Source organism: Ornithorhynchus anatinus, chromosome 6 (assembly GCF_004115215.2).
Source record: "Ornithorhynchus anatinus isolate Pmale09 chromosome 6, mOrnAna1.pri.v4, whole genome shotgun sequence".
NCBI lineage: Eukaryota > Metazoa > Chordata > Mammalia > Monotremata > Ornithorhynchidae > Ornithorhynchus > Ornithorhynchus anatinus.
This window is the reverse complement of record NC_041733.1, coordinates 14915784-15057653: the sequence shown is the minus strand read 5'-3', so window position 1 is coordinate 15057653 and position 141870 is coordinate 14915784. Positions and strand designations below refer to the sequence as shown.

The window sequence follows — 141870 nt, the reverse complement described above, 5'->3', positions numbered from 1 at the left end:
AAGAGGGTATTTCCATTCTGCAGTGCTCTCATTTTTTTAATAGTATTTAAGTGTTTACTAGGTGCCAGGGACCATACTAAGGCTCGGGGTCGATATGAGCTAATCAGGTTGGGCACAGTCCATGTCTCACATAGGGCTCACAGTCTTAATCCCCATTTTACGGATGAGGTAACTGAAGCACAGAGAAGTTAAGTGACTTGCCCAAGGTCACACAGCAGACAGGTTGTAGAGCCGGGATTAGAATCCAGGTGTTTCATAAGGGCCAAAAGCACTGGCCTGGTGGCAAGAGCTTGGGTTTAGGAGTCAGAGTGGGTTCTAATCCTGGCTTCGCCATGTCTGCTGTGTGACCTTGGGCAAGTCACTTAACTTCTCTGTGCCTCAGTTACTCATCTGTAAAATGGGGATTAAGACTGTGAGCCCCTCCTGGGACAACCTGACTACCTTGTACCTACCCCAGCACTTAGAACGGTGTTTGACACATAGTAAGCGCTTAACAAATACCATCATCATCATTATTATTATTATTATTATTATTCTCCTCAGAAGACTGGGCTTATCCAGAGAGAATGCACGTAACCAAGTGCGACGTTTCAGCTGGTCCTCCTGGAGTAGCTTCTTTCTCAGGTCCAACTTGCACATTCAGGTCGGTTGATGTTTCTGGGCTCCAATATTTGCATCCGTTGCAGCTCAGTCCAGGCAGGAAGGCTCTGACAATTTGCACATGTATTTATTTCAGCGATATCTGTGGCATCTGGTTTCATCTCTGGGGATTCATCAAGACTTCTCCATAGCTCTCCCACTGACACCCTGAAATCTTTCCCAGTGGAGGCAATAACCTAAGATGCAGTGCAGACAAATGCCTCTAATTAGTGTGTCAGAAATAAATTAATCAATAAAAATAACAATAATGTGACCACCGAAGCTCAAGGCTTTATTTTTATTTCCCAGAATGATGTTTCTGCCTAGTGAATAAGAATGGATAAATCTAAAGAGCCCTAAGAAGAGAAGACAGTTTTAATTTCCCCAACTCCTAGTTTGAGGTTGCATTGGACTGGTGCCGTTTAGGGAAGACTGCTGTTGTGAAACATGGATTTCATTTTTTTTCATTTCTTTTTCCAGTTAAACAACTGTCCTCTCCACTAAGCTTACATGTGTGCTGGCAAAGGACATAAAGAGATAAGGTAGGATAAGTCATTATTGGGTTATTTGTGGTATAAAAATAACATTCTGGAGAAGCTGTATTTCCTCCCAGCCCCCTCAAATTCTTTCTCCAATAATACAATATTTTGGGGGGTTGATTTGATTGTTGGCTTGACAACTGCTTCCACTGCCATCTCTTCATCGCCCATGTAGGCACAGCTAAAATTCTATTCTGAAGCTATTTGTTTCAAGATTAGTAGAATTGTTTTTAAAGTCACAAATCCCTTAACTGACCTGTGAGGCACCTATCCAACAAGTGATGATGAAGGTTATGGAATCTGTTCGGTGCTTAACTCTGTGTCAAGCACTGTCCTAAGCCCTGGAGTACTAATGATAATCAGGTTGGACACAGTCCCTGTCCCACAGGGGGCCCACAGTCCTAGTGGGACAGAGAACGGATATTGAATTCCCATTTTTCAGCTGAGGAAACTGAGGCCCAGAGAAGTTAAGTGACTTGCCCAAAGTCACACAGCAGGCAGGTGGTGGAGCCAGGATTAGAACCCAGGATTTCTGACTCCCAGGTCCACGCTCTTTCCCCTAGGCCATGCTGTTTCCCAAGTGAGTGGATATCAACCTGCTTTGGCATCTAGAGACCTTCCATACATAAGATGAAAGCTTAATCTTAATTTAATTTAATTTTGGTATTTGTTAAGCGCTTACTGTGTACAGAGCACTGTTCTAAGCGCTGGGGTAGATACAGGGTCATCAGGTTGTCCCACGTGAGGCTCACAGTGAATCCCCTTTTGACAGATGAGGTAACTGAGGCACAGAGAAGCTAAGTGACTTGCCCACAGTCACACAGCTGACAAGTGGCAGAGCTGGGATTCGAGCTCATGACCTCTGACTCCCAAGCCCGGGCTCTTTCCACTGAACCACGCTGCTTCTCTTGTCCTTCCTATAAAGCTAGACGCATCTCACCCCAAGCTGAGCCAAGCTTCAATCTTTTCTCTGTTCTCTTCTTCCTTCTAGCCTCTTGTTTCTTGGGACTTCCTCTTTCTCTGACTCCATCCTGAGTCACATATTGGACGCCTTGACCCCTGGGTCTGCTCACCAGAAGTCTCTCCGTCACGGGATGCATTTATCTTAGTGCCTCATCTACTCCTTGGGAGAAAGCTAGGCAATGGGAAGGTTCACTTGCCTCTTTGGGGCCCTTAAGCATTCTTATTCATTCATTCATTCAATAGTATTTATTGAGCGCTTACTATGTGCAGAGCACTGTACTAAGCGCTTGGAATGTACAAGTCGGCAACAGATGGAGACGGTCCCTGCCCTTTGACGGGCTTACGGTCTAATCGGGGGAGACGGGCAGACGAGAACGATGGCGATAAATAGAGTCGAGGGGAAGAACGTCTCGTAAAAACAATGGCGACTAAGTAGAATCAGGGTGATGTACATCTCATTAAACAAAATAAATAGGGTGATGAAGATATATACAGTCGAGCGGACCAGTACGGTGCCGAGGGGGTGGGACGGGAGAGGGGGAGGAGCAGAGGGAAAGGGGGGAGAAGAGGGTTTAGCTGCGGAGAGGTGAAGGGGGGCTAGAGGGAGCAGAGGGAAAAGGGGGGAGCTCAGTGTGGGAAGGCCTCTTGGAGGAAGTGAGCTTTAAGTAGGGATTTGAAGAGGGGAAGAGAATCAGATTGTCGGAGGTGAGGAGGGAGGGCGTTCCGGGACCGCGGGAGGACGCGGCCCGGGGGTCGACGGCGGGACGGGCGAGACCGAGGGACGGCGAGGAGGTGGGCGGCGGAGGAGCGGAGCGTGCGGGGTGGGCGGTGGAAAGAGAGAAGGGAGGAGAGGTAGGAAGGGGCGAGGTGATGGACAGCCTCGAAGCCTAGAGTGAGGAGTTTTTGTAGAAAATGAGCTCGTGGCGCGCAGGGAATGTGTCTTTTTATTGTTATATGGGACTCTCCCAAGCGCTTAACACAAGGGCTCTGCACACAGTAAGCGCTCCATAAATATGACAGTGAATGAATGGATCGTGATAGAGCGTATGTTCCTGGCAGTAACCTCCCCTCTCCATTCAGTTCTTTGGAAGTAGGTGACTGAAAGAGACAGCAGTGCCAGTCAGCAGCATCGTTGGCTTCTGAACAGTTCTGTTAAGGAATGAATGTGGTGTTTTCTTACACTGGGCAAATTGCAAACAAATGCCCTTCAGGGAGATTTGCCCTTGTAATGTTCTCTTAGGGTAAAGTGCAAACAGTCTGCCCTTCGGGGAAACTTACACAAATAAATGCTGTTAGCATTCCCTTCAAATATGAAGGACAATCTTCCCCGCTATGCACAAACACACACCGTATAGCCGTGTAATCTGGTTAGAGTACGGTCCTGGGAGTCAGAAGGACCTGGGTTCTAATACCAGCTCCACCTCCTGCCTGCTCTGTGACCTTGGGCACATCATTTTACTTCTCTGTGCCTCAGTTCCCTCATCTGTAAAATGGGGATTAAGAGTGTGAGCCCCACGTGGGACAGAGACTATGTCCAACCCTACTTGCCTGTATCCACCACCGCGCTTAGTACAGTGCCTGGCTCATAATAATACCACAATTATTACAGCTGTCTTTTGCTTCCGTAATGGCCTTCCTGGCAGTGATCATTCTTTTTCCAGTGGGTGCTTTGACCGTTTTATCAAACTAGCACGGAGCTCACTTCCTGTTAGTACAGTTAACCCATTTTATAGAGATTCTAGACCAAAGGTTCTCCCTCTAGACAGTAAGCTCCTTATGGGCAGAGAATGTGTCTCCCAATTACTTAGGTCAGTGCTCTGCACATAGTAAGTGTTCAGTAAATACGATCGATTGATAGAGAGTGGGGTGCCGACGTAAGCACCAGCGCGGATGTCATATCAGAGTGGACAATCGTGTGTTAAGATCCCATGTCATAGTCAAGATTTCAATAAGTCATTAATAAAAATGAGCTAAATTCTCCCCATCACATCAGGGAATACCCATTATCCGTTTGAGGGATTCTTAAATGAGACCTGCCATCCGAGGCTGAGTTTCTCTGCCATCCAGAGAAGGATTGCTTCTGTGAAGGAATATCTTAACCTCAATAACAGACTATGAATTCATTTTCTTTCCACTTCAGTAATCCAGATATGATGACCTGGAATCTTATCATGGCTTGTTCATTCATTCAATCGTACCTATTGAGCACTTGCCGTGTGCAGAACACTGTACTAAGTGCGTAAGAGAGTAGGCTTAAGAGAGACACATTCCCTGCCCACAGTGCACTTCTGTTCAATGATAATTCCTCAAAGACTGTGGAGTCAAAGAATCGAAAAATCCTAGACTTTTACTATAAACATGGAGCAGATAGGCTAGCCAGAGAGAAAATTAATTGCCCAGATTGTCATCTTGGTCCCAAAGGTGTGAAAAGTCAGCTTTGAGCATCCTCAGCACCTACGAAGATGGATGAATTACGTTGAGGTTGCAGGTGTTTTGGTTCCGGTCCAGTTCTTCTGCAAAAATGATAAAGCTCTGAGTTGTGGACTGATTAAATCAGGTCTTCCAGAGTCCCGATGAGACAATATCTGAAGATGGAAATAGAGCATCTTAATAACAATACTCAAAAATTGTATGTGTGGGGGGGATTGGAATTGGATCCAGGGTGTTAAATTGTAATAATATTTAGTCATTTGCATTTCATCTGGGTTTGAATTTTGGTAGTTACATCTTTCATGTTCATCTTTTTGTATATTTTTTTATTCAAATGCTTTGTCTCCATCTCCTGCCTTTAGGCACATCACAACTGATTGATGTACATTTGGTTATTTTTGTCCCCGGCTACATCTTATTGAATTCAGGCAATGATGCCTGGTGTGTGTGTGTGTATGTGTGTGTGAGTGCGTGTATGCACCTGTCTTTTGTGTTTGTGTGTGTATGTGTGTTTGATCAACTGGGAGCTGGTGAAAGTGAGGAGTTGGGTGAGCTCTCTCATATTCTGAAGTGCCATAAAGTCGTTTCCGATTCAAAGCGGCTCCGTGGATATAGTTTCTCCGGAACGTCCCGTCCTCTGCCGCAATCCGTAACCTTTCTAACGGTTCTTCCGTTATCGTCGTTATGGCCTCTAGTCATCTAGCTGCTGGTCTGCCTCTTCCACATTTTCCCTGGACTTTTCCACATTACCCCCGGGGAATCCTGGGGTACGGGCTGCCATCCGCGGACATCCAAGAAGAGACGTCTCCAAGCCACATGTTAAATTGAGACAGGACCTTGGATTTGAACCTGGGTTGATACACGGTGGGGGGGGAGGAAGGGCCACTGAGGGATTGATGTTGATATTTCAGAGTAACTTAGCTACACTTCTCTTCCCCGCCGTTCCCCTACTTCTGACCCCTCCCTTGTTTCGATTATATGATTTCTCGGCCCCTGCAGTCTTGCTCAGTAGAATGTCTCCTTCGCCTACCACAGAATGAGGGCAATTTGCAAACAGTTCAAGAGACACCATAATTACTTGGTTTATGTAACCGCGCTTCACTGGTTCTCACCAAATGTGATCTCTAGCCGGGTATCTCCTTTTCTGGCATCATCCCATAGCTTTATATGGGTATGACGTTATAAGGGGACTAGGAAACAACCTCTGCCACAAAGGGAGTTGTTTGAGATGTATAGGAAACATAGGAAAGATGAAGTTGTTTTTCGTCTGAAACAGCCTTCTAGTCTCCATATCCTTATTATCGTCATCAACGAAAATGTATCGATTGCCCTCTTTAGGCTTAGAAATATTCTAGACCTTAGAGGTTTAAAATTAGGGGGAAACTGCGTTAACAGCAATGGGTTTTTAATTGCAGTGAAAGAAATGGAGCAGATAATACCTACTAACAGCCTCTTAACATGAAGTGGCTAAATAAAGACGATCGAATGAATGAATGAAAGTTACCAACTTTCAAAAAAAAAAAAAAGTAAACCATGCCTTTCTATCAGCCATGGAGACCTTTGGGGAAACTCAGATCCTAGACAAATTGTCGTTTGGCAAATGGCAACATATACTCCCTGTCGATCAATCAATCCAATCAATCAGTGGTATTTATTGAGCGCTTACGGTGTGCAGAGCATGGTACTCAGCCATCAGCTGTATTTAGAGAGAACTTATTGTGTGCGGAGCACTGTACTAAGTGCTTGTGAGAGTATAGTATAGATGACTTGGGAGATAACAATGAAACAGCGTTGGTAGATACACTCCCTTACCCACAATAAGCTTACTGTCTAGCCTGGAGAGAAAGAGAAAGGGAAGTGGGTAGGTTTTTCCCTTATTCCCTTTAGGTGTCTAAGACCTATTGACACTTCATTCACTAACACACATATTACCCTCATCGTGACTATTTAGTCATCCTGAGTTTTATTGACAGCCAATCCCTGCTTAAGAAGTCAGTCACTCGAGTAAATGCAATTATCTTTAGTAACCAGAGTGAGATCATCACCTTCAGTGCAAGCAATTATATTGGACACATATTATATTCTCACTCTAGGCTTCGAGGCCGTCCATCACCTCGCCCCCTCCTACCTCTCCTCCCTTCTCTCTTTCCACCGCCCACCCCGCACGCTCCGCTCCCCTGCCGCCCACCTCCTCGCCGTCCCCCGTTCTCGCCCGTCCCGCCGTCGACCCCTGGGCCACGTCCTCCCGCTGACCTGGAACGCCCTCCCTCCTCACCTCCGCCAAACTCATTCTCTTCCCCTCTTCAAAACCCTTCATAGAGCTCCCCTCCTCCAAGAGGCCTTCCCAGACTGAGCTCCCCCTTTTCCCTCTGCTCCCTCTGCTCCCCCTCTACCTCCCCTTTCAACTCCCCTCAGCTAAGCCCTCTTTTCCCCCCTTTCCCTCTGCTCCTCCCCCTCTCCGTTCCCCTCCCCTCAACACTGTACTCGTCCGCTAAACTGTATATATTTTCATTACCCTATTTATTTTGTTAATGAGATGTACATCGCCTTGATTCTATTATCTTGTTAATGAGATGTACATCACCTTGATTCTATTTATTTGCTATTGTTTTAATGAGATGTTCATCCCCTTGATTCTATTTATTGCTATTGTTATTATCTGTCCGTCTCCCCCGATTAGACCGTGCGCCCGTCAGAGGGCAGGGACTGTCTCTATCTGTTACCGATTTGTCCATTCCAAGCGCTTAGTACAGTGCTCTGCCCGTAGTAAGCGCTCAATCAATACTACTGAACGAATGAACACAAGCAGAGGATTGCCAGAGAGCTGTGAATAAATAATAATAATAATGTTGGTATTTGTTAAGCGCTTACTATGTGCAGAGCACTGTTCTAAGCGCTGGGGGAGACACGGGGGAATCCACTCCATCCCCTGAATTTTCTGGGGGGAGTGGAGAAAATTGCAAATCCTTGGGCATTACCTATACTGGGTCACGTACCAAACTCCAACGGGGGTCACGTACCAAACTCCAACACACGTATGCCAGTAATCTTGCTCCTAAACAAACGGAGCAAATATGAGGAGTTTTGCGACCATTTTCATTAAAAATGATGCTGATTGGCAACCAGGTTGTGATTTTCCCTTGCCTTTGGATAGGGAAATTTTATGAGACTTAACAACTCCACAGTCTTTTCGCTTTGGATTGTCTTTACACTGGCCACACATTTACAGATGGTGTTGGAAATGGTGGGTGGGAGAAGAACTCTCTGGAGCTTCTCAATGTCACCAATATGCAAATCACATCCAAATGATTTCACTGCCAGACTCTTAGGAGTTCCCAGGGTAAATCATTTCCATTCCCACCACTGGTTCAAGATGACGAAAAAGAAGTTCTCAAGCAAATGTTTCTATTCCTCTTCTAGAATCAAGAATCCTCATCTTCTAAACAATCCTCTCCCTTTTGGAGAGGGACAACTTTGGTCCTCTGCTCAGAAGCATGGCCTAGTGGATAGAGCATGGGTCTGGGAGTCCGAAGCGTCCTAATCCCAGCTTCTCTCGTCTGCTGTGTCACCTTGGGCAAGTCACTTCACTTCTCTGTTCCTCAGTTACCTGTAAAATGAGGATTAAGACTGTGAGCTCCGTGTGGGATGTCGACTGTATCCAACTTGATTAGCTTATATCTGTCCCAGAGCTGAGCCCAGTGTCTAGCACGTAGTAAGCGCTTAACAAAATACCATTAAAAAAAACACAACAATCCAGTGTACGTGCAATATAACTGTCCTAGCACTGTTTGTTAGTAACAGTATTGTGGCATGTCAATGCTTACTATGTCCTGAGAGCTGAAAGAAACTCTGGAATAGATACAAGATATTCAGATCAGGCACAGTTCCCATCTCACACGGGACTCCCAATCTAAGGGGGAAGGAGAAAAGATACGTAATTCCCATTTTACCTTAGAGTAAACTGAGACACAGAAAGGTTTGTGTCTTGACCAAGGTCACGCAGGAAGCAAGTGACAGAGCTGGGATTTAAATCCAGATGCCTTGAATTTCAGGCCCGGGCTCTTTCCACTTGGCCAGTTCTTCCTCCCTTCCCATATGAACTCGAAATCTGGAATTGGTCAGGGATCACGGAGTTAGGTGTGGCAGCGCCAGGATGAAGTAAAACAGACTCTACGCTTTCCACCCCTTGATCCTTGGGGAAAACCTCTGACTGCATTATTTCTAGATTAAGTCATAATTAAAGCAACAGCATTGCAAATATCATCTTTCACTCCACAGCTTTTAAGTACTCTGCAAATTTAATTACGCTTAAAAGTATCACTGGTTACAGCGGGCTCTTAAAGGGGCCTGTTCTCCCTAAAGCCCCCTAAAGGGTTAGATTTTTTTTTAAGGGTATTCGTTAGGGCTTAGCTTGTGCTAGGCACTGTACTAAGCACCGGGGTAAGTACACGCTTATCATGTTGGACCCAGTCCCTGTCCCACATGCGGCTCACAGTCTTATTCCCCATTTTATAGATGAGGCAAGTGAGGCTCAGAGAAGTGAAGTGACTTGCCCAAGGTCACACAGCAGACAAGTGGCAGAGCTGGGCTTAGATGAGCTCTTTGCTAACCTCCGCAGGGTAGTACAGCTGATCTCCAGTTTAGTCTGCAGCCACTAAACCACCAAGCTACAACCAACTCCTTTAGTATATTGTACTCTCCCAAGGGCTTAGAACAATGCTCTGCACACAGTAAGCACTCAATAAATACCACTGAGTGATAGAATGCGTTCAGCCATCTCCCCCGATCAGACCGTGCGCCCATCAAAGGGCAGGGACCGTCTCTATCTGTTACCGTTTTGTCCATTCCAAGCGCTTAGTACAGTGCTCTGCACATAGTAAGGGCTCAATAAATACTCTTGAATGAAAGAATGAATGAATGTTCCTAAATATTTTCAGGGAAGGACAGCCGGTCTACCTAAATCATCTATATTCTAGCGGCTTCTTTTTTTGTTTCTTTGTTTTTTAAGCATTTACTATGTGCCCAGCACTGTACTAAGCCCTGGGGTAGATGCAAGCTAATTAGGTTGGATATAGTCCATCTCCTATATGAGGCTCACCGTCTTAATCCCCATTTTAAAGATGAGGTAACTGAGGCACAGAGAAGTTAAGTGACTTGCCCAAGGTCACACAGCAGACAAGTTGCAGTGTCGGGTTTAGAACCCAGATCTTCCGACTCCTAGGTCCATGCTCTATCCACTAGACCATGTTGCTTCTTTCGCAGATATTCCCAATTAGTGTTAAGTGCCAAGCACCGGCGTAGGTATAGGTAAATTATATCGGGCACAGTTCCATTCTGGACTCAAATCCTATCGCCATTTTTTGGAGGAGGAAACTGAGGTACGAAGGGGTGAAGTGACTCGTACAAAGTCACCCAGCGGGCCAGTGGCAGAAGTGGGATTAGAACTTGGTCTCATGCTCTTTCCATTACCCCACACTGCCTCCCCGGTCTCCATTCCTCCGAGAATCAACTTCAGTATATTTGAAGATTTGTTCCCGATTTCCTATCTTGCCCCAAAAGGTAAAGCCGATCAAAATCGGTCTAGGTTGGGATGGACAGGGTGACTTTTTCCTGGGACAGAGAAGGACGTTGCTTCACCCTTCAAGCGATAGAGTACACTTCCCTTCAAAGACACATCTCCTCCAAGAGGCCTTCTCTGACTAAGCCCTCCCTTCCTCTTCTCCACTGCCTTCCTTGTCACCATGACTTGCTTCCTTTACTCTGTGTGACCGTGGGCAAGTCACTTCACTTCTCTGTGCCTCAGTTCCCTCGTCTGTAAAATGGGGATTAAGACTGTGAGCCCCACGGGGGACAACCTGATTCCCCTGTGTTTACCCCAGCGCTTAGAACAGTGCTCTGCACATAGTAAGCGCTTAACAAATACCAACATTATTATTATTACTCATCCCTTTACTCATAGAAGCAGCTTGGCTTAGTGGAAAGATCACGGGCTCTGGAGGCAGAGGTTGTGGGTTCTAATCCCGGCTCCACCACTTGTCAGCTGTGTGATGTGGGGCAAGTCGCTTCACTTCTCTGTGCCTCAGTTACCTGATCTGTAAAATGGGGATTAAGACCGGGAGCCCCACGTGGGACGACCTGATTACCTTGTATCTACCCCAGCACTTAGAACGGTGCTTGGCACATAGTAAGCGCTTCACAGATGCCATCATCATCATATTATTATTATTATGATGTTGGTATCTGTTAAGCGCTTACTATGTGCAGAGCACCGTTCAAAGCGCCGGGGTAGATACAGGGTAATGAGGTTGTCCCACGTGAGGCTCACAGTCTTAATCCCCATTATTAACCCCACTCCTAGCCCCACAATACTTACCTCTACATCTGCAATTCATTTATATTAATATCTGTCTCCCCCTCTAGACTGTAAGCTTAATGTGGGCAGGGAATGTGTTTGTTCATGGTTATATTGTACTCTCCCAAGCGCAAGTACGGCGCTCTGCCCAAAGCAAGCGCTCCATAAATACAGTTGACTGACTGACTGACTTCCCGCTACGTTTTGGTGGACAGGAACCCCCCTGGGCTCCAAAACTGCTGCATCTCTGACCCCGTTGGGGAGTGAAGGCTGTGGGGTCCCCTGCCCATACAGAAGGCAGCAGGATGCAGGGGGTGTAAGCAGCTGTCGCTGTGGGAAATGAAACCGTTCTGCTTTCTTATTTCTCCAGTTGAGATGATACACGAGCCATTCCACTTCCTTATTTCACCCACTGAAATCATACACAAACTATCCCACTTCCCTTTTTTAATTGCTTCAACCACTGTGGGGGATGTTAAGTGGAGTTACAAGGCAGGGCTCAAGGAGACCCACGATCATATGGTTCCCAGAGGGGGCCCGGCCCAGGGTGGGGCAGAAGAGAAAGAGGAAAGGAGTGCGCTGCTCTGCTGTCTTTCCTGGAGGCTCTGGACTCTGTTACACTCTGGAGGGTGACCTGAGTTTGTGTTTGTCCCGCTTCGCCCCGTCTTCCCTTACCTACCCGATTTCCTACTAGAATCCAGCTCACTCGCTTTGCTCTTTTAATGCCAACCTACTCACTGTACCGCAAATCTGTCGATCTCACTGCCAACCCCTCACCCACATCCCGCCTCCGGCCTGGAGCTCCTTCCCTTTCGTAAATGATTACACAATCACTCTCCCCACCTTCGAAACCTTATTGAAATCACGGCTCCTCCAAGACGCCTTCCCCAATTATGACCTCATCTCTCCTACTCCCTCTCCCTTCCGTGGTCCTTCCACTCTGATTTGGATCCTTTAGTAAACAGCACTCAGAGCCCCACAGCACTTAACGCACCTATCCTCAATTTATTTTAATGCCTGTCTCCCCCTCTAGATTGTAAACTGCTTGTGAGCAGGGAACAGGTCGACCAACTCTCTATTACACTGTACTCTCCCAAGCGCTTAGTACAGGGCTGTGTGCACAGCAAGTGCTCAGTAAATACAAACGATCGACCGACAGGTCTCTGACTTTTAAACGCTTCCCGAAGTGGGTTATTTGTCCATCTTGGTGGTTAGATTTTTAGAGTTGGATTTTTTTCCCCCCTCCGGTTGCTTTCTCTGCCAACTTCAAATTGCTGTTTCACTGAAGATCAGGCTATGCCTACTATGTTGCATATTCTTTAGCCGTGGAAGTGCTTATTATATGCAGTGTGCTTACTGATTGTGGTGGGTAGAGTATTCTTTTTCTCAATCAAACATGTTTATTGAGTGCTTACTGTATGTAGACCACTGTACTAACTGCTTGGGAGAGTACGATATAGCAATATAACAGACACGTTCCCCGCCCACAACACACTTAGGGTCCAGAGGCACATAATATCCAAGATGAAGCCCCCTCTCCTCTTCTACACATCTATTTCGACTCTGCCCGATCCTTGTTATCTCCCAGAGGCTCTTACCCCCATCCCAGCCCCTCCTCTTTTCTTTTTTTATGGTACTGAAGTGCTAGCACTGTACTAAGTGCCGGGGTAAATACAAGCTAATCAGGTTAGACGTAGTCCGTGTCCCACGTGGAGTTCACAGTCTTAATCCCCATTTGACAGATGAGGTAACTGAGGCACAGAGAAGGAAAGTGACTTGTGCAAGGTCACACGGCAGACAAGTGGTGGAGCCAGGATTAGAACCCAGGCCAATCAATTAATCAGATTTATTGAGCACTTATTGTATGCAGAGCACTGTACTGTTTGGCAGAGTGCAATATAACCAAGTTGGAAGACATGTTCTCTCCCCAGAACAAGCTCTCAGTCTAGAAGGGGAGATAAATATTGATAAAAATAAATAAATTACTGGTTTATATAAGTGCTGTGGGGCTGAGGAAAGGCGCTAAAGGGAGCAAGTGCAAGGGCGACACAGAATGGAGTGGAAGAAGAGGAAGTGAAGTCTTAGGGAAGGCCTATTAAACACAGGCCTGCGAGTCAGAAGGTCATTGGTTCTAATCCTGCCCCCCGCCACTTATCTGCTGTGTGACCTTGGGCAAGTCACTTTACTCCTCTGCTTATTTGTTAATGGTATTTGTTAAATGCTTACTCTGTGCCAAACTCTGTACTAAGCACTTGGGTGGTTATAAGGTAATCACGTTGTCCCACGTGGGGCTCATGGTCTTAATCCCCATGTTAAAGATTAAGACTATGAGCCTTAATCCCCATTTTAAAGATGAAGAAACTGAGACACAGAGAGATTAAGTGACTTGCCTAAAGCCACACAGCAGACAAGTAGCAGATCCGGGAACGGAACCCGCGACCTCTGCCTCCCAAGAGCTGGGCTCTTTCCATTAAACCACGCTGCTTCTCTCTGCTTCTCCGACCTCATCTGTAAACCGGGGATTAAGACTGTGAACCCCAAGAGAGCCAGGGACTGTGTCCAAACCGACATGCTTGTATCTACCCCAAATTTTAGTTCAGTCGTAGTAAGTGCTTACAAATACCCTAATTACTATCACTCCTATTATTATCGAAGGCGCTTCCAGGGATGACTTTTGTCCCTATTTTTCTCCTGAGTTTCGTCCAACTTGCCTAATCATCTCCCAGTACACATGTGCTCGCTTTGTGTTTCTACGTAATCGTATCTGGCCCTCCACCCGTACTTTTAGTTGCCTCATCTTGTTTTGCTGTAGCCGGTGTCATTCACTCCTCCTTCTCCATGGTCTCTGCCTCTCCCACAACCCTGAAAAGCCTCTCTGTGGGCAGTGGGCTACTCCAAAGACCGATCAGAACACCTCTGTGTGAATCAGTGGGATCACCCTCTGACTCCAAGGCCTGACCTACTGTCCACTGCTCTGGGACTGTAAACTTGTTAGGGGTAGGGAATACGTCGGCTAATTCTGTTGTACGCTCCCAAATGCTTAGTACAGTGCTCTGCACGTAGTAAGCCCTCAGCAAATACCACTGATTGATTCATTATCCCCTCGGCTCTGTCCTGGAGTAATAACAATGCTGGTATTTGTTAAGCGCTTACTATGTGCAGAGCACTGTTCTAAGCGCTGGGGTAGACACAGGGGAGTCAGGTGGTCCCACGTGGGGCTCACAGTCTTCATCCCCATTTTACAGACGAGGGAACTGAGGCACCGAGAAGTGAAGTGACCTGCCCACAGTCACACAGCCGACAAGTGGCAGGGCTGGGATTTGAACTCATGACCTCTGACTCCAAAGCCCGGGCTCTTTCCACTGAGCCACGCTGCTTCTCTATTATAATAATGTTGGTATTTGTTAAGCGCTTACTACGTGCCGAGCGCCGTTCTAAGTGCTGGGTGAAATACAGGCTAATCAGGTTGTCCCACGTGAGGCTCACAGTTAATCCCCATTTTACAGAGGAGGTAACTGAGGCCCAGAGAAGTGAAGTGACTTGCCCACAGTCACACAGCTGACAAATGGCAGAGCCGGGATTCGAACCCACGACCTCTGACTCCCAAGCCCGGGCTCTTTCCACTGAGCCGCGCTGCTTCTCTAGAGCCCAAGAAACAACTAGACGAAAGTCCTCCAAATATCAGGGCCACATCGGTGTGGGGGCCAGAGAAGGAAAACAACACTTAACCGCCCAAGAGGTTGTTGTGTTAATTTGGGTGTTGAGAATTAAAAACCACGTGGGTGGTTCAGTGGTAGATTTCTCACCGGCCCGGGTTTGACTGCTGCCAGTGCAGAGCCGGTAATGCATTTTCTCCGCTTCTCGACTGTAAGCTCGTTGTTTGCAGATAACGTGTCCGTTTACTGTTATAGCGTACGCTCCCGAGAGCTTAGCTCAGCGGAAAGAGCCCGGGCTTCGGAGTCAGAGGTCCTGGGTTCGACTCCCGGCTCTGCCGCTTATCAGCTGTGTGACTGTGGGCAGGTCACTTCGCTTCTCTGTGCCTCAGTTCCCTCATCTGTAAAATGGGGATTAAGTGGGAGCCTCACGTGGGACGACCTGGTTACCCTCTATCTACCCCAGCGCTTAGAACAGTGCTCTGCCCGTAGTAAGCGCTTAACGAATACCAACATTATTATTACAGTGCTCCACACACAGTATGCGCTCAGTGAATGCGATTGAATGAACGAGAATTAATAATTCATCGGGAGGGCTTCTGAAAGGGGAGGATTTTGAAGTTGGGGAGTGCTGTTGGGAAAATTTGAAAAGGCAAGGAGTTCTAGGCAGGGGAAGCCCTGTAAGGAGAGGGATAGGAAGCAGAAAAATTGAGGGTTATTAACTTATAATCTGTAAATTCATTTTTTTAAATAAGTACTTCGGAGCATCCATCATCTAAAGAAGAAACCCCATCCAACTAGAAAGAAAAATCCTAGAATAAGGAATGATTCTAATGGGCGTTTAAATTATAAAGGACGGTCTTAAATGTTCCCACCCACTCCAACATGGAGACTATTAATTCATTTCCTTTCCAGTGCATTTTTATACTTAATCCTGCCACTGTGGCACTACTGTAGCTCCCAGCTGTTACCAGGAGGTACGAAACAATGGCACCTCAGTGGATTTGCTCCAGGTCCTTGGAGACCATTGTGAAAAGATTGCGTCCAGTGGGTAGACGGTAGGCCTGACAATAAGGTGAACATAAAGTCTTTCCTTCGCATTCTGTAGCGGCACCGAAGATGTGATCGGTTTCAACACAATGGCAAAATCGCGCAACTTCACTGGGGAAATACAGTGACAGCCTATTTATATAACCTTGTGCAAAAAGAAATCTTGTTTTTTAAACATAATGCATTGCAGCCCAACTTTGTTTACTCATTTGAGGGAAAGAATGTGAAAGACTATACTCTCCGCATCACGAGTAGCTTGCATCAGAACCAGCCTTCTCAAGTTCAGATTCCATCAGCTCTTTCGTCCGGGCCCGGATTCACTTACCTTCCTTTTGACTCGTTTTCCTAGAATATGTATTGATCCGGATCGTGCGTACGAGAGAGGGGGAAGACGGAAGGAAAAGAAGCTTGGGGCCACAACTGGGCTGGTAATCCAGGTTTAATATTTCCTGAATGAAAACCAGCTATCCAACACCTCTCCTCAGGGTAAAGTTTTGAGAGCCGGAAGCGTGAAGAGTGAAAGTTGTGTTACCACCATCCTCTGCACTGGGTCTCCTTAATGAGGGGGTCTAGAAACCTGGATGGGCATTTTAATGCTCCCTCCATCGCCCATTCCCCTTCGCCTGTCATGGCTCTTTCCAGAAAGGTCCAGAGGCTCTGGACTAGTGCTAAAGGAGAGTTTTAGCAATCTCCAGCACAAATTAAGCTCCAGCTGAAACTCCCAGAATTGGAGTTACAAGCATTCCTGAGCAATTTCTTCAGATCAGCTTCCTTCCTGTAATGATAAACTAAATCTCACTTTTCTCTGATTTCCCTCTGGAAACTAAATACAATTTTTTCTTCACAAATCCAAACTTCTGGCTCCTGCAAGACATCCAGCTTCTTTTTTCACTTCTTGAAGTCAAGATTCTTCTCATCCACTGAGAACCAAATTGAAAACACAGTGGGTCCAAATGGTCGGTGCATGAAAAATCAACCTAAAAGTGTTTTGGAGCGGGTTCCATTTGCACTGAAACAATAAGAAATAAAGCAAACAAAAGTCAAGCAAACTAAGCAGAGTCTTGAAAACTTTATAAATTAATTTCCTTCCTGTCTGTTAACGGTTGAGAACTTAACGCCCATGACATTTCCACAGACGGGTATTCAAAACAACCCAAGCGCTAAGACTGTAGCGAAGGAGCTGATGGAGTCTTTGCCTCATTGTTTGCGATGGAAATTCTCAACACGTGACATTGTGGTACCACTGACTGATGAGCTGGATTCCAAAAGTGGTTCTGTTTGGAGAGAGTCATTTAAAATGGGTTTTCATTCAGCTGGCAGATGTGATGGGAGGGGAGAACTGAGAGAGCATAAAAGAAGAAGAAAGAGGAAAGTCAACTTTCATTTTAGGAAGGGTCCCCAAAAAGCACTTTAGAGAACCCCAAGAGACAAGCCCCTAACCCTTCCCCCTCCTCTTTTAGGAATTTTACCCGAGACTAGTAAGCACTAGAGAAACAAGGTTGTTATTCAAGACCCTCTTTCTAGTAGTAATGATTATTATGGTATTTATTAAGCACTTACTATGTGCCAGGCACTGGACTGAGCACTGGCGAGGATACAAGCGTATCAGATTGGATACAGTTCCTGTCCCAAGTGGGGCTCACAGTCTCAATCCTCATTTCCCAGGTGAGTAACTGAGTCACAGAGAAGTGAAGTGACTAGTCCATGGACACACAGCAGACAAATATTGGAGCCAGGATTAGAACTCATGACCTTCTGACTCCCAGGCTCGTGCTCTATCCATCATGCCATGCTGCTTCTCTAGTGAGGTTATTATAGTGAGGATAAAGTAGGTTAGATCTAAATTGTCTAGGTCAGCCTTCTATACTAATCTAATTCTTGGTATAATTACTAATTCTCCACAGTATAAACAGAGTTTTGAGGAGGGAATTGGAATAGGAAACGTGGTGTAACTACACATTTTTGTACCCGATTCAGATTTCTCCCTGCATTTTCACACTTTCACTGTCAGCTGGGGAACAGGGGAAGCACAAACTGCGAAGATGAGGGAGAATAGCATCCACGAGCGTTGGGAAGTCTACAACTAGTCTGCTGTGTGACTTTGGGCAAGTCACTTCACTTCTCTGTACCTCAGTTACCTCATCTGTAAAATGGGGGTTGAGACTGTGAGCTCCACTTGGGACAAGGGACTGTGAGCAAAACGATTCATTGTATCCATCCCAGTGCTTAGTAGGGTGCCTGGCACATAGTAAGCCCTTAACAAATTCCATTATTATTATTTTATCATTATTATCATCTTCCCAGCTGTGACTCAGCATCATTTAGATATGCTATTCCCAGCTTCCTCTTCTTTCTACCACCACCCCAGATCTCACCCACGATGCTCAGGCATAGAGAGGAGGGGGTACTGATGGGGATGGGGATCTTCACCCCCCCATTGAGCCCCCCTTATGTCACTCTTCCATATCAAATACATTTCCCTTAAGCTTCCTCTGGCAGCTGCTGACTGGCAGTCCCTTTGAGACCTTGATGGCTGGGAGAGTAATACCAATCTGTCCCTGATGATTATATTTGTTGAAGAAACAGAATATCATTCCTGTTTCCCAGTTGATAAGGGTGGCTAGATCTCTTACAGAAAACAATCAGTTCCGCATAGAGGCATTTCCTCCAGCTATGAGCTGCAGGTCAGCAAGTATCTGAGAGCCGGTGGGGGTGTCATCAACTCGCGCAGTTAGATTGTCTCATCACATAACGACACATATCAGGACATCGTGTGAGATCACGGACTCTTCAACTCTGGGCGATGTAGGTCAGGGTCACACTCCAAAGTCACCACCAGGTTATATGGCAGCACAGATCACTCACCCTTCCTCTGAACCACGGCTTAACTGTGAGGAAAAGCACACAGATAGATGGAGGTCTGTCTGTCCCAAGTCTTGGTGGGGGGCAGGTTGTGTTGGAATGATCCCAGTCATGTGAAGACAGGATTGGGGGAACGCCAGCAGGGAAGCGATAAAACCATCGTGATGATTCCTAGAGACTGATGTGAATCTTGTGGTCCCCGGGGGTTAGGTCCACAGGTGTGGTGATAGGGTGGAGGGGATAGGGAGGAAGGCCTTTAGGGGAGCCTCAGACCAAGAAAATGGCAGTCACTGGCTAAATGACCTCTAAGACCTCTCAGGTTTCCATCCTACTTGCTAGATTTATCATGAAAATGCAGATGATCAGCAATTAATTCTCCCTTTTATCATTTTCCCACCTTAGCGTTTCACCCTTTCACTTCCCCTGCCTATTTTCTTAATGTTCCATCTAGAAAATCAAAAAAGAGCTACTTCTCTGAGCCCACTAGCTTCTCACTGCATTGCTAGATGCAAGGAAATGCAGCCAAGCCTGAGGTAGCTCTGGGAGTCTAATGCAGTAACTGCAGACCTGCAACAGCATAAGGGATTCTGCTCTGCGCCAGGTTCTGGCCGAAGGAACTCTCAGGAGGGAAAGGGCAATTCTGAAGAACCCACCATCTCCCCAGCACTTAGTAAAGTGTCTGGCATAGAGTAAGTGCTTAACAAATAAGAGAGAGAAAAAAAAAGGAAAGAAAGAAGGAAAGAAAAGAAAAAAGAAACAGAGAGAAATGAAGCCTAAGGCAGAGCTTGATGAGAACCGAGGCAATCGTAAGCTAAGACGGTCTTTGTTGCTGGCCCAAACATGACCCAATCCTGATCCAAGTGGAGAGTTTACCTGCGTGAAAATAATAGTAATAATTGTGGGAGTTGTGTACTAGCAAGCAGCGAGTTTCAGAGGAGTTTGCACTGTAAAAATAGGTTGTCAAATCACTGGGGTAAGATTTATATTCTGCTGAGAAAGGAGGGAGTTGGACAGTGAACAATTTAGGAATGGATTCCCCTCATCTGAGAGACCCGCAGCTTCGTTAACAACAGGAAAACCTCTGGAACGGGGGAGGGAGTAGGAGGGGAAGGAACGACTCGGAACGTTTCGACACTCGGGAAGAGCTTTGACAGTTGACCTTGATCTCACCTTCTGGTTTCTGGAGTCGTCGAAGTGGAAGAACTTGAACTTCTTATCAGAGACTGACGACCTCCCACATCACCTTAACAAGCAAAAGCCAAAAATATCCAGTGCAGTCTGCCCGCGCCATTGCTAGAGAAACTCTCAGTTCCTTATTTGCTCCAGAATTTGAAGTTCTGAACAACAGGCACTCTTCACTATTTTTTGCCAAAGTCAGATATTCTAGTGACATCATAGCTCTTGGCTGGGAAATGTCGGTGGAGGGAGGATGCTACCCGAACCTGACTAAAATGTGAAACTTTTCTTCCGAGAATCTATGTTAAAATAGGAAAACAGGCAACATCGTGAAGGGGAAAAGGCGTAGCCGGTTCAGAGACCTCTGGTGGTAACTTGGAACACCTTTTTTCTAAACAACGGTGGAATCTTGATCTTCCCCTGCCTAGGAAACTTCCAGGGAAACTAGTTCTTGGTGAAAATTCTGCCATATTGGTCATTCCCCATTTAGGACGGCTAACAAGCTGGAAATAGTGGGAGCCCTTTTTCAAAGAGATTGTTCCTTGAGAAGATTATAATAACAAACAGTGTTTGGCACGTAGTAGGAAACTTCCAGGAAACTTCCAGGGAAACTAGTTGTTGGTGAAAATTCTGCCATGTTGGTCATTCCTCATTTAGGACGGCTAACAAGCTGGAAATAGTGAGAGCCCTTTTTCAAAGAGACTTGAGATTGTAATAAACAGTGCTTGGCACGTAGTAGGCAACTTCCAGGAAACTTCCAGGGAAACTAGTTGTTGGTGAAAATTCTGCCATGTTGGTCATTCCTCATTTAGGATGGCTAACAAGCTGGAAATAGTGGGAGCCCTTTTTCAAAGAGACTGTTCCTTGAGAAGATTATAATAACAAGCAGCGCTTGGCACATAGTAGGAAACTTCCAGGGAAGCTAGTTGTTGGTGAAAATTCTGCCATGTTGATCATTCCTCATTTAAGACGGCTAACAAGCTGGAAATAGTGGGAGCCCTTTTTCAAAGAGACTGTTCCTTGAGAAGATTAAAATAACAAACAGCGCTTGGCACATAGTAGGCAACTTCCAGGAAACTTCCAGGGAAACTAGTTGTTGGTGAAAATTCTGCCATGTTGATCATTCCTCATTTAAGACGGCTAACAAGCTGGAAATAGTGGGAGCCCTTTTTCAAAGAGACTGTTCCTTGAGAAGATTAAAATAACAAACAGCGCTTGGCACATAGTAGGCAACTTCCAGGAAACTCCCAGGGAAACTAGTTGTTGGTGAAAATTCTGCCATGTTAGTCATTCCCCATTTAAGATGGCTAACAAGCTGGAAATAGTGGGAGCCCTTTTTCAAAGAGACGTTCCTTGAGAAGATTATAATAACAAACAGCGCTTGGCACATAGTAGGCAACTTCCAGGAAACTTCCAGGAAAACTAGTTGTTGGTGAAAATTCTGCCATGTTGGTCATTCCCCATTTAGGACGGCCAACAAGCTGGAAATAGTGGGAGCCCTTTTTCAAAGAGACTGTTCCTTGAGATTAAAATAACAAACAGCGCTTGGCACATAGCGGGAAACTTCCAGGAAACTTCCAGGGAAACTAGTCGTGGGTGAAAATTCTTCCACGTTGGTCATTCCTCAGTCAGAGGGCTAACAAGCTTAACAAATACCATAATTAGTATTATTTGTTGAGCGCTTACTATGTGGCTCAATGGGAAGAGCCTGGGCTGCAGAGTCAGAGGTCATGGGTTCGACTCCCGGCTCTGCCACTTGTCAGCTGTGTGACTGTGGGCAGGTCACTTCACTTCTCTGGGCCTCAGATGCCTCATCTGTAAAATGGGGATTCAAACTGTGAGCCCCACGTGGGACAATCTGATCACCCTGTATCCCCCAGCGCTTAGAACAGTGCTTTGCACGTAGTAAGCGCTTAACAAATACCACCATTATTATTAAGCACTGGGGTAGATACAAGGTAAGCGGGTTGGACTCATTCAATAGTATTTATTGAGCGCTTACTATGTGCAGAGCACCGTACTAAGGGCTCGGAATGGACTCAGTCCTGGTCCCACATTGAGTTCCCAATCTCAATCTCCATTTTACAGATGAGGTAACAGGCGCCGAGAAGTGAAGAGACTTGACCAGGGTCACAGAGCAGACAAGTGGTGGGGTCAGAATTCGAATCCAGGTCCTTCTGACACCCAGGTCCGGGCTGCTCCCCCCGATGCCGTCGCAAGCCAAGAATTCACGTGCTTCTGGAGAGTCCAGCGGGTTCACGTAACAGCTCTGGTGAGCAGCTCAGACTCGAGTTTGCAGGATATGTTGCTTTATACAGTCAGGTTAATGTCCGTCTCCCCCTCAGACTCTAAGCTCGTTACGGTTTATCGACTCAGTTTTGTAATAATAATAATAATGTTGGTATTTGTTAAGCGCGCTTACTATGTGCCGAGCACTGTTCTAAGCGCTGGGGTAGACATAGGGGAATCAGGTTGTCCCACGTGGGGCTCACAGTCTTAACCCCCATTTTACAGATGAGGGAACTGAGGCCCAGAGAAGTTAAGTGACTTGCCCACAGTCACACAGCCGACAAGTGGCAGAGCTGGGATTCGAACTCATGAGCCCTGACTCCAAAGCCCGTGCTCTTTCCACTGAGCCACGCTGCTTCTCTATTGTACTCTCCCAAGTGCTTAGTACAGTGCTCTGCTCATAATAAGCTTTCGATAAATACCACTGATTGATCGACTGATATGGTTCTGCTTCAGCCTCAAAGGCTACACAAGCAAGAGTTTCCTTTGAGGATCTGTTCCACTCTTTTTACGGTTTGTGCAACTTTCACTGGGCTGGGAATTTCTTAGGAACTGGCAGTTAAACCTAAAATTACTATTTATGAGGGATCATTATTTTGAAAAACTGGTCTTCCAAGAGGCATCTTGGGTGAATCTAACAATCCCAGTTTAGATCCAACTAAAGAGAAGCAGCGTGGCTCAGTGGAAAGAGCCCGGGCTTGGGAGTCAGAGGTCATGGTTCGAATCCCAGCTCTGCCACTTGGCAGCTGTGTGACTGTGGGCAAGTCACTTCACTTCTCTGTGCCTCAGTTACCTCATCTGGAAAATGGGGATTAAGACTGTGAGCCCCACGTGGGACAACCAGATTACCCTGTATCTAGCCCAGCGCTTAGAACAGTGCTCTGCACATAGTAAGCGCTTAACAAATACCAACATTATTATCCAGCATTGCATTGGATGTTATAGTATCATTTTCACTGAGGTTTTTAAGAAGGACCCACTGGGGAATGTGTCAACTTCCCTGAATTCTTTAATGTTTAATGTTGGTACCTGTTAAGCGCTTACTATGCGCCGAGCACTGTTCTAAGCGCTGGGGTAGACACAGGGGAATCAGGTTGTCCCACGTGGGGCTCACAGTCTCAATCCCCATTTTACAGATGAGGTAACTGAGGCACCGAGAAGCGAAGTGACTTGCCCAAAGTCACACAGCTGACCAGTGGCGGAGCCGGGGTTCGAACCCATGACCTCTGACTCCAAAGCCCGTGCTCTTTTGCCCTGAGCCACGCTGCTTCTCTCTCTCTGAGTCTTTAGAAGACTCAGTCAGTCAGTGGTATTTATCGAGTACCTACTGTGTGCGGAACACCGTCCTAAGCACTTGAGAGAGTCCTAAACAATAGAGTTAGTATATGTTCCCTGCCCTGAATGAGTTTACAGTCTAGAAGGGACTCAGTTAATAATAATGTTCTTTTATCACACATGTTTTCACTACACACCTTGGGTGGAACATGATATCTGAATTCAGGAACGTTCTTCTGAAGTGCACATCCGTCCCAGTCAAGTCTGACGAGGCGTCAGAGGTACAACTAGACACGTACGTGTGCTGTCCGATAGTGGTTAAGTACCACAACACACACTTTCCTCAAGACTTTAATGAAGAAGCCGTGTGATCTCGTGGAAAGAACACAGGCCTGGGAGTCAGAGGACCTGGGTTCTCTCCAGACTCTGCCTTGGCAAGCAAGTCATTGCACTTCTCTGTGCCTCATTTATCTCATCTGGAAAATGGGGATTAAAGCTGTGAACCCCATGTGGGACACGGACTGTGTCCTGATTAGCTCGTATCTACCCTTGGGGAAGCAGCGTGGCTCAGTGGAAAGAGCCTGGGCTTCGGAGTCAGAGGTCATGGGTTCGACTCCCGGCTCTGTCGCTCGTCAGCTGTGTGACTGTGGGCAAGTCACTTCACTTCTCTGTGCCTCAGTGACCTCATCTGGAAAATGGGGATTCACTGTGAGCCTCACGTGGGACAACCTGATTCCCCTGTGTCTACCCCAGCGCTTAGAACAGTGTTCTGCGCATCGTAAGCGCTTAGCAAATACCAACATCATTATTATTATTATTACCCCAGCTCTTTGTACAGTTTTTGGCACTTAGGAAGTGCTGAACAAATGCTACAAAAAAAAAGAGAGAACTGACCCTAATACTAATCAGCAGTTGTTAAGTGTTTACTTTATGTGCCATCCACCGTGCAAAGTGCCGGGGTAGATGCAAGCTAATCAGGTTGGACATAGCCCCGACCCACATGGAGCTCCCAGTATAAATAGGAAGGAGAATGGGTATCTCATCCCCATTTTAGAGATGAGGAAACTGAGGCTCAGATAATTAAATCGCACGAGAGGCAAGTGGCAGAGCTGGGATTAGCATCCAGGTCTCTTGCAGTCCTATGCTCTTTCCACTGAGCTGTTTCTCCTAACAGTGGCACGATTGACATTCTCAAGGACCCAGGCCTCAGCTCTGCAGCAAATGTTACCAACTAACGTCTGATAGGACCCAACCCGCAGGCGATCTTTCTTAGAGCTCTACTAAGTGCTTAGTACAATGCACCGCACCAAGCCAATAAATATTTCCGCTACTGTTACTATACAGGTGTTGAGATTCTACCTTGAGTCCCCCATCGCCCTCCCAGACTGAAAGCTCACTGTACGTAGGGAATGTGTCTCTTACACTGTCCCCTCCCAAGCACTTAGTACGGTGCTCCGCTCAAGGTAAGTGCTCGATAAATACGACTGACTGACTGAGTCTAACTCTCCTGCCAATTCCTGCTTAGCTGTCTCTCGTCCTGACACTCCTGAAAGGCCTGTTCTGATTCTTCCACCTGCAGCTTGACCAGACCGCTCCATTTCCGACCACTTTTTTTTTAATGGTATTTGTTAAGCGCTTACTATGTGCCAGGCACTCTACTAAGCTCTGGGGTGGATACAAGCTCATCACGTTGGACACAACCCATGCCCCACATGGAACTCAAAATCTTAAACCCCATTTTACAGATGAGGTAACTGGGCACAGAAAAGTTGAGTTGCCCAAGATCACACAGCAGACAAGGGGCAGAGTCAGAATTAGAACCCAGATCCTTCCATCTCCAGGTCGTTCTTTGTTCTGGCTACCCAACTCCACCAGTCCCTCACTGCTCCGATGAGCGAGGGTTGTCGGCTCCGGAAGGAAGTCGGGGTCTTTCTCGGAGTCTTCAACGTGGTTCCCATTCTCATTTTATTCATGTCATTTGGGCTTTGCCCTGACTCTAGGAGACTCATGAAATGAAGAAATGAAGAAGATGTATGGCCTGTGATTACTGCCGAGCCAGCCCCTATTCACTGCAAGTTAGCTGCTGTTTGTTTTTCTTCACAAGGGCCTTTTTGAAGCTGTAAACCAGGAAAGAAGATCTGTCTTGCTGTCACCGATGTGTCGGATTAGATGGCTCTGAATCAAAAGGAGGAAAGTAAGGGGTTGAGAGTCAGTCCGGGAATGGAAATGATTCAAAATGTCTGCTTCTGCCCTGCCTTTAGGAAGTTGCCAATGTAGCCCCAGGTAAACAGTGGAAGGAACAGAAATCTGAAGTGCTAAGAATCCTGTTGATTTGAACCCTATAAAAGACTTGATACAGGATGGTCAGTAGACTGATATAAGTCCCTTAGCCTTTCATCTTCAAGAATCTTCACGTTGGAGTAAATTTTTCCCTTTTCTCATCTCCTCCTTTTATTTTCTCATGCCGCAAGATGGTAGCATCAAGTGGAGTTGGAGTGGAGGAGACAGGCCAAGAGGAAATAAGCTCATACAAGTGAAACCATATAATCTTTCCCACCCGGGACATGGATCCCCTACTTCCTCTCTCCTTCTCTCCTTCTTCCTGGTCACTGCTACAGCTCCCAGTTAAGCAGGAATGGCTGGAGTAGATGTTTCTAGTCTTCCTCACCTCCTGGACAGAACCTAATTTGACTCATTAATGTACCCCATGGGTAATACAAGACAGGAGGCATTTCACAGAGAAGCATGGTCTAGTGGGTAGAGCACGGACCTGGGTTTCAATCCCCGCTCTGCCCTTTGTCTGCTGTGTGTCCTAGGGCAAGACCCTTAACCTCTCTGTGCCTCAGGTACCTCATCTGGAAAACCCCCTCCCCTTCCCATCGCCCGCACTCGCTCCCTCTGCTCTACCCCCCTCCCCTCCGCATTTGTGTGTATATACGTACATATTTGTAATTCTATTTATTTTAATGATATATGCATATATATATATATAATTCTATTTATATTAACGCTATTGATGACCGTTTACTTATTTTGGTGTCCGTCTCCCCTCTTCCAGACTGTGAGCCCCTTGTGGGCAGGGATTGTCTCTATTTGTTACAGAAATGTACTTCCCAAGCACTTAGTACAGTGCTCCGCACACAGTAAGTGCTCAATAAATACTATTGAATGAATGAAAATAGGGATTAAGACTGTGAACCTCATGAGGGACATGAGGTGTGGAAAGTTTGAGAATGCTGCAATTTCCCAAAACCCCTGGTCCAAAGAAAACTCATCTTTCCAAGGGCAGAGGAGGGGGAAGGAGAGAGCAACTTAAGACCCAATTTCCTTTGGCACAGAAACCCACGGAGATTTCTCACTGCTTCCATACCTCCAACTCCTTCAGAAAATAGACTGTGCCAGCAGAACTCAAACCCCCTCTTCTCTTCCGCCCTCTCCCACAGCTGATTTTATCTCTGGCCTGCCCACCTTCTCTGCTGTTTGTGTGCTGCACCTGTTTTCTGAAGCTCTCACTGGAGGTAAATGTCAGCAGTTTCCTGTCTCTGCCCACCCCCAGGACTTCTTTTCAGTTTCACCATTAAGAGACCTCTGACTTCCTGTTTGGTGGGTGTTTTGGGTTTTTTTTTTTAATATATATCTCTTAGGGTTTTTTTTTTAAAAAAAAAGCCATTTCCTGTATTCAGACTTCTTGCTGCTAAAAAAAAAAAAAACCCACAGTTCAATTCTCGGCAAGGCCCCGACTGGTAACATCTCCAAATCTTCTTCCAAATCTTGCTGTCTTTTTATTTTCCCACTTTCCTCCCTATAACCTTTCCACCTCCCCCATCCCACCCCGCCACCCAGTTCTCCTTCCCCTTTTCCCTGTGTATTCAACTGACTTCTCTCCACCTGGTTTAGGGAGGAATCTGTCTGGTTTGTGCATGATAACTTCCTATATCCTTATCTATTACAAGCAGGTATGTACAGCGGGGATGACGTTTCGGAGTTAGATTTAAGGCCTGATCCAGGTCACGTCAGTGAACAGACAGAACAGACTCCTTAAGGGTAAGGAAGTGTTAAAATATCCCCAGTTTAAGTGGCTTTTGAACTGTAGACTTAGGATGCAGCCGAGGGCTGCCCTATTAGACCGCTTCTATATAACTGCTTCTCTTTACTTTGCAGCTAGTTGCCGGTGGGACGGACGGTGAGCCAGTGTTCGCAAACTGTCCGAGGGAATGATTCATTTGACCTGAAGCCTGACCTCTGTGATGCCTTTGATAAATTACTGGAGAGGTCAAGGATAGAATAGACTGAAAGGAGGCTATCGAGGAGTCAGACTCATCTATAAAACGCATCCCATATGTGCGGGAATTTTTACCGAAGGCAAGATTTCATCCTTGTTAATAGGCCCGAACTTAGCATCTCAGTATCTCTCCCAGATTGGCTTGTGTTTAGAGTTTCATTTCAGATACTCCACGACAACTTAGATACATGTTTCCCATTTAGCTTAAGAAATTGCCAACCCCTCTTGGGAAGCTAAAGAATATTCTAATTTGGAGAAAAAAAAAATGTTTCTGCCTCATCTATTTCCCAAATTTCTTCCCTGGTGTTTTTTTATTGCTAAAGTCATTTGCATGAGGCATCATTTTGACTTTCTAAGTGTGCGTCGGCTTTTGCTGATTGTTCCCCATTGGATGGCAAGCACCCTCTGTTTGTGCCATGACAGTTCCTTGGTGGAGAGATGATTGTGTTTTCACTGAGAGAGGATTATGACTTCAGGTGGGAAGGAAGCAACGGGAGCAACAAACAGATGAAGTTCTGGGGAAGTACAATTTATTTTCTTCCAGGGTCCCCAGTAACAGGAAAATTGAAGTCTTGAAAATGCCGGGCATAGAAGGAAGAGTGGCATTCAAACAGGACGTTTTGCCAAGCAGGGATTTGCTCCCTACCTCCCTGCATTGATTATTCATCCTTAAATGCCGTGCCTTCGGTGATCACGTCGTAGAATTTCAAATGAACTCTTCTGATGTTGCCGTGGTCCTCATAACCATCGCTCTCGGCTTTTGGGAGTGCTTAATCCATCCCCAAAAAGGATTTGAAACCCTACCCCAGGAACATATTTTAGGTTGGCGTGTAGACATGGCTTGTGGAAGGATCGTTAAACTTGTTTTAATAACGTTTAATCTCCTATCCGGAATTCCCTGCTGACTTAATTCCTTAGTCCCTCCCCAGTGGATGTCTGAGAAACCCATTCTTTTTCTTAGCCAAGCACTGTTTCCCTGGGGATTTTTTTTTAATGGTATTTAAGTGCTTACTATGTGTCAAGCACTGCTCTAAATGTTGAGGCAGATGCGAGTTCATCAGGTCAGAGAGAATCCCTGTCCCATATGGGGCTCATAGACTATTGTTTTCTCTTTGGGGAATCCTGTCTCCTCTTTTCCTATTTCTTTGAAGTTGGTCAGGAACGTTTTCTTTGAATCACACTTTTTCAGGTTTGTGCTTCCCCAGTTAAGCCTTCTTTTCCAGACTCCCTTTCCTTTCTGCTTCATCTTGGATCCCTTGGATCTGTAATCTTTGGGCGCTTGGTATTCACCCCACCCTCAGCTTCACAGCACTTATATACATACCTCTGATTTATTCATATTATTGTCCGTCCCCCCCTCTAGACTGTAAGTTTAAATACGGGCAGGGAATGTGTCTACCAACTCCCTTGTCTTGCACTCTCCCAAGTGCTTAGTACAGTGCTCTGCACACAGTAAGTGCTCAATAAATACCACTGATCAATCGATTGGTTGACTAATTTGAGAACGGGCTACTTGCTCTGAGGAAAGATAACGTTTCTTTACCTACCTCATGAGTAGCAGGCCTGCCACGTAATATCCTTTCTTATTTTTATTCTTAAAAAAAAAAAAAGGGTGACCTTGTTTCCTTCACTTTTAGGATTTAAACTCTGAGACTCAAAGTGGCCTCTAACGATCTCTTATACAACAGCAAATGATTGGGGTCTTTTTCTGTAGAAAAGAATGGGGAATAGGAGTGACAGGAGATATCATTAAGCAGTCAACAGTAAAGGAAGATCAGTCAATGCTATTTACTGAGCATTTACTCTGTGAGATCACTGGACTAAGCCCTTGGAAAAGTACAAAGACTAAGCCTTAGCCTCAGGGAGAAGACATTTTAGAGAGTCAGTCTGTCTCTGCCACTTCCTGGCCCCTGCTCTTCTTCTCCAGCCCTTCTCTCTGAGACCAGTATCATTAAAAAACCTCCACACCCTTTCTTCTCATCCACCCCAGCTACCAGGCAGGCTCAGATGAGGATTGTCGAGGTTCCAGGCCCTTTCTCTCCCCTCTCCGATCCTCTCACTCCTCTTTCTTGTAGCCCATCATGGCTTCCACTTGGAATGTACTACAAGGAGATGTCTTCACCCCTTCGGGTGAAAAACTTCTGGAAATAGCCCATGTTTGGAAGACTGGGAAGAAAAAAAAGACCGCGGTACTCTGTATCATAGGTAAGTATGCTGATGCGTAGACGAAATGGAAAGTGCTCCAGTGCTTAGAAAAGTGCTTTGCACATAGTAAGTGCTTAACAAATGCCATCATTGTCATGATTAATATTATTAAAAAGTCAGTGGCGAGAGGGATGTTGCTTTAGAGCCTTCGATCACTGTGACTGGAAAGTCAGCAAGGAAATATGGAAGCCACATGGTATTGATAGAGTGAAGGAATGGGCATCAGGAATGCTGACTGGTCACTATATGACTATGACCAAATCTCATAATTTCTCTGGGTCTCATTTCCCTCACATGTAAAACAGGGATAATAAATCCCTGCCTCTCCCTATCTCACAGGAATATCGAGAGGGCAAATGGTGAATGTAGAGCTTTGAAACTGGGAGGTAAAATGAATCAACCAGGCAGTGGTATTTACAGAGCACTTAGTGTGTGCAGGGCACTGACTAAGCAATTGATAAATGGTGAAGTTATTGAGAAACACTGTTATTAGTGATTATGACCATCTGATCTGGCCACCTTGATTTTTGCCTTGCTCTTTTGGATAGTCAGTGTTGCCCCAGAGGCCTGGCATATTTCCATTCTGGATTTCTTAGGAGATCATGCAGTGTTACAGCCCTTGGTTCAGTATGTAACTCAGTTCAGGCAGAAGACGCAAGGCCTGAAGGTCTCTCTCACTTTGGAAACAATAATAAGATTAAAAATCACAGTATTCCAGGGCTAACTATGCACCACTACACTATGCACTGGAATAGAAATGAAGAAGTCAGGTGAGACACAGTTCCGGTCCTGCATAGGGCTCACAGTCTACGAGGAAGGGAATCTGCATCCCCGTTTTACACATGAAGAAACTGAGGCCCAGAGAAATGATGAAGCAGCATGGCCTAGTGGATGGAGGATGGGCCTAAGAGTCAAGGTCTTGGCTTCCAATCCTAGCTTCACCCCTTGCCTGCTCTATGACCTTGGAAAGTCACTTATCTTCCCTCATCTGTAAAATGGGGATGCAGACGATGAGCCCCATGTGGAACAGGGACTGTGTTCAACTTGATTACCTTGTATCTACTCCAGTGCTTAGAGCAGTGCTTGATACCCAGTAAGCGCTTAACAAATACCATTGTTATTGTTATTATTATTATCTGTCCCGTCTCCAGCACTCCAAGTCACCCAGTCCCTGGTTTTTGACTTTCCTTCTTAGTGGGCGCCAGTCTACCTGTGCAGTTGTTCCTGGTGAAGGTGAGAAGGGCAGATCGAGGTGAGCAGTATAAGAGGACTGACAAGTGGCCCTTGAAAGATCTGAAGCTGGTAGATGGAAAGCAAGCCAATCAGGTATTGTACCGGAGACACCTGTTTCTTAAATTACTAGGAGGAATGCCGAGTCCTCGAGAGAGAGAGAGAACGACTAGATTGAAAAGCAGCACGGCTCAGTGGATAGAGCACGGGCCTCGGAGTCAGAAGGACCTGGGCTCTAATCCCGGCTCTGCCACATGTCTAGAGAAGCAGCGTGGCTCAGTGGAAAGAGCATGGGCTTTGGAGTCAGAGGTCATGGGTTTGAATCCCGGCTCTGCCACTTGTCAGCTGGGTGACTGTGGGCAAGTCACTTCACTTCTCTGTGCCTCAGTTACCTCAGCTGTAAAATGGGGATTAAGACTGTGAGCCCCACGTGGGACAACCGGATTCCCCTGTGTCTACCCCAGCGCTTAGAACAGTGCTCTGCACATAGTAAGTGCTTAACAAATACCAACATCGTTATTATTGTGTCTACTGGGTGATCTTGGGCAAATAACTTCTTGGACCTCAGTTACCTCATCTGTAAAATGGGGATTTAAAGTGTGAGCCCCGGCTGGGACAGGGACTGTGGCCAACCTGATTAACTTGTATCTACCCCAGAGATTAGCACAGAACTTGGCACATAGTAAGTGCCTAGCAAGACCTTACCTTACCATTATTAGGTATCAAGCCAGCCAGACCCTGCAGTGTGAATCTATAGTAATGTGGATTATTATGAGCAATGATAATAATAATGACAATATTGTTGAAATGCTTACTCCGTGGTAAGCACTGTTCTAATAGACAAATTAAACAGATCAGAAAGTCCCTGTCTCACATGGGGCTCACAGTCTAAGTAGGAGAGAGAACAGGCATTGAATTTTATAGAAGAGGAAGCTGAAGCCTAAAGAAGTTGAGTGGCTTGCCCAAGATCACACAGAAGGTAACTGGCAGAGCCAGGATTAGAGCCCAGGTCCTCTGACTCCCGGGGCTGTTTTCTTTTCAGTAAACTACATTGCTCCTGAGGAGTTACATTGTTAGAAGAACTGAGGAGGGCTGATATGAGATAGGAGAGGAAATGTGGGTTCACCCAACTGGCACACTTTTTCAGGTCTGGACTCTAATAGGCCCACTCAGAGATCTCGTTAATGCAACAGACTGCAAATCAGCTTCAGAAATCCTTTGGGAATGGACCCACGGCTCCTTTCACTTCCTGTGATTCCGCTGCACCAGAAGAATCAGCCAACTCCGTTCGGACCACCCTCGGATGAGTCCGTTGCTACTGTGCATGGAAGCCACCCCCAAGATATTGTCTCCTGTCCTTCCTCACTGTAAAACACTCCATGAGTCCATATTCTAAATGCATCCTCCAGGGGAACCCATAAACCCAGCTAGGGTGGAGTTGATACCTGGGTGAATTTCAGCTTCCTTAAAAGACGGGATTCATATTTATGAGGGAACTGGAGGCTGCAGGCCCCTGAGTCTTGCAAGCTCATTAAGCAACCTCCCAACAGCCACGCTGGTGATAAATTCTCCCCGGGCCCGGAAAGATTAAGCTATCCAGCAGCCCTCTGTCTCCACTATGTAAAACCAGGCAGGAGGCAGGAAACATACATCACTTAGTGGTGTTTGGACAGCGGGCAGTAAAGTGAAGGGTGACTGGTTCAATAAAGTGTTGGTAAATACGGCTTCATTAGGAATAAGAGGCGTGGACACTTTACCTCCAATAAAGCTCTTCCCCCTTTGGCCAATGGAAACTTCCCAGAGGAAAGTTTCAAGCTCTCCCGTTAATGAGATGAGGACTACAAAGCGAAGCTTCTATTCAGCCATCTTCCCTCTGCAGTTCGGTCCTCTGCCTCCCTGCTCCTTCTGTTGACGTGCCCGTCGGCAAATTTCAGCTGCCGGGTTGGATAAGAGAAGCAAGCGTGGCCTACCGGGAAGAGCACGGGCTTGGGAGACGGAGGACTTGGGTTCTAATTTCGGCTCTGTCGCTTCCTTGCTTTTTGGCCTTGGACCACTCGGCTTCCCGGTGCCTCAGTTTCCTCGTCTGTAAAATGGGGATTCAATACCTGTTCTCCATCCTACTTAGACTGTGAGCCCTATGCGGGAGAGGGCTGGATTGTCTGGAAAATCCTGTAAGATTGCACATACCAACTGTTTAGCAAGAACTATTACTATTATTATGCCCTGGTCCGTGCTGGGAAAGCCAAGTCTTTTCTGCTCTGGCACTGGCATGGTCTGAGGGTGGAAGCTGGTGAGCCTTAGCAGTTATTTCTGATTCGAGCCTTGAGGGGTCCCTTTAGTGCTCTTTACCAGTCAAGACGGGCATATTGCAGAACCTAGCACATGTTAATGATCTCTGGGCCCTTTGCCTTTGCTTGGGGAAAGGCCATGAATATAAAAACTCTAAAATATGAAGGCCCACAGCCCAAACTAATAAAGGAGAAGGTCCCTGGAAATATACGCAGAACCATGAATCTCCTTCAGGAGCAGTTGGGATGTGTTCTGCAAGATGCACCTTGTGTTTGGGCTTTCCACTTCCATCTTGAGAGCGATTTTCTTAAAATGTCCAGGGAGGGTATGTAGCTCACTAAGAAGGGATTAAAGCATTCAGGTTTTGAGACAGGTATTTGGAACTTCCCTGAGGTCCACCAAATTTGAATCCAAAGTGGGAAACAGCATGGTCTAGTGGAAAGAGCACAGGCCTGGGAGTCAGAGGACCTGGGTTTTAATCCCAGATCTGTTTTGTGACCTTGGGCTGGTCACTTAACTTCTCTGGGCCTCAGTATCCTTAATGGCAAAATGGGTAATTCAAAACCTGTTTGGTTTTTATGGTATTTGTTAAGCACTAACTATGTGGCAAATACTGTTCTAAGGGCTGGGGTAGATACAACTTAGGTTGGACATGGCCCCTGTCCCTCAGGGGGCTCACAGTGTAAGTAGTAGGGAGGACAGAAGAACTGAGGCACAGCAACGTGCCCTTCAAATAGCAAGCAATTGGCAGAACCGGGACTTAGAACCCAGATCGTCTGACTTCCAGGCCCACGCTCTTTCCACTAGGCCATGCTGCTTCTTTCCTACTTAGAGTGTGAACCCCATGGGCGACAGGGACTGTGTCCAATCTGATTAACTCATAACTACCCCAGAGCTTAGAACAGTATTTGACACACAATAAATGCTTAACAAATATAATAATAATAATATTTGTGTGAGGAACTTCAGTTTGGTTTCTCCCTCGGCCCATCTAGCTGCTCCTAACAGAAGCTCTCGGTCTTTTGTTCATCTACGCAGCTTGGCTAACCTTCATCAACATGCGGAGGATGCAGTTAATAGATGTGGGGGTCAGCCGCTGCTGTTTGCAGTGTCAGGTTAATTTCACCAAGAGGTTCTTTGGAAAAAGAGAACTCCGAGGAGAAAAAAATCCGCTTTGGTTGCCGACAGCAAAAAAGCAGATCCGCCTATGACAAGAGGTCTCACGAGTATGTCTGAGGATGAGATTAAGTATTCAGGAGATTACACAGGGCTTGCTGGAGCCCCCTGGTAAAATGAAACTTGGGTGAAAGAGAGAAAGGAAAAATCCAGGTCATCATTTTTCTTTAAAGGACAGGGAGGAAGCACTGGGGAATAGCTGTCTTTCGCCGACTTGAGAGAGAGGTCAGATGACCTCACAAGTCATCCGGGGGGCGGGAGGAGGTGCAGAGGAACTTAGAGCCGGGGGGTGTTCTTACCAGAACAGGCAGAGAAATAATATATGGACACAAAAGAGGATTTCCCAAAGACAGAAAAGATATATGAATCAGTAGCGTGTGTACCAGAGAAGCAGAACCTAGAGCTGAGACAATGTAGAAAGTAAATAGCTAATGCTTATTAGTCAATCAATGATATTCACTGAGCAGTTACTGGGTGCAGAGAACTGTACTAAGCCCTTGAGAGAATACAATAAAGTTGGTAGATGCATTTCTTGCTCACAAAGAACTTAGAGCCTAGAGGAGGTTTATATACAGTATTGGCTAATCTGTGGTTTTTGTAGTGCTGAAATGTGTCCTGGGAGAGGTAAGGCAATTTTGAATGTCTGCATCTTTCTCAGTCTCCATCCCAATTAGCTACACCAGTTTTCTGGGGTTATGGGGTTAAGTTCCTGATTAACTCCACAATCAGGAAAACTCATGTTTAGACCCACAGGCTCCTCCAGTCCCTTGAGTGTGCTCCCAGCAGTTCTTCCAGCAGCAGATCTTGTTCTATCCAGGTATACACACTTTGTTGGAAGAAAGTTCCCTCATTCTCAAGCAGTGTTTTATCCAAAAACACCTAATGATCATGTGGGTTATCGAAGACCTGAGTGCCCCAGTTCCAGAAGCAAGACACGGGGAAGAAAGAAAGTGGGAGAAAAACAAAAATTCTTCAATTCCCTCATGGAGTGATCTGGTCTCGGATGGTCTATTATTCCCTCTCAGGTAGAGTAGTGGTAAGCATGTGAAGTCTCTTAAGCTTGCTGTGGGCAGGGAACGTGTCTCTCACGGCCTTCTCCCTCCCTCCCTAGCAGTTTGTCAGGGCCTGCCCACTCCCTTCCTAGCAGGTTTTCAGGGCCAGCTCGTTCCATCCCCGCAGGTCTTCATGGCCTTCTCACTCCCTCCCTTGCAGGTCTTCATGGCCTGCTATCTCCCTCCCTTGAAGTCCTTCGGGGCCAGCTCCCTCCCTCCCTTGCAGGTCTTCCTGGCCTGCTCATTCCCTCCCATTCTGGTCTTCATGGCCTGCTCCCTCCCTCCCTTGTAGGCCTTCAAGGCCAGATTATATCCTCCCTTGCAGGTCTTCATGGCCTGCTCCCTCCCTTCCTTGTAGGCCTTCAAGGCCAGATTATATCCTCCCTTGCAGGTCTTCATGGCCTGCTCACTCCCTCCCTAGCATTTAGTCAGGGCCTGTGCAGTCCCTTCCTAGCAGGTTTTCAGGGCCAGCTCATTCCTTCCCCTGCAGGTCTTCATGGCCTTCTCATTCCCTCCCTTCAGGTCTTCATGACTTGCTGTCTCCCTCCCTTGAAGGCCTTCAGGGCCTGCTCCCTCCCTCCCTAGTAGGTCTTCATGGCCTGCTGTCTCCCTCCCTGGCAGGTCTCCAGGACTTGCTCCCTCCCTCCGTCGCATGTGTTCAGGACATGCTCATTCCCTTCCTTGATGGCCTTCAGGGCCTGCTCACTCCCATCCTAGCAGGTCTTCACGGCCAGCTCTCTTCCCTCCCTTTCTGGTCTTCAGAGCCATCTCATTCCATCTCCTTGCAGGTCTTCAGGGCCTGCTCATTCCCTCCCTTGTAGGTCTTCATGGCCTGCTCCCTCCCTCCCTTACAGGTCTTCAAGGCCTGCTGTCTCCCTCCCTTGAAGGCCTTCAGGACCTGCTCCCTCCCTCCTACGCAGGTATTCGGAGCCTGCTCGCTCTCTCCCTTGCAGGTCTTCGTGGCCTGCTCACTCCCTCCCTTGCAGGTCTTCAGGGCCTGCTTTCTCCCTCCCTTGCAGGTCCTCGGGGCCTGTTTTGTCCCTCCCTTGCAAATCTTCAGGGCCTGTTTATTCCCTCCCTTGTAGGTCTTCAAGGCCAGATGATAACCTCCCTTGCAGGTCTTCATGGCCTGCTCCCTCCCTCCCTAGCAGTTTGTCAGGGCTTGCCCACTCCCTTCCTAGCAGGTTTTCAGGGCCAGCTCATTCCATCCCCTGCAGGTCTTCAGGGCCCGCTCACTCCCTCCCATTCAGGTCTTCGAGGCCTTCTCCCTCCGTCCCTTGCAGGTCTTCAGGGCCTGCTGTCTCCCTCCCTTGCAGTTCTTCAAGACCTTCTCACTCCCTTCATTGCATGTCTTCAGAACCTGGTCATTCCCTACCTTGTAGGTCTTCATGGCCTGCTCCCTCCCTCTGGTTCTAGGTCTTCAGAGCCTGCTCCCTCCCTCCCTAACAGTTTGTCAGGGCCTGCACACCCCATCTCCCCCGATTAGACCGTAAGCCCGTCAAACGGCAGGGACCGTCTCTATCTGTTGCCGACTTGTTCATCCCAAGCGCTTAGTACAGTGCTCTGCACATAGTAAGCGCTCAATAAATACTATTGAATGAATGAATGAATGAATACTCTGGTGCATAATAATGTTGGTATTTGTTCAGCCCTTACTATGTGCAGAGCACTGTTCTAAGCGCTGGGGTAGATACAGGGTCATCAGGTTGACCCACAGGAGGCTCACAGTTAATCCCCATTTTCCAGATGAGGTAACTGAGGCCCAGAGAAGTGAAGTGACTTGCCCACAGTCACCCAGCTGACAAGTGGCAGAACCAGGAGTCGAACTCATGACCTCTGACTCCGAAGCCCGGGCCCCTTCCACTGAGCCACGCTGTGTATCATACTGTCCAAGAGTTTAAGACAGTTCCCTCTGCACTTAGTCTAGTGCCTGGCACATAGTCAGCACTTAACAAATACCATAATTATTATTATTATTTCATTCACATAGCTCGTTGTAGAGAACGTGACTACCAGCTCTGTTGTACTGTGCTCTCCAAAGCACTTAGGACAGTGCTCTGCACATAGTAAGCGCTCAGTAAATAGCATCGATGATGATGAGTTCCTTTTAAAGTTACCAGGAGCGGGTAGACTCAGGGCTCAGTACAGGCAAAAACTAACCGTTCACTTGTTCTGTTTTCCATACCCTTCCTGAAGATAGCCAGCGTTCTGTTGGCTGTTTTGGCTGCCACAATTCATGTTAGTTTTCTTGGACTACTGGCACCTAGGGAGCTGAGACCAAGCCTTTTTTATGTTATAGGTTCCATATGAGTGCTGGATAGTAAATATTTTTGATGATGATGGTTTGGTGTCTAAGACCAACCTCTGCTCTTTACCAATAAACTCAGTGTCTCCCATTGAGATTTGTTGTTAGGGCCAATAACTACCATCAGCAGCTCAAACCTCTCCTGCCAATCTCATTCCAAGTCAGCATAGTTTCTAAAATAAAATTTCATTTCTGGAGTTTCTCATTTGATGGGGAAAAAAAAAAGCCCTGATTTATGTGACCGAGTCCAGGTTTCTTAGACCGTATTCGCTTTTAGAACAGATATCAGGAATATAACTGATAACCTTTGTATGATTTAGTCGCCGAAGAGATTCTGATTGATTGTCTGAGTGACTTGGTGATGGCCTTCTGGCCACAAATTAGGTAAGCGCTCTTGCTCTGTCCAATTAATTTTCATCTAGTAGTTGTGAAATTTTTAGACTTATTTTCCTCAAAATTAAAATTTTTGACATCCCAAACCTGGAATTGAGTTATGCTAGCCAGAGAAGGAAGGATTATTTTTCAAAACTAAAGAAGGGCTATGGATCCTAGAATTCGGGGAAACCAAAAGCGGTATTCCTGCTTTCCACTGTCCAGGACAGAAGTGTCCCAGAATTAGCAGCTGGGGCTTTCTGGCTGAAAGGAAGGTAATCTCAGGACAGAAATTGAGGGGACTGGAGAGAGAATAGAACTCAAGTTCTCTTTTCTGACTGAAACTCAATTAGATTCAGGTTTAGGAGTGGAGGATAATTGACTAAACAATTTTTAATTACTCACAAGTGTCTAGGAAACTCTCTTGCCTGATCTCATCAGTCCGGGAGGAAAAACAGGGATGTCACTTTCCTCACAGAATGTTAATTACTTGAGTTTGTCCCAGGTGCTTTCTCCATCTCAGTACCTCTCCTCCAGAAGCCAGCAGTCGCTTCAACAGTGAACACCCGCTGAAGCGGTGAGCAGCAGCGTGGCATAGTGGAAAGAGCACAGGCTTGGGAGTCAGAGGGATCTCAGCTCTACCAATTTCTTGCTGTGGGACCCTGGGCAAGTCACTTCACTGCTCTGTGCCTCAGTTGCCTCATCTGTAAAATGGGGATTTAAACCTCCCCCCTCCGACTGAAATGGTGAGCCCATATAGGACAGGGATAGTGTCGAACCTGATGTATCTACCCCAGCACTTAGAATGGTGTTTGGTGTCAGTGCTTAACAAATACTATAAAAAAAATGCCTGGGCCACAGATTAATTTGTGAAGAATTTTACGATGGGGTAGATAGAAGATAATCAGGTTGGGCACAGTCCCTGTCCCACATGGAGTTTGTGGTCTAAGTAAGGGGGAGTAGGATTTAATTCCCATTTTACAGATGAGCAAATTGAAGCAGAGAAAAGTTAAGCGAGCCCCGATGCGAGACAGGGACTGTGTCCAACCTAATTAGCTTGTATTTGCCCCAGGGCTCAGTTCAGTGCCTGGTATATACTAAGCACTTAACAAATACCATAATTATTATCATTACTATTATCATCATTGTCCTCATTACTGTTATTTGCCCAAGATCACACAGCAGACAATTGGTGGAGCCGGGATTAAAATATGCTCTTTCCACTAGGCCAGTGCAGAAATTAAATCTAAGACTCAGACTGATGGACTCATCCTCGGTGGGAGGAGTCCCCTTTGTTTTGTAGGAAGGGAACCTAAAGGAAGAAAACTGAATTTCTGTTGAAAGGGATTAAAAATTAAAATTGTCATTAAAGATGACAAGAACCTCATTAAAAATAACATCTCCCACACCACCCAAACATTTACTTAGAAGGCCATTCTGTAGTTGCAGATCCGTCGCCATCCTTCCCAGACTGGCACAAAGCGATCTCTTAAGGTCTTAATTGGTATGGACCCGGGAATGCGACCCCAAAATAACGATTGTGATATTTTTTCCACATTCATTTACCAAGCAACAAGAACGATAGCGTTCGTTAAGCACTATACTAACTGCTGGGGTAGATACAAGATAATCAGCTGGGACACAGATCCTGTCTCACCTGGAACTCACAGTTTGAGGGAGCAAGAACAGATATTTCATCCCCATTTTAAAGATGAGATAACTGAGGCATAGAGAAGTTACTTGACTTATCCAAAGTGTCTCCCAGAGCAGACAAGTGGCAGAGCCGGGATTAGAACCAGGTCCCCCGACTCCCAGCCCCGTGCTCTCTCCACTAAGCCGTGCTGCTCCTCTATAATTGAAATTAATTTTACAGTGATATCTCCTGAAGGTGTTTGGGTGTTGTGGGAGATGTTATTTTTAATGCGCTCCTTGTCATTTTTAATGTACAGTCATCCCTTTCAACAGAAATTCAGTTTTCTTCCTTTAGGTTCCCTTCCTCTCCCTCCAGCCTAATGCCAGCCTTAGGGATGTGTACGCCTACACAATCTGACATATGCCGCCTCCCAAATACACCCTTGTTACGTGATGCGAGTGCGACTGGACTCCCAGTCACTCAATGTGGCCGCTTGGTGCTCGGGAGGATTCTGAGTTTTTGTTGTTCTTCCCTGGCACCTAGGAAACTCCTGAATTCGATCTGCGGTTCGATAAGATTTACAGATGGACAGCCAGCAGCTCTGATGAGAAGAACACGCTTCTCCGCTGCTTGTGGAAGCTGAACCGGCGTCACCTCTCGGGCAGGATTGCATTTGTCAATGTTCCCTTGGAATCGGTGGAAGGTAATTATGGCCCGTTGCCACGAGGACGGGTGATTGGCACTTGTCCAAAAGTCAAATGCGTTCTCTGATTCTTGCCCGTTCGCTGTGCTCGGAAAACATCTCCTTGGCCTTTCGATCACCTCCTTCTCAATTCTGTCCACAGCCAGTACGGGGGAAATAGAACCAGAGCCTCTGCTTTTTCCCTCTGGGCTCCTTGGTGTCTGCGATCGGAGCTCAGGACTTTTGCATTCCTTTTGGAGAATCCCCGACAATGGTTGTGGTCCTAGCAGTAGTCACTGTCACTCAAATATGAAAGTTTTGTGTCCCCTCCCAGCTGGGAAAACAGGCCAAAGCAATGAAATGAGGGAGCAGCCCCATTCATTTTGTGTGTACCACATACCCAGGAAACAGTGTAGTGGATAAAGCTTGGGCCTGGGAGCTAGAGGATCTGGGTTTTAATTCCAACTCGGCCACTCGTCTGCTGCGTGACCTTGGGCGAGGACGTTAACTTCTCTGTTTCTCCGTTTCCTCAACTGCAAAATGAGGAATCGGTACCTGTTGTCCCCCCTACGTAGACTGTGAGCCTATGTGGGACTGGGGCTGAATCCAGCTTGATTAACTTGTATCTACCCCATTGCTTAGAACACTGCTTGACACATAGTTAGTGCTTAACAGATATAATAATGTTGGTATTTGTGAAGCGCTTACTATGTGCAGAGCACTGTTCTAAGCGCTGGGGTAAATACAGGGTCATCGGGTCGTCCCACGTGAGGCTCACAGTCAATCCCCATTTTCCAGATGAGGTAACTGAGGCCCAGAGAAGTGAGGTGACTTGCCCACAGTCACCCAGCTGACAAGCGGCTGAGGCGGGATTCGAAACCGTGATCTCTGACTCCCAAGCCCCGGCTCTTTCCACTGAGCCACGCTGCTTCTCTATCTATCTTTTTTAAATATCATCTCAAAAAAACAAACTGGAGAAGGGGGAAGGTCAGATCATTAGTTGATCTGCTTCTTGAGATAGGGACTACTTCTCTCCTAGTGTGTAAATCTCCAAGCACCTATTACTGTGCTTTGCTCAATAAAGCTGTTGTCACGATGATAACCCTCTGAACTAAGATCCTTTGCTCATCAAATAATTTTAACAATCTCCCCAGTCATCATTCTGCTTAAATTGCACAAAGATTGCAGTGGTCTGGGTAAAACTGTCCCAGGTCCTAGAGTCTTGCGCAGGCCAGGCCTTTGTTTTGAAATTGAACCCAGGCTTTTTTTTTTTCCAACAGGAATGCATCAGAATAAAGGTTTGGTATTTCTCATAGCTGGGGAGATGATAAGCACCAGGCCCCAAAGAGAGTCAAAAAACAGGAAAGCAATACCCCTAAGCTAGGTAAGATAAGTAGAGGAAGGAAGCTATTTATTTATTTTTTTTTTTTTGGTTTAAAGACTTTCAATCCCTTTGCTACCATCACTTGTTTGGATTTCTAACACTACTAGTAATATTATCACAGAGATGCAGCGTGGCCTAGTGGAAAGAACGAGGGCCTGGAAGTCTGAGGGCCGAGGTTCTAATCCCGGTTCCTCCAACTGCCTGCTGTGTGACCTTGGGCGAGTCACTTCACCATGCCTCAGTATCCTCATCTGTAAAATGGGGATTCAAAACCTGTCCTCCTTCCCCTTTAGACCGTACCTCGGGTGGGACGGAAACTGCGTCTGACCCGATCGGCTTGTGTCCGCCGCCGTCTCAGAGCAGTGCATGACACATAGTAAGCACTTACCAAATGCCATAATTAATTATTATTAGAATTTTATAGTAGTTTTATTAGCAGTCGTTATAGCATTAATCAAATGCCCACTAAGCTCAATGCATTTGATAAACACTTGAAGAGCACCAAATGAAGAAGTGACGTATATTGGAAAGAGCACAGGCTTGGGAGTCGGAAGTCATGGGTTCAAATCCCGGCTCAGCCACTTGTCAGCTGGGTGGCTTTGGGCAAGTCACTTAAATTCTCGGTGCCTCGGTTACCCCATCTGTAAAATGGGGATGAAGACCGTGAGCCCACGTGGGACAACCCGATCACCTGGTATCGTCCCCAGCGCTTAGAACAGTGCTTTGCGCATAGTAAGCACTTAACTAACGCCATCATTATTATACATGTTCCCTGCCTACAAGGCACTTAACAAGGCTTGAACGGGAGGGCGGGGGGAGACGGACATAAAGTTAATCACAAATATTTAATTAACAGCTATACACAAATCAGTTGACCGTATTGAGTTTCGGAGCAATAGTAGTAATGGTGTTTATTAAGCACTTACCGTGTGCAGAGCACTGTATTGAACGCCGGGAGAGAATACCCAGGTGAGAATTACCCATGGTACCCAGACCCCTCGGGACTGGGGTCGGGAGGGCTCACAGTCTAAGGAGGACTCAAGTAAACAATTCTAGGACTTTTCCGTGAAAGAAAATATCTTAAAAAATCATCTCTGGGCTTAGAATTAATCAACTCCCATAGCTTATGTGTAGTCTGGGAAAATCGCCATCAATCAATCAATCAACCTATCCTATTGATTGAGAGCTTACTATATGCAGAGCATTGTACTAAGTGCTTGCGAGAGTATAACAATAAACAGACACGTTCCCTGCCCACAGTGGGTTTATAGTCTCGAGGGGGAGACAGATGTTACTGTGAATAAATAGATTATGGATACATACATAAGTGTTGTGGGCTGAGGAGGGGTGAATGAAGGGCAAAAATCAAATGCAAGAGCAATGCAGATGAACCGTCCATCAGGTTCATGGCAAGGGAGTCGGTTTGTGAGCCAGGACGGGAGGTGGGGCAGAACAATAATAATAGTGATTATTGTATTTGTTAAGCACTTACTGTGTGTCAAACGGTGTTCCAAGCCCTGGGGGTACATTCAAGGTAATCAGGTTGGACACATGGGGCTCACATTCTTATCCTCATTTTACAGATGAGGTAACTGAGGCCCAGAGAAGTGAAGTGACCTTCCCCAGGCCACACAGCAGACATGTGGAATTCAGAGCCAGTAGAATTCATCCACATGGTGACAGATTTGGTCGCCTAGGCGACTATTTCTCAGTCATCATTCCAGTCCCATTTTGCATTTGCCTAGTGCTCTCCGCTCACTTGGACAATCTTTGACCCCATTAGCCCTTGCAAGTTAGTTGGAAGTTATGTTATCAAGCGTAGCAGTGATGGAAATATTAATTTCTTACACCAAGAGTCTTAACTTTATACTCTTGCATAGACTTTATGGAAATTATAGAACAAGAAGAAAATGAGGCAGTGAAGCCTAGAGAAAAGAGCTCGAGCCTGGGAGTCAAAGGTCCTGCGTTCTAAACCCAACTCTGACACCTACCTGCTCTGTGACCTTGGGCAAGTCACTTAACTTCTCTGTGCCTCAGTTCCCTCACCTGCAAAATAGAGATTCAATGCCTGTTCTCCCTCCTACTTAGACTGTGAGCCCCTTGTGGGTCCTGATTATCTTATATCTACCCCAGAGCTTAGTACATTGCTTGGCACATAATAAGCATTTAACAAATACCACCATTATCATTGTCATTACAATAATAATGATTATTCTTAGAGACTAGTAGGACTCCAAATTTGTTTGCAGCTTTTCCATTCAGATTATTTCCATATTGTCCACAATCCACCCCCCTTCCACTCAATATTCCACCTGTGGGGAGGGTGCTGGGGTGGGGGGTGGTATTGGAGTGTCCAGGGCTCTGCAGGAGGGTCCCTTGACCACTAAAAATGACCCCCAAAGTCCCAAGACCAAGGGGCAGTTTCCCCAGCCACCCCAAAATTTGTTCGGCCCCAATCCTCACCCTCGTTTCCATCCCTATCGTTTCCTAGACGTAGAACGAAGTCCGAGATGGAAAGAATTTGTTCAAGGAGACAGAATTTGGATTGGAATTTAACCCCGTTGGGCTGGTGGGGCTCCTAAACTGACGTCTGTTCTCTCTGTGAATTTAGAGAACATCTGTACTTTCCTCCTTGCTCCCTTTATGTCTTCACCCAGTAGTCTGTTTTACAGAAATTATTTTAACTGCAGTGAAAACAAAACACTCTCGAGAGACCTGGAAGAACGTGTGAAGAACCCATCACCGCCCTGGTCTTTCCACAGGAATGAAAAGCAGAAGTCAGCTGGGTGGAAAGTTAATTTATTCCCTATGACAGCTCTATTTCCCAGAGGCAGAGAAGAACAGGGATGAGTTTTGGGGACATGGTTTGGGGTGAAAGCCCCAGGGGCAAAGTGGTAAGTGGAGGAGTCATCTGAGAGGAGAGAAGATGCAAAGATTAGGAATTCTTCATCCCATGAAGGTCATGTTTACAGGAGGCTTTATAGAGCAGACTAATCTCACTGCCCTGACCCGTGCTACTTAAGAACAACCTCGCCACTGCTGGCCGAGGTGAAAAATGGGCGGTTTAACTTGCCTTTAATAGCCGTACCTGTAGACCGTGGGCTGCTGAGGTGAGAAAGTATTGTGGCTTACAGATTGCTTGGCCTGAGAGCAGACTTCTAGTGGGGCATTGACCTATCATTGTTTCTGTTCCCTCTTTTGACAGGAAAGAGGAACTGATCCCGACTAGCTACTCTGAAAATATGCCGCTAAAATGTCCAATCTTTGGCAAATTAGCCAAACTGGAAGTTCCCTGTCCGTAAAGTCAGATTGGCTTCTTGGCACCTGCCCAGTCCCTAATTCAAGGTCTTCATAGGTGCTTTCCGTAGGTACTGCTATCTGTGGGATCTGAAAAATAATTTTCAAATTATTTCAGCTCCTCCTCTAGTGTGTAAGCTCCTTTGTTTTAATGGGATGCTTTTAATTGTATTGTTAAGCACTTGCTATGTGCCAGGCCCTGTACTAAGCCCTGATGTTGATACAGGCTAATCAGGACGGGCACAGTCCATGTCCCACATGGGACTCAGAGCCTTAATCCCAGTTTTAAAGATGAGGTAACTGAGGCACAGATAAATTAAGTGACTTGCCCGAGGTCACACAGCAGACAAGTGACGGAGCCTCGTGGGCAGAAAATCCTAACAGTGAACACTATTGCACTGTACTCCCACAAGCGCTTAGTACGGTGCTCTGCACCCAATAAGCAATCGATAAATAGCACTGATTGATTTTTTCCCACTTTAACGTAATGGGAAGCTGTTTTCAGCTTGCTTTTATTGTTGCAGGGTTTCGTCTTATATTTCTGTTTGAGGGTGGAATTGTGGATATAGCTGTCAGCATCCAAATGATAAGCAAGATTATTTTCTTAGTGCCTGCGGGGAGCACAGTTCTGGATGAGGTCCTAGGGGACAAATTATTAAAATTCAATCCGACAGTGCTCCATTAGCGCATTCCCAATCTAGAAGGAAAACCCCTAGAAAAATTAACAGCTCATCATTTGAGATGCACCTATTGACAGTGAACACTGTGCTGCCTGATGAGAGCCCCCTGAACAGCATGATAGATTTCCCTCCCGTTCTCATCCACAGCTCCCTAGTCCAGGAAACAGAAGATGGTTGATTTATTGCGCCTTTATAAAGTTTAGAAAGTAGTAATAGTGGTGTTTAGACTGAATGTAATGCATTGAATTAAGAGCTTGGGAAAGTGGAGCAGAAACGTGACACGCTCACGTTCGTAAGACGCACTCGGGCCTGGGGGTCAGAAAGTCATGGGCTGCAATCTCGCCTCTGCCACTTGCCTGCTGTGTGACCATGGGCAAGTCGCTTCACTTCTCTGTCCCTCAGTAAAATGGGGATTGAGACTGTGTTTCCCACATTGGACAGGGACTGCATCCAACCCGATTTGCTTTGTATCCACCCCAGCACTTAGTACGGTGCCTGGCATATTGTAAGTGCTTAAAAAATACCATTATTATAATTTCCAAACCATCTTTTTCTGTGGGGGGGACTGGTGGGTGACAGTCTAATGAGGGGAGGGGACCAGAGGCTCAGAACCTTAACATGGAGGTTCTTGTTTGTCCAGCTACTAATGAAGTGGCAACCCGCAGTTGAGAAGCAGCGTGGCCCAGTGGATAGAGCCCGGGCCCGAGACTCAGAAGGACCTGGGTTCTAATCCCAGCTCCGCCACTTGTCGGCTGTGTAACGTTGGGCCAATCACTTCACTTCTCTGTGCCTCAGTTACCTTATTTGTAAAATGGAGATTTAAACTGAACCCTGTGTGAGGCCAGGACCGTACCCAACCTGATTAACTTGTATCTACCCCAGCACTTAGTACAGTGCCTGGCCCAAAGTAAGTGTTTATCAAACACCATAATAAAAGTGAGTCCAATCAGTAGTATTTGCTGAGTGTCAACTGTGCGCGGAGCCCTAAGTGGTTGGGAAAGTCGTCGGTGGACCTGGGGACTTGTTTCAGGTATGTGTTCTCTCTCTTCAGGGTACCAGAGGCTGCAGGAAGAGCGAAAGGCCGATTCGGAGTTCACAGTACCGGAAGAAGAGACGGAGTACCAGGAGATGACCCCCAAGGAATCTGCTGATATGCTGAAACTGATGGAGGAATACGAACCGCTAGTGAGCAACTCGGTGGCTTTCGTGGAGCGCCTTAGTCGAGATCTTCAGCTGTTGGATGAGGTAAGGACGGAATAAAGAGTTGCATGGCCCTGAGATCCACCTTCTTTCCAGGCTCCTGAAGTGGTTTCTTGAAAACTCTTAGTTAGCAGCTTGGCCTAGAGGGTAGAGCGCAGGCCTGGGAGTCAGAAGGACCTGGGTTCTAATCCCGGCTCCACCGCATGTCGGCCGTGTGACCCTGGGTAAGTCATTTCACTTCCTCTATGCCTCAGTTTCCTCATCGGTAAAATGGGGATTAAGACTGTGAGCCCCGCGTGGGACAAGGGACTGTGTCCAATGCGATCGCCTTGTATCTATCCTAGCGCTTGGTACAGTGCCTGACGCATAGCAAGCACTCAACAAACGCCACAATTATTATTACTATTATTCTCAATAATAATCAATCATATTTATTGAGCACTTACTGTTTGCAGAGAATTACACTAAGCACTTGGGAGAGTACAATATAACATTCTTGGTTCCACCACAGATCTCAGAAGCGGGTTGCAACTCTTTATTATTTTTATGATGCTTGTTAAGTGCTTACTATATGTTAGACACTCTTCTAAGCCCTGGGGTAGATACAAGTTAATTAGGTTGGACATAGACCCTACCTCACAAGGGGCTCACAGTCTAAGTAGGAGGGAGAACAGGTATCGAATCCCCATTTTAGAGGGGAGGGAACTGAGGCCCAGAGAAGTGAAGCGACTTTCCCAAGGTCACCCAGCAGGCAACTGGCACAGGGAATCCGGGTTCCCACTAGGCCCCCAAACTGCTTCTCTGAATGGCTTCTCCCATTCCTTCCTCAAAAAGGAACAAGCAAAAATGATCTTAAAAGTAGGGGACTGCCCTCTGGTTATTCTCTCTCGCTTGGGAGAATACATTACATCAGAGTGGGGTAGACAGGTTCCCTGCCCAAAACAAGCTTATAGTCTATTTCAGCTGTGTGACTGTGGGCAAGTCACTTAACTTCTCTGTGCCTCAGTTCCCTCATCTGTAAAATGGGGATTAAGACTGTGAGCCCCACGTGGGACAACCTGATTCCCCTTTGTCTACCCCAGCGCTTAGAACAGTGCTCGGCACATAGTAAGCGCTTAACAAATACCAACATTATTTAGTTGAATGGGCTCCTCACCAGAAGATTAAACTCCGTAATGATTTCGTGGATTTTGTTCACAAATACTGAGAGGAGGTCAACAGCGTACATATATACGGTTCGGGAATGAATGGCCTTTCTATGCTCTGCCCTTCCCCCGGGATTTATAACCTGCAATTTTCATTTAGACTTAATTTGCTTTTACTTTTCCTGCTATGCATTTTTTTTTTTTTTTACTTTAAAAAGAAGACTCCGGGAGGAAAGAGAGAAGACTTATTAGACTACATCTTTGATTTCCCAAGTGTTCTGGGGGAATCCTCTGACGCCTTTTCAAGGGAGAAGGCTGGGTCGGAGTCAGAGAGATTTTTTTTTAAATGGTATTTAAGTGCTTACTATGTGTCAGACACTGTACTAAGTTCTGGGATAGATACAGACTAGCTAATCAGGTTGAAAGCAGTCCATGTCCCACATGGAGATCACAGCCTTACTCTCCATTTTACAGATGAGGTGACTGAGGCCCAAAGAATTCAAGCAACTTGCCCAGAGTCACAGAGCAGACAGTGGAGAAGCCGATGTTAGAACCCAGGACCTTCTGACTCCTGGGCCCGTGCTCTATCCGCGAGGCCAAGCTGCTTCTCTATTTTTCCCCGAGATGTCGGGCAGCTCACTGTGGGCAGGGAACGTGTCTACCAACTCTGTTGAATTGCATTCCCCCAAGAGCTTAGTACAGTGTCCCGCACCAATTAGCATTCAGTAAATACGATCGATGGCAAGCAGTTAGGTGCCAACTTGGAGACAAAATCTTAGCAAGTCGACACCGGCTATTGACATTAGCCTGCCCTAAGCCTATAGAAAAATCAGGACTGCAGCATTAATGTTCTGCAATGCAGCAGTCGAAGCAATGTAATTAAAAACCTCATAGAAACGGTTTAGCGTATACGCTCAGGCGACGGTGATTAAATTGCGGGTGACTTAATGCCATTCCAACAGATTTTTCTTCCAACTTGAAACACTGATTATTTCTCACAGGGGACTAACTATATGCAGAGTTTGCACTCTTAGACTTTAGTAGATTTTTGAATTATTTCTTCGGGTAAATACGCCGAAATGAGAAGCGTTCTCCCCCCCCCCCCCATCGGAACCAGCTGAATGAATTCGACTGAAACTTTTCACAGTAAGAAATCATTTTGATGTTAAAATAAAGTTTCAGCTATAAAGGAGATTAATTTTGTAAAGTTTTAGGCAAGTGAAAATGAGGGTTTGGAGTAGAAGTGACATTAAAGCCTAGAGTATTGTTTTGCTTCTGTGAACAATATCAATCACTGGCCAAAATAATATTGTCATAACCAGCTAGCTCACATAAACACACAGAAAAGCCTCATTCAGTTGTAAACATAGTACTTATCAGCAAAATGTTCTGCCCTGCGGGAAAATAACCCTTCTTACAGCCCACAGCTGCCAAAGGCATAATAGAAATATACCAAATTAATAGGCAACAGCTAGAGTTAGATATTTTTAAACATGGGTTGTTTTAAAACGCCGGATTGTAAGCTCCTCAAGGTCAGGTATCAGGGCTACCGACTCTGTCGTATTGTGTTCTCGCAAACACCTACTACGGTGCGGTGCGCACACAGTAAGCACTCAGTAGATACCGCTGATTGGCGACAACTCTGTTGTGTTGTACTTTCCCAAGCGCTTAATACGATGCTCTGTACTCAGTAAATGCTGATGAACACTACTGATCGATCGACGACTCTGTGGTAATGGACGCTCCCGAGCAGTCAGTACGATGTCCTGCACCCTCTAAGCACTCAAATACCGTTGCCTGATTGATAGAGAACGTTGTTGTACTTTCCCAAGTGCTTAATGATAATGATGATGATAATGGTATTTGTTAAGCGGTCGCTATGTGCCGGGCATTGTTCTAAGTGCTGGGGTCGATACAAGGCGAGCGGGTTGTCCCACGTGGAGCTCACAGTCTTAACCCCCATTTTACAGATGAGGTCACTGAGGCCCAGAGAAATCAAATGGCTTGCCCAAGGTCGAATCCCGGCTCGGCCACTTGTCAGCTGTGTGACTTTGGGCAAGTCGCTTAATAATAATAATAATAATAATAATGTTGGTATTTGGTAAGCGCTTACTATGTGCCGAGCACTGTTCTAAGCACTGGGGTAGACACAGGGGAATCGGGTTGTCCCACGTGGGGCTCGCAGTCTTCATCCCCATTTTGCAGATGAGGTCACTGAGGCACCGAGAAGTGAAGTGACTCGCCCAAAGGCACACAGCTGACAAGTGGCCGAGCCGGGATTCGAACCCATGACCCCTGACTCCAAAGCCCCTGCCCTTTCCACTGAGCCACGCTGCTTCTCTGTGCTTACCTTCTCGGTGCCTCAGTTACCTCGTCTGGAAAATGGGGATGAAGACCGTGAGCCTCACGTGGGACAACCTGATGACCTTGTATCTCCCCCAGCGCTTAGAACAGTGCTCGGCACATAGTGAGCGCTTAACAAACACCAACATTATCATTGTTATTATTATTAAGGTCACCCAGCAGACAAGTGGCGGAGCCGAGATTAGAACCCACGACCTCTGACTCCCAAGCCCGTGCTCTTTCTTTATTTTTTTTGCAGGTAGTACTAATGGACACAGATAGAGAAGCAGCATGGCTCGGTGGAAAGAGCCCGGGCTTGGGAGTCAGAGGTCGTGGGTTCGAATCCCGGCTCTGCCACTGGTCAGCGGCGTGACTGTGGGCGTCACTTCACCTCTCTGGGCCTCGGTTACCTCCTCTGCAAAATGGGGATGAAGACCGCGAGCCTCACGTGGGACAACCTGATGACCTTGTCTCTCCCCCAGCGCTTAGAACAGTGCTCTGCACATAGTGAGCGCTTACCAAATACCGACATCACTGCTTCCTTCCGGTTTTTGGTTCTAGTGTGACCGTAATGTTTTCCTTAGAGTTCCGTTTAAGTGGCAGACGAGAGCGAGGCCTCGTTTCCAGTGCCACCATTTCCCGCTCCATCCATTCTGGGGGTCGCCAACCAGTTTGCTGCTGCTGCAGTGACACCGGCCACCCCAGAGCCCGTGAGAAAACAAGTCCTTTGCATCCCCATCAATCAATCAGTGGTATTTATCGAGTGCTTACTGATCCGGGGGTGGGGCGGGGGCAAGAGCTGCTGCCCCTGGGCCACCCTCTGACTTGGTGGTGCAAATTGAGACTCTAGGAGATGAAAACAAACCGACCCTCTTTAATCTTCATGGCCCCTGTGAGGACGACCTTAAATTAACCGCTTAGGTGAAGCAGCGTAGCCTAGCAGGAAGAGAATGGGCCTGGGAGGCAGAGGACCTGGGTTCCAATTTCACCTCTGCCACTTGCCTGCCGGGTGACCTCAGGGCAAGTCATTTCACTTCTTCTGGGCCTCAGTTTCCTCATCAGTAAAATGGGGATTCGAAACCTTCGCTTCATTCAGTAGTATTTATGGAGCGCTGACTATGTGCAGAGCACTGTACTAAGCGCTTGGAATGGACAATTCGGCAACAGGTAGGGACGGTCCCTGCCCAGTGACGGGCTTACAGTCTAATCGAAAATATCAAGTGCTTACTATGTGCAGAGCACTGTTCTAAGCGCTGGGGGAGATGCAGGGTAAGCGGGTTACCCCACGTGAGGCCCACGGTTAATCCCATTTTACAGATGAGGTTACTGAGGCCCAGAGAAGTGAAGTGACCTGCCCACAGTCACACAGCCGACAAGCGGCAGAGCCGGGAGTCGAACCCCTGACCCCTGACTCCGAAGCACAGGCCCTTTCCACTGAGCCACGCTGCTTTCCTTCCTCCCTTTTAGACCGTGAGCCCCAGGTGGGGCAGGGACCGTGTCCAACCCCATAAATTTAAATCTACCCCAGCCCTTAGAACAGCTCTTGACACATAGTAAGTGTTTCAAAAATATAATAATAACAACATGTATTCTGACAAAACCGAATGTATTTCTGTCCTCTCCACTCTTACTTTAGGTTAATGTAAGGTGTACGCCTTTCATTTAGCACTTCCATTAGCTGGTACTGCTTTATAATAATAATAATAATAACGTTGGTATTTGTTAAGCCCTTACTCTGGGCCGAGCACTGTTCTAAGCGCTGGGGTAGACACGGGGGAATCAGGTTGTCCCACGTGGGGCTCGCAGTCTTGATCCCCATTTTACAGATGAGGGAACTGAGGCACAGAGAAGTGAAGTGGCTTGCCCACAGTCACACAGCTGACAAGTGGCAGAGCCGGGATTCGAACTCACGACCCCTGACTCCAAAGCCCGGGCTCTTTCCACCGAGCCACGCTGCTTCTCTTTATCACAGCGTGGAATAACTATACGTATTTCACAGGAGGAAGGGGAAAGACATTTTTAAAGAAAGGAAATAAAAAAGAAACAGGCAGAAATTGATTTCCTCAACAAAGATGTTAATCCAGTGAATAGCACACAATTAGCATCTGGAAGCCAGTCATTAATCTCTGATAGTTCTTGTCCAAGGTAATTAGCAAGTATTGATAACCACCTTTCCGGATAATGGGGGCCGCCTTTCTTCAGGCAAAATCACCTTAGGTTTCCTCTACAGCCTTCAGGACTAAACTGTTCAGTAATTTCACCGGAACAGTTCAGCAAACAAGGAAACACAAATTAAGCAATCACTGGAGTAATGAGTCCCGGAGAGAAGGGGATAGGGGAGGTAGCCACACAATTACCTTTTTGCTAACGTAGTGGAAATGCAGCTATATTAACACCCAAGACCATCGACCTGTTTCAGTCATCATCAGCGGTATTTATTCTGCTCTTACTATGCGCAGAGCGCTGAACTAAGTGTTTAGGAGATGAGATAGAGTTGGCAGACGTGCTCCCTGCCCACAGCCAGTTGTCATAGAATTAAATCTGTCAAAATGTTTTTTCAAGGTTTCTTTTTTAAAAAAAATTGGTGCCTTTTATTCTTGAGCTAAAGCAACGGTACAGTCCCTGCTACACAGCTGTACTTGATTCCGACATTTAAAAAAGTTTTTTGGGGCATTATTGAATGGGGACCGGGCTTTCAAGGCCTACAAGGAGTGGGTCTCGGTTTGCCCCCGAGACTCTACCCATCAGCTGATACCGAATGAAACTGCTTGAGAAACAGTCGGTCATATTTATTGAGCACTTAACTGTGTGCAGAGCACCGTACTAAGCGTTTGGGAGAGTACACTCCAACAATAAACGGACACGTTCCCTACCCACTATGAACTTACAGTCTCGAGAAGCCATATGTGGCTTCACGAAGGATGATGATGTTGGTATTTGGTAAGCGCTTACTCTGGGCCGAGCGCCGTTCTAAGCGCTGGGGTAGACGCCGGGGAATCAGGTTGTCCCACGTGGGGCTCACAGTGTCCACCATTTTCCAGATGAGGTAACTGAGGCACAGACAAGTGAAGTGACTCGCCCACAGTCAGACAGCTGACAAGTGGCGGAGCCGGGAGTGGAACCCGTGACCTCTGACTCCGAAGCCCGTGCTCTTTCCACTGAGCCACGCTGCTGCTGGAGTCTCTTCCTTCTGGCCTTTCAGGTCTCTACCGATCTTCTATCTCCTCCCCTGTTCTGTGCCCCCCTGCTTTCTGACCCTCATTTCTCTGCCACCCTGTTTCTGTTCCACTGACGGGTCTTTGCCTCTCAGTTCTCTGCGGCTCAACTATCGACTCTCTGCCCCTCACCTCTCTGTCCCTCACCTCCCTGCCCCGTCCCATTAGTTCTTGGCTCTCTGCCCGTCTGCTCCCTGCCCCACTGGCTTCTGCCTTGCAGGTCTCTGCCCCTCGGGTTCTCCGCTTCCCGGGCCCTCTGCCCCTCAGTCCTCTGCTATCTGCCACCAGCTCTTTGCCCCAGCTCTCTGCCCTGCCCCCCCCCAGTTCTCTGCTCTCCACCCCCCAGCCCCCCTCTGTCTGCCCCCAAGCTCTCTGTCCCCCAACCCTCTGCTTTTTGCCCCCTCTGTCTCACCCCTCTGCCACTCAGGTCTCTGGATCCCCAACTCTCTTCCCCTCAGTTTTCACCCCCTTCCCCACCCTGCAACTCCCCGCCTCCCCAACTCTCTGGTCCCCCCACTCACCCACAGATCACTGCTCTTGCCCCCAGCTCTCTGTGAGCCCACTGTGGGCAGGGGATGGCTTTATTTCTTGTTGAACTGTCCCTCGCAAGCACTTAGCACAGTGCTGTGTACACATTGAGCGCTCAATAAATGCGACTGAACGAATGAATGAAAGGTCTGAGCAGCTAGTGTTAGACTTCTAGAAGTTTAGGTTATAGACTTTCAATTGGGTGTGGATCTCGATACCCTTTGGATAGCAAATTTTGACTACCAACCTCATAAAGGACACAATCACTTTCTTGAATGTGTGTTTCACTTTTTTTAACCTCTCCATCAATCACTCGATTATATTTATTGGGCACTTAAATGTGTGCATAGCGCTAGACTGGATGCTCGGCACTAAACTGAGCTCTTGGCAGGGTACGACATAAGAACTGTTAGACATGTTCTCTGTTCACAACAGGCTTACGATCTAGAGGGGGAGACAGGCAGTCGTTTAAATAGATAAATTAATAATAATAATGTATTCGTTCAGCACTTACTGCGTGCAGAGCACCGTTCTAAGCGCTGGGGTAGACGCAGCGGAAGCAGGTCGTCCCACGTGGGGCTCACGGTCTTCATCCCCATTTTACAGATGAGGTCACTGAGGCCCAGAGAAGTTAAGTGACTTGCCCACAGTCACACAGCTGACAAGTGGCAGAGCTGGGATTCGAACTCATGACCTCTGAATTCCGGATAAGTGCCGTGGGGCTGAGGGAGGGCTGAAAAAGAGGGAGTGAATCCAAGTGCATCATGCATCGTGATGAATCCACGATTTAGTGGATAGACCACAGGCCTGGGAGTCAGAAGGACCTGGGTTCTAATCCTGCCTCCACCACTTGACTGCTGTATGACCGTGGGCAAGTCACTTCACTTCTCTGGGCCTCGGTTCCCTCATCTGTAAAATGGGGACTAAGAATGTGAGCCCCGTGTGGGACAGGGACTGTGTCCAATCTGATTAGCTTGTATCTACCCCAGAGCTCAGAACAGTGCCTGGCACCTAGTGCTTAACAAACACTACAATGATTATTATTATTATCAATAATAATAACAATGATAATGATGGCATTTGCAAAGCGCTTACTATGTGCCGAGCACTGTTCTAAGAGCTGGGCAAGATACTAGGTAATCAGATTGTCGCACGTGGGGCTCACAGTCTTAATTCTCATTTTACAGATGAGGTAACTGAGGCACAGAGAATTTAAGTGACTTCCCTAAAGTCACACAGCTGACAAGTGGCGGGGCAGGGATTAGAACCCATGACCTCTGACTCCCAAGCCCGTGCCCATTCCACTAAGCCACGCTATTATTCACCGGGGAGCGTTCTCCACGGTAGAGTACGGAAGAAGGATTAAAGCCTCCCTTCCGCCCACGTACCTGAGCCTCCCGTTCTGAAATTTCACCGGGCTTTGTGTGCCCGCTCCCTTCTGTCGTACAGGCCAACCTGCAGTCTGTCATCTCCTCCGAGCAGCAGGTGGCCCAGCTCGTGGGCTTCATCGACGAAGCCCTCGAGGAGGTTGCCGACGTGGAGGAAACCCTGCAGATCTACGAGAAGCTCCTGGGCACCATGAAACAGCAGATGGATCACATTCAGCGGCGGAACTCCTTTCTGCAGCTCATCGATACCAACCAAGAGAAACTGATGAATGAGATCCTCTTCCTTGTGGTATGGAGAGGGTGGTGAGGGAAACTTCCGCAGTCATCCCCTCCCACCCCTGGGACTTCTTGATCTATTACTGGCTGGGAAGTGAAGATCGATGGCAGTCATTCGTGTTTATTGAGGGCTCACAGTGTGCGGAGCACTGTACTGATCGCTCCGGAGAGTACGGTGCAACAATAAAAAGACACAGCAAAACAAACCGGAGAATGTGGGCTTCGGTGTTCCCAATTTACCAATTTGCCATGGGCAGAAATTGTATCAAACTTGTTTTGGGTTTTCTTAATGATATTGCCGGTCCACCCCGGAGTTAGTAGAGGGGTGTTTTTGCCAGCAGTTAAAAGGCCGTAACCAAAAGGAATAATAATAATAATAACGTTGGTATTGGTTAAGCGCTTACTATGGGCCGAGCACCGTTCTAAGCGCTGGGGTAGACACAGGGGAATCAGGTCGTCCCGCGTGGGGCTCACAGTCTTCATCCCCATTTTACAGATGAGGGAACTGAGGCCCAGAGAAGTGAAGTGACTTGCCCACAGTCACACAGCCGACAAGTGGCAGAGCCGGGATTCGAACTCCAGAGCCCTGACTCCAGAGCCCGGGCTCTTTCCACTGAGCCACGCTGCTTATAAAACACTGTTCTTCTCCCAGAGCAAGCTCAATAAAAAATGAGATCTGCTCATGGGTACCTGGGATGGTGAGGCTTGAGTTAGACAAGCAGCATGGTGTAGTGGATAGAGCATGGGTCTGGGAGTCAGAAGGTCATGGGTTCTAATCCCGGCTCTGCCACTTGTCTGCTGTGTGACTCTGGGCATGTCCAACCCGATTTGCTTGTATCTGCCCCAGCACTTTAGAGTAGTCACTTAACAAATCCTATTAGTAGTAGTAGTAATATTATCATTATGGCAAAGGGGGCATGAGCGTGGGTCTGGGAATCAGAATGTCATGGGTTCTAATCCCGGCTCTGCCACTTGTCTGCTGTGTGACTTTGGGCAAGTCACTTCACTTCTCGGTGCCTCAGTTCCCTCCTCTGTAAAAAATGGCGATGAAGACTGTGAGCCCCACGTGGGACAACCCGATTCCCCTGTGACTACCCCAGCGCTTAGAACAGTGCTCGGCACATAGTAAGCGCTTACCAAATACCAACATTATTATTACTTCACTTCTCTGGGATTCAGTTCCCTCAGCTGTAAAATGGAGATTGAGACTGCGAGCCCCAAGAGGGACCAGGACGGTGTCCAACCCGATTTGCTTGTATCTGCCCCAGCACTTTCGAGTAGTCACTTAACAAATTCGATTAGTAGTAGTAGTAGTAATATTATCATTGTGGCAAAGAGGGCATGAGCGTGGGTCTGGGAATCAGAATGTCATGGGTTCTAATCCCGGCTCTGCCACTTGTCTGCTGTGTGACCTTGGACAAGTCGCTTCACTTCTCTGGGTCTCACTTTCCTCATCTGTCAGACGGAGATTGAGACTGTGAGTCCCGTGTGGGACGGGGACTGTGTCCAACCCGATTTGCTCGTATCCATCCCCGTGCTCACTGCAGCGCCTGGCACATAGAAAGCGCTTAACAAATACCATAATTATGATGATTATTGTTGTTATTATCAAGAGAGTGTTTAATTAGACCGTTTGGATCTCCCACTAGGATAAACTGAATCTTAGCACAAAGCACTACGAGGCGCTGAGCAGCGGGGATCTGTCCACTCCCAAGAAAGTGAAAGCCTGCAGTGCTGCCGTGGGAGCCCTCACGTCCTGTATGAACGTCCAGATTCAGCCGGGTGAGGACTGCCTAAACCGTCACTCTTTCCGTCTCCCATGGGAGGCCCTCTCCATCGATTCATTCATTCGGACATTCATTCAGTCGGATTTATTGAGCACTTACTTTGTGCAGAGCACTGTCCTAAGCGCACGCTTGAGAGAGTGCAGTGCGACATTAAACAGATGCATTCCCTGCCCCCGAGTAGCTTACAGTCTAGAGTGGGGGGGGGGGGGGGGGGCAGACAGCAGTACAAATCAATTAAAATGACAGATATGGACATAAGTGCTGTGGGGCTGGGAGAGGGGAACAGCAAAGGGAGCAAGTTAGGGGGACGCAAATGTTGGTGTAAGACGGTAAGCTGATTGTGGGCAGAGAATGTGCCTGTTATATTTCTAGATTGTAAAATCCCAAGCGCTTAGAAGAGTGTTCTGCATATAGTAAGCGCTCAATAAATGCAAGTGACAGACTGAATTGTGTTTTAAACCCGCTAAGTATCTCTCACCTGACAATTCACAGTAAACCCACTGCATAATAATAACGTCTGTCGTCAATCAACCAGTCAATCAGTGGTATTTATTGAGTGCTTCCTGTGTGCAGACCACTGCTCTAAGTGCTTGGGGGAATACAATAAAACGGAGCTGGTAGCCACGTTCCCCGCCCACAGTGAGCTTACAGTCTAGAGGGGGAGACGTACACTAATATCGATCAATAGATTATGAACACGTACATAGCGCTGTGGGGCTGAGGGAAGGGTGAGTAAAGAGAGCAAATCCAAGTCCAAAAGTGACGCGGAGGGGTGTGGGGGAAGAGGAGATGAGGGTTTAGCTGGGGAAGGCCTCTTGGAGGAGATGTGATGTAAAGCTCTGAAGGTGGGGAGAGTTAGTGGCCGTCGGGTATGAAGGGGGAGGGCGTTCCAGGAGGCAGAGGCAGGATGCGAGCGAGAGGTTGGTGGTGAGATAGACAAGATTGGGCTACCGTGCGTAGGTTGACACTAGAGGAACAAAGTTTGCGGGCTGGGTTGTAGTAGGAGAGTAGCGAGGTGAGGGAAGAGGGGCCAAGGTGACTGAGTGTTTTAAAGACGACGGTAGGGAGTTTCTGTTTGATGCGGAGGTGGATGAGCCACCAGTGGAGGTTCTTGAGGAGTAGGAAACATGGACTGAAAGTTGGTGTGGAAAAATGATCCGGACAGCAGAGCGAAGTATGGACCGGAGTGGGGAGAGACAGGAGGCGGGGAGATCAGCAAAGAGGCTGATACCGAGCTGAGGTATCTGTTAAGTGCTCGCTATCAACCAAGTATTCATTCATTCCTTCGGTCGTATCTACTGAGCGCTTACTGCGTGCGGAGCACTGGACTAAGCACTTGGAAAGTACAGTTTGGCAACAGAGACGGGCGCACGGTCTAGAAGGGGGAGACAGCCGGCGAAACGAAACCGGTAGGCAGGCATCGGTAGCATCAAAATTGTTAAATGGAATTATAGATACCTACACATCACTCATAAAATAAATAGAATAATAAGTATGTACAAATATACACAAGTGCTGTGGGGCAGGGAAGGGGGTAGAGCAGAGGGAGGGAGTAGGCGTGATGGAGGGGCAGATATAAACTAACTGGGTGGGACATAGCCCCCGTCCCACATGGGGCTCACAGTCTAAGTAAGCAGAGTAACCAATTAACAACTCTCTTTCTTCCTCTTTCTCTTCCTCCTGATCCTCCTCTTCCTCCTCTTCCTCTTCTTCTTTTATTACTGAAACACAGGAAGTGCTTAATAACTGACCTAATATTGTTTGACTTCCCACTGAGTGCAGTGAACTGTATTAAGCGCTTGGCAGATCGGTTGTTATATTGGGTTTGGAAGCTAAAACACTCCTTCCGTTCTGTTTTCTCTCCAGGTCTAAAGGAGTGTTAATGATAATAGTAATAGTAATAATAATTGTGGCTTGCATTACACTGTACTCTCCCAAGCGCTTAGTACAATGTTCTGCACACAGTAAGCTCTCGATACATATGACTGATAACTTGATCAATTGATTCTCCGAGCTGAAGTTAGCACAAGGTATAAGAAAACCAGTTTTGGTTAAATCAAAAATTGTTTTAACTCCAAATACACCGGCCGTTCTGGAAATTTTCCAGGTCCTGATTTTAAGATCTATTTTATCTGGGTAGCGTACATAGAGTCCCGAGCTTGAATTTTATATTTGGCTTAAATGAATGTTGTGTGTCGATGATGATGTATCATTGTGGGTAAGAGTAGATATGTGTGGATCATTCTGGATGGAATGTCCGGTGGATTAATATACAACATGAGAGCTCACAACCCTGGAGAGTCTCTTTTGTTTGTTCTGGTCAATTATTTAGGAGCAGAAGAAATCAAGGTCAAAAATAGAGAAAACCCAGCCTGTTGGAAAACATCAAAAATCATTTTCCTTTTCTGTCCAGCTTTTGTATAAATTTGGGTGGGGGCAGGCTTCGCTTCCTTTATTCTAACATAATTCATTGTGTCTAATGTACAAATGTGAGTTCATTTAGGTGGGGCCTTGAGATATAAATGGAAACACTGCTTTGGGTCCCACGCTGAAAAAGAGGTGGTACCAAGCATGCTTTATTTCTCCTTGTTTCTCAGCTTACAGGAAACTGCAGGCTGTAGCAGAACAGCTAATCAAGTTTGAAACTCTCCGACAAAACTTCGAAAACGGCTTTGTCAGCCACATTGTCAACATTTTCGAACAGCAGGTAGATTAGCTCGACAGTCCCGTTGAGAGGACTTTCTTCGGGTTCTGTAAATTGTTTCTTGACAGAAAAATGAGGTAACACCCATACACACAGCCTCTTTGGGCAGACTTTCTTTTTTAAGAGCAGGCCACCTATTTTTGCCCTACTATTGCCCCCGGTAATAATCATAATTTCGGTACTTGTTGAAGACTTATCGTGGGCCAAGCGCTGCACTGAAAGCTGGGATTGAAACAACTCGATTAGACCAGACAGTCCCTGCTGGCCGTGGAAATCCACAGACTGAAGGGAAGGGAGACCGGGTATTTAATCCCCATGCAAAGAGGAGGAAACTGAGACACAGAAAATGTAGGTGATTTGTCCAAGGTAATAGTCGACAAGTGGCGGAGCCGGGATTAGAATCCGTGTCTCCTGACTTCTAGCCCTGTGTCCTTTCCACTGGGCTGAATTTCCTCCTTCCCCGGAGGTGTACCTTTACCTCCCTCCACAAGCAAGTCAGCCTCTCGTACGCCAGCAATCAATCAACCTATAAATTAATCGCCGGTATTTACTGAACTCCCCCCCAGTGCAGTGCACTGTACTAGGATTTGGAAGAGTAAAGTGGAGGAAAAGGACGAGACCCCCCTGCCCTGAGGATTAGTTTAAAAATATATTTAAAGGGAGGTCAGAGAATAAACAGTGCTCATGATGATATCTTCTTTGATTTTGTTTTTTCAATGGTGTCTGTTAGGCGCTTACTATGCGCCAAGCACTGTACTGGCGTAGATGCAAGTTGCTCAGATCAGACACGGTCCCCGTCCCTCATGGGCCCCACGATCTAAATTGGAGAGATACCCATTTTCCCGATGAGGTCACTGAGACACAGAGAAGTAAGACTTGCCCAGGACCACGCAGCAAGTTATTGGCAGAGTGAGGATTAGAACCCAAGTCCTCTGACTCCCAGGCCCGTGCTCTTTTGACTAGGCCACGCTGCTTCTCCATGTTAAGTTAAAATGGACTGGCTTGTCCAACAGAGTGCTGTGCCTCTGAGACAGATGGATTCATTCTCAGAGGGAACTTCATTTTTAATCTATTTGGGATTCCGCAGGGACTCCCATTGCGCGGGATTGGCGGGTTTCGTGGGAAATAACCGCTGTCTTGTTTTTAGAAGAAAATTTCTGGCTGTTTACCTCCCTTTGTTCTGGGGGATACTTCACCCCGAGCTTACCTTGCGGTTCCTTCTAGAACAGTAGGTGGTCTTGAGCTGGACCCCACAATCAATCTTGCGTTTTCTCTTCCCCCACCGAAGACTGTGGCCTAGTGGATAGAGTACAGGCCGGGGAGTCAGAATGTTAATAATAATCATTATTATTATGGTATTTGTTAAGCTCTTACAATGTGCCAGGCACTGTGCTAAGCAATGGGGTGGATACAAGCAAATTGGTTTGGACACAGTCCCCGTCCCAGGTGGGGCTCACAATCTCAATCCCCATTTTACAGATGAAATAACTGAGGCCCAGAGAAATGAATCGCCCAAGGTTACACAGCAGACCAGTGGCGGAGCCGGGATTAGAACCCATGACCTTCTGACTCCCAGGCCCGTACTCTATCCACTACGCCATGCTGCTTCTCTCGAAGACAACTGCATTGGCCGGGAATCGAACCCAGGCCTCCCAGGTGGCAGGTGAGAATTCTACCACTGAACCACCAACGGACCTGAGTTCTACTCCCGGTTCTGCCACTTGTCTGCTGTGTGACCTGGGGCAAGTCATTTCACTTCTCTGGGCCTCAGTTCCCTCATCTGTAAAATGGGGATTAAGACTCTGAGTCCCACGTGGGACGGGGACTGTGTCCGACCTGATTACCTTGTATTTAACCCGGCAGCACTTGGAATGGTGCCTGGCACATAGGAAATGCTTAACAAATTCCATTTAAAAAAGTCCATGTTGACTTTCGAAGTCCTTCCTTTAATAGAACAAGTCTGCTTCCCTGCCAGAGCAGTGATAATCTCCATTTAAGTAGTTCGATTCCCAAGTTGCCCAGTGACTCCTGCCTATAAAAGAAGCTGGATTTCCAGCGTATTTCCACCCACTCCCTCACCCGGTCCTCCTCCCTTCTTCTATTTTTAACTCGCGTTTGGACACCTTGGCAGATGTGGCTTGTAGATTTTTGGATACTGCTCCCCTGAGCCACCTGATCGAGATCCGTGTTTGCAGAGACTTTGCGGTTTCTAACGAAAGATGGATCCGCACGAACACACATACACGAACACACCCACGTGCCCGCACACAGCCCACGGGGAGTCATCTGACCATTCCCTCAGCTGTAATTTCCCATGGCTCTTTGTTTTACCCTCCATCCTGTTTCCTGGAAAGAGCCCGGGCTTGGGAGTCAGAGGTCATGGGTTCGAATCCCGGCTCTGCCTCTTGTCAGCCGTGTGACTGTGGGCAAGTCACTTCACTTCTCTGTGCCTCAGTTACCTCATCTGCAAAATGGGGATGAAGACCGTGAGCCCCCCGTGGGACAACCTGATGACCTTGTATCTGCCCCAGCGCACGTAGTAAGCGCTTAACCAATATCAAAAAAAAAAAAAAAGAAGAACCGCCCCTCCCCGACCTCAGCCGGTCACAACTCGATTTTCCGGAAGATCGATGCGTTCCCTCTTTATTCCCGCAAATGAGTTGTGTCAGAAGCACATTGGAAGTTTTGAGACTTGGAGCTCTGAGAGAAATGAAGAGAGTTTGGGACAAGATAAGATTGGAGTACATTGCTGTCGTTTCAGGGGAGGGGTCACGTCTCCTGGGTGATGCGACCAGAGAGGAAGCTGATCGTCCCTAGCCATGGGGACCGCCACCGGGATCTGTTGCTCTTTGTCCCCCTTATGACCTGGCTGAAGAATACCAACCCGGCCCTGTTTCAAGACTTGCCAAAGGTACGCAGGTGACAGAGTGTTTCCCGTGCGTTCCGGAGGCGAGACGGTGACACCGACAGTGTGGCGTTGGCTCTGTTGAGTCCGGTCTACCGATGTTGTTCACTGAGTGTCTGCTGCCTGTACTGAGCAGTGGGGAGAGCACAATGCAGAAAGCCTTGCCGTCAAGTTGCCCAGATTCCGGTAAAGGGAGCAGACCACGCCAGTCAGGCTTAGTGAGATCTATATAAAGGTGGTTTATCTGGGGAAGGTACTTACGGGAAGGCCCTGGGTGGCGGCAAGGCACAGGAGACGCACCACACCCCGCCTAACCAGAGCCACCCCTTTATATGCCGCGTGACATCGCTACAAAAGCAAAATAGCTTAGATAGGGTGTTCGCCAGCTAAATCTGCGCATGTCCAAGGCGCATACCATACTCGCGGAAACACAGCCTTAGCCTTGAAACTCTGGCGGGTCAGAGCCGGGGCACAACGTCCCTTACAGCGGCACAGCCTAGTGGCAAGAGCACGGGCCCGGGAGTCACAGGACCTGGGTCCTAATCCTGGATCTACCGAGTTCTTGCGGTGTCACCTTGGGCAAATCGCTCAACTTCTCTGTGCCTCGGTTCTCCCGTTCTAACGATAATGATAATAATAATAACGACAGGGTGTGTGTTAAGCGCTTACCACGTGCCAAGCACCATTCTAAGCTCTGGGGTAGATACAAGGTAATTAGGTTGGACATATTAGTGCTTCACAGATACTATTAAAAAGATACAAGAGTTGGTAAATATGTTCCCTCCCCGCAAGGAGCTTACAGTCTAGAGGTCAGTGAAATCTGACAGAGCAGCTATTTACCTAATGGCCGGTGTTAAATCCCACTTCTCCTCTAGACCATAAACGCTCTGTGGGCAGGGAAAGTGCCTAGCAACTCTATTTTATGGTACTCTCCCAAGCACTTAATATAGTGCTCGGCACACATTAAATGTTCGATAAATGCCCCGATTGATCGATTGACCATTTGGTTCTAATCCCATCCACCCTAGTGGCGTCGCACAATCCTCAGTCCCTGGAATTCCTAGTCAATTTCTAGTCAAGATTGACCCCAATATGTGTTGGGCTGTGGCAGTCAATAAATGTAGCTATTTCTATTGCTGATAATAATGTTGGTATTTGTTAAGCGCTTACTACGTGCAGAGCACTGTTCTAAGCGCTGGGGGAGATACAGGGTCACCAGGTTGCCCCACGTGAGGCTCACAGTTAATCCCCATTTTACAGATGAGGGAACTGAGGCACAGAGAAGTTAAGTGACTTGCCCACGGTCACACAGCTGACGAGCGGCAGAGCCGGGATCCTAACCCAATTAACACAGACAGGGTTTTTCTGGGTAGTACCTTTGCACTTTCATACTATAATGCTCTAAAACCCACATAGCATTCTTTCTGACGTAGTTTAGCGTGACCTTTTCCTAGAGTGGCCATATAATAATAATAATAACGGTATTTGTTAAGTGCTTACTATGTGCCAAGCACTGTTCTAAGCGCGAGGGTAGACACAAGATAATCAGGTTGTCCCATGTGGGACTCACAGTCTTAATCCCCAATTTACAGATGAGGTAACTGAGGCCCAGAGAAGTCAAGTGACTTGTTCAAGGTCACACAACGGACAAGTGGCAGAGCCGGGATTAGAGACCAGGTGTTTCTGACCCCTGGGCCCATGCTCTATCCACCACACCGTGCTACTTACTGAGCCCCTACTGTGTACTGAGCAATCAATCGGTCAGTGACATCGATGAAGTGTTATACTCTGCCCAGAGCACCATACTGAGCACTTGGGAGAGAACAATTCAGTAGTCAGTTAATAGCATTTATTGATCGCTTACTGTGTGCACAACACTGTGCTAAACACATGGGAGAGTACAGTATAACAATAAACAGGCACATATCCTGCCCGCAACGAGCTTACAGTCTAGAGCAATGGTGGACATGATCCCTGTCCTCAAGAAACTTAAATGACGGGGGAAACGGACATGAAAATAAATTACAGATAGGGAATCGGCAGAGCGTAAGGATATGTACTCGCTGTCGGGGCAAGTGTTAAAACGCTTAAGATATGCAGTCTGAAGTGTTCAAAAGACACAGAAAGGAGGACAAATAGGACAGAGAAAGGGCAGGTTAGTCGGAGAAGTCTTTTTGGAGGAGATATGATTTTATTAATAGATCTTTGAAGACGGGACAAGCGGTGGTCTGTCGGATATGAAAAATTTATTTACATTAATGCCTGTCTCCGCCTCTAGAATGTAAGCTCTTTGTGGGCAGGGAATGTATCCATTCATTATTATACTGTACTCTTCCATGCCCTCAAGGCAGTGCTCTGTGCACACAGTATGTGCTCAATAAATACAACTGAATGAATGAATGAGTGGATGACTAATAAGACCTTGGGAAAGTACCACCAAATTAGTAGATGTAATCCTTGCCCTCAGAGAGTTTACGATCTAGCAGACTGTGAGTGAAAATGTATACGGGTAAGAACGCATCCATTCAGAGTTGGCCAGAGATTACGGGTGTCGAAGATTCTGCCCGATTCTCTTCGGAAATATAGTCCTCTCTTAGTCGTGGCAGGCACGGAGGCTGAGTCTTTCCAGTTTCCTCCATTTCCCAACTTTTCCCTCATGGTTTCTTTGGATTTCTTCCCTTGCCATTTGCTTCGAATCTGTGATTTCTCTCTCCCCTCCACCCCTTTCCTATTCCGAGAAGCTGAGAATAGTTTACAGTCCCCACTTCTTTACCCATTTTGGATAGTAATGTGCTGAGTTAAACTCCCGTCACCCCCATAAGAAAGATACGGTTAGAAAAATACAGTATCTGGAAGCATTTCTGAAGTATTCTCCTGCAGTTGCAGTATAAATGCCAAGAATGTAAGACAGGCTAGTGATAATGTAATGAGGAAAGTGTCAAAATCACAAGAAAGTAATGATCTTAGACAAACATCACGGGAAGCAGGCAAATCTGTCTCTTTCACTAGGAGGCGTGAATTGTAGAGATAGAGGTGCGGGGAGAGATTAATTATTCCGGAAGGGTTTGATTTTAGCGGATTCATCCTAAATCTGAGGCCGTCTCGGTGTCTGAGCAGTACGGGTTGGTAGCATAAGGGATGTGGGTCCCGGTCTATGAATTCACTGCCAGAGGATTGCTATCTCTGTGCTGCTTAAAGCTATCTCTGCCCATCATTCTAGAACCTTCTCTGCCATCTTTTTGCAACACTCAACGGCAGTGGATCAGTGAATGAGAGGAAGCTGTGGAAATGCAGAGAAGGCACTTCCTCAGTCCTGAGGGTGAGGAGGAGGTGGGCAAAACAGTAATAAATAAGAGTGATTGGTATTTCCATCTTTATCCCCCCCCCCCCAGGTCTATACCAGAAACCTCAGCAAACTCTACGAGAGGCAAATCAGGCTGTTTTTTGAGCGGGCGAGAATGCTGCTAGAGAGACCAAAAGAAAGTAAGAAGTGTCATGAGGGGGGACTTCGAACTAGAGCAAGTGTTTCTCTGGTGGGGAAGAACGATGTGGGAAGTTCCCGATATCGCCATCGGTCAATCTTCATTTGGTGTTTACTGTATGAGAAACACCGTACCAAGTACAATATAACACTAACGTACAGTCTCGAAGGGGACTCAGACATTAATATAAATAAATACTAGGTATGTACATAAACGCCGTGGGGCTGAAATGGAGGGAGTAAATCAGAGCATCTAATGGGAATATCGAAAAGACAGATAACATGGGCATAATTCTAGTTCTCTATGAGCTAATGCAAGACCACATTCAGCTCCAAGTGACCTCTTCTCCTCTAGAATGTAAGTTTGTTGTGGGGAGGGAATGTGTCTGCTAATTCGGTTGTCGTGTACTCTCCCAAGTGCTTAGTGTAGTGTTCTGCACATAGTAAGCCCTCGATAGATACTATTGACTGATTGATCATTTCTGCCTGATGGATGAAACGATGTCACCCGTTCAGCTTCACTGGTTAGGAAGCGTCGGCTTTCTCATCTGGAAATCTTCACGGTGAGAGCTCTGGGCTTTTCTGTAACTATTCAGGATGAAGGTGGAATGTGGTGGTGTCCTTCATATTCAAAGATGCTACTGCCGATGGCGGATTAGCATTATTTTCCAATCCATATCAATAGCGTGAGCCCAGCCAAAGGGAGCTCAGAGGGAATTGAAAGGCATCGGAGACCATCAGCTGCCGTGCGATGAACATCGCTGTAGACTTGCTGATTCCTACAGGAAAATTTCTCCCGGGTCAAGAAAGCAGACAAAGGGGTGCTGAAGGGGGGGGAACATCAGAGAGGCAGTTAAGCAGCTGGGGAGAAGTCAGCTCTCTCTCATTTGAGTATCCGGGGACGTCGATTTGATTAACTTCTACCTACCCTTGCACTTAGAACAGTGCCCATCACATAATAAGCATTTAACAGATATCAAAATAATAATTTAACAGATACCAAAAGATGTATGTGGAAAAAAAGGATGTCTGCCTAGATGAGGGAATTTATGGAGTATTCTTCTCCAGAGATTTTAAAGAAAAAGATAGTGAAGTTTCCCTTAACCCAGGGGGAGGGAGGCAGGGTGAATTTTCAAGGTCCTTTTTGGCTGTTTGATTCTGGGCTCTGACTGACCTTCCTGGATTCAGGCCACGCTGTTCTGTTTACTCCTCAGAGTGTGAAAACTTGCTGATTCCCCACTCTGAACAGCCCCCACCCCTCTGCCATCTCCATGTGCACTGATTATTTTCCTTTTATCAGTCAGTGGAATTGATTATTGTGTGCTAAGCATTTGAGAGAATACAGCACAACGGAGTCGATAGTAATTTTCCCTGCCTGCAAGGAGCTTACAGTCTAGAGGAGGAGACAGATATTAAAAGCATCCAATATTCCTACTCCCTTCGCCTCTGTGTCACCTGTGGTTTACTTGCCCTTAGACTTCTATCTCTTCCCACATCCTGGTCTCTAGAATAATTATGGTATTTGTTAATCACTTATAATGTGTCAAACACTGTTCTAAGCATTTGTTTGGCTATGAGAGAATCAGGTCCCACAAGCCAAATAGGAGGGGAAATGGGCGTTGTATCCATTTTGCGAAGAGGGAACTGAGGCACAGAGAAGTTATGTGACTTGCCCAAGGTCACCCAGCAGACAAGTGACGGAGCGGGGATTAGAACCCAGGCCCTCTGACTCCCAGGCCTGCCCTCTTTCCATCAGGCCGTGCGGCTTCTCAGGATCTGTGTTTTCCCTCTTCTCCTGGCAAGAGTCTGAACCCTCATCTGGGACTACTTTTTATTCCAGCAGTATGGAAATTTTTGCTCGTTCACTGTTACACTGTACTCTCCCAAGTGCTTAGTACAGTGCTCTGCACACAGTAAGCGCTCAATAAATACAATCGAATGAACGAAAGTTTCTCAACAGATTGGGATTACTCATCCCCTCCTCCTCTTGTCTTGTCCAGACGCCACCTTCAGCCTCAGTTTTTAGAAATCCAGATTTCTTCCCTCTCCCTGCCTTTAGATGTGCTTTTATCATATAACTAAAATAAAAATAACAACAACTCAGTATTCCCTGGTTAGTTGTCATCTGACTCAGCTTCAGGGATAGCTTCCAGATGAATTCGGGGCACCTGACGAGAACAAGCCAACCACCACTGCTATTCCTATGCCAGGCGTTTTCCTACAGTTCTGTTCAGCCAAAAGGCAGTGTCGAATTTGTCCTCTTGCACCGAGTTGAATAACTTTGCTGAGCCCGGCCGCTTCGGTTAAGTGATCCCAGAAAGCACTTAACAGGCATGAAGGCAGACAAGGGCACCCTTGTCCATAGTCTTGTCTCTGTCACTCTTCCTCTCCTCGAGTTTCCCAAGTGGGTATGAATGATGGGGGAACAGAATGACTACGCCAGGATGCAATATCAGAACAAGTGTATGAAGGTGCCATTGAATATTCATGTAAGCATTTAAGGGCCGAGGGTGTGAACAAGTACACACATTTAGGGGTGGAGGCTGCGGTCCGTGAGGCCTTACTAAAATATAAAGAATCTGTATGTTAGAAGATCTGTCCCTAACCATAAAGATGGATGTCAAGAAGGGCAACCCTCACTGTTTCTCCAAGGGAGCTTTTGGGCTCCTATTGGAATACTAGCCCGGCTAGGCCGTTAATCTGACTACGTAGAGCATTTTGTAAAAAAATATTTCTCATGTGAAAGAAGCATTTGTTCTTTTGTAAACAGCTCTGCACACAGTAAGCGCTTCTTTTTTTCTTTTTCTCCCCCAATTAGACTGTAAGCCCGTCAAGGGGCAGGGATTGTCTCTATTGCCGAATTGTACGTTCCAAGCGCTTAGTACAGTGCTCTGCATATAGTAAGCGCTCAATAAATACTATTGAATGAATTCTTCTCCTTGCAGCCATTTCCTTCAGGGTGTCTTTCTCTTCCTCTTTGGTTTGGACCTGCTACTCTGCCGGTATAGATTTCTCCTCTTCTAAAGTGGCTTCCCCTTACCTCGCTCATTTAGTATCCTGCTCATGGTCTCCGTTCTGCCCAAACTAACCTCCTCCCTGTCTCAGTCCCTTGCCATTTGCCCGCCAACTCTGCTTCATTTAAGCCACATTCCTTCCTGTTCATTCATTCGTTCAAATGTATTTATTGAGCGCTTACTGTGTGCAAAGCACTGTACTGGGTGCTTGGGAGACTACAGTGCAACAACAAAGACATTCTATGGCCACAGTGAGCTTATAGTCTAGAGGTTTCCTTCAAAACCCAGTTTTGACTTGCCCACAGTCACACAGCTGACAAGTGGCTGAGCAGGGATTCGAACCCATGACCTCTGACTCCCAGGCCCGGGCTCTTTCCACTGAGCCACGCTGCTTCCCAATGCTATCGTGGACCGCGTGACCAGGGTTTAGCCAGGGAAGACCTCTTGGAGGAGATGTGTGTCTTCAGTAAGGCTTTGAAAGTGGGAAGAGTAATTGAGAAGCAGCGTGGCTCAGTGGAAAGAGCACGGGCTTGGGAGGCAGTGGTCATGGGTCCGAATCCCAGCTCCGCCACTTGTCAGTTGCAGTGACTGTGGGCAAGTCACTTCACTTCTCTGTGCCTCAGTTACCTCATCTGTAAAATGGGGAGTAGGACTGTGAGCCTCACGTGGGACAACCGGATTACCCTGTATCTACCCCAGCGCTTAGAACAGTGCTCTGCACATAGTAAGCGCGTAACGAATATTATTATTATTAATTGTCTGTCAGATATGATGAGGCAGGGCATTCCAGGCCAGAGGCAGGACGTGGATGAGAGGTTGGCTGTGAGATAGACGAGATGGAGGGACAGTGAATAGGTTGGCATAAGAGGAACGACGTGAGTTGTAGTAGGAGAGTAGCGAGGTGAGGTAGCAAGGTAATCGAGTGAGTGGTCAAGCTGTTGCTGAATCCCCTATTCCAGACTCTTCTTCCTGAACTGCGAGTGGAAGCTGCTTTGTTTTGCAAGTTTATGTCAGCGTTATATTCAGAGCTTGTTCTCTAGAGATAGAAAGAAGTGGAGTAGGGCCAGACTCTATTGCAGCGGGGCTCTGACAGCTATGGCAGGAAACAGAAGCAGCTTGCTAGGAAGCTGCCAAGGAGGAATACTTATGACAACCAGTCTAAGGGAGTTCTGTCTTGAAAGCTAACCCCTCTGTCCTGGAGTCTTTCTGAAGATACCGAAGCAAGGACACGGCCTTTATTAATATTACTGATGATGATGATGATAGCAGCTATGCAGCGCTTACTATGTGCCGGGCACTGTACTAAGTGCTGGGGTAGGTACAAGTTAATCAGGTTGGACACGGTCCCTGTCCCATATGGGGCTCACAGTCTTAATCTCATTTTACAGATGGGGTAAGAGAGGCCCAGAGAAGTGAATTGACTTACCCAAGGTCACCCAGCAGACAAGTGGCGGAGCTGAGTTTAGAACCCACGTTCTTCTGACTCCCAGGCCCGTGCTCTACCTAGGTGATCATTATTATTATTATTACTATTGTTATATTTGTTAAGGATTTAGTAGGTGTCAAGCGCTGTTCTAAGTGCTGGGGTAGATCCGAGTTAATAAGGAGAACAGCATAGCCTAGTGGGCCTGGGAACCAGAGAACCTGGGGAGATGTACATCACCTCGATTCTATTTATTTGCTATTGTTTTAATGAGATGTTCTTCCCCTCGATGCTATCAATTGCCATTGTTCTTGTCTGTCCGCCTCCCCCGATTTAGACCGTAAGCCCCTCAAAAGGGCAGGGGCTGTCTCTTTCTGTTACTGATTTGTACATTCCAAGCGCTTAGTACCGTGCTCTGCACATAGTAAACGCTCAATAAATACTATTGAATGAATGAATGAATGAATAAATAATACTTCTCCATTTGTCTGCTGTTTGAAGTTGGGCAAGTCGGTTCCCTCATCTGTCAAATGGGAATTAAGACTGTGAACCCTATGTGGGACAGGGATTGTGACCAACCTGATTATCTTGTAACTACCCCGGTGTTTAGCACAGTGCCTGGCACATAGTAAAATGCTTAACAAATACCATAAAAAAAAAAAAATCTAGTCAGACAGAGAGACTCAGTCCCTCAGGGAGTCTCAGTCTAAGCAGGAGGGAGAACAGCTATTGAAAGCTCATTTTGCAGTTCAGTTAAGTGAGCTGCTCAAGGTCACACCACAGACAAGTGGTATTAGCTGGTGTTCTGTCCTCCAGACCTGTGCTCTTTCCACTAGGCCACGCTGCTTCTCAACCTTTTGAGGAAAGGCTGAAGGAACAATAATAATAATGTTGGTATTTGTTAAGCGCTTCCTATGTGCAGAGCACTGTTCTAAGCGCTGGGGTAGGCACAGGGGAATCAGGTTGTCCCACGTGGGGCTCACAGTCTCAATCCCCCTTTGACAGATGAGGGAACTGAGGCACAGAGAAGTGAAGTGACTTGCCCACAGTCACCCAGCTGACACGTGGCCGAGCTGGGATTCGAACCCATGACCTCTGACTCCAAAGCCCGGGCTCTTTGCACTGAGCCACGCTGCTTCTCCAAATCCAATATCTGAACAAGGATTATTCAGGTTGGAAAAGACAAGGTGGAGGGTCAGTTTAACGATTGACTTTGAGAACATAAAAATTCTACACTGAGGAAGTCAGTCACTTGTATTTATTGAGAGCTCACTGCGTGCAGAGCGTTGTACTAAGTGCTTGGGAGAGTACAATATAACAATAAATAGACACATTCTCTGCCCGCATCGAGCTCCAGGAAGGGACCGGTGTTTTGACAGTTTCTTTCCCGTTAGCTCCCAGTTAGTGTGGCAACATAAATCTGCATACGTTCCTGGAAAACTGGGACTTCGGATTCTTATTTTATAAGAGCCCCTTGGGCTGCCAACTTTGCCGTCTCCCTATCTCGTTCGCCCTGAGCCGAGCAGGTCTAACTGTAACCGACCTAATTATCTTGAATCTACCCCAGGGCTTATCACAGTGCCTGGCACATAGTAAGCGCTTAAAGCGGCGTGGCTCAGTGGAAAGAGCCCAGGCTTGGGAGTCAGAGGTCATGGGGTTCTAATCCCGGCTCCGCCGCTTGCCAGCTGTGTGACTTTGGGCAAATCACTTAACTTCTCTGGGCCTCAGTTCCCTCATCTGTAAAATGGGGATTCAAACCGTGAGCCTCACGTGGGACGACCTGATCACCTTGCCTCCCCCAGCGCTCAGAACAGTGCTTGGCACATACTAAGCGCTTAACAATACCACCATTCATTTATTTATTTTTAACAAATGCAACTATTACTGTTATTGTTGTTGTTATTATTAATAATGAAAAACAATGGGGCGTTTGGAAGTGTTCCCCGAGCCTCTGTCTCATAATATAGATGTTAGAAGCCATTTGTATCATTAAAGGAATGTTTTGGAAGAGTGATTAATTGTGGTATTTATTAAGCACTTACTAGGTGCCAGAGAGTAAACTGAGCCCTGAGGTGATACGAGATAATCAGGTTGGACACTGTCACCGTCCCACATGGAATTCACGGTCTAAGTAGGAGGGAGTAGGATTTAATTCCCAATTTACAGATGAGGTAATTGAGGCCCAGAATAGTTAAGAAACACGCCCAAGGTCATACAGCAGGCAGGTTACGGAGCTGGGTTTAGAACCCGGGTCCTCTGACTCCCTGTCCTTTGCTCTTTCCACTGGGCCACGAGTAGGTGCCCGAAAGGTAGTTTATAATCCAGTTGAGTCAAAGACCAACTTTGGGAATTGGCGGATCGACAGAGTGTATTATTTGCATCTCCAGCTAGATGTTTTTGAATGTTTTGCCTTCAGAATATTGAGAGGAATGATTCAGCTGTTCTTTTACCTGCAACAGTACTGTGTAGTTCTTTTTCTTCTCATTCAATCCATGGCTTTTATTGAGCTCTTCTTGTGTGAGTAGCGTAGTAAAGATTGAGGAGAGTCCGGTAGAATAAGTAGACACAATTCCTGCCCTCAAGAAGCTTAGACCCTAGTTATCTACCCTTCAATAGCCACTCCTTGCCTTCTAACTTTGTGTTGGACTGGCTTTTCCTCCCACTTTCCCAGTAGGTGTGATAAAACGTAGCTCTCAACTGCCGATAGATTCGCGGTCAAGTCTCCGGATCACTTTCTCTCTCCACACAGATAAACTGACAACAAAAATCCAATTGTCTTTCATGCCCTCTCCTTAAACCAATTCCCATTAAGGTATTTTTAGTGATCACTTAATTTTTAATATCAAAACTCGGCTTCAAATGACAGAAGGGAAAGTCTCGGGCTGGATTGATATTCTATCTTATTAAATGTAAATCTATAACTCTGGATTTGGAAGGCCGCTATTTACAGAAATGTCAGCTAAACTAATGGCATTTGTAAATGCACTGACCAACAGTTGCACTGTAATTCCTTCACTGACAATGCCGCATGATTATTCCCTTGCCCTTTTTTTTAGATAGCACTTCCCAATTAGAAGTTTCCTTCAGAAAAGTTCAGGCTCTGAGAAATGTTCTCAACTGTCTCATTCCTTTAAAATTAGGTCTTAGTACTCCTGCAAATCAAAATATGAGAAACAGGATTAGCAAGGAGAAGTCCATTTTTATTAGTAGGATCAGATCAATATTTTAAATTAGCTTGAATAATATTGAGATAATGTAATTAGATTTTTTTTTTCCACATGAGGCGTTTGGTGGAAAAAACTATGGGCAAAACTCTCTTTGGCCCATACTTTATTTAAAAAATCAATAAATGAGACAAAACTAAAAGTTTTATTGGTAAAAAAACTTCTATTTTAAATCTATAAACTGATGGGCAGAAAAGGAACTGAAGTTCTCTGAAATATAAAACAAGTTTGCAATACTGTGAAAAATATGAAAAGCAAGTCTGTGTAATTCAAGTGTTATGGAAAAATTAGAATATCAAGTTAAATAATTTTTCAGTTTATGAGGTACATTTGTCTCTTGAAAGTCTTCAGCAAATATCAGTTCAGCATAGAGGTGAAGGCAGAATATTAATATTATCCCTGTTTCAGAGATGATGCTCATAGAACTGGTGGCTGTGAGAGAGAGGGTAAATACCTTGTCTAAGTCACCAAAGACAGTTAATATTAAAACAGCCAAGTTCCCGAATTCCAGGATGATAATCAAATCAGTTCTCGTCAATGTTCGTTGAATGCACAATTCCTTCTACAGGGTTTTTAGTTTTTAGTGATGTTTTTATGGTATTTATTAAGCACTTACTATGTGCTAGGCACTGTTCTAAGCTCTGTGATCAATACAAGGTAATCAGGTTGGACACAGTCCCTGTCCCACTTAAGGCTCGTAGTCAAATAGGGAGGGAGGACCGGCATTGAGTCCTCATTTTACAGATGAGATAACTGAGGCACAGAGAAGCCAAGTGACTTGCCCAGGGTTACACAGCGGGCAAGTGGCAAAGTTGGGATTAGAGCCCAGGTCTTTTGACCAGCAGGACCGTGCTCTTTCCACTAGGCCACACTGCTTGGATAGTAAAAGGCAGTTCACTGATGGAGACTGGGATGTTAACTGTGATGTTATTCTCCCCTGCCAGATTGTAGGCTCTTTGTGGGCAGGGATCAGGTCTACCGAGATGTCTATTGCACTCTCCCAAGTACGTAGTACAGTGCTCAGCCGAGTAAGCACTCAATTAATGCTATTACTTCCATTCCTCGATCGATTGTATCTTCCTTTACTCTCCTCTCCCTACCGATGTACGTGCCCATCATTGCACAGGAAAGTTTCTGAGAGCCGGGATGAGAGGGAGCAGTCTTCTCAAGAAAAGATTGGGCGGTAAAGAATATCAGGTTTCATATTAAAACTTGCCAAAGTATCTGTTTAAAACTTACGTCCAATGTGTGTGCCCGCTTCAGCTGGAGTCTTGTTAAAAATGAAAGGCCCAAATCCCTGGCACTTCAGCTTGTGGAAAATAACTATATCCTCATATCTATCCATTTTCCCTCAGGATATTTTTCTGAACCACTAATCCTGTAAAGAGAGTGGCTCTCTCCAACAGCATCAGTTGTCCGATTCTCCTACCTGCAACAGGGTGTTCTCGAATCCAGAGTATCCCCTTGAAGAGATGGCTTTTTCCCCATTCATCGAAGGCCCGGGGTGCTTTTCGCGGCCGGTATCAAACTGACATTAGTCCAGGATGTGCGGTTCTTGTCATGACTTCCTGAGAGATAGAGGTTGGGTCGGATAATTGTTGGTTTTGCTTCTGTGCTCGAACCCAGTTTTTTTCTCCGGGAACTCTATCCGAAGGGCTCTTCTGCAAATCCAAGCTGTGGGGACCTACTATATTTTGAAATTTTGTTCAAAACGTCAACTTCGACCCCTCAGAATGTTACTAAATTCCTTCCTTGTTGATAGGTCAGTTTTCGTCGGCTTCTTAGGTGGTAATCACGATAATAATAATAATGATGATGATGACAATACGGGTAATTAAACACCAGCCATGTACCAGACAATATATTATTAATAATTGTGGTGTTTAAGCACTTACTATGTACCAAGCACTGCACTAAATGCTGAGGGAGTTAAAAAATAACAAAGCCCAACACAGTCCCTGTTCCGGACGGACCTACAGTTTAAGGGGTAGGGAGAACTAGGATTTAATCTCCATTAACGGGTGATGAAACTAAAGCACAGAAAAGGTAAGTGACTTGCCCAAGGTCACACAGGAGGCAAGCGGCAGAGCCCGGATTAGATCCCTCCCACGTCCCCTGGCTCCGAAAGCCCATGAGCTTTCCAGAGATTGGTACGATTACATGTTTGACAAGACATTTTGTCCCATGTTACTAGGCAAGGTGGAGATACTTTCTCAGCAATGAGGCAAACTCCCATTGCCAAGTCCTCAGAGCTAGAACTTTGAGAGCCTGGAATAATATAAATAGACTGTGACTCCCAAGATTATCTACTCTAGATTTTAGCACAGGACATTGCACATAGTAAGCACTTAATAAACATCCCAGTGAATATTATTATTATTGTATTATTTAATGTAGAAAATGTCTTGCACATGCAACTTGAACTCTAAGGTAAAAATCTATTTTAAAGCAAAGTACGTAAATTGCTCATATGACTTTCTAATTATCATACTGTATATCGCTCATTATTAAATATAAAAAAGCGTGGGTCATCTGATCAAATCTCTACCAAGGTAGTGGTCTATTTATGACCAGTAATTTTCAGCCACTTCTGAGATCCTGCATTTTGAATTTAGTCATCTCTAGGTTAATGGCCTAGGAGATTGCACGAGGTCACGAGATTATTTTGAGGCAACAAAATAATCAAATTGTCCTGTCAGTTCTTCCAGAAAGCTTGTCTTAATTATCAATTTTGGTTAGAATGCTGTTGAGGAATAAGGGAATGCTCTTCCCACAAAATGGGTCTGTCTGGGTACACCACTGTGTAGTGTCGGAAGAAAGGTTTTGTGGTGTCCACAGCATTAGTTAAGGCAAGTTTTTGCAAATATAAGGGGTTTTATGGTCACAGTCATCACATTAAAGAACTAAGTGTATTTTAGTAAGTCCTCTTTTGCAGGGATATTTTCTATTTAAAACCACCTAGACTGAAAGCTCCTTGTCTAGACTGTAGGGTCCTCCTCTAGACCGCAAGCTCCTTGTGGGCAGGGAACATGTTTACCGAGTCTGTTTTGTTGTATTCTTCCAAGTGCTTAGTACAGTGCTCTGCCCTCAGTAAGCGCTCAAAAAATACCATGGATTGATTTAGCACCACCATTCTAATTTAGAAAACGGAATGATCCTGAAAACGGCACAGTGGTGGAGAGAGAATGACTTTCTGTAGAGCTTATTACATACAGTGTTTTGTGCAAAACAAGTGCTTACAAAATGCAATAAATAATAGTAAAAGAGAGAAGATGTTTAATGTCTTCTTTGGCCAATGCACTCTAGTAGGCAGTGAGTATTGCTTATTCCTGGCTTGTCATGCTAAGATGTTTAATGCTAGATGGAGGATATTAGAGTTTATGCAATTAACTGCTTGGTTGCGGTGAGTAATATCTGTAGCAAATGTAGGATGTTTTTCAAATGGACTTAGCTATAACAATTACACAATGGAAATTCCAAAATTTTCACTTTCCAAGTTGTATATCCTTCTGATAGGGAACTTCAAAAAGAACATTATTCTCCTTGGGATCGAGACCTTCATTTGATGTTGAAACAAAACAACATCTGGATTCTAAAACTGGGAGCCCCAAGTCTGATAGGGATTCTGCCAACTTGATTATTTTGCATTCATTCAATCACAATTATTGAGGGCTTACTGTGTGCAAAGCGCCGTACTAAGCACTTGGGAGAGTACAATATAACAATAAACAGACACATTCCCAGCCCACAGTGAGTTTAAAGTCTAGAGGGGGAGACAGACATTAATATGCATAAATAATCTACCCCAGAGGTTAGTACAGTACTTGGTATATAGGAAGCACTTTAAAAATGCTACAGTTGTTGAGAGGTTCTTTTCAGAATCTTGAAATTGCATTTTAAAGTTTTGCTTGTTTCTGAAGCTCTTCTTTTGACCGTTACCTCTTTCAGTCCTGTTATAGTCAAGCCCCTTGTTTGCAAATGCTTTGAAAGTGCTATGGTCGATTCCTAATTTTGCAGATCAACTAAGCAGTAATAATATTTGCAGTATTTGTTAAAAGTGCTTACTATGGGCAAAGCACCGAATTAAATACAGGGCTTGATACAAGATAAGCAGATCCCACACAAACACACACTCTAAGCAGGAGGGAGAAAAGGTATTGAATCTTCATTTTCCAGATGACGGAAATGAGGCGCAGAGATGTTAAGTGACTCGCCCAAGGTCACACAGCAAGCAGGTGGGGGAGCTGGGATTAGAACCCAGGTCCTCTGACTCACAGGTCTTTTTTTCACCAGGCCACACTGCTTCCCAGGAGTTTTAGCAGTAGTTTTAGTTGGAAACTTGAAATGAGGCAATTGTAGTACCAATAAATTGTATTTCAATCCTTGGTATTTATTGAGCACTTACTGCATGCAGAACATTGAACTAAGTGGTGAAGAAAGTGCAACACAGCAGAGTTTGTAGACACGTTCTCTGCCCACACTGTCTCATTTCTAAAACAAAATGTTCTGACGGAGAGCATATTCCTTTCCATTCCAATTATTGTCACCTATGAATTAGATTTGTTTTTATAAAACACATATCGCTCTTTTCATTCATCCCTAAAAGGTACTTCTGCATCTGACCTAGCCTAGTCGACGGATGGAACTCAATAAATGCTATTGATCGATTGAGAAGCAGCGGGGCTTAGTGGATGGAGCACGGGCCTGGGAGTTAGAAGGTCATGGGTTCCAATCCCGGCTCCGCCACGTTTCCTAGGTGGCCTTGGGCGATTGCTTCACTTCTCTGGGCCTCAGTTACCTCATCTGTAAAATGGGAATTAAGAGTGTGAGCCCTGTGTGGGACCGGGACTGTGTCCAACCTAACTTGAATCTACCCAGTGCTTAGAACAGTGCTTGGCACATAGTAAGCACTTAACAAGTACCATTATTATTATTGTTATTATTTTTAGTTCCCTCACCTGCAGAATGGGGAGTCATTAACTGTTCTCCCTCCTCCTTAGACTGGAAGCCCCATGTGGGACCTAATTATCTCGCATCTACTCCAGTGTTTAGTACAGTGCTTGGGACAGAGCAAGCTCTAACAGATCCCGCAACTCGATTGAATTGGGCAGCTGGGCAAGACGTTCGGTGGGTTAGTTAAGCGTCTAAAAATTATATGCATGACTGCCTTAGAACCGCATTTTATGATTCGGTGCTCAACTAGGCAAATGAAGGCACTAGAAACTGGGAATACCTGAAAGATTCTAAACTTGAAAAAAGATAACAATCGGAGGGAAAGTCAACTGGCTTTGTAGCCATAGATTTCACCTGGAATGAAGATAACGGGGAGATGAATAACAGCAACAGTTGATGGAGCACCTAATCCGGCACGAGACACATCAACTGCAGTTGCACCGATGCTAAGATCGCCGTGTTGAGGGTTCTGTGGGTAATGACTGTCACAGAGCGAGGTGCCAGCCCGTTAAAGGGAGGGAGATTCATGCCAGGATGAGGCCAGAATGGGTGAAGAGGAGGGAAGACAGTTGTAGAAATGGAGGTGGAATGCGGTGCTCCCCTGTGCAAATTATTGCCAAGAATCAGGAAGAGAACTCAAGGAAATTGCCCTCTGGACCGTTAAATTTGGCCCCAACGTTTTGTTAGCCCTCTGGACTGTAAGATCCTTGTGGACGGGGAACTTGTCTATCGGCTCTACTGTATTGTTCTCTCCTAAGCGCCTAACACACTGCTCAGCACACAGAAAGTGCTCAGAAAAGACCACAGATCGACCCATTACAGCAGGCTTCAAGTCCTATGATATCTTTTGTTCCTTCCTCTCTGTAATAATAATGATAATAGTAGGAATGGTACTGGTTAAGGGCTTATTATGTGTCAAGCACTGTTCTAAGCCCTGGAGGAGATACAAGTTAATCAGGTCGGACACAGTCACTGTTCTGGATTGGGCTCGGGCTCTTAATCCCCAGTTCACAGACGAGGTAATTGAGGTCCAGATAAGTGAAGTGACTTGCCCAAAGTCACATGGCAGAGACGTGGTGGAACCGGGATTAGAACCCAGGGCCCTCTAACTCCCAGGACCGTGCTCTATTCACCGAGCTACAGTGCCAAGGTTCGAGAATCTTGGACAATATCCCCCAGCCCTTAAAATGGACTCCATCTCCATCCACCTGGGTCGATGTCAGCTCCTGCTCCTCATACCATGTGGTTTAATGGAAAGAGCACAGGCTTGGGAGTCAGAGGTCGCGGGTTCTAATCCCGGCTCTGCCTCTTATCAGCTGCGTGACTTTGGGTGAGTCACCTCTGTGTGCCTCAGTTCCCTCATCTGTAAATTGGGGATTAAGACTGCGAGCCCCACAGCCTGATTACCTTGTATCTGTCCCAGCGCTTAGAACAACGCTGGGCACATAGTAAGTGCTTAATAAATACCATCACTATTCTTGTTATTCCCAGAGTAGCCCCTGGGGTCAAGAGGTTCCCTGGTCTCCCTCCCCACCTTGGTCCAGACCGATTTGCCTGGTTTATTCTCACGTCTAAGTGCCCAAGGGCGCTGCTCGCCCGAGCCATGGCAGTAAGCAATTAGGCTGAGGCGGGGGGCTGGGAACCCTCTCACTTGGCTTTCATTTTTATTGTGTTGGAGAGTCACTGGGCCAGAGAAAGGCCAGAAATTGGTATGCTTCCGACTGGGTACGTTTGGGCCGAAACCAGCTAATTAAATACACTAAAACAAGCTGTGAGTTGCTGCTCGACAGTCAAACCTCAGCAGGATTTCAAGACTGATGCTATAATTAGCAGCAACAGCTTGAAGGAAGACAGACCAGTCGCTAGAAATCTGAAATGAAGCCAACACCGAAAGAGAAAGAGAGATTCTCTGGTCTATCCAGACTTCCCAGAGGAAATCTGGTGGCGTTGTGGATAGAGCACTGGCCAGGGAGGCAGAGGGTCAAGGGTTCTAATCCTGGATCTGCCACTGCTGCTCTGTGACCCTGGGAAAGTCACTTCACTTCTCGGGGCCTCAGTTACGTCATCTGCAAAATGGGGATCGAGACCATGAGCCCATTTGGGACAGGAACTGTGTCCAACCTGATTTGCTTGTATCCACCCCAGTGCTTAGTACAGTGCCTGGCACGGTGTAAGCACTTAGCAAATACCGTAATTATTATCATTATCATTATATACCATTTCCTTTGGATTCCATGCGGAACAGGGACTGTGTCTGACCTAATTGATTTGAATCTACCCCAGTGCTTAGAACGGTGCTTGACACATAGTAAGCCCTTAGCAAGAACCGTTCTTATTATCATTATTATGATTATTATTTTAGAGAGGAGGGAATCGAATATATCTTGGGACCGTTTCCCACAGACATTAAGCTTTATTACAGTAGATCATTCATTGCTTCTTCGGAACAATTTAAACTGTCACATCGCCAGCTCCTAATAATAGTGGAATTTATTAAAGTGTTTACTATGCAGTGAGCACTGTGCTCAGCACTAGGGTAGATACAGGATAATCAGATTGAATTTAGTCCCTGACCAAGAAGGGCTCACGGTCTAAGGGAAAGAGAGAACGGATATTTAATCAGCGCGGCTCAGTGGAAAGAGCCCGGGCTTGGGAGTCAGAGGTCATGGGTTCGAATGCCGACTCTGCCCCTTGTCAGCTGTGTGACTGTGGGCGAGTCACTTCACTTCTCGGTGCCTCAGTTCCCTCATCTGTAAAATGGAGATGAAGACTGTGAGCCTCACGTGGGACAACCTCATTCCCCCGTATCTACCCCCGCGCTTAGAACAGCGCTCCGCACGTAGTAAGCGCTTAACAAATACTAACATTATTAGTATTATTCGTCCCCATATAACAGATGATGAAACAGCTGTGCAGAGGAGTTAAGTGACCTACCCACAGTCACACAGCAGGCAAGTGGCAGAACTGGGATTAGAACCCAGATCCTCTGACTCTCAGGCCCGTGCTCTTTCCACTAGCTCACGCAGCTCCTGCCTCCCTAATCTTTCACTCAGCTGAACCAGACTGAGAAAGGGGTAACGGTCAGCAGCCGTAAAAGATCTTTCCTGAATATCTGAAGACTTTCATTCACGTCTTTCAATCGTATTTATTGAGTGTTCACTGTGCGCAAAGCACGGTACTAAGTGCTTGATTCAAGCTAAGACTCGATTCTGCCTTCTGAGCTTGGGACAGGAGTTGATGGTGCCATCTATAGCAGGAATGAGAAATATTGCTGAGACCAGGGCTTCTTTGTATGGAAGAAGTGTGGCCTACTAGAAAGAACGCAGGCCTGGGAGTCAGAGGACCTGGATTCAAATCCCAACTCTGCCATTTGCCTACTGCGTGACCTGGAGAGGTCACTTCACTTCTCTGGGTTTCAGTCTCCTCAGCTGTAAAATGGGGATTAAATACCCGTTCTGTCTCTTAGTTAGACTGTGAGCCCCATGTGGGACAGGGATCGTGTCCGATTTGATCGATTTGTTTCTACACCAGGGCTTAGGATAGTGTTTGACACGTAGTAAAGGCTTAACAGATAGCATTAAAAAAAAATCCCCTAGCCATATTAGCCCTGCTCTCTCAAGCCAGGCAAACTTTAAAGGTTGTCCCTTCAGACTGGTTTAAGAAGTATTAGAAACACCGGTTGGCTGTATGATGTAAGAAATTAAGAAAAGTTTGGCCGTGGGCCACGATAATTAATAATGATGATGTTGGTATTTGTTAAGCGCTTACTATGTGCAGAGCACTGTTCTAAGCGCTGGGGTAGATACAGGGTGATCAGGTTGTCCCACGTGAGGCTCACAGTTAATCCCCATTTTACGGATGAGGTAACTGAGGCACGGAGAAGTTAAGTGACTTGCCCACGGTCACCCAGCTGACAAGTGGCCGAGGCGGGATTTGAACTCATGACCTCTGACTCCCAAGCCCGGGCTCTTTCCGCTGAGCCCCGCTGCTTCTCGATTAGTCACTTTAACGGAAAGAATGACAATCAGAGGTTTCCAAGATAATGAACCGATTTTCGTCCTTGCGGACAGACCGCTGCTTTCTTTTTTAAGCGAATCAAGAAGAGCATCAGACCTAGGGTAAGCTCGCTCCGTCCACCGAGAAAGAGGCGGTATGTCTCATGAACAAGTGAATTCAGTTTCCACCTCCTCTTGTGCCTCTCTCAGACAATTACTTCCTGGGGACAAGAGACGGAAAGAGAAGCGGATCGGTACCGTTTAAGGAGCCTTTTATGAAAAATTCTATTTGTTCATTAAAAGGAAAGGAATGCATGGTCCTTGTTCTTTCTCTCTGAAACCAAAAGACTCTGAAGCGAGAGTTTCTGTTGAGGTTGGGTGGCGTCCGCGGTGGGAGAAAACTAACATTTAATGAGGCTGAATCTGAGAAAGAAGCAGATTGAGGAAAAGGCCAATTTTAATCTCTTAGGTCATTTCATGTCACACTTGGCTAATATCCCCTTTGTGTCATGTTTACGAAGATATCAGTTGCTCCTGAATGTAAAGATGAGTAACTCGATATACAATCTGATATCTTTCAGGTAAACAAAAAAGCAGCTAACCTCATGGGTCAGATGAGTCCCGCACAAGTATGAAGTGTACGGTACAGGACGCATTCGCCATTTGGCTCAATCCGTGAAAACAAACAGCCATCTCCATCTGCTCCTGACCAGGCTTAGGGTCAGACACTTGGCTTTGCTTCCCGGCTTTTTGAACAAAAAGCTATTTCCCCGGCCCATGTTCCCCCGGAATGTTAGGAACAAGCCACAGTGAATTCCCTGTCAGAAGTTCCATTTTAAAAGTTAAATGAAATGAACACAAAAAGTCCGGAGTTGTACCTAGCCAGGATCGATATTAATGATCTCACTTCAAAGTGCAGGGCCCACTTCAAATTCAACTCTGGTGTATTTTACTCTCCCGAGCACTTCTAAGAGTGAGAATAATAATAATAATAGTACTCGGTGAGTGCTTACTATGTACCAGGCACTGTACTGAGAGCTGAGGTGGATTCAAATTAATCAGTACACAGTCCCTGTTCCACATAGGGATCACAGTCCTGATCCCCATTTTACAGATGAGGTAACTGTACACTTACCTCAGATGAGATAACTGAGGGTCAGAAAAGTGAATTGTGCATTCCACACAGTAAGCGCTCAATAAATACGATAGAATGAACGAATGAATGAAATGACTTGTCTGAGGTCACACAGCAGGCAAGTGGCAGAGCCGGGAATAGAACCCAGGTCCTTCTGACTCCCAGAACCGTGCTCTATCCACTGGGTCATGCTGCTGTTGTGTCATCTCCCAGTCACCCTTAGAATTCCTGAATTCAGGCTCCACAGCGCACAGATGGCAGAGTGCTCTAGCTCCCTCCTGACTTTTCTAGAATCCAAATTATCCTCTACCTTGAGGTCAGACCCCTTCCCTCAGCGGATCAAGCTACTGGATTCAGAATCCTTCGTCTGACCAACGCAGGCGCCACAGAGTCACAAGCTGAGCTACCAAAATTCAAAATAACAGGTTAAAAAGCCTCCCTGAAGGCCCCCCACTTTCTCCTCTGTGTAGCACCCCGCGGGGGCGGGGGGTGCCAAGAGGTTTGCACTCTTACTATTTCTTACAAAAGCTTCTAGGACATCCCCAAGGGGTTTGGCCGAGTTAGCAGGTTTTGCACCCTCCTGCAGGGCTCGCCAGCCAATTTGCCGCCTTATAGTCCAGGCAGAAATGAGAAAGTTCCTGATTAGGGAAAAGGATAACAAGCAGTTCAGCACAGCCCTCTAGAGGCCCAAGAGTTACACAGTTGACTGGAGTGTACAAATCCCACTTCCTTTTCTCCTCTCGGAAGCAGAAATCATCCAATTCCCTCTAATGCTCCAAGCCCTGAAGCGGGCAGGAGGAGGGAGAGGAAGAGAGCGGTCGTCGTTTATCTCGGTCGATTTTTCTCCGGCTAAGCAGAGCTTTTTTCCTCTAGTTCCCTCTGTGCTTTGAGTTTCCCTAATGAGAGGTAACGTGAGAAATTCCAGATAGAAGAATCACCCCAGTCATAAGCCAACGACCATCTTAACCGTCTGCTACCGAACAGACTCTTCTCGCTTTAGTGGTGTCTTGGGCACTGAGGGGGTGGAAGTGAAGGAAGGGTGAGTTATTTGTATGTTATCAGTCAATCAGTTAATGGTATTTATTGAGCACTTATTGGGTGTGCAGGGTACTGTAATAACTGCTTGGGAGAGAACAATACAATAGAGGTGGTAGACGAGATTCCTGCCCACGAGGAGATTACAGACATCTAAATTAGCCACACAGTGGTATGGTGGATCAAGGCGGGTATTGCTATTTACATTTTACAGATGGAGAAATTGAGGCACGGAATGATTTAGTAAGTTGCTGTCTGCACTGATCGGAGGTACAAATCCTGCTCCGCCAACAAGTCTGTGACCTTGAGCAAATGTTACTACTGCTAATAATAATACTAATAATGTCGGTATTCGTCGAGCGCTTACTCTGTGCCGAGCACTGTTCTAAGCGCTGGGGTAGACACAGGGGAATCAGGTTGTCCCACGTGGGGCTCACGGTCTTCATCCCCATTTTACAGATGAGGGAACTGAGGCACCGAGAAGTGAAGTGACTTGCCCAAAGTCACACAGCTGGCAAGTGGCAGAGCTGGGGTAGACACAGGGGAATCAGGTTGTCCCACCTGGGGCTCACGGTCTTCATCCCCATTTTACAGATGAGGGAACTGAGGCACCGAGAAGTGAAGTGACTTGCCCAAAGTCACACAGCCGACAAGTGGCCGAGCCGGCATTCGAACCCATGACCTCCGACTCTGTAGTTGTAACAATACAACTACAAGAGTGATAATAATAGTGGCTTTGTTATATGCTTACTATGCGCAAGCCACTGCACTAAGCGCTGGAGTAGGTATGAGAAAGGTCGGACAGATAGGTCGGACAGAGTCCCAGTCCCACGTAGGGCTCACAGTCTAACCGGGAGGAAGAGCGGAGATTGAATCCCCATTTTGCAGATGGAAAACTGAGGCGCAGAAAAGTTGTGACTTGCCCAAGGTCACCCAACAGGTACGTGGAAGAGGCGACGTTAGAACCCAGCTCCTCTGACATGGAGGAGCGTGCACTTGTGGGAAGGGATAGCGCCTGCCAACCCTATTGTATTGTACTTTCCCAAGTGCCTAGTACAGTGCTCTGCACGTCGCGAGCGCTCGACAAGTATCACTGATTGATTGGTAAATAGTTACGTAGGCTTATATAGCATCCCGTACACGATAAATTCTGTTCACAGCCAAGTATCTTCATCAGTGAGCCGAAGGTACCCTGTGCATTCTGCTACCGAAGTGGCAAACTTCACAACGATGCAAAGATAAACAAAGAGGTTTACAAGCAAAATGTATTTTCCGACTCTCTCTGTGCCTGGGAGACCTGCGTCTATCCTAAATGCCACTTCCAACTTCTAGAGATTTTCCACTAACACCATCTAGAGGCAGATCACACAGTTCTTCAGTCTAACATTAGTAAAATAATAACGGTATTTGTTAAGCACTTACTATATTGCCAAGCACTGTACTAGATGCTGGGGTAGGTACAAGGTAATCAGGTCCCAAATGGGGCTCGCAGTCAAGGGAGGAGGGAGAACAAGTATTGAATCGTCGTTTTGCAGGTGAGGGATCTGAGAGACGGAGAAGTCAAGTGACTTACCCAAGGTCCCACCGTCACAGCAATGCTTGTCACATCGTTGTCGAGTAGAATGGGGGGAAGAGAATGGGCAAAGATAGGATTTCCAAAGAGCTGCTACTCCGTTCCTCTGCCGCTCACCTCCTCACGGTCCCCCGCTCACGCCCGTCCCGCCGTCGACCCCCGGCCCACGTCCTCCCGCCGTCCCGGAACGCCCTCCCTCCTCACCTCCGCCGAACTAACTCTCTTCCCCTCTTCAAAGCCCTGCTGAGAGCTCGCCTCCTCCAGGAGGCCTTCCCAGACCGAGCCCCCTTTCCCTCTGCTCCTCTCCTCCTCCCCTCCCCGCCACCCTCCGCTCTTCCCCCTTCCCCTCCCCTCAGCACTGTGCTCATTTGTATATATTATTTATTACCCTATTTATTTTGTGAACGAAGTGTATATCTCCTTGATTCTATTTAGCTTGATGATGTCTTGTTTGGTTTTGTTCTGTTTTGCTTTGCTGTCTGTCCCCCGTTTAGCCTGTGATCCCGTTATTGGGCAGGGATTGTCTCTATCTGTTGCCGAATTGCATATTCGAAGCGCTTAGTACAGTGCTCTGCATATACTAAGCGCTCAGTATATACTCTTGAATGAATGAATGAATGAGAACTGAAATGGGCTAATAATAATAGTGGTATTTGCTAAGATTCTACTATATGCTAAGTACTTTACTAAGCGCTGGAGTAGATGTAAGATAAATAGGTCGGACCCAATCCCAGGCCCTGTCCCAGTCTAAGTGGGAAGGAAAACAAATCAGGCAGGCAGGCAGTCATTTGTACTTAACTGAGCACTTACTATGTACAAAATACTGTACTAAGCGCTTGGGAGAGTACAGTACAACAATAAAATAAGAATCGAATCCCTATTTTACAGAGGAGGAAATTGATCCTCAGAAAAATGAAATGACAGGCCCAAGGTCTCACAGTAGATGAGTGACAGACTTGAGATTAGAACCCAGGCCCTCTTCCTCCCAAGCATGTGTTCTTTCCATCGGGCCATCCTGCTTTCCAGAAACTCACTGAAACAAGATCCCAAACGCTGTGCTCTGCCGGTAGACGAGTGGGAAGGCAGCCACAAAAGGCAGTTGGACCTAATGTCCAGCACTCAGGAATGGGGTGACTGTCCCAGGACGGAGAAAATGATGACATCAAGAGGGAAAGATGAAAACTCCACCAAGCCCTGTGGATGAAGAAAACAACTCATCAGGCCCCCAAGGGACAATTTTACAAGTGCATGTTGTGAAAGCGATTGTCCGGTATCGCGCATGGGTTTTATAGTTACACTCACGCCAATAAAACAATCTTATCGTCAGTGCCATTTCCTAATCCAAAGGCAGATATCTATGGACAAAAGAAAATACAGAGAGCCCTATCTTTTATGTTCAGCTTTTTACTGCCCCACCAAGAAGCACAAACCCAGAGCCCCTTCCTCTTTTGTGTTTGTTTCTTACACCACCCTCATTTCTCTTCATGTTTTCTCATTTTTCCTTTTATTTCACAAATATGAGATTTCTCCAGTTACGCTATCTAAGACATCCCCACAGAAAGAAATTGATGAATCGCTCCGCGTATGACTTATATTTTGCTAGAGTTCTCTGGTTCTTGAAGAAAATAACCCTATTAAGCCTGCCTTCTCCCTGCTCCTCTCTTTTTAATTGAAAGCTTAGAGAGCAGCTGCTTCATGCTTTTCAGGCTTTCAAGGCTTGATCCCAGGTCGGTTCTTGGCTTGGAATTCTTCAAAGAGCTAGAAATCCACCTTTCATTTCCCTGGGAGATGAGTGATTCAAGAGGCGGTGACTCTGTGAGATCCCGTGTGTAGGACCAAAGATACTCTTGGCAGATGAGCAGTCCACGGCACACAAGAATATTTGCTATGTAGTAGATGAGGCTTCGACAAAGAGGGGTGACTAAAGCGTAGGAGGCTGAGAAGCTGCTGGGAAATGTAGCAGCTTATTGCCAAGACTTATGGACCCAGCATAACCAGGTCTCCTATGGCAAAGGAGAGTAGAACGTTTGGGCAAAAATCCAAATAATGGCAGCAAAAAGTCTGCTTTTATTTGAACCACCAACCCCCAGATCCGTGAACCGGAGTATTGCTTTCCAAGCAGCTCCTGTCATTCTGCATTTGGATGTTTTCTACCAACAGATTCACCCCCAGCCCATATTTACAGTAACCTTATTGGTTTCTTCCAGTTAATTAGAGGACATTTGTTTTGTATATTTTTACATACAATTGTTTGTTGAATTTGAGGTGACATAAAATGAAATTAAATTAGTACACAACAATTCACCTACAACAAATGTATTCAAATCCAATGTTTCCCTGAATTTCACAAAAGCGACGGTAAGTTTGTTGAGGGCAGTAATCATGTTTCTCAATAATCTCCCAAGCCTTTGGAAAAGCAGGGTTGTCTAGTGGGAAAAGCCTGGGCCTGAGAGTCACAGGAGCTGAGTTCTAGTCTCTGCTCCACCACTTGCCTTCTGTGCGATCTTGGACAAGTCAGTTAACTTCTCTGTGCCTCAGTTTCCTCATCTGTAAAATGGGAATTGAATGCCTGTTCTTCCTCCCCCTTGGACCGTGAACCCCACGTGGTACAGGGACTGTGTCCAACTGGATTATCTAGTGTCTACCCGAGTGCTCTGTACAGTCCTTGGCGCATGGTAAATGTTAATAAATACTATAATTATTATTAGTACAATGCTTGCCTCAATAAATATTGTTGATTGAGTGATGCTTAATCCATATGGAGGTTTGGCATGCAAGTGGGTAAGGAATAGATAGGTCCTCTAAGCACCTCAATCCAGTGCATCATCAATCCATCACTGATTTTTGTTGAACGTTTACCATATGCACTGTGCTAAGTGCTTGGGAGAGTACAGTACAGCTGAGTTGGTGGAGCCGTCCCCTGCCCACAAGGAGCTTACAGTCTACAGAGGGAGACGGACATAAATACGTCTAAGTCATATATGATGAACGAGATTTCTGTTTTAGGTTCACATGAAGGATTAGACAAACTGGCGAATTCACCAGCCAATGATCCTAGTCCACCCCGGAGAAGCTCCTTAGCTGACAGCGTGGATGGAGAGGGAGAAGAATCGGACCGAGGAAACATGGGAAAAGTAAGGTCGGAGCTGAGCACCTCTGGTGGTCAGAGCTCAGAATCTCAAGGAAAGAAGTGGAAAGTCTTACACTGTAGTCACAGTGGACCGCCAAGGCGGTTTGGGCCTATTTTCATCGTTGACCCCATCCAGCCCGTTGGATAAAAGTCACAGGTTTTCTGGGCTGGTCCATGTTCAGCTCTCAGTCAGTCAGTCAGTCAGTCATATTTACTGAGTGCTTATCGTGTGCTGAGCCCTGTACTAAGTGCATGGGAGATGACAGTATAACAATCGGTGGACACATTACCTGCCTACGACGAACTCACAGCTCTCCGAACCACTTGGGCAGCTCTACTTCACTCCCCGGCAGGGACTCATGTCTTCTCTTCTACCCTATCCCATGATGTCCTCTTACACCACACAGTAAACTAAGTTTCCTTATTTAAGTTGCCTTCTGTGGGATCTTGGGCAAGTCACTTAACTTCTCTGTGCCTCAGTTTCCTCCTCTGTAAAATGGAGATTAAATGCCCGTTCTTCCTCTTCCACCACCCGACAAACTAAGTTTCCTTGTTTAACTCCATCCCTTCCTTCTCCTTCTCCTGCTCCCTCCTCTCCTCAGCTGGGTGTTTTCTAGGTTCTTTATGCAACCACTGCCGAAACATCCACCTCTAACACTTGGCCGTTACAGTCTTATCGTTGTCCTTCGGAAACGCTCCTTTTTCTTCTCCTTTTCCGGTCCCCACTAGTAGTGGACTGTGCGATCAGTTTAGCTGGGACAACTAAGCAACTCATAAAAATATATGTACTACTACTAATAATAATAATGTTGGCATTTGTTAAGCGCTTACCTTGTGCAGAGCCCTGTTCTAAGCGCTGGGATGGATACAGGGTGATCAGCTTGTCCCACGTGAGGCTCACAGTTAATCCCCATTTTACAGATGAGGTAACTGAGGCCCAGAGAAGTGAAGTGACTTGCCCACAGTCACCCAGCTGACAAGTGGCAGAGCTGGGATACGAACCCCTGACCTCTGACTCCCAAGCCCGGGCTCTTTCCACTGAGCCAGGCTGCTAATGATGATAATTACGATATCCGTTTAGTGCACACTGTAAGCCAAGCACTATTCTAAGAGCTGGGGTAGATACAAGCTAATCAGGTTGTCCCACGTGGGGTTCACAGTCCCAATCCCCACTTTCCAGATGAGGTACCTGAGGCACAGAGAAGTTAAGTGCCTTGTCCAAGGTCACACAGCGGACAAGTGATGGAGCCAGGATTAGAACCCACATCCTCTGACTCCCAAGCCCACACTCTTTCCACTAAGTTTCCCAAGCACTACCTATCTATCCATATGTCTACATACCCACATATGGAGATAGATAGATACATATATACACATTCATTCACATATATGTGTGTGTATGTGCATATATATCTGTATATGCATTCAGTCACATATATATGTGTGTGTTTGTGCATATATATACCTGTATATGCATTCAGTCACATATATATGTGTGTGTAAGTGTGTGTGTGCATATATACACACACAAGAATTGAGACTGTCTCTGCTACCTTGACCCAACCCCCAGGAGGATTTCTTTACTCAGGAACAGTCCGCTCAGTTCAAATTCAGATGGATTCCATTTCATTTGAAGATCTGCAGTTTTAATGTCCCAGAATTCGGTGGAAAATTATTCTCTCTCTTCCTCTTCTACCCATCCCCTACTTATCTCAAAATTCTTGAGAGGGACAGGAAGGTAGGCAGGTTTAGAATGGTGTCCTAATATGACGGTCTTCCAAAAAAAGAAAAATTAGCCAGCCTTCCTATTCGTGTTTTAAATTCAACTCTTCCAGGGCCCAGTAAAATCCAAGACTGGCTCGATATAGTGGTGGAGAATTCTGGCTACAGTCGGTTGGGGGGCTTATTCATTCATTCATTCAATAGTATTTATTGAGCGCTTACTATGGGCAGAGCACTGTACTGAGCGCTTGGAATGTGCAAGTCGGCAACAGGACTTAGGACTCTTAGCCGAGGACTTAGCTTAGGACGCTCTGCTATTGAGGTCTTTAAAGAGACTGGGTGGGACTCGTAATGACTTTCGGTTTCTGTGCAGATCTTGGAGCGTATTCTGAGAGAGCTGGAACCTTTGTATACCGCCGAGCAGACGTTCATCACCAAATTCTTCTTGCCGAACCAAGATGGTCACCAGGAGGTACTGGAGGAGGTGGATCAGTGAAGGTGGAAAATGTTTCGCAGGGTGGCTTTGCCTTTCTGAGGCCTTATAGAAATCTGCAAGAGAATCAGAGATGATATTGGTGACCCACAAGTGACTGTAACTTGTATCTCTTGTATAACTGCTTAACACAGTGCTCTGCAGAGAGTGAATGCTCAATAAAGACCACGGACGGATGGGTTGCATCCTGCAACTGGAAACGAAACGAAACAAAATCTATCTTCTAAATGAAGGTAGAGAAATCGGGGGCCCTTTAGTCTTTAAAGATGGAGGCTGAGAAGAACACGAAGGAAGTCGACAAAATCGGGGTGAAGAGATGTCCGCTATGTTTTAAGGGGGAAGTTCAATCCAACAAGAGGAAGCATACACCTTCCCTCAGAGAGCAGTTCACATGTGAAAACCGTTAACCTGGGAAGTGCTGCACAAACCGGTATCAGTCGGTGATATTTATTGAGCACTTACTGTGTGCAGAGCACTGTAATAAGCACTTGGAAGAGTACAACACGGCAGAGTGGGTAAAACGACCCCTGCCTACAAGGAGTTTACAGTCCAGAGGAGGAGGCAGACGTTAACATAAATTATGGCTCAGTGCATAAGTGCTGTGGGGCTGAGGGGGAAGTGATCGAGCGGTGAAATGATACTGATCCAAGCGCGTGAGTGATGCAGAAGGGAGAGAGGGTCGGGGAGATGAGACCTTAAACGGGTGAGGCTTCTTGGAGGAGGTGTGATTTTAATACCTGGCTTGGGAGTCAGAGGTCATGAGTTCGAATCCCGGCTCCGCCGCTTGCCAGCTGTGTGACTTTAGGCGAGTGGCTTCACTTCTCTGTGCCTCAGTTCCCTCCTCTGTAAAATGGGGATTAAAACTGTGAGCCCCACGTGGGACGACCTGATCGCCTTGTACCCCCCCCAGCGCTTAGAACAGTGCTCTGCACCTGGTAGACAAATACCAGCATTATTATAAGGCTGGACAAATTCATACATAATCAATCGCCAGTGGAATGTAGTGAGGGCTTACCGTGGGCAGAGCACCGCACTAAAGGCTTGGCAAAGTGCCGTATACTAGAGTTGGTAGACACAGTCCCTATCCTTATGGAGCTTTTGATCTAGTGAAGCAGCGCGGCTCAGTGGAAAGAGCCCGGGCTTGGGAGTCAGAGGTCATGGGTTCGAATCCTGGGTCAGCTGTGGGACTGTGGGCAAGTCACTTAACTTCTCGGGGCCTCAGTTACCTATCTGTAAAATGGGGGTGAAGACTGTGAGCCTCATGTGGGACGACCTGATTACCCTGTAGCTACCCCAGTGCTTAGAACGGTGTTCTGCACATAGTAAGTGCTTAACAAATACCAACATTATTATTATTATTATCTAGTGGGGAAAGCAGCCATTAAAGTAAATTATAGATAGGGAAAGCCGCAGAGTTTGAGGATATGTACGTAAGTACGGTGGGGATGAGATTCATTCATTCATTCAATGGTATTTATTGAGCGCTTACTCTGTGCAGAGCACTGTACTAAGCGCTTGGATTGTACAATTCGGCAACATTTAGAGACAGTCCCTGCCCAGTTGCGGGCTCACAGTCTAATCGGGGGAGACAGACGGCAGAGCCCAACCGAACCAAACAGAAACAAGACAACATTATCACGTTAAATAGAATCAAGATATCTGTAATGAGCTACTAGAGGGAAAATTAGGTAACCGGGATGTCATAGAGAACAACCATCACTCAGTAATAATACAAATAGTTATAAATAGCACTTGTTCATTTCTTACTATGGGCCAGACACTGTTCTATGAGCTGGGGTAGATCCAAGCTAATCAGGTTGGACACAGTCCCTGTCCCACATGGGGCTCAGACTCTTAATCCTCATTTAATAAATGAGGTAACTGAGGCCCAGAGAAGTGAAGTGACCCGCCCAGGGTCACGGAGCAGACAAGCGGTGGAGCCGGGGTAGAACCCAGGTCCTTCCGACTCCCAGGCCCGGGCTCTATCCACTAAGCCACTATGCTGCTTCGGTTTTTTCGAGTATCCCGTGGCCACTCTTAAGGACAGAACACTAGGGAAGATCCTCGGTCTGAACCAGTATGACACTGCTTCTGTTCGAGTTTCAGTTGAGTTCCTTCTCCCTTAGATTTGCTTCTTGGAGGGATCAAGAGAAGCGGCGTGGCTCAGTGGAAAGAGCCCGGGCTTGGGAGTCAGAGGTCAGGGGCTCGAATCCCGGCTCCGCCGCTTGTCAGCTGTGTGACTGCGGGCGAGTCACTTCACTTCTCTGGGCCTCAGTGACCTCATCTGGAAAACGGGGATTAAGACTGCGAGCCTCACGTGTATCTACCCCAGTGCTCGGCACATAGTAAGCGCTTAACAAATACCAACATTGTTATTATTATCCCCTTTTTACCCTCCCCTCCTAAGACCCATGTTGTTTTCCCACTAACTTCCTTTTCGCTTTAATATCTGGCTGTCTTGGGTTGGAAATGGGGAACGTCCCCTTAGTAGCTTGGTGGGCTTTGGGGTTTCCTCCCAGAGAGTGATCTGCTTCTCAGGGGCCATGACGAACCATTGCAACCCAGATCCAGGTAGCACTGAACACAGGCAATCAGTCGATCAGTCATATTTATTGGGCGCTTACTGTGTGCAGAGCACTTTACTGAACACTTGGGAGAGTACAATATAACAGAGTAGGTAATCACCTTCCCTGTCCGTATTAACCTTACAGTCTAGAAGGGGAGACAGACATTAATGTAAAAACATAAATTATGGATACGTACGTAAGTGCTGCGGGGATGAAGGAAGGGCAAATGAAAAGTGGCAAATCGAAGTGCCACGGTGATACGGAAGAGAGCGGGAGATGGGGAAATGAGGGCTTAGTCGGAGAGGGCCTCTTGGAGGTGATGGCATTCAGTAAGGCTTCGAAAGTGGGAAGAGTGACTGTCGGATCTGAAGAGGGAGGGCGTGCCGAGCCAGAGATGAGACGTGGGCAAGGGGTCGGTGCAAGGCAGGCCACGGCCACGATTTTCTGGATTTCGTGACGGAGGAAGGGCATACGTTTTGAATTACTTCTTGAGGACTTATTCTGTGGATTTTCTCCAGGGTAGAAGAAATTCTCCATGGAGCATCTTTAGGTTTCTGAAAGAGAACAGAAGGTCACACTCTTTCCATCCCCCGGAAACCATAACAAAATGGCAGCAACCTTTCTCTGCAACCAAGGAATAGGAGTTTCTCTTGAGTGGTAGGAAGAAAACTCAAGGCATGAGGGAGGCTTAGATTAGTGTTAGTGGAGTTAGAGGCGGGGACCATAAACAGAGTTGTTATTGTTTTTATTATTACTTGTATTTACTGAGCACTTACGGTGTGCAAAGCACTGTACTAAGCGCTTGGGAGAGGACAATATAGCATCAGACACATTCCCTGCACATAACGAGCTCACAGTCCAGAGGGTTCTGCTCTCTTCAATCATCAATCAATGGTGGTTTTTAAGGGCTTACTATGTACAGAGCACTGTACTAAGTGCTTGGGAGAGGACAATAAATAAAAAAATAAATGGTGGTATTTGTTAAGCGCTTACTATGTGCACAGCACCGTTCTAAGCGCCGGGGGATACAAGGTGATCAGGTTGTCCCACAGTTTTAATCCCCATTTTACAGATGAGGTAACTGAGGCACAGAGAAGTGAAGTGACTCGCTCAAAGTCATACGGCTGGCAAGCGGCAGAGCCGGGATTAGATCCCACGACCTCCGAATCCCAAGCCCGGGCTCTTTCCACTGAACCACGCTGCTTCCAACAGAGTATCCCTGGCCCACAACCAATTTACAGTCCAGAGGGGGAGACAGGCATCATTATAAATAAATAATTGCTAATAATAATAATGATAATGATGGTATTTGTTCAGTGCTGACTACCAAGTACAGTGCTAAACGCTGGGGTGGATGAAAGGTTATTACACTGTCCCACGTGGGGCTTACAGTCTTAATCCCCATTTTCCAGATAAAGTACCTAAGGCACAGAGTAGTTAAGTGACGTGCCCAAAGGCACACAGCAGACACGTGTCAGAGCCGGGATTAGAACCCACAACCTCCGACTCCCAAGCCGTGCTCTTTCAGCTAAGCCGTGCTACTTCTCATCATTGTGGTATTTGTTAAGTACTTACCGTGTGCCAGGCACTGTTCTAAGCACTGAGGTGGATACAAGCAAATCAGATTGGACACAGTTCCCGTCCCACTTGGGGCTCACAGTCCATCTCCGTTTTACAGATGAGGCAACTGAGGCACAGAGAAGTGAAGTGACTTGCCCAAAACCACACAGCAGACAAGTGGCGGAGCTAGGATTAGAACCCATGACTTTCCGACTCCCAGGCCTGTGCTCTCTCCACTACGCCAACTTGTTTAGCATTTCATAACACATCACTTACAAATACGTGTATGAGTACGTGATATTCTTTTCAGATCCTTGATCCAAATGAGGTGAACCTGGCATCTTTGGCAGCGTCTCGCCACACCAGAACGACGCCCCAGTAAGTGTGTAGACGACATAAAAATAGGTGTGGCTTGATGTACGATCCATGGGAGGGTCGGGAGGCGTTCGGTACTGAAGGTTTGACCACCTCAGCAGCTGCCATCCACATGGTCAAGCTTCTTCCTCGACCCTTCCCGGGACGCTGAGCAAGTCCAAAAAGAAACTCGGAAGAATGCGCCTCATCGACACGCTTCGGTTTGGAAAGTAGAATTTCTCTCCTTTTCCCTTGAGAGGAGGAACTGTGGAGGAGGGAGAGAGGGGAGAGGAGAGTTACAGTCACCCAACTAGACCTCAGCAAGATGTTGGATGATGGGTCTGATTTGTCTGATTGAATCCCGCCGCGCAAGCCGGACACGGTTTGCAAACCGACAAGGCCGCTGTGCTGGCACGTGCCTGCCGTGTGACCTTGGGCAAGTCACTTAACGTCTGTACTGCTCAATTTCCTCATCTGTAAAGTGAGGATTCAATAACTGCTCTCCATCCCCCTCAGACTGTGAGTCCCATGTGGATAGGGACTGTTTGACCTATTTATACTGTATATACCCCAGGTCTCAGAACACTGATCGGCCCGTTGTAAGTGCTTCACAGATGCCACTCTGATTTTTGTTATTACTTTTAACTCAGGCTGGATGAAAGCATAATCCAGATGCTGAAAGAGATCTTTGCTTCTCTTGAGTCGGAACTGAAAAACTTTATCGGTGCTTGCCAAAGAGTTCACCAGTTCAGCTTCCTTCAAATCCTGGTCACCTTGAACGATTATTCGTCTGATGCCCGCGCCACTCCGTCGACTTCCTCCTCGGCTTTCTTCGTCTCCGTCCTCAGTCAGATCCTTTACCAGGCCCGATCTACTTTCGGTAACCGTGTGGTGAGTCCCCCAGTTCCTCTAAAGAGAGTTTTCAGGTGAGGGTGCCGGCAGAAAATACCTAGCCCTGTGGCAACGAAGGTGACTGTGGGTTTTTGCATGTGGGAGCGTGTGCTGGTACGGACGAGTGTCTAATGAGATGAGGAGATTTCAGGCAGTTCAGTAGAAGAAATGGGCTCTGTCGGGTTTAATCCCGGATGAGATTGACAGTGGTGAAAGCCGAAGTCCTCTGGCCTAGTGGATAGACCACCGGCTTCGAAGTCAGAAGGACCTGGGATCTAATCCCCGTTCCACCGCTTGTCGGCTATAAGACCTTGGGCAAATCACTTCACTTCTCATGCCTCAGTTCCCTCCTCTGAATAAATGGGGATTAAGAGTGTGAGTCCCATGTGGGACAGAAACTGTGTCTAATTTGATTAACTTGTATCTACCCCACTGCTTAGAAGAATGCCTGGCATTCATTCATTCATTCGACAGTATTTATTGAGCGCTTGCTGTGCGCAGAGCTCTGTACTAAGCGCTCGGAATGGACAATTCGGCAACAGAGAGAGACAACCCCTGCCCATCGACGGGCTCACAGGCTAATCGATACAGTAAGGACTTAAAACCTGTCCTCTGCCCTAATTCGGCCGGGGGACCCTGTCATTCCCACTCCCTCCGTTCAACGTGATTCATCTCCTGTCTGCCCCAGGGCTTGGGTAATCAGGTTGGACACCGTCCCCATCCCACATGGGGCTCCCGGTCTTAATCCCCATTTTGCCGAGGAGTCAACTGAGGCCCAGAGAAGTGAAGTGACCCGCCCCAGGTCACGCAGCAGACAAACGGAGTAGTATTTATTGAGCACTTACTATGTGCAGAGCACTGTACTAAGTGCTTGGAATGTACAATTCGGCAACAGAGAGAGACGATCCCTGCTCAGTGATGGGCTCCCAGTCTAAACGGCACATTGTAAACACCTAACAAAAACCATAAAAATGTCATGGGGTTGAGGGCTGCTTGTTGGACTGTTCTCAGTAACATGAAAACTCACTGAGCACTAAGAGTTGTCGCTCAACTGTGCCTGTAGCTGAAAATGTTACTAGGTCACCGGGTTCACAGTTTTCTCACAAAGCCCTTGTCACAGCCAGCCCTGGATTGAGCAGAACACCTAAAGATAGAGCAGATCTTGGAGAGTGGAAGAATATCGCAAACTAAATGTGGGGGGTCCTGGGTCCCTTCAGAATTGAGGCACATTGGCCAGAAGTATTAAGGGGGAACGCTGGGATGGCCAATTTCAGAGGTATGCTTCCCCACTGTAGGGCATAAATGGACATCCCTCATCTGTAAAATGGGGATTAACTGTGAGCCTCACGTGGGACATCTACCCCAGCGCTTAGAACGGCGCTCCGCACACGGTGAGCGTTTAACAAATACCAACATCTTAGATCTCGAGAACCCTGGATACATCAACATAATGGAGCACGTCACTTCAATCATCGGCGTCAGATTTGGGAGAGAAGTTTTAGTAACCCATGAGCTATTTCTCATTCCGCCGCAGTCAGGGGAGCTGGGTGGGAAGTTAAAAAAGAAAAATACTCACTCTGGCAACTCCCCTCGGCAGGCTGGAAAGCTACTGTATTGCTTAATGGAATTCTAGAGAGGATTGGAACATTAAGAAAGCTGCAAAGCTGAGAGAAGCGGCGTGGCTCAGTGGAAAAGGGCCGGGCTTGGGAGTCGCAGGCCGTGGGTTCTAATCCCCGCTCTGCCGCTTGCCAGCTGTGTGACTTTGGGCAGATCACTTCACTTCTCTGTGCCTCAGTTCCCTCATCTGTAAAATGGGGATTAAGACCATGAGCCCCACGTGGGACGACCTGATCACCTTGTATCCCCCAGCGCTTACAACAGTGCTTTGCACATAGTAAGCGCTTAACAAATACCACCATTTATACAGTCCTGACACCCCACCCAATACTCTATCCATCAGCCAGGGTCATTAGAACGTCAATATCCGGTCCAGTTTCCACTGGCATGTCACGCTGCATTTTCACCCAAGGATTAGGTTTCGTACTTGGCCCTCTCTTTTCTTTTGCTCTCCCTCCGGTTAGTGACACGGATGGGGATTGAGAGAATTGTTCTCTAACAACCTCCTTGAGGGCTGGGATCATGTCTCCAAATTCTAGTATATTGTAGTACAGATCAGTGCAGTCAGCCCTCGATAAATACCTTTGAATGATTAATTGATTAATTAATGCTCCCCTGCCTTTCGGACAAATTGTAAAGGACAACACAAAAACAAGATGTATACCCTGCCCATGAGGAGCTGATAATCTAACGGGAGAGACACATGTAAAAAATATTTAAAATAGTGGAAGCATTTAGAAGAGGAATAACACTAAGATTGAAAGTTCCACGTATGTGTTTCATTGTGGGCAGGGAACATGTCTACACATAACAGAGCTCCGCACACCGTATGTGCTCAAGTAAATGCCACTGATTAATGGGTCATGAGGAGATAGGAGAATAGATGATATTTGAAGGCACACCTCAAAATTGACATGTATAAGCAAGCTTAGAGGATGGGTACAAATAAGTACATAAAAATAAGGGTCAGCCCAACTCCAGCTACATCAGAACAGTTAAGAGAATCTACTTTCGATATCCTCTGCCTGCATTTCTAATTTCCTTTTGGAGCAGTGACCTTAATGTCCTCTCACAATAGGCAAAGGGTTTGCACTGTTCTTGCGTTCTCAAGAAAATCTATTCAATAAGCTTCCCCCAAACAATTTGTGATTTCGAGTTTGTAAATATGATCTTCTTTCCCCGAAGGGTTTGCCTATGCAATTGTTAAGCGCTGGAAGCCCTGAAGAAGGCTAGAACCTGCATCCTTGGCTCTACAAAATACAATAGCTATAATAATAATGTTGGCATTTGTTAAGCGCTTACTATGTGCCAAGCACTGTTCGAAGCGCTGGGGTAGACACAAGGGAATCAGGTTGTCCCACGTGGGGCTCACGGTCTTAATCCCCATTTTCCAGATGAGGTCACTGAGGCCCAGAGAAGTGAAGTGACTTGCCCACAGTCACACCGCTGACAAGTGGCAGAGCTGGGATTCGAACCCATGATCTCTGACTCCAAAGCCCGGGCTCTTTCCACTGAGCCACGCCGCTTCTCTAATCCGTCTGCCTGGGCTAGTTTAAGAACAATGAAACTATTGCAGCTTTATAGCTATGATTATAGCTTTATCTTTAACATATACCTGGGTTTAAGGCCATCCAAGACCCTTATGCACTCTTAGGATGAGCACAGGCCAGTTCTCTCATCCTTCTTTGCCCCCTGTTCTCCCTTAAATTCCCCACTCACTATCATCATCATCATCATGAATATCGCCACTGATATTTATTGAGCATTTACTATGTGAGAAGACTGTCCTAAGCACTTGGGAGAGTACAACAGAGCTGGCTCACACGTTCCTTGCCCCTAGTGAGCTTACAGTCCAGATCGGGAGGCAGACATTAATGGAAATGAATATACATCGGTGCTGTGGAGTTCAGGGTGGGGAGAATATCAGATGCCCGAAGGTCACAGATCTAAGTGCAGAGAAAACACAATAGGGAGAATCAGCCGGAGAAAAGAGGGCTTAACGGGGGAGGCCTCCTGGAAGAGATGCGACCTTAATGATGTTTTGAAGGTGGAGGGAGTGTTGATCTAGCGAATATGGATGGGTAGGGAATGCCAGGCCAGGGGGAGGACATAGGAAAGAAGTTGGGAGCTGGGAAGATGAGTTCGGGACACAGTGAGGTACCTGGCTGTAGAGGAGCAAAGTGTTCGGACTGAGCCGAAGTAGGAGATCCATGAGGCAGGAGAGCTGAATAAATGCCTTATAGCAAATGGTAAGGAATTTAAGTTTGATGTAGAGGGAAATGGACAACCACTGGAGGTTCTCCGGGAGTATGAAGACATGGACTGAAAGTCCTTTTAGAAAATGATCTGCACAGCAGAGTAGAGTAGAGACTGGGGTGGGGAAAGACTTCAGGGAGGTCAGCAAGGAGGTGGATAACAATAATATTCATAATAATAATGGTATTTGTTAAGCGCTTACCGTGTTCCAGGCACTATATTGGGGTGAATACAAGCAAAATGGGGTTGGACACAGTCTCTGCCCCATGTGGGGCTCCCAGTCTCAATTGCCATTTTACAGATGATGTAACCCAGGCACAGAGAAGTGAGGTAACTTGCCCGAGGTCACACAGCAGACAGGTGGCGGGACCAGGATTAGAACCCACGACCTTCTGACTCCCGGGCCCATGCTCTATCAGTTGGATAGGATAAGTGCTTGGATCAGTGTGGTAGCAATGTGGAGGCAAGTTAGCAACAGGGAAGCAGCGGAGAAGAGCAGGGGCTTGGGAGTCAGAGGTCGTGGGTTCTAATCCCGGCTCCACCACTCGTCTGCTGTGTGACCTTGGGCGAGCCCCTTAACTTCTCTATGCCTCAGTTACCTCACCTGTAAAATGGGGATTAAGACTGTGACCCCAGTGTGTGACAACCTGATTATTGTGTCTACCCCAGTGCTTAGAACGGGGCTTGGCACATAGTAAGCACTTAAATGCTATCATAGTAATAACGATCATTTGGATGGAGAGGAAAGAGTGGATTTTAGCCATGCTGTGAAGATAGAACCGACAGGATTTGGTGACAGATTGAATCTGTGGGTTGAATGAGAGAGATTGAGTCGAAGACAATGCCTAGGTTACAGGCTGGTGAGATAGGGAGGGTAGTGTTATTGTCTAGTGATGGGAAAGATGAGAGAGGACAGGATTTGGGGGGAAGATCGGGAGTTCAGTTTGGGGCATGTTAAGTCTGAGGTGTCGGTGGGACGTTCAGGTAGTTGTGTCCTCAAAGCAGGAGGAAACGTGAGACTGCCGAGAAGGAGAGAGGTCAGAGTGGAAGATGCAGGTTTGGAAATCATCTGAATAGACATGGCAGGTGAAGCCATGGAAACAAATGATTTCTCCAAGTGTGAAGATGGAGAATAGAAGGGGACCTAGAAGTGAGCCTTGGGGGATCCCCCCCCCCCCCACTGTCAGACGAGGACCCTGCAAATGAGACTGAGAAAGCATGGTCAGAGACATAGGAGGAGAACCACTGCAAGTCAGAAGGAACTCTGCTTGACATATAGTAAACACATATAACAAATACCATAATACTAATGGAAAGAGTGTGACCATGATAACGACTCTCCTTTTCTCACACAATCTGGTCGACATATCATGTGCTCAGGGCAGGGTTCCTGCTTTCTCTTTTTGTCTTCCCGTTACCCAATTTACCTCCTTCACTGACAGAATCTTGTTTGTCTTGATACGGTAATTACGAGCATGCTCGTTTCATTGTTTTAATACTTAACGTGATTTGGGGAGCCAGAAAAACTAGTTGATGGTGACACCTACTTTTTCCCCGACACTGGAACCAAATGGTCATTTTAGCCCTTGTGCTTAAAAGACAATGGTCATCAATCGTCTGTAATCGATGAGCGCCTTTGTGTGCAGACCGCTGTACCCTCGGACCACGCTCAGCTCTAGGTAGATTTCATATCGAGAAGAGTTACTTAGACTGCGAGCTCCATTTGAACTGGGAATTTATCAGTTCTGATCGTCTTATATTTATCTTAGCTCTCGGTACCATCCTGGGCATATAGTAAGTGCTCAAAAAATTCTACCGTTATTATCGGTCTCCCCAACATGGATCCACTTGATTCTCACGGGAGCGTCGCGGTCTAGCGGATAGAGTCCGGACCTGGGAGGCAGAAGGACGTGGATTCTAATCGCGGCTCTGCCGCTTGTCTGCTGTGTGACCTTGGGCAAGTCATTTAACTTCTCTGTGCCTCAGTTACCTCATCTGTAAAACGGGGATTGAAACCGGTAGCCCTGTATGGGACAGGGTCCGCGTCCAACCCGATTATCTTGTGTCTACCCCAGCACTTAGTACGGCGTATGGTACTTTGTGGCTGGCACATAGTAAGCCCTGAACAAATACCACAATTAATATCCTTGCATTTGTTCACCGTGGAGCAGGTGAGTCGTCATCCAGGAAAATGCGTTTGTCTTCTTGCCACTAGGCTTCCTTGTGCAAGGAGATTGAGGATGCGAAGGTTTCCGGCAAGATGAGGCTTGGTGTTCTGCCGTTCATCAGTCGCTTTGAGGAATTTGTCACGGTTTCCGAAGACGCGTTCAAATCGACTAAGAGGAGAGAAGATCTTGACAGGGCTCATGGCAAGCTGATAGGCTTGGTCTTCAAGAGCAGTGAGTGAACGGAAGCCCCATTTCAGCCAACTCTTAAAACAAACATCCCTTAATGAATGAGTGTGCTTTGAGTGAATGTCATCAAATCAAAAGTCGAAGCTTTTTAAGGATCCTGGAATATTACCCTTTATTTCATGTTGGTTATTTTGTCCTGATGGCTTCTTTCAGTATTCCTCACTCCGAACTTCCCTCTTAGATTAATTCAGAGATTTATATATCAGAGTACCTTTTTTCCTGAGGAATGTTAATCTCTTTTAAATCCCATTTGTCCCTGAAACGTCTCTGGGAAATAAGTAGGATATATCATACTGTATTCTTGATACAAATAATAATTAATGATTTTGATATTTGTCAAGTGCCTACTATAGCCTAGCACTTTGCTAAGCATGGGGGATAATCGATACTGCATATCAGATCAGTCAGCTGTGTGACTGTAGGCAAGTCACTTAACTTCTCTGTCCCTCAGTTCCCTCATCTGTAAAATGGGGATTAAGACTGTGAGCCCCACGTGGGACAACCTGATTCCCCTGTGTCTACCCCAGCGCTTAGAACAGTGCTCGGCACATAGTAAGCGCTTAACAAATACCGACATTATTATCAGACACAGCCCCTGTCCCACAGAGGACTCACATTTTACAGATGGGCAAACTGAAGCACAGAGAAGTTAAGTGACTTGCCCAAGATCACATGGTAGGCCAGGATTAGAACCCAGGACTCCTGACTCTGAGACCCGTGCTCTTTCCACTGTGCTATTTGCGTAGGAGAAGCAGCGTGGCTCAGTGGAAAGAGCACGGGCTTTGGAGTCAGAGGTCATGGGTTCGAATGCCGGCTCGGCCACTTGTCAGCTGTGTGACCGTGGGCAAGTCACTTCACCTCTCGGTGCCTCAGTGACCTCATCTGTAAAAATGGGCATTAAGACTGGGAGCCCCACGTGGGACAACCTGATTCCCCTCTGTCCACCCCAGCGCTTAGAACTCGGCCCCTAGTAAGCGCTTAACAAATACCAACATTATTATATGGGGAAACTTAGGTAGAGATACAGTTAGTGACTTTACCTTATGGAGAGTTATTAGAGGATCCAGGACTAAAATACAGATAGCCTTCTTCCCAACTCAGTGGTGTGACTCCTTTCCTTTCATTCTTGCCTTTGGACTTCGTGTTTCATTCCTTTTCAGTTGATAAGCTGTCCTCCACAAACCTGAAGATCAATGCAGACATGGTCAAGATGGAGAATTTCCACCACATTCATTGCTTTCTCTCCCAAATGAAAATCCAGATCTTAGAAGACCGAAGGAAGGAGGCAAAGAAGAGGTACAGTGAGCATTTGGACAGGTATGTCATCAAATACCTGGGCCAGCCACTGGAGAAACTAAATGTAAGTTTTTTAATTGTCTATCAGTCAATAGCATGTACTGAACACTTCATTCAGTTGTATTTATTGAGTGCTTACCGCGTGCGGAGTACTTGGAAGAGTACAGCGTAACGCTAAACGGACATATGTCCTGCCCTCAGTGAGCCTAGTGTGTGCAGAGGACTGTAAGAGCGCCGGCTTGGGAGTCAGGGTTCATGGGTTCGAATCCCGGCTCCGCCACTCGCCAGCTGTGTGACTGTGGGCAAGTCACTTCACTTCTCTGTGCCTCAGTTACCTCATCTGTAAAATGGGGATTAGAACTGTGAGCCCCGCGTGGGACAACCTGATTACCCTGTATCCCCCGGCGCTTAGAACGGTGCTTTGCACATAGTAAGCGCTTAACAAATACCACCATTTATTTATTTTACTAAATGCTTGGGAGGGTATAGTGGAAAAGAGTTGGTAGACACGTTCCCTGTCCACGGTTAGCTCACAGTTCAGTGGGGATAATAATAATAATGTTGGTATTTGTTAAGCGCTTACTATGTGCCGAGCACTGTTCTAAGCGCTGGGGTAGACACAGGGGAATCAGGTTGTCCCACGTGGGGCTCACAGTTTTCATCCCCGTTTTTACAGATGAGGGAACTGAGGCCCAGAGAAGTGAAGTGACTCGCCCACAGTCACACAGCCGACAAGTGGCAGAGCTGGGATTCGAACTCATGAGCCCTGACTCCAAAGCCCGTGCTCTTTCCACTGAGCCACGCTGCTTCTCCAATCTGACTTTCAGATCCCCTCAATCTTCACCCACTTCTTATCGGGGTTTATAGAGGTGCAGTTCTGAAACACTGGCATTCTGCGACTTGTCTGAGTGTTTTCATGGGTAACCCCCACTGTGAGGAAGAATCCCGGGGACCTGCTAGCTTCTCCACCAGCTAGGATTTACCTCCTGGAATATCATTCGTCTGAAAACCGTAAATCACTTTTGAACCTCACTGCTTCGCTCTCAACTGTAAACTCATTGTGGGCAGAGAATGTGTCCGTTCTATTTTACTCTCACAAGCACTTAGTACAGTGCTCTGCACACAGTGAGCGCTCAGTGAATACGACTGACTGAGATAGAAGGAGAGAAAAAGTAAGAAAAGGAGAAAGAAATGAAGAAATGATCATTTCAGGCCTCTGTGAATTTGGGGCCCTGGCTTTCAATCCTACTACTTTTTTTATGGTATTTGTTAAGCGCTTACTATGTGTCGGCCCGGTGCTGAGCGCTGGGATAGACAAAAGTTAATCAGGTTGTACGCTGTTCTCGTCCCACATGGGAGTAACAGTCTCAGTCCCTATTTTACAGATGAGGTAATTGAGGCACAGAGAAGTGAAGTGACTTGCCATGGTAATACAACAGACAAGTGGTAGAGTTGGAATTGGAACTCAGATCCTTCTGATTTCCAGGCCAATGATCTATCCACTAGACCACACTGCTTCCCTAAGCTGCTATCTTCCTGTTCACACACATACGTTATAGAGGGTTGTTGACGGGTGTCATTTTTGCCCGCCCAAACCTCCTGCAAATCATTCTCAAACAAATCCTGCCTTCTCTTTTGACCATCGAGCAGAAGAAAACTGCCCCACCAGCTCCAACGGACCATGATTTCCTCTCTTATCTCAGTTTCATGCCTAACTCCGGCAGTGAAACCTGGCTCTTTTTCCCATTGGCTTGTGACTCATTTGATTTGACTGAACTTTGAATTCTTCTGCTTTGGAAAATAAACAGACCTCAAGGGGCCCACTCACCACAACTGTCCACGTATCGTCTCTCCTTCGATCCTTCCTCATTCTGATTTCAACCGACGATCGCCTCATGGGGCGTTCCTGTTGATATGGTGGTGCACAATCTATTAGCTTCTTTTAGGTGGGGTCGTCACTGAGATTTTGATGTTTGTAGCATCCTGAAAGGCCCAGTGTAATCACTGTGTACGTGGCTGATGCCTTCTCTGTGTTTTATAAGCTTGTGGTGGGCAGGGAACATGTCTACCAACTCCACTGTTTTGTACTCTCCCTAGCGCTTAGTACAGTGCTCCACCCACGGAAGGCATTCAGAAAATACCACTGATTGATTTCCCCCAGGAAGAGCTGTACCATGGTTAGATGGTGTATTGCACCCTGTGAGTTTGATCAGAGATGTGGTTGTCAGAAAAGTTACTCCCCCTGTTAGAGACCATTCACATTTTCTCGCAAGCATCTTCTGAGTCATTAACCGCAGTTTATTGACTTGAATAATAATAATAATAATAATGTTGATGATGATGATGATGATGGCATTTGTTAAGCACTTACTATGGGAACAATTCTTAGTCTTGGCAGCGTACTAAGTCAGTGTCTTGGGGATTCTACTCAAGATCATGGAATGACAAAATACAAAAAAAAAATCTGTTTTCTGCCCCAATAATTTTATTGTTGGTGACCAGGTACACAAAACAAACGGGCTCTCTTCTCAGTCAGTCTCACTGAGCATTTGCTGTGTGCAGAACACTGTACTAAGCGTTCGGGAGAGCACAGTATAACAATATAGCAGACACATTCCCTGCCCGCAGTAAGCTTACAACCTAGAGTTCTCTCGGCTCTGTAAGTGACTTGATCACCCTAGTTGAGCAGCAAGTTTGGTATTCATAGTTACAGAATTTATGAAATGCTTACCATATGCTAAGCCCTGTGATAAACCCTGGGGTAAATAGGAGATACGTAGGTCAGTCAGCATCTTGTAGGCCTAATATTCTCCCCTGCATGAGGTCTGCTCTAGCAGGAGACAGACGTTCTCTCCGTCAAGGGGATAAACCAAGGAAGGGCTGCTAATTTGACCTTTTTCTCTGTCCCCTCAGTGTTTCTTCGATGGCGTGAAAACCCGTTTGGCCCAGGGGGTGAAAGAGGAGGAAGTGAGTTTCCAGCTAGCGTACAGCAAGCAAGAACTCCGGAAGGTGATTGAGAAGTATCCTGGCAAGGAGGTGAAGAGGTCCTTAGAGGTGCTTTATAAGAAGATTATCAAACATCTCTCCCCAGAAGAAAACCTGTTACCCGTAAGTGTTCCTTTGATGTTGCGTATCTGAGGATTTCACTTTCTTTCTTTAATCAGTCAGTGTGGTATTTATTGAGTGATTACTGTGTGCTGGACACTGTACTGAGTTTGGGAGACTACAACAGAGTTAGCAGACATGTTCCCTGCCCACAACGAGCTTACAGTCTAGAGGGAGAGGCAGAAATTAATAAAAATAATTTATAACATAATTTATAACATAAGATATATACCTCTAAGGTCTGTGGGGTTGAGGGTGGGAAGTAGCATGGCGTAGTAGATAGAGAATGGGCCTCGGAGTCAGAAGGTCATGGGTTCTAATCCCTCCTCTGCCACTTGTCTGCTGTGTGATCTTGGGCAAGTCACTTAATTTCTAGGTGCATCAGTGACCTCATCTGTGAAATAGGGATTGACTCTGTGAGCCTTACGTGGGACAGGGACTGTGTCCAACCCAATTTGCTTGTACCCACCCCAGTGCTTAATATAGTGCCTGACACATAGTCAGTGTGTGCGACTGAGGGCAAGTCACTTCACTTCTCTGTGCCTCAGTTACCTCATCTGTAAAATGGGGATGAAGACTGTGAGCCTCACATGGGACAACCTGATTCCCCTGTACCGACCCCAGCGCTTAGAACAGTGTTCTGCACATAGTAAGTGCTTAACAAATACCAACATGATTTATTATTTAACAAATACCATTATTATTACTATTATTACTAAATGTCCAAGGATCATAGATACAATTTCAGGGTCTTCAGCTGATTTCCCAGGACTAGCTGAAAGATGAAAGAGATTGTATGAGCAGTAGTGGTCCTACTTATGCTTCTGTAGTATCCGTTATATTATTCTTAATTATAACAATAAATTTATTATTATTAATAACCACAACAATAATAATGGAATTTAAGTGCTTACTATATACCAAGCACTGGGAGAGATTTAAAAGTAATCAGATTAGACAGAATCACAGCTTAAATAGGAGGAATTCAGCATCTTACAGATGAAGAAACTAAATCACAGAGAAATTAAGTGAATCGCCCAAGGTCATAGAACAGGAAAATGAGAGATGGAGGATTAGAACTCAGGTCTTCTGACTCCCAGGCCCATGCTCTTTCCACTAGGCCACAGTACCTTTGTTTCCCTCTCTGGATTAACTTCCAAAGTTTTCCGTTTTCCTGGCTAATGGAGTCTTCTCACTCTGACCTACTCCGTTCCCTTTAGGTTCCTTCTCCTGCCTTGTATCATTTGAACTTGGAAACCAAATGGACTTGCTAGAGGACAGATCAACATTCTAGAGAGCTTGATTTCAGTGGGTGTCAAACTTTTACCCATATATACCGTGGGAACTGTGACTCAGGCTCTTGAAAGACAAAAGAAAAAGGATTTTGGCCTGAGGGAATCCTCAATTTGGTAGAACATTGCATCTTCTCTCCAAGTGCCACCCCAGCTTAGCGTTTCTATAGACCAGCGCCTAATCCCGAATTATTTCTAGAAAAGCCTCCGATCCACGTAGCCTGGATAAAGGAGGCATGTCCTACAGTATCGATCCATCCATTGTATTTATTGAGCACTTACTGGGTGCAGAGCACTAAACTAAACTCTTCGGAGAATAAAATAATAAAGAGTCCGTTATAGACACATCCCCAGCCCGCGACAAGTTTGTGGTCTAGAGGAGAAGACGGATATTGATATAAATAAATTACTAATATGTACATAAGTGCTGTGGGCCTAAGGGAAATTGAGGTGAAAGAAATAACATTCTGTTAGGCTAGATATAGCAGGTCAGGCACCCAGCAGATGCAGACAAGATAAGCTAAAGCAGGGCGTGCCTTAATTGAGCATAAGGGGCAGGATACTCTTGGAGTGGATTGCTGACTCCTCTAGACTGTAAGTTCATTGTGAGCAGGGAACGCGTCTGTTATATTGTACTTCCCCCAAGCATTCCTTTATTCATTCAATCTTATTTATTGAGCGCTTACTGTGTTTACATCACTGTACTAAGTGCTTGGGAGAGTAAAGTACAACAACAATAGTGACATCCTCCCGCGGTCCCGGAACGCCCTCCCTCCTCACCTCCGCCAAACGAATTCTCTTCCCCTCTTCAAAGCCCTACTTACAGCTCACCTCCTCCGAGAGGCCTTCCCACACTGAGCTCCCCTTTTCCCTCTGCGCCCTCTACCCCCCCTTCACCTCTCCGCAGCTAAACCCTCCTCTCCCCCCTTTCCCTCTGCTCCTCCCCCTCTCCCGTCCCATCCCCTCGGCACTGAACTCATCCGCTCAACTGTATAGATCTTCCATCACCCTATTTATCTTGTTTAATGAGTTGTACATCATCCTGCTTCTATTTATTTGCTATAGTTTTTAATGCGATGTTCTTCCCCTTGACTCTATTTACTGCCATCGTTCTTGTCTGTCCGTCTCCCCGATTAGACCGTAAGCCCGTCGAAGGGCAGGGACTGTCTCTATCTGTTACCGATTTGTACCTTCCAAGAGCATAGTCCAGTGCTCTGCACATAGTAAGCGCTCAATAAATACTATTGAATGAATGAATGAAATTCCCTGCCCACAACGGGCTTACAGTCTACGGGAGTGGAGACGGACATCAATACAAATAAATAAAATGACTGATAGGCACATGAGTGCTGTGGGGCTTGGAGGGGAGAATAGCAAGGGGAAAAAGTCAGGGTGATGCAGAAGGGAGTGGGAGATGAGGAAAAGTGGGTACTTACTACAGTGCTCAGGACACAGCCAGGGCTCAATAAATCTGATTGATTGACTGACTGAGAGCTTTCCTTGCAGTTGGTCTGGCACGCCATGGAGAAAGAAGTCCTGCAGCAGTACCATGAGTTTGACCATCTGATTCATCGCTGCTACCAGGGATCAGGAATCGCTCTGGACTTCTCAGTGGAGGACTTACTTGAATATTTTGAGACCATCACTCAATCCAATTTGTAACAAGGCCTTCTGGGATGGATCCCCATTCAGGTCAGAACTCGGCCCGTTGCGGGCAGGGAATATGTCTTTTATTGTTGTATTGTACTCTCCCAAGAGTTTTGAACAGTGCTCTGCACACAGTAAGCACACGATAAATATGATTGAATGAATGAATGAACTCCTTTCTGGAGCTGGTGGATTCTTTTTTTTTGCCCAGGATAAATCCAGATTGGGGACCGTTTTTCTCCACATGAAATGTCCCCCACCTCCCATGTCATTTCAAGGATTCATGATAATAATAATAGTTACGGCATTTGTTAAGCACTTACTACGTGCCGGGCACTGTATTAAGCACTGGGGAGGTTACAAACAAATTGGGTTGGTCATAGTCCCTGTCCCCATAGGGCTCACAGTCTTAATCCTCCTTTTACAGATGAGGTAACTGAGGCACAGAGAAGTGAATTGATTTGCCCAAGGCCAAACAGCAGGCGACTGCCAAATTCAGGATTAGAACCCTTGACCTTCCGATTCCCAGGACCGTGTGCTATCCACTGCACCATACTGCTTCCCTCATCCCAGGACTGTGCTGAGCTGATGCCTGCGGTTGCATGTTCACAAGCCACATTTCAGATGCGTATAATCTCCCCTCTCCAGCCCTCTGCCCTTAGCAACTTTTCATGTTATTGTTCATGCCAGATGCCCCAGATACTGTTTAATGTTTCACTTAGGGCACGTGGAAAGTCAGAAGACTTTAAAATAAAAGATATTTCAATGTGATGTTCAATGGTTACTATTAATATTCTCGAAAGGGCTTAATTTTCAAAGGTCAAGAAAGTGCAGCTTTTTTTTTTTCCTTTATCTGATTGTTCCTGCCCTCCTGATTTTTTAATGAGCGGCTCTCGGTGGCCCCGTTCGGCAGATTCCAACCGGGAGTTCGGCGATAATGACATCTTCCAGTCTGTTCCAGTTGTGTCCCCGCTCGGGGGCTATTTCATCCTGATTGGGCTGACCGGCACTCATGTGAGGCTGAAATGGAAAATATGATTCTCCGGCCGGAACAAAGGGGAGAAAAGGTGGTCGCGTATCGTTTCTACTTAGTATTTCATCCTCCTGAAAGAGAAGCAAATAGAAGCCAGACTCGAACAACGTAAATGACCCCGTTGAAATCTTGACGACGGTAGCCTGACAAATGGTCGCAATTAATTGAACGGCCAGAGGGCCTCGAAGGGGGCCACGCTTAGACACCCTCCACTTGCGGCTTGGTAATCTTCGAAGGGTTTCACACCAGACTGGCGCAGACGAGCAGGGAGCCCCTTATAATGATAATAATGATGGTATTTGATAAGCGCTTACTATGTGCCAAGCACTGTTCTAAGCGCTGGGGGAGATACCGGGTCATCAGGTTGTCCCACGTGGGGCTCACGGTCTTAATCCTCATTTTTGCAGAGAAGGGAACTGAGGCACAGAGAAGTGAAGTGACTTGCCCAGAGTCACACAGCTGACAAGTGACGGATTACTCTCCCCCGCTTCAAAGCCTTGTTGAAGTCACGTCTCCTCCAAGAGGCTTCCCTGACTAAGCCCTCCTGTCCTCTTCTCCCACTCCCTTCTACTTGACTTGCTCCCTTGATTCATCCCCCCTCCCAACCCCACAGCATTTATGTCCACATCCACCATTTATTTATGTATATTGATGTCTGTCTCCCCCTCTAGACTCTAAGCTCATTGTGGGCAGGGAATGTGTCTGTTTACCCTTGTATTGTACTCTCCCGAGTGCTTAGTTCAGTTCTCCGCATACCATAAGTGCTCAACAAATACAACTGAATGAATGAATGAGAGGGAACGTGTCTGCCGACTCCGTTGCGTAGTGCTCTCCCAAATGCTTCGCGCAGTGCTCTGCACACAGTAAGTACTCAGTAAATACCAGTGATGGATTGACCCTCAATTCAAAATGAAGCACCATCCTTGGCATCCTTACTCTATCTGCATTAGGATGTTGCCCCATCTTAATTAAATAAAAATAATGACCATTACTGCACGGTCAGAGTCCATTGCACCACCCATGCTGCCGAGAGGAAACGATCAGCCTCAGAAGATTGGAATCCAACCAGAGTGAAGCAGCGTGGGCTCAGTGGAACGAGCGCAGGCTTGGGAGTCAGAGGTCATGGCTTCTAATCCTGACTCCGCCACTTGTCAGCTGTGTGACTTTGGGCAAGTCACTTCACGTCTCGGTGCCTCAGTTACCTCATCTGTAAAATGAGGATTGAGACTGTGAGCCCCACGTGGGACAACCTGATCAACTTGTATCTCCCCCAGCGCTTAGAACAGTGCTTTGCACCTAGTAAGTGCTTCACAAATACCATAATTATTAGTATTCCAATTATAGTCATCGATCGATTGATTAAGAAGTGCACAGCACCGCACAGTGTCTGCCAAGGCATAACCACGGTGAGGAGAGTGATTGGCTGCTGACCTATTAAAGGTGATTTCTTCCACTAAATTAAGATAATGAGAGCAACTCAATGATAATGAGAGCGAGTTCAAGTTTCAGATTTTAGGCGCATCACCTTCTGGGATGAGGAGGATGGAATTCATTCCCTCGCTTCTTAATCACTTGTTTGGGAAGCAGCATGGCCTAGGGGATAAAGCACAGGCCTGGGAGTCAGAAGGATCTGGGTTCTAATCCCTACTCTCCCACTGAACTGTTGTGTGACCTTGGGTAGGTCACTTGATTTCTCTGTGCCTCAGTTACCGCATTTACAAAAAAAATAGGCATTATGATTTTGACTCCCATGTGGGACGCGGACTGTGTCCAACCTGATTAGCTTGTATCTGTCCCAGTGCTTAATGAAGTGCCTGGCACATGGTGAAATGCTTAAAAAATACCATGAAGTAATGCCAGCTGAGCAGAGAGAACAGGTGAGCTGGTGGAAGTCATCCCTTTTCGGTCCAGGGGAACTCTGGTGTGGGTGTGAATCTTATAAATGAATTTTGGGGGGGAAGAGGAGGAGTCAGGTGGAGTGTGATGGGGTAGGGGAGAGTTAAGAAATGGAATCAGGCAGTGGACTCAAGAACAGATATCTAAACCTATCTCTCACCAAGGGTTCAATAAGCCCAAGTAACAGGATATTCACCTCATTGCCATTAATATTTTTGAACTGAGGATTCACAGTAATAATGATAACACAGGGTCTGTGTCCAACCCGATTGGCTTGTATCTACCCCAGCACTTATTATTTGTTAAGCACTTACTATGTGCCAGGCACTGTACTAAGCGCTGGGGTAGATGCAAGCAAATCAGACTGAACACAATCCTTGTCCCGCATAATAATAATAATGTTGGTATTTGTTAAGCGCTTACTATGTGCCAAGCACTGTTCTAATCGCTGGGGGAGTTACAGGGTAATCAGGTTATCCCACGTGAGGCTCACAGTCTGAATCCCCATTTTACAGATGAGGTAACTGAGGCACCTAGAAGTGAAGTGACTTGCCCAAAGTCACACAGCGGACAGGTGGCGGAGCCGGGATTAGAACCCATGCCCTCTGACTCCTAAGCTCGTGCTCTTTCCACTGAGCCACGCTGCTTCTCTCCATGTGAGCTCCACATGGGGCTCACAGTCTCCATTTCCCATTTTACAAATGAGATAACTGAGGCACAGAGAAGCCAAGTGACTTGCCAGGCAGACAAGTGGTGGAGCCGGGATTAGAACCCGTAATCTTATGACTCCCAGGCCCGTGCTCTATCCACTATGCAGAGAGGGTTCTCATCTCCATTCTTATCCAGGCCAGGCCCCTCTCCCCGACTGGGTGATGACCATGACGCTTAAGGGGAATTGTTTTTTACTACATGTCATCCAGTCAGAATAGGCATGTCAAATCAATAATGTCCGGTGATGCAAAAGCCAAAAATCCAGAACCAATTAAATTTGATTTTTTACAGGAGCCAACTCAACTGCAGGGATTCTCTAGCTTTCCCTTTGCCATTCCTTTCCACCTCTGAGGCTCTCTGTCTTTCATGGTTATGTTTGCATTATTGAATTAGTCCTTGGACTCTGTCCTCAGAATGAATCGAGCAATCTCTCCGTGAATTTCAAAGGCACCTGTGATTGTATTGAAATAATTGATTGAATGCTCCTGCTATAAGCAGAGGCATGTACCATGGAGGGAAGTGGGGACTTTTTATTCATTCATATTTATATTGTGTCCCTCTGCCAGGGAGTCGAAAGAGTGCTACATCCATTGATTATCCTTGTAATTAAAGCTGGGTCATGTGAGTAAAACATTCTACAGTGTTATTGGAAACATAAATTTGCAGGTCACCTTTTGCAAAGGACACATTTTTAGCCCACAGTTCCGTTTGAGACATTGTACTGGTTTCTTCGTTGTGTGGTTTAATTCTGACCACTCCCTGTTCCCACTAAGGATTGAATGCTCAGGCTTTCTTTTATTAATTAATTCATTCATTCATTCGGTTGCATTTATTGAGCGCTTACTGGGTGCGAAATACTGTACCAAGCGCTTGCGAGAGTACAGTATAACAATGACCTGCCCACAACAAGCTTACAGTCTAAAGGGGGAGAGAGATATTGATATGAAGAAATAAATGACAGAAATGGATGTAAGTGCTCTGGGGCTGGGAGAGGAGTTGAATATCTTGTCTGTCCGTCTCCCCCGATTAGACTGTGCGCCCGTCAAAGGACAGGGACTGTCTCTGTTACTGATTTGTACATTCCGAGCGCTTAGTACAGTGCTCTGCACATAGTGAGCACTCAATAAATACTATTGAATGAATGAATGAATGAGTAATGGGAGCAAGTCAGGGCGACACGGAAGAGAGTGGGAGAAGAGAAGAGGAGGGCTTAGGGAAGCCTATAGCTTCCTGAAGCTATAACTTCCTGAAATTATATAGCACAGTATCAAGTGTAAAGATGATTGGTAGCAACCAGAAGTAGAGAGCTCCCCCATTATCTAGTAATAATAATAATAATATTGCTATATTTATTAAACATTTCCTGCGTACCAAAGCAATGTGCTGGGGTGAGTTCAGGTAATCGGATTCAATAGACGTCTGCAGAGTCTCACAACGTGTAGAGCAGGTATATCATCTTTACTTGACAGAAGGGGAAACCAAAGCCCAGGAAGGTTTAGTGACTTGCCCAAAGTCCCACAGCAGGTCAGTGCAAAGCTGAAATTAAAACCCAGTACTCCATTAATAATAATTGTGTATTTTTAAGCATTTACTGTGTGCCAAGCACTGTACTCAGTCAGCCCTGGGGTACATATAAGATTGGACACAGTCCCACAGCCTAAGTAGGAGGGAGAAGAGGTATAGAATCCCCATTTTACAAATGAGGAAACTGAGGCACAGAGAAGTTAAGTGATTTGCCCAAGGTCCTTCGACAGGCAAGTGGTACAAGTGGGTTTAGAACCCAGGACCTCTGACTCCCAGGCCCGCGCTCTTTCTACTGGGTCACGCTGCCTGTCCTATGACAGTTTCAGGCAATCCTCACTGGTTGGAAGGCACAGCTGGGATGTCCTGTGTGTATAAATGAATAATGCTGCTCCCTGACTTTTCCAAAGGGGAAAGAATAGTGTCCTAACAGACATAACAGAAAGAACAGACTATTATCATTATTATTATTGTACTTGTTAAGCGCTTACTATCTACCAGGCGCTGTACTAATAATGTTGGTGCAAACTGGGTTGGAAACAGGCCCCGTCTACATGGGGCTCAAAGTCTCGATCCCCACTTTACAGATGAGATATCCGAGGCCCAGAGAAGTGAAGTGACTTGCCCAAGGTCACACAGCAGACAAGTGGTGGAGCTGGGAGTAGAACACAGTTCCTTCTGACTCCCAGGCCCTCGCTCTATCCGGTAGGCCAATCAACCCTGGAAGTTTTAGCAATATTGTCCTTCTGCCACAACACCGCCTTTCCAGTTTGATTTCTTTCTCCTGCCTCCCGGCTCACCATCTGGGAGCAAAGTTACACAGTCTCACAAAAGCGGAGAAGCGGGGATCGTGGAGCTCTGGACCCCGAGGCGGGCCGCACCCATGATCCACACTGCCCGCAGAGCTGGCGGCCCGAAGCTCCAACGTACCCTTTTTCGCCTAACCCTGGCGAGAGGGGGTGACGAGGCCAGGAAGGCCGACACGAGGCAGTCCGGCGCGGAAGAGGAGGTAAGGACGGGTCCCAGGCTCCACCCTCTCCTTATCCCGCACCTTTTGGACTCCGACCCTCAGACTGCAAGGAGCCAGGCTGCGGCGGCAGAAGCTGGCGGAGATGCCTCGCCCAGGAAGTAATGGTGGGCAGGTGAGGGGGCAAGGGCGGAGAGAGTGAGCCCCTCCAACCCCCTTTCCTGCAGCATGGAGTCAGCACGCTGGGATCTGGAGTTTCCGGAGGAGGGACAGAGTGATCCGGCATTCCCTGGGATCCCTTCCAACTTTCTGGTGTACTGAGCCTGATCTGCCCCCTTAACTGCAAGTAACTCTGTCCCTCCTCCTTGGAAAATGGGGTGTGAGAGATTGGAGATGGTTGCCCCTTAGGACTCTCGATTTTTCTTTTTGGGGGGTGTTTGTTAAGTACTTTCTCTGTGCCAGTGATGGGGCAGATACAAGCTAATCATGTTGGAAACAGTTCCTGTCCCCCGTGGGGCTCACAGTCTTCATTCCCATTTGACAGATGAGGTAACTGAGGCATAGAAACCTGAAGTGACTTGCCCAAGGTCACACAGCAGACAAGTGGCAGAGCTGGGATTAGAACCCAGGCCCTTCTGAGTTCTAGGCCCGTGCTCTATCCACTAGGGAATACTGCCGCTCTAAGATAGGAAGGGGCAAGGGTTTTTTTAAATAATTTTAATTGTATTTGTTAAGCACTTACTATGTGTCAGGCACTGTACTAAGAGGTCTTGTCTTCTCTTATGTGTTCGAGTCATCTCCGACCCATAGCAACAGACTAACAGTAATCCTGGTATCTGGGTTCTAATCCCGCCTCCGCCGCTTGTCTGCTGTGTGGCCTTGGGCATGTCACTTAACTACTCTGTGCCTCAGTTACTTCATCTGTAAAATAGGGATGAAGACTGTGAGCCCTACGTGGGACAACCTCATTACCTTGTATCTACCCCAGCACTTAGAACAGTGCTTGGCACATAGTAAGTGCTTAACAAATGCCAACATTATTATTATTATTATTATATTATTATTATACCTGCGCTTACTTTGGGCCAGGCACTGTACTAAGCGCTGGGATGGATACAAGCAAATTGGGTTGGACACGGTCCCCGTACCATGTAGGGCTCACAGTCTCAATTCACTACTTACTAATGAGGAAACTGAGGCATGGATAAGTGAAGTAACTTGTCCAAGGTCACACAGGAAAGTGGCAGAGTCGGGATTAGAAGTCCTAGGCCCGTGACTTCCTACCTCCCGGGCCCGTGCTCTATCCATTACGCCATGCTGCTTCACTGAGACACAGAGAAGTCACTGTGATCCCATCATAGGGCAGGGATCGTCTCTATCTGTTGCCAAATTGTACCTTCCAAGCGCTTATTACGGTGCTCTGCACATAGTAAGCGCTCGATAAATACTTTTCAATGAATGAATGAATGAAATTACTTTCCCAAGGTCACACAGCCATCAAGTGGTGGAACAAAAATGAGAATCCAGCTCCTCCGCCTCTCAGTCCTGCGCTCTTTCCACCAAGCCATGCTGATTCTTTTCCGTTCGGTCCTTTCTCATGCATTCATGACCACCACGAACAGAGCGCAGGAGATCGCGGTAAGACGCCGACTCCATTTGCCATCCAGAGAATGGACCACCTGGTGATGACGGTGAAGAATCTTGAAGACACGATAGCTTTTTACTCCAAAGTCCTGGGCACGGAAGTCATGACTTTCAAGGTAAACCCCTGCTATTCATTAGACCACTTACTGATCGTTCAAAGTAAGTCATGGTAACTATCAACACCTTTAAGAACAAACCATCATCTTGAAATGAAAATGGCCTAATTTGATTGACGGTGAAATCATAGGCTAATCAATTCATCAATCAGTTGCATTTATTAAGGGCTTTCGGTGTGCAGAGCATTTTTTTAAGTTGTTAAGTACTTACTATGTTCCTGGCACTGTACTAAGCGCTGGGGCGGATACAAGCAAATCAGGTTGGACACAGTCCCTGTTGCATGTGGAGCTCATGGTGTTCATCCTCATTTTACAGATGAGGTAGCTGAGGCCCAGAGAAGTGAGGTGACTTGCCCAAGGTCACACAGCAGACACACAGTGGAGCAAGGCTAGAACCCAGCTCTTTCTGACTCCCAGGCCCGGGCTCTATCCAATAGGAATGCTGCTTCACATGATTACTAATACTAATATTACAACACACAAGTTGTACTAAGTCCTTGGGAGACTACAGTGAAGCAGTATAACAGACACAATGCCCGCCCACAATCGGCTCCCTGAGGGGAAGACGCTGCAATTTTAGAAATTTAATAAGCCCTAAAGGAGAGGAGCCACAACGAGGACTTGTAGAAAGAGCACAAGCTTGGTTGTCAGAAGACCTGGGTTCTAAGCCGGCCTCGACCACCTCCCTGCTTTGTGAATTTGAGTAAATCACTTCTTTGTGCCTCTTTTTCCTCTTCTGTATAATGGGGATTCAGTATCCGTTCTCCCTCCGCCTTAAACTGTGAGCCCCATGTGGACAAGGGACTGTGTCTGGTCTGATTTTAGTGTGCCCAGGCACTGAAAAAAGACTAGCACTGAAAAACTATTATTATTATTAACATTATTATTATTCCAGCACTGCTTCTTTAAAATCTGGATTAGCTATTGCAGATTCCAGCCTCACTTGGACTAGAGCATCAACCTTTCCCCCAGTTAGTAATAATAATGCCCAGTTCCGTGTCTAAACTTGCCTCAGACTTATTTTATAACTGCATCATTCCTTTACCAATAATGAATTCCACCACTCATTCTAAACCTACTCTTTTTTTCCTCGATCCCTTCCTTCCGTCGAGATTTCCCTCACGCAAAATGGGAATTTAGTAAGTTACCTTTGAGGTATTTCATTATGTGACACAGAATATACTGGGAACTGAATGTCTTTTTCATGCTCCTCTGTCAGGATGGGCACAGACACATGCTTGTAGACCCTCAGGTTTGAAATAAAATAGCTGAGAACTGGGTCTTCACTGTCTGCCAAGCAAACTATGTTAAAAAGTCATTACCTCTGTGGAGAAGCCAAAGATGTCATGTTCAATTTTTCATGATAGAATGCAAATTCTTCATTCCAAAGAGTTGTATAGTGTAACACTTGCAAAGGACTCCTGCTGCTTGTAACTAGTATTCCCCCCCGCACAAAAAATTAGCTGCGTCCCTAAAAATATTTTATACATTTTCATCTGATGGTGAATTGGTTGTTTTTGTTCACCTTCTAAGAGACTCAAGTAAATGTTGGTTGAACGTACTGCTTTCAGAACCACTGACTCCCTCCTCATATTGTGCTTTTCTCTCTTATAGATAGCTTTATATGGCAAATGCACTTCTCGATACCTGGGTTAAAACAGTTGCTATTTTCCTAACGTTTTTGCACTTTCGTACGGTGAACTGGCCTTTTCTCGTCTTCTTTCAGTGCTGCTTTTTTTCGATTAAAAATAATAATAATAGTGATATTTGGTAAGTACTTACTATGTGTTACGCACTGTGTTAAGCGCTGGTAGAAATACAATGTGATCAGATTATTATTATTATTATTTGTGTGTAGCGCTTACTCAGACATTCTCCCCGCCTCACATAGGCCTCAAATCTAAGGGGAAGAGAGAACAGGTATTTAACCCCAATTTTACAGATGAGGAAACAGCCAGGGAAGTCACACCACAAAGCCGGCAAATGGCAAAACCAGGGTTAGAAGCCAGATCTTCTGATTTATAATGTTGTGCTCTTTCCACTAGGCCACGTTTGCCCTCTAGATCCTTTTACCTCATCAGCCGTTTTGTGCTTACCTCTCCTTCATGCCTGTCCTGTCACGAGGGATGTTACTTTCTGCTCACCCTCAGGAGGGTATAATCAGCAACCTGTGCGAAGGTGACAAAGATACCGGTCCAGAGGGAAGCATGGAAAGAGGTCATGTGTCGTAAGCTGAGTCTGGAGATATAATAACGTATCGAATCCCTTTCATGTTCCTTATTTATGCAGTCGGCTTGACAAAGACACAAGGAGACTGGTTAAAATTTCAAATATTGGAAAGGAAATGAGCAGACAATTTAGAGGTTAGAAAAAGGACAGGAAGAATCTGAAACTCTAGGCTGCAGTCAATGTCCAATGAATATGGAGTCTTTGCAGCGTAGGTAAGACAGGGTACTTATAGAAACCAGACCGATACCTTAGCATCATTTCCAAAGCAGCGACTTGAAACTTCCAGTAACGTCCAAGCCGAGCGTTTTAAGCAAGCTCATCTGTTTGTAATGCACGAAGAGGCAAATTGCATCAAGAGAGTCTTGCAGAGTACTCTAATTTCATAAGAGAGAGAGATGACCGCATTAAGCTTCAGTGAATAGAGAGCAGAGATGCTAATAATGACATTAAATTTCAGCTCTCCTAGAGGGAGGAGTAGGTGGGCTAGGGGTCCCTCACCAACTAGCACCCTCTCTTTATGACAAACCTGCCATTTTCAGGCACTTCTGGAGAGGATCTTTTTTGTTCATCTTTTTGATTTTTCTAGTTTCTGGGCTTTAGGTTTGCCCCATTCAGAGCCAATAGGCACAATCGCATCAAAACCTTGAAGAATGAGACCTTCCAACTTCCTGTGATCCTAGGAGAGAGGGAGGTTACCCCATATCAGCATGGCCTAGTGGATAGAACATGGGCCTGGGAGTCAGAAGGAACTGGGTTCTTATCCCGGCTCTGACATGTAGCTGCTGTGTGACCTTGGGCAATTCCCTTAACTTCTCTGTGCCTCAGTTCCCTCATCTGTAAAATGGGGATTAAGACTTTGAGCCCTATGTGGGACAGGGACTGTGTTTAACCCAACTATCTTGAATCTACTCCAGTGTTTAGTACAGTGCCTGGCACATAGTAAGTATTTAACAATAACTATTATCACTATTGTAGTAGTATTATCATTATTAATATTAAAATCATTTTGAGGTGAAGGGCACTTAAAGTGTTGTCAGTTCCAAATTCTGAATACTTGCACCCAAAATAGACAGGTAAAACCAGTTTACAATACTTGATTCTATTTATTGCCATTGTTCTTGTCTGTCCGTCTCCCCCGATTAGACCGTGAGCCCGTCAGAGGGCAGGGACTGTCTCTAACTGTTACCGATTTGTACATTCCAAGCGCTTAGTACAGTGCTCAGCACATAGTAAGCTCTCAATAAATATTATTGAATGAATGAATGAATGAATGAATGAATGAATACTTAGCAGTTCAAGCAGACCAAACTCGTTTGGACAAGACCAGCCTGGAAATAAGATTTCTTCAGCTAATTCATTTGGCCAAATGTTTGGGTTTTCTTTCTCTCTCTGAGTCCTAACCTTTCAGTGAAAGTATGAAGCCCAAGCATTTTCAGGAACTTCTTAAAATCAAGATCAAGCTTTTTAAAAATGTGTCATTTTTAACAGGACTTTAGAAATTGTCATAACGCGTCCTTCAATTCTTTCGCATTGTACTCTCCCGAGTGTTTAGAACAGTGCTCTGCACATAGCAAGTGCTCACTAAATGTGATTGACTGATTGGCAGTTGGAGTGAGGAGAGATTAGTGAATACGAGGGGCACAGGGAAGGGCCTTCTTTGGGTAGACACCTGGAATCAATTAATCAATCGGTGGTATTTACTGAGCGCTTACTGGGTGCAGAGCGCTCCACTGAACGATTGGGAGAGTACGACAGACTCGGTAGACACAACAAGTTTTCAGTCTACGGGGGAATAAAAATAGCCTTGCAAAGTGAGCGTTGTCCCGGGGGAGAGCAGAGAATCAGAAATATCCAAGGATTGCTAGTTACCGGCAGGGGTTTCATGGGGTATTTAAAGAGCTTGCATAATATGTGTATGTTTTGGCCGTAGCAGATATTTGTATTGGTTTTCTTTATCATCCATGTTACTTGGAACAGGGAAACCGGAAAGCTCTGAGTTTTGGCAATCAGAAGTTTAACCTCCATGAGGCCGGGAAAGAGTTTGAACCCAAAGCTCACAATCCAGTTCCCGGTTCTATAGACGTTTGCCTGATCACAGAAACTCCTCTGGATGTGGTGATGGAACACCTAAAGGTTTGTCGAACGTCCCTCACTAACACTGAGCAGCCCCATTTGATTCTAGGACGCTAAGAACAATGGCACCATCTAGGGCTTGGTGGTGCGACCTTCCAAGTCAGTTTGGCTACTTTTCTGTGGAAACCTATAATAATAATAATGTCGGTATTTGCTAAGCGCTTACTATGTGCCAAGCACTGTTCTAAGCACTGGGGTAGATACAAGGTCATCAGGTTGTCCCACGTAGGGCTCACAGTCTTCATCCCCATTTTACAGATGAGGTAACTGAGGCCCAGAGAAGTTAAGTGACTTGCCCAAGGCTACACAGCTGACAAGCGGCAGAGTCGGGATTAGAACCCATGACCTCTGACTCCCAAGCCCGAGCTCTTTCCACTCAGCCATGCTGCTTCTGGCTGCTGCTTTAAACACTGAAATGCTGATTTAGGTCACAAGTTCATTCATTCATTCAATAGTATTTATTGAGCGCTTACTATGTGCAGAGCACTGTACTAAGCGCTTGGAATGGACAAATCGGCAACAGATAGAGACGGTCCCTGCCCTCTGACGGGCTTACGGTCTAATCGGGGGAGACGGACAGACGAGAACGATGGCGATAAATAGAGTCGAGGGGAAGAACATCTCGTAAAAACAATGGCCACTAAATAGAATCAGGGTGATGGACATCTCATTAAACAAAATACATAGGGTGATGAAGATATATAGAGTTGAGCAAGTGAAATTCAAGGATTCTGAGCAATATTTCAAGTTTTGTTTTTTTCCTGTTCTCTTCATGATTTCATTCATTCATTCAATAGTATTTACTGAGGGCTCACTATGTGCAGAGCTCTGTACTAAGCGCTTGGAATGGACAAGTCGGCAGCAGACAGAGACAATCCCTGCCCAGTGACGGGCTCACAGTAATAATGATGGCATTGGTTTGTTTCGCTCCGGATCGATGAGGGACAAGTGACCGTATACCTTGCTTGTTCTCTCTCTGTCGACAGGCCTGCGATGTTCCTGTTGAAGAAGGCCCTGTGTCCAGAACTGGTGCTGTGGGGCAAATCCTGTCTGTCTATTTCCGGGACCCCGACGGTAACCTCATTGAGGTTTCCAACTACACCGCAGAGGCCAACTCTTGAGCCCGTTACTGGGCAGGGATTGTCTCTCTCTGTTGGCGAACTGTACACTCCCAGCGCTTAGTACGGTGCTCTGCACATAGTAAGCGTTCAATAAATACTATTGAATGAATGAATGAAAGTCTAGTTTTGAATAGCAGAAGGGTTGTCTTTACTTTCAAAAAAGATACTGCTGGGTTTCAAATAATCAATCAATTGTATTTATTGAGCGCTTACTAAGTGCAGAGCACTGTACTAACTGGTCGAGGGAATAAAATATAACAATGTAATAGACACATTTCCTCTTAGTGAGGGAGACAGACATCAATTAATATGCCCTTTCCTCGCCATCCAAACTGCTGTCACGTTAATACAGTCACTCATCCTCTCCCACTTGGATTACCGCGTCAGCCTCCTTCCTGACCTCCCAGCCTCCTGTCTCTCTCCACGCCAGTCCACGCTTTACTCTGCTGCCTGGATCATTTTTCTACAGCCATTAACATAAATAAATTACTGATATGGACATAATTGCTGGGGGGGCTGGGGGCAGATGAACAAAGGGAGCAAGTCAGGGCAACACAGAAGAGAGTGGAAGAAGAGAAGCAGTGTGGCGCAGTGGAAAGAGCACGGGTTCGGGAGTCAGAAGCCATTCATTCAGTAGTATTTATTGAGCGCTTACGATGTGCAGAGCACTGTACTAAACGCTGGGAATGTACAAACTGGTAGCAGATAGAGACAGTCCCTGCCCTTTGACGGGCCTACAGCCTAATCTAAGTCATGGGTTCAAATCCTGGCTCAGCTGCTTGTCAGCTGTGTGACTTTGGGCAAGTCACTTAACTTCTCTGTGCCTCAGTTGCCTTATCTGTAAAATGGGGATTAAGACTGTGAGCCCCATGTGGGACAACCTGATCACCTCGTATCCTCCCCAGAGCTCAGACATAGTAAGCACTTACCAAATGCCATTATTATTATTATTATTACAAAAACGTTCAGGACACGCTTCCCCACTCCCCAAGAAACTCCAGTGGTTGCCCGTCCATCTCCTCATCAAACGAAAACTCCTCACCATTGGCTTTTAAGCAGTCAATCACCTTGCCCACTCCTTCCTCACTTCACTACTCTCCCACTACAACCCAGCCCGTATCCTCCGCTCCTCTAATGTTAACCTTCTCACTGTTCCTTGATCTCATCTATCTTGCCACCAGCTCCTTGTCATTGTCCCGTCTCTGGCCTGGAACGCTCTCTCCTCAAATCCGACAGTTGCTCTCCTCTTTTCAAAGCCTTATTGAGGGCACATGTTCTGAAGAAGGCCTTCCCTGACTAAAGCCTTCTTCCACTCTCTTCTGTGTTGCCCTGACTTGCTCCCTTTGTTCATCCCCCCCTCCCAGTCACCCAGCACTTATGTCCATAGCAGTAATTTATTTGTTGATGTTAACGCCTGTCTCCCCACCTCTAGACTGTGAGCTCTTTGTGGGCAGGGAATGTGTCTGTTTATTGTTGTATTGTACCCACCCAAGTGCTTAGTACAGTGCTCTGCCGACAGTAAGTGTTCAAAAAAAATGATTTAAATGAATGAATATGAATAAAAACTCGTGGATAGGTACATAAGTGCGGTGGAACTGTGAGGGGAAATGAATAAAGGGAACAAATCAGGGAGACACGGAAGGGAGTGGAAGAAAAGGAAAAGAAGGTTTAGTCGGGGAAGGCCTCGTGGAGGAGATATGCCTTCGATAAGGCTTTGAAGTCGGCGGGGAGAGTAATTGTCTGTCAGATATGAAGAGGGGGTGAAAAATGATCCGAACAGCAGAATGAAGTATGGAATGGACTGGAAAGGAGAGAGGCAGGAGGCAGGGAGGTCAGCAAGGGGGCTGATACAATAATCGAGGCAGGAGAGGATAAGTGCTTGGTTAACAATTTTGAAGCACATCTACCTTCCCCCATCACTGTCCCTCAATCTCCTTCTGTCTCTCTGTCTCTTTTTCTTCTTTCTCTCTCTCTTTCTTGCTCCCTCTCTCCTACCATTTTAGGGTTACATTTTGCCTTCTCTTGATTCAAATGAGGTAGAGTCCTGATCAACCATGCAGCTTCTAAATATTGTCAGAAATCAGGGAACATGAACCTTTTCATGAGATGCACTCAAACGTGTATGTGCAGGAGTCATGAATAATGAAGATTCCAGTGCTCCACTTCTTGGGGTTTTGACTGACAGCTCACTAATGAGGAAAGTAGTTGGATTCTAAACAGCTGCTTTACACCGATGTGAGGAACATGACCACGGGGGAGGGGGAAGGTTTAGCTCTTCCATCAATCCCACCGTGAAGAAGGGTATTCACGCTCATAGTTAAAGATTTCTCTTTTGTTCTGAAAAATGAAAAGATGACAAATGCAAGAGTGGTGAACTTGTTGAATGAACTTGTAGCATGAAAATCACAAATAGCAAACTAATGATCTTCTCTAATCTAATCTTCTCTTTATTGCTCTATTGTATTTTCCAAACGCTTAATACAGTGCTCTGCACACAGTAAGTGCTCAATAAATGCAATTGAATTAAGGAATGAATAATAATGTTGGCAACAGATTTTGTTCAGGTTTTCTTTCCTGGATCAACCAATCCTGATCTCTGTCAGGTGGACTTTCCGCGGGCACAGGTTGGTGGAAAAAGGTGTTCTTGGCAGCCTTTTAATTGACATGATAGAGCCGTTATAACCCATTTCAATCTACCCTGGCTAAAGATCTATAGGGAATTAGTAGTAGGTCTGTTAGGACAAGGTGCCTTTTAGTTGAGTAGAGTGTTAGAGAATATTTTGACAACTAAGTGCTGTATACTTACACAGAAAACTCTCATTTAAAATCCATCATTCCCCAAGTTTTCATTGATCCCATTTACACTTGCTAATGCAAGAAGGCTCTATCTCCTTTTCTTCTGTTCTTTAGGTCACTAGTAGGCTAAGAGGATAAAAGGAACATCGTATACCCATAGATCAATTAATCAATGGTATTTATTGAGTGTCTACTGTGTGCAGAGCATTAACTAAGCTCTTGGGAGAGAGCAATTGAGTTAACTGTCCTCAGGGAGCTTACAATCTTAGCTGGGGAGACAGACACTAAAAATATATCCAATAAACCTGACACATGAGCAGGAGAGATTATTAAATTTGCTTTAGACCTTGGACATGGGCTCATTGTCCCAGATGCACCAAAGTGAAATCACTGGGGTGAAGAGCATGCCTAGGATAGCAGAAAGGAAAGGGCCTAGTGGAAAATAGCTCAGGCTTGGGAGTCAAGGGACCTGGGTTCTAAACACACCTCCACCACTTGCCTGTTGTGGGAACTTGGGCAAGTCATTTAATTTCTCTGTAGCTCAGTTTTCTCATCTGTAAAATGGGAATTAATACCTTTACTCACTCATCTTTATCAATCAACTAGTAGTATTTGAGTGTTTACTGTGTGCAGAGCACTGTTCTAAGTGGTTGGGAGAGTACAATGCAAGAGAATAAGCAGGTACCTTTCCCTGCCCATAATAAGCTTAACTGGGAGCCCCGCGTGGGACATACCCTTATTATTAACAAATATTATTATTGTTATCATTAACATTATTAGGGACTGGGGAGTTATGGGAGGAGGAGACCTAGAACGGAACCCAGGATAAAATTGGGTGGGTAGCTAGGAGTAAGGGATTTGGGGAAAAGGAGAGACTGGGGTACCTTTAAGGGAGAGGAAAAAGAATATGGGAAAAATGTCTATAAAATAGTGTTTTTTTTCCTCAGGTCTCAGCTTGTAGGATCTGACTCTCCAACTGGGCACTAGGTGGCCTCACTCCGCTTGTGGTGGAATATATAATAATGGTATTTTTTAAGCGCTTACTATGTGCCGAGCACTGTTCCAAGCGCTGGAATATATTGACGGAGACAGTGAGTACTAGTACTAGAAGTTCTTGAAATCAGGCTTTCAGGGAGAATTCAATACCCTTGATGAAGACAAAAGTTGAGAGGCTAAATTCAGGGAAACAAGATTCCAGTTTAGGTCACAAACAGTATTCCAGCTAACTTCTACTTAAGTACATTTAATTCCGGTAATCTGCTGTTTATCACAACTCTGGGGGATTACTGCAAAAAATTTTTGAGTCCCAAAGACAAAATCACCTGTCGGGAAAATCACTCCCATCCTGTGTGTTGACTTGGATTGCACGTGTACCTGGTGCTGCGGAGATGTACACTGAAATGCGCATTATGTTCTTCTCAGCAGTAAGATTTTATATAGTTGGGCGTCGTCAGTGCAGAAGTTGACGGGGGCCTTCCCTTAAGACCGAAGGATCATCCTTGATCTAAAGCTTCCAGACCAAGAATCTGCATGAAGGAATGAGGTTTAAATAAGTATAGGGGGAAGAAAATTATCACCCTGTGTTTTGTAGGAAATGTACATTCCTTTGGAGGAAGACAGTGGAACTTGACCATTAACCGCCCTACAATCTCTATTTTGTCCAGATTTGTCCTGAGGGAAGGGTAGCAATGCTTTTTGTCTCGGGCATCTGGAGATGTGAATAAAAACCCTGTGTAGAACAGTAGCGTGGCTTAGTGGATAGAGTTCCGGCCTCGGAGTCAGAAGGACCTGACTGAAATCAGGTCTCTGGAGATGTGAATAAAAATCCTGTGTAGAGCAGTAGCGTGGCTTAGTGGATAGAGTTCCGGCCTCGGAGTCAGAAGGACCTGGGTTCTAATCCCTGGTCCACCACATGTCTGCTGTGTGACCTGGGGCAAGTCTTCTAACTTCTCTGTGCTTCAGTTACTGTATCTGTAAAATGGAGATTAAGACTTTGAGCCCCATGTGGGACAGGGACTGTGGCCAACCTGATTAGTTTGTATATGCTCCAGCGTTTAGAACAGTGCTTAACACGTAGTAAGCGCTTGACAAATACCATCATTATTATTACTATTTATCGGATGCTCAGTGGGTACAATGCACTGGATAAGCTGGAATATGATGGGCAGACGTTGCCAGGTTCAGTCTTTGTTGGCAAAAGCAAAAAGCCAGATAATTATTATTACTATTATTATGTTTCTTAAGCACTCACTACCTGTCAAGCACTGTTATAAGCATTGGGGTAGATACAAGTCGATCAGTGTTATTTAGGAAGTGCTTATTGTGTACAGAGCACTCTAATAATAATGATAATTGTGGTCTTTGTTAAGCACCTACTATGTATCAAGGAGTATATTAAGGACTGGGAGAGATACAAGATAATCAGGTCTCACATGGAGCTCAAAGTCCATGTGAGACGGGGAGGGAGAACAGGTATTGAATCCCCATTTTGCCCAGGCGGAAGTTAAATGATTTGCCCAAGGTCACACAGCAGAAGAGGGGTAGAACAGGAATTAGAACCCAGGTCCTCTATCTGATTCCCAAGCCGGTGCTTTTTTTTGTGTGGGGGGGGGAGGCATTTGTTAAGCACTTACTATGTACCAGGCACTGCGTTAAGCTCTGGAATAGATACAAGGTTAATCAGATTGGACACAGTCCATGTCCCACGTGAGGCTTCACAGTCTTGGTCCCCATTTTATAGATAGGGAACTGAGGTACAGAGAAGTGAAGCAATTTGTCCAAGGTTACGCAGCGAACAGGTGGTAGAACCAGGACTGGAACCCAGGTCCTTCTGACTCCTTCCTTCTGGCCACACGGCTTCTGTATTAAATGCTCGGGAGAGGGCAATACAACAGAGTTGGTTGGCACATTCCCTGCCCACAGTGATCTTACAGCCTAGAGAGAGGCTGGATTATTATCAGTAATAATTTACAGACGGGTACAAAGATGGAGTCCCCCTCTCAGCGTCGCCCCTGGAGAGTTTCCAGTCCTCAACCAGTCTCGGCTACGGGACGGAGAGTCAGGCTGAGGCCTGACCATTCTATTCCTAGCTTGGGCAGTGGCTAGCGAGCGGAAGGCCGTCGGCTACAAGTCAAAACTCCCCCGTGCTGGGCAGCGGCATCAGAGGAGAGAGTCCAGGCCGGAGACTCGAGTTTTACTGCACGGAAGGCAGCGATCGTAAACCACTTCTGGATTTTTACCAAGAAGACCCTCTGGATCCACTACCAGAACAATGGCAGATGGAAAGCGGGGCGTTCTGGGAGAGGTGAGTCCGTGGAGTCGCTGTGGTCGGAAACCTCTCGACGGCATAAGACAAGATAGAGATGGAGTGCGCGGTGAATTTGAAATGCCCAGAGAGCACAGATTCAAGTGCCTAGGTGACACAGAAGAGTCACCAGGTTGGAATGATGCACCTTGGACGCCTCCACCCCTCTTGCCCTTTTTCAACAATGTTGGTATTTGTTGAGCGCTTACTACGTGCAGAGCACTGTTCTAAGCGCCGGGGTAGATACCGGGTCATCAGGTTGTCCCACGGGAGGCTGACAATCTTAATGCCCATTTTACAGATGAGGTAACTGAGGCACAGAGAAGCGAAGTGACTTGCCCACAGTCACACAGCTGAAACCGGAGTCACCCAGCTGGCATAGTGGATAGAGCAGAGGGCTGGGAGTCAGAAGGTCATGGGTTCTTATCTCATCTCTGTGACTCGTCTGCTGCCGTGTGACTCTGGGCAAGTCACTTCACTTCTCTGTGCTGCAGTTATCTCATCTGTAAAATGGAGACCTTGAGCCCCACATGGGACAGGGACTGTGTCCAACCTGATTTGCTTGTAACCACCCCAGCTTAGTACAGTGTCTGGCATATAGTAAACGCTTACTAGTAATAAGAATGGTTTTTGTTAAGCGCTTACTATGTGCAAAGCACTGTTCTAAGCGCTGGGGGGATACAAAGTGATCAGGTTGTTTCAAGAGGGGCTCTTCTGTGGCTCAGTGGAAAGGGCCCGGACTTGGGAGTCAGAGGTCATGGGTTCTAATCCCTACTCTGCCACTTGTCAGCTGTGTGACTTTGGGCGAGTCACAATTTATCTGGGCCTCAGTTCCCTCATCTGCCAAATGGGGATGAAGACTGTAAGCCCCATGAGGGACAACCTGATCACCTTGTATCCCCCCAGCACTTAGTACAGTGCTTTGCACATAGTAAGCACTTAGCAAATACTAACATTATTATTAGTAGTATTATTATTAACCCCCATTTTATAGATGAGGGAACTGAGACACCACGGAAGCTAAGTGACTTGCCCAAAGTCACACGGCTGACAAGTGGTGGAGCCGCGATTAGAGCCCATGACCTCTGACTCCCAAGCCCGAGCTCTTTCCACTGAGCCACCCCGCTCCCCGCCCCGCTTAACAAATACCATTATTATTATTACTATTCCTATTGATATTAATAGTGAAAAGTGTAGTCAACAAAAAACAATGAGTCAAGAGGACTTTAGACAACCACCCAGAACAGCTTATGGGGTTGGGGACAGACAGATGAAAACTGCAGCCCATGAACATGTTTTGGAGACAGTGGAATTTTTTTTTAATCTTTTCCTAGCCTGTGGGGAAATCACTGGCTGGGCCCGTTTGCATTCACATCACGCCAACTCCCTTCCGATGCACATTTAGAGCACCTGAAGAATGAATTTTTCATGACGCGCTCGAGGTTAGTACCCCGAAAACAGGTTGTAAATGTGCTTTCTAAAAGCCATGTGCTCAGCGGCTTGACAAACTCCAACGGTAATTTCTACTCCAGGTCTAGATGGTCAAATCAGTGCAGGTTCATTGGTGTTAATTCTGTTCATTCTGACATCTCCATTACCAGGGTAAAATACAGTCAATTCATTGCCGAAAGCCAAGCTTTCCTCAGAGTAATAAGTTCTCCCGAGCAAAATAAAAAACAGCCAGAACCAGGGACAATGTGATAGAAATCCAAAGATCTCCGTGGAGACTTTCCAACACCTATATGTGTTTGGATGGGTTCTGTGGACCTCCTTGGGTTGTTGCTAGGGCTTTAATCCTTTAGGAATACACAGGTAAAGCCATCCTGCCTCCAAGATCTCCCCAAGGACACTGATGTCAGCAGGCCTGCCAGATTGAGAGAAGCAGCGTGGCTCAGTGGAAAGAGCCCGGGCTTGGGAGTCGGAGGTCATGGGTTCGAATCCCGACTCTGCCGCTTGTCAGCTGTGTGACTTTGGGCAAGTCACTTAAATCTCTGTGCCCCAGTTCCCTCATCTGTAAAATGGGGATGAAAACTGTGAGCCCCATGTGGGACAACCTGATCACCTTGTATCCCCCCCAGCGCTTAGAACAGTGCTTTGCACATAGTAAGCGCTTAACAAATACCACCATTATTATTATTATTATTAGATTGAGAACTGGCCCCCATATTTCCCTAGTTGTGTGTCCTTGCCCGGTCGCAGCATGAAGCAGTGTGGCCTAGTGGAAAGAGCCCGGGCCTGGGAATCCGGGGACCTGGCTTCGAATCCCGGCTCTGCCGCTTGTCAGCTGTGTGACTGTGGGCAAGTCACTTAACTTCTCTGTGCCTCGGTTACCTCATCTGTAAAAGGGGATAACCTGATTACCCTGTATCTACCCCAGCGCTTAGAACAGTGCTCGGCACATAGTAAGAGCTTAACAAATACCAACGTTATCATTATTATTATTATTATTCTGCCTCTGGCACAGTCTGCTCGGTGAACTTGGACAAGTCACTTAACCTCTCTGTGCCTCCATTTCCTCATCTGTATAATGGGGATTAAGACTGTCCCATGTGGGACAGGGACTGAGTCCAACTAGATTATCTTGCATCTACCCGAGAACTTAATACAGTGTTTGGCACACAGTAAGCGCCCAACAAATACCATACTTCATACAGGACACTTCTGCAGCTGCTGCTGTTATGCCCCTATTCCTTTGAAAAATAACAAGCACCTAGAACAGTGCTTGGCACAGAGTAAGCGCTTAACAAATGCCATCATTATTATTATTCGTTTTCGTATCAGTTGTATTCTTATTCATTTTCATATCAGTTGTATTATTTCACACTTACTGTGTGAGGTGCACTGTACTAAGCGCATGGGTGAGTACGACACAATATAATAGATCCATTTCCTGCACACAACAAGTTTTCTGTCTAGAGGAGGAGCTTAAAGTCTAGAAGAAAAAGCAGAAAAAAGCAGAAAACAATCAAGGCCCATTTTGTTTAAGGAATTAAGACATCCCTAAGGGTTACTCCTGTTCCCACTGGGGGGCTGAGACTAAATACCTAAACTGCAAATCCCAGTCAGACAAGAAAAAAAGAACCAGGAATCCAGTCCCTGGTGTCAATCAAGTGTTCAGGTGAAAAGCCTCACCTGAAATGCCTTCACCCATAAAATGGACTTCAGGTGCTCCTTACTAAGAAGCCACAAGAAGCACTGATTAGAAATTCCGCTCTCGTTCGGTTGAAATGAGGATGATGATCTCCGTGAGGTCTGGTAGCTTCCTCCGACGGGCATCTGTTTCTCCCTTCGCAGACTTGGCCACGAGAAGGTGTTCTGTCAACGGTCAATGGCAGATGAAGGAACTTGTGGTTTAAGGTAAAGAAAGAGAAGGGAGGAAGTTCTTGTAACTGTCTCCTTGGCCCTGCCAACAGCTGTTCAGTTTCACCCCACTTCACCACCCACCTCCAAGCTCCAGAGCAAATATTAATAAGATGATATATCCTTCTCCCCATCCTCCAGTCTCAAACCAGCCTTGATCTGGAAGTTGCGTGGTGTGGCCTAGCAGAAAGACCATAAGCCTGGGTGTCAGAGGACCGGACTCTAGTTCTGACTCCATTACTTGTCTGCTGTCTTGTCTTGATTCTATTTAGTTGCCATTGTTTTTATGCGATGTTCTTCCCCTTGACTCTATTTATTGCCCTTGTTCTTGTCTGCCCGTCTCCCCCGATTAGACCGTAAGCCCGTCAAAGGGCAGGGACTGTCTCTATCTATTGCTGACTTGTTCATTCCAAGCGCTTAGTGCAGTGCTCTGCACATAGTAAGCGCTCAATAAATACTATTGAATGCATGAATGAAAGCTGTGTGACCTTGGGCAAGTCACTTAACTTCTCTGTGCTTCAGTTACCTCATCTGTAAAATGGGGATTAACACCGTGAGCCCATGTGGGATGTGGACCGTGTCAAACCTGGTTATCTTGTATCCACCCCAATGCTTCATACAGTGCTAACATGTAGTAAGTGCTTAACAAATATCATAAAATAAAAAGTTGAAGCTTCCAAATCTACTTTGCCTGCACTTAAATGGATAGAGGGTCTTTAATGATACATTAAGGGTTTCCCATCAATCACTTAATGATATTTATTGAGCACTTACTGATTGCAGATCACTGTACTTAGCACTTGAGAGAGTACAATGTCATAGGTTTGTTAGACATGTTCCCTGCCCTCAAGGAGCTTACAGACATTAAAGGGAGAGGCTGATATTAAAATAAATTACAGATCTGTGCATAGGTGCTGTGGGGCTGAGGGTGGGTCGAATAAAGCGTACGAAGAGGAAAAGATTGAATTCAGAAAAGCTTTTCCTGTGGGTGGAATGAAAAGGCAGCAGTGGCACGTATTGGGTTTCTAGTACTTACGTTTGCCTTTGGAGGTTGGAATGAGGGGGAGGCAAAACTGGTGTGCGCCTGGACAGTCTAGAACTTGCACTGGAAAATCATTTCCAAGAAATTCATAGGAGGACATCGGGGCTCTCAGCTTCTGAAGCCCATCCAAAAAACCCTGCCCATCTATGAAAATGTTCGTGTGTACTGAACAGTCATGAAGCTTTATAAGCTTCTCTAGTTAAGCCTGAAATCTTTTTGTTTGGAAGTACTGACCCTCCATACGCTTGTCTGCAGTATTTTATGATTCTCTACATAACGATCTAACTTGTCATAGCAGCAAAGCAGAAAGTGATGTTTATTTCCATAACATTTATTTATCCACTATCTTTCTCTTTCAAAGCAACACCCCCGGAAACCGAGCAATAATTAAACTTGCTGTTTCAATTTTATCTCGGCTCCCCTGCCTGCTCTCCTGGCAACAGCCTGAATCATCTAACTTTCATGCAAGCTCCAGTTCCATCATAGGTGCTGAGTGTAAAGTGCATTTAGGAGATTGAAATGCAATGCAAATCCAAGAGAAGAAACAGCTTCTTATGGGGATCCAAGAAGTTGAAAATTGATGTCATAAGGGAAATGAGACAAAGAACAAGTCAGGATGGGATCAGGTGTGAAAGATAAACAATACCCATATTTTTCACAGTGGCCTGGAGCGTAAAGTTCGTGGGGACCTTAAATTCCCCCACGTTGTGACATCGGTACATCTAATCAGTTAACAACATCACTGAAACTTTGCAGCCAGCATCTTCTCCTCGTCTCACCCACCCCGACTCAGATCAATCAATCACTCAATCGCTCATATTTATTGAGCACTCACTGTGTGCCTAGCACTGTACTAGGCATTTGAGAGAGTATAATATAACAGAGTTGGTAAACACATCCCCTGCCCACAACAAATTTACAGTCTAGAGGGGGACCCGAATATAAATAAATTATCATTTGTAGATAATTATAAAGGTGTAGGGATCGGGGTGGGACGAATAGCAAACACCTAGAGGGCACAGATCCAAATACAAAGATGACGCAGAAGGGAGAGGGAGTCAGGGTAAATAGGGATTAATCAGGGAAGGCTTCTTGGAGGAGATGTAAACTTAATAAGGCTTTGAATGTGATGGAGAGTGGTGGTCTGGTGTATATGGGAGCTCCAGGATAAAGGGATGGGCTGTAATAGGAGATCAGTGAGTTAATATAGGAAGTGGCAAGCTAATTGAGTGTTTGAAAGCCCATGGTAAGAAGTTTCTGTTTGATTTGGAAGTGGATGGGCAACCACTGGAGGTTCTCGAGGAATAGGGATACATGGACTGAACTTTTTTTAGAAAAATGACTCAGGTAGCAGGAGTGAAGTATGGACTGGAGTGAGGAGAGACAAGAGGCAAGGAGGTCAGCAAGGAGGCAGTTACAGTAGTCAAGGCAAGAAAGTGATTGGATCAGCATAGTGGCAGTTTGGATGGAGAGGAAATGGTGGATTTTAGCGATGTTGCCAAGGTAGAACCAACAGGATTTGGTGACAGATTGAATATGTGGGTTGAATGGAAGAGATGCCTCCAGGGTAACGCCACGGTTTACAGGATCATGAGATAGGAGGGATAGTGGTGTTGTCTATAGTAATGGGAAAGACTGGAGAGAACAGGATTTGGGTGGGAAGATAAGAGGGCCTGTTTTGGACATGTTAAGTTTGAGGTGTCAGTGGATCATCCAGGTAGAGATGTCTTGAAGGCAGGAGGAAATAGAAGATTGCAGAGAAAGAGGGAGCTCAGGACCGGGAATGTAGATTTGAGAATCACCCACATAGAGATGTTAGTTGAAGCCATGGGAGTGAATGAGTTCTCCGAGGGAGTGGGCATAGATTGAGAATAAAAGGAGACCTAAAAAATGAGCCTTGAGGGACCCTCACTGACTGAGGATGGGAGGCAGAGGGGGAGTCTGAAAAGAAGACTGAGAAGGAGTGGTAAGAGAGACAGTAAGAAAATGAAGAGAGGGCAGTGTCGGTGAATCCAAGGTTGGATAAAATTTCCAAGAGAGGGTGGTCCCCGGTAGTAATTACAGCTGAAAGATCTAGGACGATTAGGATGGAACAAATTTGGCAAGAAGGAGGTCATATATTTGTCTGCTGACTGGGCATTCAATTATTTATTTTGACTGCTAAAAGCATTTTTATATTTTTCTCCCCTGCTGGAAGCATGTTTGTATTTCCTATATATATTCTATAGAGTATCCAAAATTCAACTGCACATCTGAAATGGGAGATTCACAAGCTGATCTGAGAACAGTTTCCCACAGCTTCTTGCTAGGTACTTTTAAAGATAAAATTCCACTCTTGCTTCCTTCAGGGAATTTCATTTCTTGATTTATTTTTTTTGTCTCCTTGTGACTCACTCATTCCAAGAGATCCAGACCCCTAGATCAGAAGTATGTGGCGAAGGAGCAGGAAAGGGAATAAATCAATCTATCAATCAATGGTATTTATTGAGTGCCGACTGTGTCTGCAGAACACTGTACTGAGCACTTGGGAACAGTAGAGTTGGTAGACATGTTCCCAGCCAACAAGGAGCTGACAGTCTAGAGTGGGAGACAGATACTGAAATAAATTTCAGTACAGATAGGAGATGTCATGAAGGTCACCTGAAATCTTTCCTAATTCTCTGACGTTCCCATTTATGACCCAGAGAATAGCAGTCTTTTCCACTCTATGCATTCCCTCGGTATGAATCGATCCATCGAAAACTTATTTCCAAGTATTCCCCAGTGATGTGGTTTTGAGGGCATACAAATTAAAGCCCCTGAAAATATTCCTTTCTGAAATATCCTAAGAATAAATCAATCAATCAATCAATAAATAAAGATTTTTTTAAAAATAACTGATTTCTGTTGACACGGATCATGCTCATCTGAAAAATAGTTTCTTTTCTTCTGAGTTTCAAATCTCCCTGTTTAGAGTATTTATTAATGATTCACTACTGGTAGCAAAAATCTACAGTTGAAGAGAGATCAAGGCATCACAAAGGAGAAAAAAAAAGGCTTCTGAAGCTCAAATAGAGGAGTAATGAATTCTGTTGCTCTTGGCACATAAACGCTAAAAATATCCCCAAATTCCTTTGCATGAAATAGGATGGAAGCTTTAAAATTGTCACTAGGAGTATAAATTTGCAGGTCATCCCTAGAATTGCTGATAAGGGAGATGGTAACAGATAAAAAGAAAAGGTCAGGGAGTTGGAAGTATTATATTGTTATGTTGTACTCTCCCAAGCACTTAGTACAGTGCTCTGCACCTAGTAAGTGCTCAGTAAATGCTAATGACTGACTGACTGACTATCTGATTCAGGTCTGTTTCCTCAATAAACATTAATATTTTTATTGGCATATGTTTTGAAAGCTAACAGTAATCTGGAGTGCGTGAATTGGCCTTGAGCAAAGAAGAAGCAGATTATGAGAGGGAAATGAAGTAGCTTCCATTTGGACTGATGTTAATCTCTAGCTATTATGTGGACCTAAAGATCTCTTGGGGATTTGGGTTTTTAATTCTCCTACTCTCTCCTGGAAGATCACCTAACAATGCTGCATTGTTCAATCTTCTATCTACCCCAACACTTAGTACAGTGCTTGACCTATATTAAGTGTTTAAATACCACAAAAATTATTATTTTTATCATTAACCAAACAATCAGTGGACTATATTGGGCACTAACTGCTTGGGAGAGTACGATACAATAGAGTAGATAGTACCCCTGGTCATAACGTGCTTATAATCTAGAAGGGGAAACATGCTGAAATAAATTACAGTACAGATAAGGTGTTCAAAGAAGATCATGGTTAGGTCTCTCTCTGATTGTCCTGGTCACGACACAGAGAACAGCAACTTTCACCACTCTATAATAATAACAATAATGATGGTACTTGGTAAGCACTTAGAACTTGCCAAGCACTGTTCTAAGCACTGGGGTAGATACAAGTTAATCGGGTTGGACACAGTCCCTGTCCCACATGGGGCTCACCATCTTAATCCCCGTTTTTATAGTTGAGGTAACTGAGGCACAGAGAAGTGAAGTGTCTCAGTTACCTCATCTGTAAAATGGGGATTAAATCCTATCCCCTCCTATTTAGACTTTGAGTCCCATGTGGGACAGGGACTGTGCCCAACCTGATTAACTTTAGTCTGCCCCAGTGCTTAGAACAGAGTTTGACACCTAGTATACCCTTAACAAGTATGACTACTGCTATTACTGTTATTATTGTTGTTATTAGTAATAGTAGTATTATGATTATTCTCTCCTACTTAGGTTGTGAGCCCCATGTGAAACAGGGACTGGGTCTAACCTGATTATCTTGGATCTACTCCAGTGTTTAAAGTACCGGTACCCAGTAAGTGCTAAACAAACACTATTTAAAACAAACAATCAAAAAAAAAAAGCACAGAGCTAGAAGTCAATAGATTTGGGCTCCACTCTCAGCTACACCACTTGCCCACCATTTTACCTCAAGTAAATCACTAAACTCCTCTGGATCGCAGCCTCCCCATCCATCAACTGAGAACCCAATATCTCCTGGTTTTTTAACGGTATTGGTTAAGTGCTTACTATGTGCCAGCCACTGTTCTAAGCGCTGGAATAGGTACAAAGTAATCAAGTAATCAAATCACATGGGACTCACAATCTTAATCCCCATTCTACAGATGAGATAACCGAGGCACAGAGAAGTGAAGTGACTTCATTACAGATAGGGAAAATGGCAGAGGATAAGGATATGTTCATAAGTGTGGTAGGGCTCGGGTTGGAAAATCAGAGTGCTTAAGAGTACAAGTGCATAAGCAATGAAAAGTGCTGGCAGGGGCCAAATAGAATGGAGAATAATAACAATAATAATAATAATTGCAGTATTTGTGCTTACCATGTGCTTACTATACTTACTATGTGCCAGGCACTGCACTAAGCACTGGAGTGGATACAAGCATATTGGGTTGGACACAGCCCCTGTCCCGTGTGGGGCTCACGGTCTCAATCCTCATTTTACAGATGAGGTAACTGAAGTCCACAGAAGTTAAGTGACTTGTCCAAGGTCATGCACTAGCAAGTGGAAGAGTCGGAATTAGAACTCATAACCTTCTGAACCCCAAGCCTGTGCTCTACCTACTAGACTATGCTGCTTCCCCAGTGAGATTGTGTCTATCAACTCCGTTTTAGTGTATTCTCCCAAGCACTTAGAATAGCACTCTGTATGTAATCACTGGTCAATAAATATGATTGATTGATGTGATTGAGCTATTAGTCTTGGAGGAGATATGATATTAGTAGGACTTTAAAGATAAGGAGAGTGATGGTCTGTCGGTTCTGAAGTGGGAAGGACTTATATAGCCCGGTGGTAAATAGTCTAATAACAATATGGCAAGAATTTGGATTGGAATTATAGTGGCTTGGGTGGAGCGGAATGAGAAGGTCTGGAACACCCCCAGAACAATTATTTGTGACCATTTAAAACTGGTCAATGATTCTAGGTGTTGCACACCCAAAACAAAGTTGATTTATTGACAAAACTGGAGATAATAGTGATTCACTATGATTAGGGCAGAATTAAATTGATTTAAATGCAATTTATTAGGGAAGATATTGAAAAAAGCTTATAACTTTTAAAATTGAATTTGGGAGTAAGGAAGTGGGTGAACTTTGGGTTTACCCTAATTTTTAAACATGATTCAGAGACTAGAAATTAGACTAATTTGGGTAAAACCCTGCAGATACATGTCTTAATATATTGAATTTGAATGGCGCTTTTATTTCTTCAAATCATTTTCTCATTGCTTAACTCATTTCGCCCTCCCAAAATTCTTGTGAGTTAGGGTGAAGCAAGTACTATTATCCCCACTTGACAGTTGAGGAAATTGAGGCCCAGGAAGACTAACTAACTGAGGTCATTCCAAACTAAAACTAGGAATCAGGTTCTCTGATACCCACACCCATGTCCTTTCCATTAGACTGAAGTAATAAGGTTCACATATTCTTATTTAAAAGAGCAATGCAAGTGTTCGTAAAGAATCGTAGCTGTCCATGGTAATGAAGCTAAGTTCACTTTCTTCAGTCGATTCTTTGTGGATAGATGTCTCCTCTCTCCTGCCCTTTCCTAATTGTTTTGATAAGTCTATCCAGGAAAATGTTTTTGTCCAGAGTGCTCATCCTGAAAAACATAAAGGTGTCCTCGATTGTAGCTCTCAGAAAAATTAACCCCGCAGTAATCAAAGCAATAACAGTTGTTCTTTGAAACGATTAGTACCTAGTTGTCAATGTATGACCCTGTGTGGTTCCGAAAGCGGGATAGTGAAAAAAACAGGATAGAAAGAACATAGATTCTTTTGAAATTGTGGTGTTGGGGAAGGCTTTTGCAAATACCATGGACTGCCCGAAAAACAAACAAGTGGATTGTAGAGCAAATTAAGCCAAAGCGGTCTTTGGAAGGCCAAATGATTCGACTTAGATTAGCATATTTTGGACACATCGTCAGAGAAGAC

At 46.0% G+C, this 141870-nt stretch overlaps 2 protein-coding genes across 8 annotated transcripts; both read left to right on the top strand.

Annotated features, from left to right (window-relative positions):
- The first annotated feature begins 27057 nt into the window (after positions 1-27057).
- On the top strand, positions 27058-112261 carry LOC100084604 (exocyst complex component 1-like). 7 transcript variants are annotated; one of them, XM_029067747.2, is made up of 19 exons: positions 27058-27272; positions 29586-29715; positions 30911-31041; positions 40316-40475; positions 46867-47060; positions 55696-55923; positions 57560-57692; positions 60295-60404; positions 63163-63312; positions 66699-66789; positions 90146-90273; positions 92365-92463; positions 96922-96989; positions 97616-97856; positions 103945-104128; positions 105304-105503; positions 108353-108547; positions 111343-111528; positions 111911-112261. In XM_029067747.2, exons 2-18 carry the CDS (start codon positions 29592-29594, stop codon positions 111496-111498), a joined length of 2592 nt encoding a protein of 863 aa, XP_028923580.1. In that variant the 5' UTR covers positions 27058-27272; positions 29586-29591; the 3' UTR covers positions 111499-111528; positions 111911-112261. The 7 variants fall into 7 exon arrangements, with proteins under 7 accessions (XP_028923580.1, XP_028923581.1, XP_039768339.1 ...); XM_029067748.2 differs by lacking the exon at positions 27058-27272 and having other exon boundaries at positions 28919-29715; positions 55729-55923; XM_039912405.1 differs by lacking the exon at positions 27058-27272 and having other exon boundaries at positions 28919-29715.
- A 5266-nt stretch (positions 112262-117527) lies between these two features.
- On the top strand, positions 117528-124854 carry GLOD5 (glyoxalase domain containing 5). Its single transcript, XM_029067896.1, has 4 exons — positions 117528-117653; positions 119234-119371; positions 123578-123733; positions 124720-124854. Exons 1-4 carry the CDS (start codon positions 117528-117530, stop codon positions 124852-124854), a joined length of 555 nt encoding a protein of 184 aa, XP_028923729.1.
- The last annotated feature ends 17016 nt before the right edge of the window (positions 124855-141870 follow it).

Excerpts from the sequence above, each read along its gene's own strand:
- GLOD5 (XM_029067896.1), top strand. The coding sequence starts at position 117,528 with ATGATCCACACTGCCCGCAGAGCTGGCGGCCCGAAGCTCCAACGTACC. Across the intron at positions 117,654-119,233 it reads AGTCCGGCGCGGAAGAGGAG|AGCGCAGGAGATCGCGGTAA; the intron begins GTAAGGACGGGT and ends CACCACGAACAG. Across the intron at positions 119,372-123,577 it reads CGGAAGTCATGACTTTCAAG|GGAAACCGGAAAGCTCTGAG; the intron begins GTAAACCCCTGC and ends TACTTGGAACAG.
- LOC100084604 (XM_029067747.2), top strand. The coding sequence starts at position 29,592 with ATGGCTTCCACTTGGAATGTACTACAAGGAGATGTCTTCACCCCTTCG. Across the intron at positions 47,061-55,695 it reads ATCTTCAGCTGTTGGATGAG|GCCAACCTGCAGTCTGTCAT; the intron begins GTAAGGACGGAA and ends TCTGTCGTACAG. Across the intron at positions 55,924-57,559 it reads ATGAGATCCTCTTCCTTGTG|GATAAACTGAATCTTAGCAC; the intron begins GTATGGAGAGGG and ends ATCTCCCACTAG.